The 133315-nt window shown below is 42.6% G+C and overlaps 1 protein-coding gene, 1 long non-coding RNA gene and 1 other non-coding gene across 3 annotated transcripts; 1 reads left to right on the top strand and 2 right to left on the bottom strand.

The window, feature by feature from the left end:
• The first annotated feature begins 14160 nt into the window (after positions 1-14160).
• LOC121582786 lies at positions 14161-15798 on the top strand. Its single transcript, XR_006003405.2, has 3 exons — positions 14161-15095; positions 15266-15400; positions 15538-15798. It is a non-coding gene; the product is annotated as an uncharacterized LOC121582786 (long non-coding RNA).
• An 18263-nt stretch (positions 15799-34061) lies between these two features.
• Positions 34062-132274, bottom strand: LOC121582776 (E3 ubiquitin-protein ligase TRIM21-like). The gene is made up of 8 exons (XM_041898876.2): positions 132086-132274; positions 131656-131829; positions 36245-36679; positions 35940-36038; positions 35598-35828; positions 35469-35491; positions 35258-35376; positions 34062-34949 (listed from the first exon to the last, which is right to left on the bottom strand). The coding sequence occupies exons 1-8, from the start codon at positions 132272-132274 to the stop codon at positions 34384-34386; spliced, it is 1836 nt and encodes a 611-aa protein (XP_041754810.2). The 3' UTR covers positions 34062-34383.
• LOC121585132 lies at positions 52590-52643 on the bottom strand. The gene has a single exon (XR_006003800.1). It is a non-coding gene; the product is annotated as a U7 small nuclear RNA (small nuclear RNA).
• Positions 132275-133315: the final 1041 nt, after the last annotated feature.

The following is a 133315-nucleotide window of genomic DNA, read 5'->3' as shown; positions in this document are numbered from 1 at the left end:
TCAATGTTATACTATTGTTATTCTAACGTTGTCCTCAAAGATGTAGACTTCCAGCTGGTCCACAAAGAACCTCGTTCTCTTTTTATAATTTTCTGATTTTTGGATGTTTTTGCAAATCAACAGCTTGTGCAACTGGGAATGCTTTAATGTAGGTAAATGATGTCTGTAGTTTGTCCTGTAGTTTTTTTCCTGTGGTTCTGTAGTTGTAGTGAACATGGGATTTCCTTCCCGGAATGCTCTGCTTCTGAGTGCATAGAACATGAACACACTTTTTTTTAACCCCGTACAATATCTCATGAGCTCAGCATGCGCCTCCTACAATGACAGGTGTCAATGTATAACTCATACCCTAGGACAGGGGTGTATAACTCATTCCATGGAGTGCCAAGTGCCGGCTGGTTTTTGTTTTTTCCTTTCAATTAAGACCTAGACAACCAGGTGAGGGGAGTTCCTTACGAGGAATCAGTGACCTTAATTCACTAATCAAGTACAAGGGAGGAGTGAAAACCCACACACTCTGCCCTCCGTGGAATGAGTTTGAAACATGCCGTAGGATATCTGGAGTCTCTCCAGAACGCTAAAACACCAGTTTCCAGGGGGCCATGTGGTCTTGCTAGATCTTCCCCTCCCATACTCATCCATTTTGTACATTCAGGTGTGGCTACTTTATGTATATAATGGTATGCCTGTGTGTATATAGCTGGTCTCTTCATCTTGAGATATACAGGTAACTGCCAAAATAAATGAAACACCAGCATAAAGTGTCTTAATAGGTCATTGAGCCACCACAAGCCAGAACATCTTCAATGCACCTTGGCATAGATTCTACAAGTGTCTGGAACTCTATTGGAGGGATGCGACACCATTCTTCCACGAGAATTTCCATAATTTGGTGTTTTGTTGATGATGGTGTCAGAAAATGCTGTCTCAGGCGCCGCTCCAGAATCACCCATAAATGTTCCATTGGGTTGCGATCTGGTGACTGAGACAGCCAAGGCATATGATTGACATTGCTTTCATGCTCATCAAACCATTCAGTGACCACTCGTGCACTGTGGATGGGGGCATTGTCATCCTATGGGGGGCATAGCCATGGTAGTCAAAATAATGGCCTGCCAAGCATTTTTATACGTGACCCTAAGTATGATGTTATGTTAATTGCTTAACTAACTCAGGAAACACACCTGTGTGGAAGCACCTGCTTTCAATATACTTTGTATCCCTCATTTACTCACGTGTTTCCATTATTCTGGCAGCTATCTATAGATCCACTGAACCATTGTTCAGTGCTTTCTTTCACCACTTGGAGGCACACTCCAGCTTATCCACAGGCCAGGCTTGTACATACAGTACAGTGTGAAATAATGGCTCTTTGAGTCCTCATAAACCATGGTCCCAAATGGGCTCTTCTTCCCATGGCAGGTTATTATGGTGGGACAGTGAACTGGCTTTGAGAGTGCCTCCGTCCGCAGTCTTTCTGGGGGTGTCGGTCCTCTTGTTTTTCCAGTGTATTCATGGCCACTCACCTCACCCCATATAGGCTTGGAAGTGGTCTGCCAATCGGAGTCCTACAGCAGATATGTCCTTTGAATGTTCCTCTGACGAATTGCCTTGCCATAATGTCCGCATTGAGATGGGGGTGGGGGTGAGGTGGGTTTTGCCTATGTTGGTTAAGGGGAGGGAAATATTTTTTAAGTTAGGGAGGGTTAGTAAGGTGTGTGAGATATGGACACCAGGGCATCCTATGTACTGGGCCCTGACAAGGATCTGATATTTTTGATAGGTAGAGCGGTCCGTTATGTCCATTCAACCATCCATCTTTTGAAGGGAACTTTTTCTGAACGGCTTGTACAAAATCATGTTTTCAAGTTAGATGGGCTAGTATCCAAAACACACAAAGGAAAAGGGAAGGAGAGAAGTGAGTTTAAACACAAAGCTCCTTGACTGGTCTCAAACCTCATCCCTGTGAATGTATGTGTAAGTGTCCTGGGGAGGAAGGGAGATTGGTACACAGGGAGTTGTCTCCCCAACACTCCTCTGCAAAATGGCTGGCACACCCATGCCAACCATCCTAGGGAGCATTGAGTGGGCATATATGTGTGCCCACTCTGTGATTATCATGTCTTTGGGTTGGGATGACGGTGATACTGATGATGACAACGTTGAAATGATATGATGTTGGTAAGATATGACTCTGACAAAAAAAAATAATAATTCTCTTGACAATGTTTGAGCCAATCTGTCTCTCATGCATTCCTGTCAATAGACAGAAAAATACTGAAGATTAAAAAAAAAAATGAAAATAAACATTTTAAAACAAAAAAGCTTTTGTTTGTGTATTTTCCCCCACTCAATTTCCACTGATCTGTGTTGATCTTGGTCTGAATGTTTTGTGTTATTAAAGGGGTAGCTACAGTAAATAATTCCAGTTTACTCATTTAATTGTGTCACTTGAGTCAAAACTGTTCGCTGCTCTGGCACCCCAATGGTGGAACAAGCTCCCTCACGACGCCAGGACAGCGGAGTCACTCACCACCTTCCGGAGACATTTGAAACCCCACCTCTTTAAGGAATACCTGGGATAGGATAAAGTAATCCTTCTACCCCCCCAAAAAAAAATGTGTAAAGTGGTTATCCCACTGGCTATAAGGTGAATGCACCTATTTGTAAGTCGCTCTGGATAAGAGCGTCTGCTAAATGACGTAAATGTAAACTTGTGTTTCTAGGAACAGTGAGTTATCATCTGAGTTTGACAAAGTTCAAGTTTAATCCTTCCTCAAACATCTCTCTGTTCCTGAGCCTGTTTGTCTGGTGTTCTGTATTGATCTGAACCCTATGATACCTATCCTTGTGTGTGTGTGTGTGTGTGTGTGTGTGTGTATCAGTGTGTTTGTCTATGTCTGTATAGTGAAGAGGTTATTCATCTCACTGTCTTCCCTAGTCGATTCTGGATGTATCTGTCTATAGTTTGGTCCGTACAGTGGACAGAGGTCTCTGGCCGTGGGATAGACTGTGGGTAAACAGTGGACAGAGCAGAGGTCTCTGGCTGTGGTATTCGACTGTGTGGGTAAACCAAGGACTAGTGCCATGCTGATTCAGCATGTCAGGAGGTTCTTGCTGACTGACTGCCACACAGATAAACAGACCCACAGACTGCCAGGCGCCCCACACAGAGGAGCAAAGACTTTGTGTGTGTCTACCGCAGTGAAGGGAAGGATGCCAGATTGTCCCTTTTAGCAGCTTGATTCAGAACAACACATTTGCAAGAATGATTTAGCATGACATCTCATGAATAAAGTGACTGTGCAAATTCTGCTTGAACAGTCCTGCATGCTTACATAATAAAACCCTGATGAAATTACTCCTGTCATAACAGCATTTCAGACACGAGATTAGTGGATAAAAACTGTCCTATGACTTTATTTAATGTGACTTTACATCAAATCAAAGTTGTGTATATAGCACTTTATGAATAAATCACCAAATGCTAAACAGCAGATCGGACCACAAGCCCTCAAGTTACTGTCAGCTGATATCGCAGATCCTTTCTCCATCTGTTTTGCTCTCCTTCTTCTGCCTGCCCTGGGCCGTGGAGTTATTGGCCCCTGGAGTCAGTTCTAGGCATTGCAGCGGTCCTGATAGCAACACTTCCAGCCCGGTCGAGAGCAGAACTCAAGCCTAGCACAGCCCTTCTCCCCAGAACCTGTAGAGGAGACAAAGAATATACAAATATGCAGTAGGATCATGGCCTTAAAGGCCCACTGCAGTCAAAAATGTGATTTTCCTGTGTTTTATATACTGTATATTTCCACACTGAGGTTGGAATAATACTGTGATAATGCCCTTTTAGTGTAAGAGCTGTTTGAAAAGACCGGCTGAAATTTCAGCCTGTTTTGGTCGGATGGCGTTTTGGCAGTAAATTAGTTAATAGACCAATAAGAAAGAGAGTTCCAAACCTCTCTGCCAATAACAGCTAGTTTTCAGTTGCTCCCTCCCCACTCAGACCACTCCCAGACAGTCCTAGCAAAATTATATTTTTGTTTCTTTTTGACCATTTTAATATACACTACCAGTCAAAAGTTTGGACACACCTACTCATTCAAGGGGTTTTCTTTATTTTTACTATTTTTACATTGTATAATATTAGTGAAGACATCAAAACTATGAAATGACATTTATGGAATCATGTAGTAACCAAAAAAGTGTTAAACAAATCCAAATATATTTTATATTTGAGATTCTTCAAATAGCCACCCTTTGCCTTGATGACAGCTTTGCACACTCTTGGCATTCTCTCAACCAGTTTCATAAGGTAGTTACCTGGAATGCATTTCAATTAACAGGTGTGCCTTCTTAAAAGTTAATTTGTGGAATTTATTTATTTCTTAATGCGTTTGAGCCAATTAGTTGTGTTGTGACAAGGTATGGGTGGTATACAGAAGATAGCCATATTTGGTAAAAGACCAAGTCCATATTATGGCAACAACAGCTCAAATAAGCAAAGAGAAACAACAGTCCATCATTACTTTAAGACATGAAGGTAAATCAATACGGAACATTTCAAGAACTTTGAACGTTTTTCAAGTGCAGTCGCAAAAACCATCAAGCACTATGATGAAACTGGCTCTCATGAGGACTGCCACAGCAATGGAAGACCCAGAGTTACCTCTGCTGCAGAGGATAAGTTGATTAGAGTTACCAGCCTCAGAAATTGCAGCCCAAATAAATGCTTCACGGAGTTCAAGTAACAGACACATCTCAACATCAACTGTTCAGAGGAGACTGTGTGAATCAGGCCTTCATGGTCGAATTGCTGCAAAGAAACCACTACTAAAGGACACCAATAAGAAGAAGAGACTTGCTTGGGCCAAGAAACACGAGCAATGGACATTAGACTGGTGGAAATTTGTCCTTTGCTCTGGAGTCCAAATTGGAGATTATTGGTTCCAACCGCCGTGGCTTTGTGAGACGCTGTGTGGGTGAACGGATTATCTCTGCATGTGTATTTCCCACCGTAAAGCATGGAGGAGGAGGTGTTATGGTGTGGGGGTGCTTTGCTGGTGACACTGTCTGTGATTTATTTAACCAGTATGGCTACCACAGCATTCTGCAGCGATACGCCATCCCATTTGGTTTGGGCTTAGTGGGACTATCATGTGTTTTTCAACAGGACAATGACCCAACACACCTCCAGGCTGTGTAAGGACTATTTAACCAAGAAGGAGAGTGATTGAGTGCTGTATCAGATGACCTTGCCTCCACAATCCCCTGACCTCAACCCAATTGAGATGGTTTGGGATGAGTCGGACCGCAGAGTAAAGGAAAAGGTGCCATATCTCCAATATAAAATATATTTGGATTTATTTAACACTTTTTTGGTTACTACATGATTCCATATGTGATATTTCATAGTTTTGATGTCTTCACTATTATTCTACAATGTAGAAAATAGTAAAAATAAAGAAAAACCCTTGAATGGGTAGGTGTCCAAACCTTTGACTGGTACTGTAAATCAATCAGTTAATTGTTACCCAGAAATGATTTGACATTGAGATAGAAACGGCTGCATTGGACCTTTAATCAGAAGATGTAGTAGGATCAAAATACTTATTGTAAGGTTAAAGGTGCACTATGCAGAAATCGCTACGCCATTTCCTGGTTGCTAAAACTCTAATGGTTCACCTAATTTTAGTTTATTTGACAAAACAAGCAAGTGTAGCGTAGAGAATCATTGTACCATTTAAACCGCTGTGAAATATATTTTCCATAATCAAAAATGTTATATTTTCTTTCAGCTGTTTGGACAAAATCAAAAGTATGTAAAAGACACAAAAACGAAACTTAGGAACTGGAAGCAGAGAATAAAATGTAATGTAAATGTAAAATGTAAAATGTAAAAATGCATAGAAATAGGGCACATAGAACATTTCCATGTGAATTTGGTCGCGTCGCCCAAAAAGTTACGTATTGCAGCTTTAAATATTTTATCACTCATGTTTTCGTATCCCCAATTCAATAATTAATTATTATGTCGCTGATTTTGTTTGGGTCAAAAGTCCATGTTAATTGGATGTTCCCCTTTTGAAGGTCCAAATGTTGTATTTACTCTGTTGTATTATGCAAATTATTTGCATAATTGGCATATCTAACAGTTATTGTCATCAATTGATCAATTGATCCAAAGAGCCAGCCTTGCCTCTAATAACAAGTAATATTGCTCAGTCCTGGGCTGTGTCTATAATGTCACTAGCTGTCAAATCCATGCTTCCACTGTCCTTGTTTCCTCAATTCCTTGCCTCCCCTTCAAAAACTCCAATGAGCTTATATGAGAGAGAGAGAGAGTTGAAGAATTGAGCAAACAAAGATGGAGGAGACAAGGATTTATTACAGCTAGTAACATTTTCAGACACAGCCCTGGTGTTGCAGGGCCAAATGAAGGACTACGATGGTGATACTCACTCCTGATGTAGCAGGCCTGCTGTCTTTTGCTTGAGCACTGTAGGAGCTGGTTCCTCAGCATCAGGAAGTCCTCACCGTAACACTCAATGTTGTAGTCCGCTATGGCAAGGGAATGAAGGGAGTGAGGGTCAGAGTTCTTTCTCATTAATGACTACAGTATGTTTAGGCTGGTTCAAAGATCACAAGAGACATGGTTACATCACAACATACATAAGGACTCTAATTTGATCTGAGGAAGTAATACAATCTCATGCCAGCACTGTTATGAATGATGCAGAGCAGGAATTCAGTAACGTGAGTGTGCGTACGCATGTCTGCACATGCATTTGTGTGTGTGAGCTGCTGTGTGTACATGAGTTTTTGGGTCATGTGTTTGACCTCAAAATACCCAAGAAAGGAGATCTAAGGGAGTGTAAAAATTACCTCAGGATAATGTTGGTCAACACCAGGGAAAGTGTTCAATCACATCCTCCTAAATAGGATAAGGATGGCGGTGAATGGAAAACTGAGAAAATGAGGCCAGTTTCTTTGTGGAAGATCAAATTGCCATCCTCAGGATTATCATCATACAATCCATAAATCGGAAGTTTGAGAAAGCATTTGACATAGATTGAGAGATGCCATGGAAGCCATCAAGAACACCTACCAAGCAATGCAATCCCATGCCTTCCATGAGGGAAGCCCAAATGAGAAGTTTAAGTGAGAAGTACTCACCTACAGTGCCTTCACAAAGTATTCACACCCCTTGACTTTTTCCACATTTTGTTGTGTTGGATTAAATTTAGATTTTGTGTCACTGACCTACACACAATACCCCATAATGTTAAAGTGGAAGTTTTTAGAAATATTTACAAATTAATAAAACATTTAAAGCTGAAATGTCTTGAGTCAGAAAGTATTCAACATCTTAGTTATGACAAGCCTAAATAAGTTCAGGAGTATAAATGTGCTTAACAAGTCACATAATAAGTTGCATGGACTCACTCTGTGTGCAATAATAGTGTTTAACATGATTTTTGAAAGACTACCTCCTCTCTGTATCCTACCCATGCAATTATCTGTAAGGTCCCTCAGTCGAGCAGTGAATTTGAAACACAGATTCAACCACAAAGATCAGGGAGGTTTTCCAATGCCTCGCAAAGAAGGGCACCTAAAATAAAGCAGACATTGAACATTTCTTTGAGCATGGTGAAGTTATTAATTACACTTTGGATGGTGTGTCAATACACCCAGTCACTTCAAAGATACAGGCTTCCTTCCTAACTCAGTTGCCGGAAAGGAAACCACTCAGCTTGAAAATCTATGACAAGACTTGAAAATGGCTGTCTATCAATGATCAACAACCAACTTCACCAGAGTTTGAAGAATTATTTAATGAATAATGCAAATATTGTACAATCCAGGTATACAAAGCTCTTAGAGACTTACTCAGAAAATCTCACAGCTGTAATCGCTGACAAAGGTGATTCTAACATGTATTGATTCAGGGGTGTGAAAACATATGTAAATTAGATATTTCTGTATTACATTTTCAATAAATATGCAAACATTTCTTAAAACATGTTTTCACTTTTTCAGTATGGGGTATTGCGTGTAGATGGGTGAGATGTATTAATTTTTTAAATCCATTTTGAATTCAAGCTGTAACACAACAAGATGTGAAATAAGTCAAGAGGTATAAATACTTTCTGAAGGCACTGTAGGTCCGACAGGCATGCTTACCGGATCATTCAAGAACCAACCCCCAAAAAACAACAGGCATACAGTGAACCGGAAGATCTGGACTTCGCGGATGACCTTGCTCCACTGTCTCACAAACACAAAAAAATTGAGGACAAATCTCGCCTCTTGCAAACAACATCAGCTTAGATCGGACTTCAAATCAACATCAACTGACGAAGAATGTGAAAGCAGGAATCGGTAAAGCCAGAACAGCATAAAAGCTCAACCAAAGACTGAGATTTCTAATCAAATGTGAAGGCCATCTTCTTTAACGCTTACTTGGAATTCATTGGACATATACCATCAGTAACATCTGACTGTGGGAGATCACAAAACAAGTACCTATTGAAGAGGAGGAAGTGGTGCTGGTTAGGCCACACTGGTTAGGCTACACTAAGAAGAAATGTGCATCACCAAACAGACTCTTACCTTTAGCCCACAAGTTAAACGCAAGAGAGAAAGGCCCATGACCACCTTCATCTACACCTCCACCTGCATCTTTACAGAGCAAGAAATGAAGACAGAGCGACTGACATGGCAACAATAACTTGAACAACTGGCGAAGGATAGAAGGGGTTGGAAGCAGTTCGGCAATGACCTATGTTCCGCAAGGAACTTAAAAGCACTAGCTAATTGAAGTAAGTAAGTGTGACTTACCTGTGCACAGAGGGAGCAGCAGAAGCAGGACCAGGTAGGCTCTCATTGTTGGTCTCAGTAGAGGAGTTCTCCTAGCAATAGAGAAGTCTGAGGTTGAAAGTCTATGAGAGGCTGAGAGCGCCTCTGCTTTTATACTGTGTTGTGTGCTCAAAAAGGAACACATACACAGTCACAGGCACTCAAACAGACACGGCGTACACAGTGTGCGCCAAGGGTTGGATAAGGGGGGTGGATTTCAGGATTAAAGAATGGTGTCTAAAATGTGTTCCATGTAAGGACATGGTATCTTATTTCACCACATGACTGTTGCATTATCACTTGGAGGCTTGGAGCACTATAATAAGACTTCACCGCTGATGGTTGACCTAGCTTATTGTTGACAAGCAACACTTTATTAATAACTTTAATGAATAAACATTAACTATTTATCAATCATGAATATCATTTTTTTAAATAATCTTATGAATTAAAAAGTATGCAATTATGTATTTATAAAAATCATTTAACATTTATAAGCATAATAATAATGACAATTCATAAGCATTTAGATGTTATTATAAGTTTAACAGAATGTGAAGACAAATGCTGAGAAATTAGCTGTTATATCTGTTATCATTAGACAAAGATCCAGAAAATATTACAGTATATAGGGATAAGAATTGTTCCATTCGCTTGATACAACAATTATAGAAAATGTACATCTATTGTGTTGATAATACATTGTGAGACATATGGATATTTGTAATGTATTAGCAAATATGTTTCAATAGAATTACCTGTGGTAATCTATGAAAATGCATCACCCGCAGCATGAACCAAGGGGCGGCAGATAGCCTAGCGGTTAAGAGCGTTGGGCCAGTAACTGAAAGGTCGCTGTTGGCTGGGCTCCCTGCCTGTGCCATTAAACCCCTAAAACTCATCCAGAATGCCGCAGCCCGTCTGGTGTTCAACCTTCCCAAGTTCTCTCACGTCACCCCGCTCCTCCGCACACTCCACTGGCTTCCAGTTGAAGCTCGCATCTGCTACAAGACCATGGTGCTTGCCTACGGAGCTGTGAGGGGAACGGCACCTCCGTACCTTCAGGCTCTGATCAGTCCCTACACCCAAACGAGGGCATTGCGTTCATCCACCTCTGGCCTGCTGGCTCCCTACCTCTGCGGAAGCATAGTTCCCGCTCAGCCCAGTCAAAACTGTTCGCTGCTCTGGCACCCCAATGGTGGAACAAGCTCCCCTCACGACGCCAAGACAGCGGAGTCACTCACCACCTTCCGGAGACATTTGAAACCCCACCTCTTTAAGGAATACCTGGGATAGGATAAAATAATCCTTCTACCCCCCCTTACCCCAACCCAAACCCCCCAAAAAAACATTGTAAAGTGGTGATCCCACTGGCTATAAGGTGAATGCACCTATTTGTAAGTCGCTCTGGATAAGAGTGTCTGCTAAATGTCGTAAATGTAAATGTAAATGTTGCTGGTTCGAATCCCCGAGCCAGCAAGGTGGAAAAATCTGCTGTTCTGCCCTCGAGCAAGGCTGCTAATCCCCAACAACAATTACTCCCCAGGGGTTCAGAGGGGTTGGGTTAAATGCGGAAGAGACATTACGGTTAAATGCATTGAGATGTGCAACTGACTAGATTTTCCCACACAGGGACATAAATAGGGTAACAATGGCTCTTTAAATATGTCACTGAATGTATAGATGAGTGACATGTCAGTGGGGTCGTAGAAGGTCACGTCACAGTCCAGACACACTCTGCGCTTCCTCTTCAGAGTGAGGTGGGTCCAGGGCATGGTACAGGTGCCTTACTGGCACCCATCCCTCACACTCAGGACCCCCGTCCTACACACACTCTCTCTCAGGACCCATATATCCCACCTGGTCATGCCCCCCACCTCCACCTCCCAAGAGGAGCTGAAGCGGTTGGCCCCTAGCACGCACACATACAGTGGGGGAAAAAAGTATTTAGTCAGCCACCAATTGTGCAAGTTCTCCCACTTAAAAAGATGAGAGAGGCCTGTAATTTTCATCATAGGTACACATCAACTATGACAGACAAATTGAGAAAAAAAATCCAGAAAATCACAATGTAGAATTTTTTATGAATTTATTTGCAAATTATGGTGGAAAATAAGTATTTGGTCACCTACAAACAAGCAAGATTTCAAGCAAGTAACTTCTTCTTTAAGAGGCTCCTCTGTCCTCCACTCGTTACCTGTATTAATGGCACCTGTTTGAACTTGTTATCAGTATAAAAGACACCTGTCCACAACCTCAAACAGTCACACTCCAAACTCCACTATGGCCAAGACCAAAGAGCTATCAAAGGACACCAGAAACAAAATTGTAGACCTGCACCAGGCTGGGAAGACTGAATCTGCAATAGGTAAGCAGCTTGGTTTGAAGAAATCAACTGTGGGAGCAATTATTAGGAAATGGAAGACATACAAGACCACTGATAATCTCCCTCGATCTGGCGCTCCACGCAAGATCTCACCCCGTGGGGTCAAAATGATCACAAGAACGGTGAGCAAAAATCCCAGAACCACACGGGGGGACCTAGTGAATGACCTGCAGAGAGCTGGGACCAAAGTAACAAAGCCTACCATCAGTAACACACTATGCCGCCAGGGACTCAAATCCTGCAGTGCCAGACGTGTCCCCCTGCTTAAGCCAGTACATGTCCAGGCCCGTCTGAAGTTTGCTAGAGTGCATTTGGATGATCCAGAAGAGGATTGGGAGAATGTCATATGGTCAGATGAAACCAAAATTTTTGGTAAAAACTCAACTCGTCGTGTTTGGAGGACAAAGAATGCTGAGTTGCATCCAAAGAACACCATACCTACTGTGAAGCATGGGGGTGGAAACATCATGCTTTGGGGCTGTTTTTCTGCAAAGGGACCAGGACGACTGATCCGTGTAAAGGAAAGAATGAATGGGGCCATATATCGTGAGATTTTGAGTGAAAACCTCCTTCCATCAGCAAGGGCATTCAAGATGAAACGTGGCTGGGTCTTTCAGCATGACAATGATCCCAAACACACCGCCCGGGCAACGAAGGAGTGGCTTCGTAAGAAGCATTTCAAGGTCCTGGAGTGGCCTAGCCAGTCTCCAGATCTCAACCCCATAGAAAATCTTTGGAGGGAGTTGGAAGTCCGTGTTGCCCAGCGACTGCATGGAGGAATGGGCCAAAATACCAGCAACAGTGTGTGAAAACCTTGTGAAGACTTACAGAAAACGTTTGACCTGTGTCATTGCCAACAAAGGGTATATAACAAAGTATTGAGAAACTTTTGTTATTGACCAAATACTTATTTTCCACCATAATTTGCAAATAAATTCATAAAAAATCCTACAATGTGATTTTCAGGATTTTTTTTTCTTCTCATTTTGTGTACCTATGATGAAAATTACAGGCCTCTCTCATCTTTTTAAGTGGGAGAACTTGCACAATTGGTGGCTGACTAAATACTTTTTTTCCCCACTGTACATGTCACAGCTCTCTGGGTTGTTGGGGACGTGAGGATGCACACACCGGTCAGGTTGTTTGAGAGAGAGAGCCAGGGGGATGCAGTGTTGAGGTTCAGAGTCACTGGGGCTGGGGCTGGAGGAAAACACAAACAGGTATGAAAACAATACAATTTACATCTTATAGTGTGGTACTCGAAGCCATCTATTGATCTGATAACATTACATTTGCTCTGGTCTAGTACTCACTGTATTTCCCCTTCTCCCATATCTTGAACCTCAGGTTGCCCAGGTTGTGGCCCTGAAACAATTACAACGTGGCCATTAATAACCTTTCCTTTAGCCGATACTATGCCACCTTTTATATACGCGAGGTGAGGTCCTAGGGACTAATCTAATACCCACACAGGTTCTTTAAAATCAAGGAGTGGAGCGTGAGAACAAACAGGCCGGGTATAATACAAAAATATATTTTATTCACAAGGACTAGTAGAAAGCTTAGACTCATATTTAACCCCTTATTTTTGTTGGCACAAAACTACCTCCATACTTCCATTCATTTGTATGGGTTACCTTCAGACGACTCTCCTGACACCTGTGGGGAGAACGGAGAACACCACCGTGTTTGTGAGAGTCTCATCTTTCCATAGAGTGGTCATATTAGTTTGTAGGTCAAACTGTTCGAATGCTACAGATGTTTTCGGAATGTCTCATGGTCTGACAAACACCGCTATAGCTTGGCCACCTTCCACCACAGATGCGGAAGGCCGACATAGAAAAAACAGCATCTCTAGCTTAAACGTTCTTCTTTTGCTCTATCAAGGCCAATGCAGAATTCAACTGTCTTGTCTCCGCTGACCTCCTGAAATCCTTTCTTGCCGGACTTGACCAGCATTTGCCCAGATTCCTGGAGTTGCATGGGATCCAAACATTGCCAAACCTATCTTCTACTGTCTCTTGATCAGAACGAAAGTGTTTCTCACTAACACTCAATTTGTTACCACCACCCCGCTCTGTTTCTCTCTCACTAACCATCTCTCTCTCTGTCTCTTTGTCTCTCTCTCTCTCATCATTGCAGACCTTCAACCAGAATAGAAGAGCTGCTGTTTTCCTCTGCCTTCCACACTTCCTGAGGGAGGATCCATCCAACTTCATCAAGATCTGTCAGGTGTGTGTGTAACTCCTATAAGTTATGAGTTTTCTGTTTAGGCCCACACAGCCCTGATTTTGCAATCTCATAAGTGAATAAGCTTTATCTCAACATTGGTAAGTAATTTAGATTATTCTAACAATACCATAAGTATTGGAACTAACCCACTCAGGGCTATGTGTACATTAGTAATTGGTTATTTTAGTGTTATGCTGTAGCCCACTGATCCAGGAGAGCAGAACACAAAGGGGGTGAAGATCGGTGTACTAATCAGGACTGAAGATGGTGGAGAAGATGAGCTTTTGATCAGAACGTAAGTGTTTCTCTCACTCTTTCCTCTCTCCTCACACACACGCGCTCTCTCACTCAATCACTCTCTCACACTAATACACACTATCTTTCTCACCCTCTCTCTCTCGCTCTCTCTCTCTCTCTCTCATCATTGCAGACTTCTAACCAGAATAGAAGAGCTGCTGTTTTACTCGGCCTACCACACTTCCTGGCGCAGGATCCATCCAATTTATTCATGATCTGTCAAGTGTGTGCAATCTGTATCTGTTTCTCTCTCACTCCCCATCGCTCTCCCAGTCTCTCTCTCTAACCCTAACCCTCTCTCTTTCATTCCATTTCTGTGTCTTTCTGTTATAATGTGATTATATAAATTAATTATATTTCTTTCCCTCCTTGCAGTCAATCATGTTGCTTCGAGTCAAAGTTGCGATTTATGGCATCAGGAGAGTTGCCATTTAAAGTCTGCCAGAGACTGTGGAAGAACTGCAGTCAATACTGAAGAGCAAGCTTGATTTGGAAGGTGACATCGTACTTCAATTCGAAGATCCATTATTTGAAAATGAGTTGTGCAACTTGACCAGTATCTCAGATCTACCTAAAGAAAGAGCAACCCTGAAGGTAATACTTAAGACGCCACCCGACTCTGAGCTTTCAGACAGTGACACTTTGGACACTGCCAGTATTTAGTCGTTATCAGACTCTCTCTCACCTTCCTACCATGCACAGCAGTGACCTGAGCCATTTATCATCCCTACCTTTAACTATAATGTTGAATTGAAGCTCAGACGTGGAAATGAGGATTATGGAATGGATGGTTCCCTTTTGCCAATCTCCAAGAATACGAAGACGGAAATTCTTGACAAAGTAGCAGGTGTTATGTTTGACGTCAACCCATACCCATCACAAAAACAAGTTGAAGGTGTTGCCAAAGCTCTGGTGGAGAAACACCCATGCCTGGAAAATCCAGGACCATTATGCGGATGGTCTGCCTGGAAATTCAGCCTGAACTTCAAGATAGGAACTATCGTCAGACGTTGCACATAGCAGGATGTCCTGAGCTTATGGTGAATTGTAACAAGAAGTCAAGGGTTGATGGCAAAGACAAAATCAAGTTTAAAAAACAAACAAGCGAACAGAGGTGAAATTCTTGGCAGATATTCCTCAAGCGAAAACAACCAACACTCTTGAAGAGGAGAGAAAGAGTTTGCTAGAGGAGATAAAGAAAAAGAGAATGAACTGCACACTGATGGGGAACATGTTTGCCCTACGGAGAAAGGAAATCATTCAGGATGAGCCACTTGAATCTGATGTGAAAACCAGATGGCCAGCTTTGTTTACAGAGAGACAGGTAGGCTCGTGTCCCCCTTTTCAAACTTGCTGATTACATCATAAAATCTGTCTAATCTTGGTTGAACTGTCCTGTAGTGTTACAATCCCTTCCCAACAATCTGTACAGTTGGTTGCATATACAGTATGATAACTATTTATTCTTCTTTTGCTCTATAAATGTCAATGCAGAATTCAACTGCCTTGTCTCCGCTGACCTCAATAAATCCTTCCTCGTTGGACATGCCCAGATTGCTGGAGTTGTACAGAGCATTGGTTCCAACAATGGCCGAACTTCATCGTTTTCTATGTTCTCTTGATCAGAACGTAAGTGTCTCTCTTACCCCCCACCCCTCTCTCTCTCGCTCTCTCACACTCTGTCTTTCTCTCTCACTAATACACACACACTTTCTCTCTCTCATGCTGTCTCTCTCACTAACACCCTCTCTCTCTCATCATTGCAGACCTCCAACCAGAATAGAAGAGCTGCTGTTTTCCTCAGCCTTCCACACTTCCTGAGGGAGGATCCATCCAACTTCATCAAGATCTGTCAGGTGTGTGTGTAACTTCTATAAGTCCTGAGTTTTCTGTTTGGGCCCACACAGCCCTGATTTTGCAATCTCATACTCCTTGCTTACTGTCCAATAACTAAGGTAATTCATAAGTGAATAAGCTTCATCTCCACATTGGTAAGTATTCTAACAACACGATAAGTATTGGAACTAATCCACTCAGGGCTATGTGTACATTAGTAATTGGTTATTTTGTGTTATCCTGTAGCACACTGATCCAGAAGTGCAGAGCCCAAAGGGGGTGAACATTGGAATACTAATCGTGACTGAAAATGGTGGAGAAGATGCGTTCTTCAAGAATATAATCTACGTTGTAGTGATCTTAGAAGAGCACATCGTCCTCCATGAGCTGCGGTACGTCCCCAACGCCTTCGCCAATATGATGGGTCTTCTCTATGCCCTGAACATCGACTACCCAAATGGGTTGAAGTATACCTTCGAGGTCATTCAGAAGGAACATCATGAGCCTCGGTATAGACAGCTGCTCTGCAAGGGTTCATGGCCTTTGGAACAAGTTACGCCAGCGTACTGTTTAAGGACTCCTGATTGAACAGAAAGACTATAGTTACACACACCTGACAGATATTGATGAAGTTGGATGGATCCTCAAAACTGACTAATCCTATTTGACCATCCATAGCATTATGAACATCTGCTGTTGCTATAGAGAACTTCACTACATGTTTAAACTGAACGCGTTCTTGTTTACACTCCTTATATTGAAAATTATTAGAGTTCCAAAAGTACAAACGCTATCAACAATCTTTTTACAAGCTAAGTTGAGTCAGTTTGTGCATCAACATTGGTTTGGTGTTTGTTGCTGTAACGGCCCAAGGACATTGGCATATCCAACTATCTCCCATTGAAATTGAACTTTTGTGGAAATGTATTTATATTATTCAATTTTTTGCTTTTATGCCAATTTAAAAAGATTTTAGTTAAAAACGTATACATACACTATTAAAAGTATGTGGACACCCCTTCAAATTAGTGGATTTGGCCATTTCAGACACACTCATTGCTGACAGGTGTATAAAATCGAGCACACAGCCATGCAATCTCCATAGACAAACATTGGCAGTAGAATGGCTTTACTGAAGAGCTCAGTGACTTTCAACGTGGCACCGTCATAGGATGCTACCTTTACAACAACTCAGTTCGTCAAATTTCTGCCCTGCTAGAGCATCCCCGGTCAACTGTAAGTGCTGTTATTGTGAAGTGGAAATGTATAGGTTGCAAGAACGGCTCAGCTTCGACATGGTAGGGCACACAAGCTCACAGAACGGGACCGCCGAATGCTGAAGCACGTAACGCGTAAAAATTGTCTGTCCTTGCAACACTCACTACCGAGTTCCAAACTGCCTCTGGAAGCAACATCAGCACAATAACTGTTCGTTGGGAGCTTCATGAAATGGGTTTCCATGGCCGAGCAGCCTAAGATCACCAAGTTTGGTGGAGGAGGAATAATGGTCTGGGGCTGTTTTTCATGGTTCGGGCTAGGCCCCTTAGTTCCAGTGAAGGGAAATCTTAACGCTACAGCATACAATGACATTCCAGACGATTCTGTGCTCTCAACTTTTTGGCAGCCGTTTGGGGAAGGCCCTTTCCTGTTTCAGCATGACAATGCCCCCGAGCACAAAGCGAGGTCCATACAGAAATGGTTTGTTGAGATCGGTGTGGAAGAACTTGACTGGCCTGCACAGAGCCCTGACCTCAACTCCATCAAGCACCTTTGAGATGAATTGGAACACCAACTGCAAGCCAGGGCTAATCGCCCAACATCGGTGCCCGACCTTACTAATGCTCTTGTTCCAACATTTAGTGGAAAGCCTTCCCAAAAGAGTGGAGGCTGTTTTAGCAGCAAAGGGGGGACCAACTCCATATTAATACCCATGATTTTGAAATGAGATGTTTGAAGAGCAGGTGTCCACATACCTTTGGTCATGTAGTGTAGTATCAAAAAGCTGTCTACCAGCACACTATTCCAGACCGTACTGTTTAATTAAGGATTCCTGATTGAGGTATTATCTACATTTACATTACATTTTAGTCATTTAGCAGACGCTCTTATCCAGAGCGATTTACAGGAGCAATTAGGGTTAAGTGCCTTGCTTAAGGGCACATCGACAGATTTTTCACCTAGTCGGCTCGGGGATTAGAACCAGCGACCTTTCGGTTACTGGCACAACGCTTTTACCCACTAAGCTACCTGCCGCCCTTATCTCTCAGAACGGACCGATTGTATTGGACCATCCACATTTCTGCTGTTCCAAAGAACTTCACTAACGTTTAAACTGAGATGATCGAGCCGATGTTCACCCCCTTTGTTTACACTCCTTATATTCTCTTTTGTAGCTGTGCTCTCTAGCAAGTAACAGAAGTGCATGTTGAACTGTGAATGACTGAATAAGTCATCATGCTTATAATGTTGTAAAAGTAAGATGTTTAATTTGGAGTGCCATGGTAAAGATATACTCTCAGAGGTCAGTTTACTAGGTACATCCATCTAGTACCGGGTCAGACCCTCCTTTGCCTCGAGAACATGCTTGAATTCTTCGGGGCATGGATTCTTCAAGGTGTGGCATTAAAACATTGCTCAATTGGTATCAAGAGACCTAACGTGTACCAGGAATACATTCCCCACACCATTACACCACCGACACCAGCCTTTACCGTTGACACCAGGCAGGATGGGGCCATGGACTCATGCTGCTTACGGCAAATCCTGACTCTGCCATCTGCACGAACCGGGATTCGTCAGACAAGGCAATGTTTTTCCCCTTCTCAATTGTCCAGTGTTGGTGATCGCGTGCCCACTGGAGCAGTTTCTTCTTGTTTTTAGCTGATAGAGGTGGAACCTGGTGTGGTCGTCTGCTGGATGTTTTTTGTTTGTCTTGGTAAACCCTAGACACTGTCGTGCATGAAAGGCCCAGGAGGCTGGCCATTTCTGAGACACTGGAACCGGCGCGCCTGGCACCGATGATCATACCACACTCAAAGTCACTTAGGTCACTCGTTTTGACCATTCTAACGTTCAATCGAACAGTAACTGAATACCTAGATGGTCTAAGGCACTGGCAGTGCTAGCTGTGCCACTAGATATCCTGGTTCGAATCCAGGCTCTGTCGTAGCCGGCCGCGACCGGTTGATTCTTCAAATAGCCACCCTTTGCCTTGATGACAGCTTTGCACACTCTTGGCATTCTCTCAACCAGCTTCATGAGGTAGTCACCTGGAATGCATTTCAATTAACAGGTGTGCCTTCTTAAAAGTTCATTTGTGGAATTTATTTCCTTCTTAATCAGTTGTGTTGTGACAAGGTAGGGGGGTCTACAGAAGATAGCCCTATTTGGTAAAAGTCCATATTAAGGCAAGAACAGCTCAAATAAGCAAAGAGAAATGACAGTCCACCATTACTTTAAGACATGAAGGTCAGTCAATACGGAAAATGTCAAGAACTTTGAAAGTTTCTTCAAGTGCAGTCGCAAAAACTATCAAGCGCTATGATGAAACTGGCTCTCATGAGGACTGCCACAGGAAGGGAAGACCCAGAGATACCTCTGCTGCAGAGGATAAATTCATTAGAGTTACCAGCCTCAGAAATTGCAGCCCAAATAAATGCTTCACAGAGTTAAAGTAACAGACACATCTCAACATCAACTGTTCAGAGGGGACTGTGTGAATCAGGCCTTCATGGTCGAATTACTGCAAAGAAACCAATACTAAAAGACACCAATAATAAGAAGAGGCCTGCTTGGGCCAAGAAACACGAGCAATGGACATTAGAATGTTGGAAATGTGTTCTTTGGCCTGGAGTCCAAATTTGAGATTTTTGTTTCAAACAGCCGTGTCTTTGTGAGACGCGTTGTGGGTGAACGGATGATCTCTGCATGTGTATTTCCCACCATAAAGCATGGAGGAGGAGGTGGTATGGTGTAGGGGTGCTTTGCTGGTGACACTGTCTGTGATTTATTTAGAATTCAAGGCACACTTAACCAGCATTGCTACCACAGCATTCTGCAGCGATACGCCATCCCATCTGGGTTGGGCTTAGTAGGACTATCATTTGTTTTTCAACAGGACAATGACCCAACACACCTCCAGGCTGTGTAAGGGCTATTTAACCAAGAAGGAGAGTGATGGAGTGCTGCATCAGATGACCTGGCCTCCACAATCCCCCAACCTCAACTAAATTGAGATGGTTTGGGATGAGTCGGACGGCAGAGTGAAGGAAAAGCAGCCAACACGTGCTCAGCATTTGTGGGAACTCCTTCAAGACTTTTGGAAAAGCATTCCAGGTGAAGCTGGTTGAAAGAATGCCAAGAGTGTGCAAAGCTGTCATCAAGGCAAAGGGTGGCTATATATAAAATATATTTGGATTTGTTTAACACTTTTTTGGTTACTACATGATTGTGTGTTATTTCATCGTTTTGATGTCTTCACTATTATTCAACAATGTAAAAAATAGTAAAAATTAAGAAAAACCCTTGAATGAGTTCAAACTTTTGACTGGTACTGTATGTAAATAAGGTATTTCTGTTGTCCTGTTGGAAGGTGAACCTTCGCCCCAGTCTGAGGTCCTGAGTGCTCTGGAGCAGTTTTTCATTAAGGATCGCTCTGTACTTTGTTCAGGTCATCTTTCCCTCGATTCTGACGAGTTTCCCAGTCCTTACCACTGAAAAACATCCCCAAAGCATGATGCTGCCACCACCATGCTTCACCGTAGGGATGGTGCCAGGTTTCCTCACCGGAGCTACATTTCGAGTCTCATAGCAAAGGGTCTGAATATTTATGTAAATAAGGTATTTCAGTTTTTTAAATTTGCATACATTTCTAAAAACCTATTTTTGCTTAGTCATAATGGGGTATTGTGTGTAGATTGAAGATTTTTTAAATATTTTTAATCACTTTTAGAATAAGGCTGTAACGTAACACAATGTGGAAAAAGTCAAGGGGTCTGAATACTTTCCGAATGCACTGTATCATACACTACAGTTGAGGAACAATGGGAAAGCAATTGTACTTTTAAAGTTGATTAACTTTTAACCCCACTGTTGAGAAACTGATCCTTGAATATTTTGGTACACCTACTGGAGAGCTCTCCTTTGTCTACACCCATTCAGCATCATTCACACCCTATTAAGCCTTAGCCCCACACATCTCTTTAAGGATTCACATGTAAGGCCATGTGCTAAACAGAGTGAGTTAGGTAGTGTACTAAACAATCAAAGATTTCAAGACTAGAGGCTGGTTAATATTACGTCTATCGACATGTCTGTAGACTGTTGTCGCAGTGCCATCATTAACATTCTATTGTCGTCCGACATCAAACTTGTCATTGTCGTTATGAAAAAGTATTAACACAAAAACAAAATATTATTTATTGTGTCTTTTCTGAAGGCTGAAATTGAAATTGTAACCAGCTTTGCACGGCTGGTTTGAGAAAGGGCGATACTTTGAACAAGGTTTAATTTTTAATTAACCAAAAATGAGAGGTTGTAATCTGGATGAAGGCAAACAGGCCATTTTTTAACAAAGGATGAGCCTTTCTTAATAATCTACTGGAGAACCATTTTGGGTTTAAGCAGTGGCGGCTCCTGAAAAAATTCTCAGGGGGGGCAATTTTTCTGATGATTTAGGTGACCTACACACATTTTAAAAAAGATATGTCCAGCAACAACATGAAGACAGGGGCAGCATATAAGTCAATACTGATATACACATTACTTGCTTCAAAAAGGCCTCATGGTTGAATTGGAAATATGTGCACCTGAGCATAATTCACAACAAGCAAGCAGGAGCTTTTGATAGAGGCTACTGAAAACATTGATGCAAGTTATTGGTAATAAGACATTTTTATAGACTTCCATATTCTGCCCTCTTGTATAGATTTGTGAAAATGAACAGTGATAGACATTTTGCCTGAAAACAGAATTTGAAAATAATTTCTAGAAAAGGTAAACACAGCTATCTGTATGGCTTTGTAAAATGAACAACCATATTCTGGCCAATTGTATAGATTTGTAAATATGATGATGTCTCCTTTCATGCATACATTTTCAAATAAAGCTCTGCTTTGAGAAAGATCGAATGATATTGTTTAATCTTACCTTATGGCCTGCACACTGCTTGTGAAGCTGTCGAGGCACGTTTGATGAAGACAGCATCGATGTCCTTCTTCTGTAGCTTCTGGTACAGAATGTCGACGTGGGGCATGATTTTGTGAAAAAGCCCCAGGAAAAAAATAAAATCTTCTTGCTATCTATGTACCTCAGCACAAGCACCAGCTGTGTCTGTGTAGAAACGTCCGTGGTCTCGTCAGCTTGGATAGCTACGAAGTTCGCCGACTTCACCTCCTCCACAATATGTTCCCTCATGACCGCTAGCATACACTCCAGTAGCTCGTTTTGAATGGTCTTTGATGTGCCCTTGAAAACTTTAGCATTTTTAAGATGGTCATCAAACACCTCATCTAATTGTGCCACAAAGTTGACAAGTCCAAGAAAAATACCAGGGTTGGTGGAGCCCTCAGTTTCATCTTTGCCTGCAAAGCTAACTCAAACACTCCGCAAAACTTCACACACTGGATTAGCCGGCTGAGGATGTGGCGGTTCTTGCTAACCTCATCGTTGTGGCAGTAGTACGTGAATTGATTGACGCTGCTACCCGCTCTTTTCTTAGTTACGTTCATGGTTATGTTACGTATGACGAAAGCGCGTAAGTGCAAGCCCTCCCGGAACCCATAGAGATTGTATTGAAAGCTCTGATATAAAAAAAAAAAAAGATTTTACATGAGAGGCTATTAGAGACTTCTGGGCGATTTTCAACCTGACTGAAATCGCCCCAAAACGGGCGGAGCCATTTGAAGCACGACTTTAGCCTGATTGGACATTTAGTGGCAGATCAGACGTCTAGATTAGAACACTGATAACTACTGTTGCCGTGATATAATTGATTAGAAAAAAATCCCTTCCTTTTCCCGTTTGGCAGTGCGTCGCCCATATCGCCCTAATGAACACACCGCCCCTGGGTTTAAGTATAACTTTTGTATTAGTGAAGCTTTTAGTGAGAGGTTCAATGCTTTAATATTTGATAATTTCAGCGTCCCAAACTCATATTCATTATGTCGTGACGTGACTTTCATTATTGTGATGACTATTATTTATCGAATAATTACCTACTATGTTTAACTGTTACTAGATTAAATTAATCATGTAACAATTAACTCCTTAGGAATTTGGGGCATCACGGGAAAAGTAGTTTAACGAGTTACCGTTTCCCGAATTAACTCTAAAGATATCTAGATATCTCTTATCATTAATTTATTCATCATTTACCTCATATCAGTCTCATTCTGAAAGTCGTAGGCTCTTTAAGTCTGCACGAACCCGGGTCTTACTGATCATTCCGTACCACACAAATTGATTTAATTATTTATTTACTAACTAATTAAAAATGATAACACAAGATACAAACACGTACATGGTATAGGTAGGGATTAGAAAGTTAATACCTCCCTAGTGGACTAACACAATATGACACTTGTTACAAAAGATGGCGAGTTAAAGAGAGAGAGAGAAAACACTTGGATACACATGGACCTACGCTCATAGTAATCCTAATACTTTGCCCAGAACTGCCGCTCGTTTGGTAAGAAGCAATGCATGTATTTACGTGTTTGTCTTTGTTGTCTCTGTTGGATCCAGGCCTTCGTGGGATGGGTCGTTTGGGCCTTCTCTTTTCGGATGGCCTTTTAGATGTAAGGCTCAGATGTAAGGCTCAGATTGTCGACAAGAGGTCACAATGTCCTTCTTCTTAGTCGTCTGTTTACTTTCACTCGTTCTGGAAGTGGTCTTCTGAGGACGGCTAATCAGCCGTGTCGATGATCCCCTGTGGGGTGATGAGAGCAGTGTAGTAGACGATGGTTTGAAGAGAGTAACAGGATGGTCCCATTTTAATTCACCTTCTTAGATGTAGTACTTAGAACAGCTACTCAGCTGTAACATTGATTTTTAGAGGAGGCAACTTTGTCATCTTCAGCTCGTGTTGATTGTCAGGGTCGGGACCAATATGGACAAAATCTGCAACTTGAGGTCCGTCTAGTCTGATCTGATAATTCTTATCTCAGTCTTTAATGCACTCTGGTAAAGAGGGGCGTTTCCGTCATACTGACACGCTCTCTGAGCTCCCTCGGGCGGGGCTAGATACGAGGCAAAAGTATTATTATCACTATGATTTTGTTAGAAAGCTAAAATCACATTCCTATCTTCACGAAAACATTGTCTTCCTCCTTGATATTTTCTACACAAGGTAAAGGATGTAAACCTGATATACACGGTGTAAAAGCTCTTCAAGTCACAATGTTTTCGTTATAATGCCTTTATACCATTTTTAATGACATCACAAAATATATATACATTTTCCATATTCCATTTCTCATCATTCCCAACTTTTGGATGTTGAAATATATTGTCTCAATGTTCATTGTTGGATGTTGACGTTTTTGGGCGGCAAAAGTCATACTAGAGGGCCAGAGATAGATTGTCCTATCTCTCTAATTTATGGCAGAGTGTTAAGGTGTCAAGACCGGCAAAGCCCCCCTGTGGGTAAGAGGGTCTGGTTGTTGTCGGCCATTCGCCAAGCTGATGTGAGGCCTTTGATCCTCACCCAGGGAAAGTCATGACAATTATATAAATAGGCATGTTTAATTTTGTCTGGTTTACCATTCCAAATCAATTTAAATATTTGTTGCTCATATAATTTGAAAAACTAGTCATCTGCAGTCGGCAGCGCCATAAGTAAATACGTAAACTGACATGATTAAAGAGCTAATCAGTGTGATTTTTCCATAAATAGACAAGTATTTTACTCTCTATGGTTGCAAGATCTTGTCTGTTTTGCCTAACTTTCTATTGAAATTAGTTTTGGTAAGTAATTTTTTATCTTTAGGTATATGAATACCAAATATGTCTACTTCACCATCAGCCCATTTTATTGGTAAACTACAGGGTAATGTGAAATTTGAGTGTTTAAACGATCTAATATGTAACATGGTACACTTGTCATAATTAGGTTTTAGTCCAGAGAGGCTAGAAAATAAGTTATCTAGATGCTCAATGAGACTGTGCAGTGATCCAGATTATGGATTTAAGAGAACTTGATTCATCGGCATACATTGACACTTTTGTTTTTAAGCAGTGGATTTATATATATAAACCCTATAATAATAATAATAATAATAATAATAATAATAATAATAATAATAATAATAATAACAACAATAATAATAATAATAATAATAATAATAATAAACAGATTAACCTGATATTATTGTTCGATCTGATCTTAAGAGATAGCATTTCGAATAGATATAGTGGGCATCCTTGTCACGCCCTGGCTCTAGGGACTCTTTTAAATTGAGCCAGGGTGTGTAGAGTTTATGTTTTGTGCTCGTTGTGTCTAGTCTAGTTTTTGTATATCTATGTTGGCCAGAGTGGTTCTCAATCAGAGGCAACGAGTATCAGCTGTTGCTGGTTGTCTCTGATTGGGAACCATATTTAGTCAGGTGGTTTTCCCACAGTGTTTGTGGGATCTTGTTCCTGTGTAGGTTTGTGTTTTGCACCTTTGGACGTCACGTATCGATTTTGTTCGTGTATCATTTAATAAATAAGTATGTTCACCTTCCACGCTGCGCCTTGGTCCTCTATATCCGACGATCGTGACAGAATATCCCACCAATACAGGACCAAGCAGCGTGCCCAGGCAGGAGAGGAGAAGCGGCGCCAACCGGGCAGTCGTCGGACAGGCGAGGGGCACCCCCAAGAAATTTTTAGGGGGGGGCACATGGCAGGGACGACGGGGCCACTGGAGGCAGATAAGGGGCGAGTTGGTGGACGAGGAGAGAAGGCCACCGGGTTACGGGAGCCATTGGTGTATAGAGGGAAGGAAAATGTAGAGACACGGCGAGAGGTACTGAAGTGTGTTGCCAGTCCGGTCCAGCCCGTTCCTGATCCCCGTGTAAGGCCAGTGGTGTGTGTTCCCAGTACGGTCCGGCCTGTTCCTGTCCATCGCGCCAAGCCTATGGTGCGCGTCGCCAGCCCGGCCCGGCCTGTTCCTGCCCCTCGCACCAAGCCTATGGTGCGCGTCGCCAGCCCGGCCCGGCCTGTTCCTGCTCCCCGCACCAAGCCAATGGTGCGCGTCGCCAGCCCGGCCCGGCCCGGCCCGTTCCTGCTCCCCGCACCAAACCTGTGGTGCGCATCGCCAGCCCGGTCCGGCCTGTTCCTGCTCCCCGCACCAAGCTAGTGGTGCGCGTCGCCAGCCCGGTCCCGTTTCACCGGTGCCTGGTCAGGTACCGGTCAGCTGCTCCACACCGGAGCCTGAGCAATCCGCTCCACCGAAGTCCAGTCCAGCTCCAGCCAGTGGGGCTAGACCAGACCAGGGGCACTACGGGGGGGTTAGTAGAGGGTGGTGGTCAAGCCCGGAGCCAGAACCGCCTCCGAGGAGGAATGCCCACCCAGCCCTCCCCTGTTCGGTGATGTTTAGGCGCGGTCGCAGTCCGCGCCTTTAGGGGGGGGGTACTGTCACGCCCTGGCTCTAGGGAGTCTTTTAAGTTGAGCCAGGGTGTGTAGAGTTTATGTTTTGTGCTCATTGTGTCTAGTCTAGTTTTTGTATATCTATGTTGGCCAGAGTGGTTCTCAATCAGAGGCAACGAGTATCAGCTGTTGCTGGTTGTCTCTGATTGGGAACCATATTTAGTCAGGTGGTTTTCCCACAGTGTTTGTGGGATCTTGTTCCTGTGTAGGTTTGTGTTTTGCACCTTTGGACGTCACGTATCGATGTTGTTCGTGTATCATTTAATAAATAAGTATGTTCACCTTCCACGCTGCGCCTTGGTCCTCTATATCCGACGATCGTGACAATCCTATGTTTAACTCCTCTAGACAATTCAATACTTTCTGAGAAGTAACCATTATTTATTATTTTACATTTGGGGTTGCTATACATACTGTAACAATAATCCATTGTACGAGAGATTCCCCAAAATTAAAATAGTCCAAGCATTTATACAGTTGAAGTCGGAAGTTTACATACACTTAGGTTGGAGTCATTAAAACTAGTTTTTCAACCACTCCACACATTTATTTTTAACAAACTATAGTTTTGGCAAGTCGGTTAGGACATCTACTTTGTGCATGACACAAGTAATTTTTCCAACAATTGTTTACAGACAGATTATTTCACTTATAATTCACTATTTCAAGGCCTACCTTCAAACTCTGTGCCTCCTTGCTTGACATCATGGGAAAATCAAAAGAAATCAGCCAAGACCTCAGAGAAATAATTGTAGACCTCCACAAGTCTGGTTCATCCTTGGGAGCAATTTCCAAACGCCTGAAGATACCACGTTCATCTGTACAAACAATAGTACGCAAGTATAAATACCATGGGACCACGCAGCCGTCATACTGCTCAGGAAGGAGACGCGTTCTTTCTCCTAGAAATGAACGTAATTTGGTGCGAAAAGTGCAAATCAATCCCAGAACAACAGCAAAGGACCTTGTGAAGATGCTGGAGGAAACAGGTAAAAAAGCATCTATATCCACAGTAAAACGAGTCCTATAACGACATAACCTGAAAGGCCGCTCAGCAAGGAAGAAGCCACTGCTCCAAAACCGCCATAAAAAAGCCAGACTATGGTTTGCAACTGCACATGGGGACAAATATCGTACTTTTTGGAGAAATGTCCTCTGGTCTGATTAAACAAAAATAGAACTGTTTGGCCATAATGACCATCGTTATGTTTGGAGGAAAAAGGGGGTTGCTTGCAAGCCGAAGAACACCATCCCAACCGTGAAGCACGGGGGTGGCAGCATCATGCTGTGGGGGTGCTTTGCTGCAGGAGGGACTGGTGCACTTCACAAAATAGATGGCATCATGAGGAAGGAAAATTATGTGGATATATTGAAGCAACATCTCAAGACATCAGTCAGGAAGTTAAAGTTTGGTCGCAAATGGCTCTTCCAAATGGACAATGACCCCAAGCATACTTCCAAAGTTGCGGCAAAATGGCTTAAGGACATCAAAGTCAAGGTATGGGAATGGCCATCACAAAGCCCGGACCTCAATCCTATAGAATATTTGTGGGCAGAACTGAAAAAGCGTGTGCGAGCAAGGAGGCCTACAAACCTGAGTCAGTTACACCAGCTCTGTCAGGAGGAATGGGCCAAAATTCACCCAACTTATTGTGGGAAGCTTGTGGAAGGCTACCCGAAACGTTTGACCCAATTTAAACAATTTAAAGGCAATGCTACCAAATACTAATTGAGTGTATGTAAACTTCTGACCCACTGGGAATGTGATGAAAGAAATAAAAGCTGAAATAAATCATTCTCTCTACTATTATTCTGACATTTCACATTCTTAAAATAAAGTGGTGATCCTAACTGACCTAAGACAGGGCATTTTTACTAGGATTAAATGTCAGGAATTGTGAAAAACTGAGTTTAAATGTATTTGGCTAAGGTGTATGTAAACTTCCGACTTCAACTGCATATAAATTCTAGTTGAACTTTATCAAAAGCCTTTTCGAAGTCTGCTATGAAGACCAGGCCTGGTTTCTTTGATGTTTCATAGTGTTCTACTGTTACAATGTATTGTCCATGTAAAAGCTTGTCTGATCAGGATGAATAATATCCGGTAAAACCTTTTTAATTCTTAACCGGCCTTGTAAGTGTTAACCTGTTTAAAAGTCTTACTCAATTCGAATTCGGAGAGCAAGATCACACAGTCATCCGGAACAACAGAAGCTTTCCTGAATGACTCAGTGTTGTTTTCCTCAAAGCGGGCATAAAAGGCATTTAGCTCGTTTGGGAGTTCTGAGTCAATGGGCAACTCACAGCTGGGTTTCCTTTTGTAATCCGTTATCGTCTGCAAGCCCTGTCACATCCAATGAGCGTCAGAGCCGGAGTAATAGGATTCCACTTTCCTCCTATATTGTCCTTTTTCGTGTTTGATGGCTAATCAGAGGTCGTAGCGGGATTTCTTGTATGCGTTGATGTCCGTTTCCCATTCCTTGTAAGCGGTAGCTCTAACCTTTAGCCCAGCACAGATACTGCCTATAATCCATGGTTTTTGGTTTGGATATGTTCGTATGGTCACTGTGGGGACGACATCATCTATGCACTTATTGTTGAAGCCTGTGACTAATGTGGTAAACTCCTCAATGCTATCGGATGAATTCCGGAACATATCCTAATCTATACAAGCAAAACAGTCTTGTAGCCTCGTGTCTGCTTCATCGGACCACTTCTGTACTGAACACGTCACTGGTACTTCCTGTTTAAGCTTTTGTTTCTAAACAGGATGCAGGAGGATGGAGTCGTGGTCTGATTTGCTGAAGGGAGGGCGAGGGAGGGCCTTGTATGCTTTTCTATGGGTAGAATAAAAGTCCATCGTTTTTATTGCCCCTTGTGGCATAGGAGACGTGTTGGTAGAAGTGAGGTAGAACCTTTTTTAGTCTGGCCGTGTTAAAGTCTCCACCCATAAGAAACGCCGCCTCTGGGTGTGAGGTTTCTTGTTTGTTTACAGCAAGTGATGTTGGCTTGTGGTGGGATGTAGACAGCCATGATAATTACAGATGAGAACTCTCTTGGTAGATAAAAAGCTCTGCAGCTTACCATGAGGTATTCTATGTCAGGTGAGCAAACACTCAAGATTTCCTTCACACTGGATGCAGGGAACCAGTTGTTTTTTATGAAGAAGCACACCGCTCCCCCTTTGGACTTGCCCGCGGCCGCCATCCAATCGTGACGTTGCATGGAGAAACCACTGAGTTGTATATCCATAGATTCAGTCAGCCAAGTTTCTGCAAAGCATAGAATATTGCAGCTTTTCAAGTCTCTTTGACAGGAGACTCTCAAACGAATCTCATCCATCTTATTCTCGAGTGACTGGATATTTGCACATTAAAATGCAGTAACCCATGGGGAGGGGGTCACACTCGGACAATCAGAGAGGGGGCATATTATTGTGACCCTGGTGGCACAAAATAATCAAAGGTCTGACTGCACGGAGACGCTTTGGAAAAATGGTTACAACGGGGGACCAGTGTTTGTGTCTCAGGGGAAGAGGGTGGATCTGATCTCCATCACCTAGGACTTGACATAGATTAATCAAATCTCACATTGTTGTCAATTTTTGCTCAATCTTGCATGCTTTCTCAAACAGCTGTAACTGTATATGCATTCGTAAATCAGGTCCTTTCTTGAATTGGGCTCTGGGATGTAACAACCGTTGAGCATCTGATCTTATGGTTGATTGTGGAGGAAAGGGGTTGAGTGTGTTAGAGTATGTGCGTGTGTGTGTGTTTATCCCACATCTGTTGCAAGGGGGTAAGGATGTTAGGGAGAATATAGGATGAACCACAATAATTGTTTGCTAAAATAATAATTGCTTGACAAAAATGTAATGTAATACAATGGAAATCCGGGTTATAGGTAACAATCCTACGCATGAACTGCCAACATTATAACGCATATTAATTGATAATGATGGAAATTAAGATATGCAAGATATTTGAATAGATATATATTTTTTAATAGCAAATGCAAATCAATTTATAACATTTTTAACGTGTTTTTCTGGATTTTTTTGTTGTTATTCTGTCTCTCACTGTTCAAATAAACCTACCATTAAATTTATAGACTGATCATGTCTTTGTCAGTGGGCAAACGTACAAAATCAGCAGGGGATCAAATACTTTTTTCTCTCACTGTATAATGAAACATAGATTTGAAACTTGTGTCTCATTATGGTATGTGGTGAAATAAGTATAGCCAGTTATAATTGTAATGGCTTAGCAGATAATAACAAAAGAATAACAATATTTACATGGCTCAAAGAGGAATATAATATCTATTGTTTACACGAAACTCATTCAACAATTCTAGATGAAGTTGCGTGGAAAAAGGAATGGGGGGGCGAAATATACTTCTCCCATGGGCAAAGAAACTCAAAAGGGGTGATGATATTAATTAACAGTAATTTCGATCCGAATGTACAAATTGTCCAAACAGATCCGCAAGGTAGATGGATTATTTTAAATATGTTATTGGACCATAAACAGATATGGCTCATTAACCTTTACGGACCAAATAATGATGATCCACACTTCTTTGACAATATATATAATAAATGATCAACCCTGCAAGCAATACAAGACTCTATTATTATGGTGGGAGATTATAATACCGTTTTAATTAGCTCAATGGACCGTAAAGGAAATCACACTACAAACTCTCACCCTCATGCTCTTAAGGAAATCGTGTATGTCATGGATGCATTAGAGCTAGTAGATACATGGAGGCTTAAATATCCTGATCTAGTGAGATATACATGGCGGAGACTCAATCAAGCTAGTCGTCTTGACTTCTTTCTCATGTCATTCTCGTTGGCACCAAAAGTTTAAAAAGTGTTGATAGGGGACAGAATGCAGTCGGACCATCATATAATTGGAATATACATTACTCTCACTGAATTTCCACGTGGGCGAGGATATTGGAAATGTTATCAAAGCCTATTGGATGATAACTTGTTTTTAACTAGGACAGAGGAATTTATAACTGTTTTTTTCCGACATAACATAGATTGAGCAAATCCCCTTATTGTATGGGACACTTTTAAATGTGACTTTAGAGGCCATGCAATTCAGCACTTATCTTCAAAACAAAAGCAATTTAGGTCAAAAGAGTCCATACTAACAAAGGAAATAGGTCTAACAGAACAGATAGATAGCAATAAAAACTGTAACAGAGGTTCAGAATAAATTAGAAAAAGAAATGAAGAAACTTATTCAAGAAAGATCAAGTGTAATATATTATAAAAATAAAGCAAACTGGATTGAATATGGGGAAAAATGCACCAAATCATTTTTTAATCTTCAACAAACAAATGCTACCAAAAATAATTTACTGAAACTGGTTACAAATGATGGAGTCACCCATGATTCACCAAATTATATTTTGAAGGAGGAAGCAAAGTACTTTAATCATATGTTTTCGTTTCAGTCGCCTCCATCTCCTCTAACTGAAGCTAATTGTAGAGATTTATTTTCTATTGATAATGTAAAATTAACAGCCATACAGAAAGACTCATGTGAAGGTGAAATTACAGAGGAGGAACTTCTGGATGCAATTAAAGACTTTAAGTCCGTGAAAACTCCAGGGTTGGATGGCATACCAGTTGAGGTATACCAAACCTTTTTTGATATACTCAGAGGACCGTTATTAGCATGTTTTAACCACTCCTATGTAAATGGTAGATTATCAGACACTCAAGAAGAAGGCCTGATTTCATTATTACTGAAACAGTATACAAGTGGAAAATATAAAGATCCAGTCCATAAAAAAAAATTGGAGGCCCCTTACACTTCAGTGTTGTGATGTAAAAATTATATCAAAATGTATAGCGCATAGAATTAAAAAGGTATTGTCGGACATTATTCATTCTAATCAGACAGGTTTTTTACATGGGAGATACATTGCCGATAATATAAGGCAAGTACTGGAAACAATAGAACATTATGAAAAATCTGGGAAACCACACCTGCTATTCATAGCAGACTTTGAAATTTGATAAAGTACGACTGGAGTTTATATATAAATGCCTGGAGCATTTCAATTGTAGAGAATCTCTTATAAAATGGGTTAAAATCATGTATAGTAATCCTAGGTGTAAAATAGTAACTAATGGCTATTTCTCCTAAAGTTTTAAACTGTCACGAGGAGTGAAATAAGGTTGTCCACTATCGGCATAACTATTTATTATGGCCATCGATATGTTACCTATTAAAATTATATCCAACAATAATATCAAGGGATTAGAAATCCAGGGCTTAAAAACAAAGGTGTCATTGTACGCTGATGATTCATGTTTTCTTTTAAATCCACAACTTGAATCCCTCCACAGCCTCATAGAGGATCTAGATACATTTTCTAACCTCTCTGGATTACAACCAAATTATGATAAATGTACTATATTACGTATTGGATCACTAAAAACTAAATAATTTACATTACCATGTAGTTTACCAATAAAATGGTCTGATGGTTATGTGGATATACTCGGAATACATATCCCAAATAAAATAAATGATCTCACTCCGATAAATGTTAATAGAAAGTTAGCAAAAATAGATAAGATGGAAAGGTAAATACCTGTCAATTTGTGGAAAAATCACCCTGATTAACTCTTTAGTATTATCCCAGTTTACCTATTTGCCTATGGTCTTGCCTACGCCTAGTGAACAGTTTTTTAAATTATATGAGAAAAATATATTCCATTTTATTTGGAACGGCAAGCCAGACAAAATTAAACGGGCCTATTTATATAATGATTATGAATTCGGAGGACAGAAATGATTAAATATTAAAGCATTAGACCTATCACTAAAAGCTTCAGTCATACAAAAGTTAGACTTAAATCCGAACTGCTTCTCTAGCAAATTAGTAAGATTGTCTCCCCCAATGTTCAAGAATGGCCTTTTTCCCTTTATTCAGATTACAACCTCTCACTTTCAGTTATTGAAAAGGAAATAATCTCCCAAATATCACTATTTCTAAAACAAGCCATAGAAAGTTGGTTGCAATTTCAATTTAATCCTCCAGAAACGACAGATAAAATAATCCAACAAATATTGTGGTTAAACTCAAATATACTAAATGATAAAAAAAACATTATTTTTTGAGAAAATGTTTAAAAAAGGTATAATCTTCGTAATTTATATAATAGGTAGGACTGGTGGAGTTATGTCGCACATGCAGCTAACAAAAACATTTGGAAATGTCTGCTCTACCCAAAATTACAACCAAATAATTGCAGCATTACCGCAAAAATGGAAGAGGAAAGTGGAAGGGGGAAAAAGTAAGGAACTTGTCTGTCGGCCCTGCATTAAAGAACATAATTGGTTAAAGAAAATTGTGATAAATAAAAAAGTATACCAGTTTAATTTAAGGACCAAAGGATTGACAGCCGTCCCATATAGATTGCAAAATAGTTGGGAAGAGATTTTTTACATACCGATTCCATGGCATAGTATTTATGAACTGATATGCAAAACGACGCCGGATTCAAAGCGTATAATTTTTCAATTTCAATTATTATACAAAATTCTTGCTACCAATAGAATGTTATTTATATGGGGGATACAATCTTCCTAGCTCTGCAGATTTTGCTGCGAAGAGACAGAATCATTAGATCATTTGTTTTGTCTCCTAGAGATGAACATACTTTAGGAGAACCCTTTGAAAAACCAGTTTTGGTTCCAGGTAGAACCCTTTTGGGTTTCATCTAGAACCCTTTCCACAGAGTGTTCTACATGGAACCCAAAATAGTTCTACCTGGAACCAAAAAGGGTTCTCCTATGGGGACAGCCGCAGAACCCTTTTGGAACTCTTTTTTTTCTAAGAGTGTACTTTTATTGAACATAACACCAAGAAGTAGGGAATTCATGACACTTTCACTCAATAAATGTATTAACAGGAAAGATGACATGCTCCAGACAAAGTTTCGGAATAGACATGGGTGTCACAGACATCACTGCCACCATTGGAGCTGAGAATTTCCACACCAATAGACAAAACAATAGACAGACAAAGTCAATACCCAGGAGTCACCGTGACAGACTTTACCAATGCAGACACTTCTGTATTTGATCGTAAAGTAGTATCACCAGATAATATCCTTAGTGAGCAGGTGTCACAGTCACAAACACCTTCTCAGGGCAGATACTCAGTACTCCAGGGTTAGTGCCATCAGAGTTCAGACAGGGAGAGAAGTAGGGGAACAGTCTCTCTGTGAAACTCTGTTCGAACGTATAGATGAGTGACATGTCACTGGAGTCATAGAAGGACAGCTCTCCTTTCTCATAGTCCAGCTTGACCCTGACCTTCTGGGGTTTCCTACTCAGGACCAAAGGAGTACCCAGGGGGGCGGTTCCGGCGCTATACTCCACCCCATTCCATAGCCTCATCGCCCAGATCCCACCATCTGGGCTGACCATCACATTGCCCTTCCTGGATACGCCCTCTTTGGCCACGCCCAGGGTCCAGGCCTTCTTAGGCCCCACCTCCACCTCCCAGCTGTGAATGCCTGAGTAGAAGCCTTCAGAGCCCAGCACGCTCACTGAGCTGTCAAATCGCTCAGCGTTATCAGGCACAGGCTGGGATGCCCGTCTGTCACTCACCTCCAGGAGGAACCCAGAGATCAGTAGATCAGGGTGGGCTGAATTCACATCCAGGGTCACAGGGGCTGGGACAGAGGGAGTGGACAGATTAGTTGGCCACCAGGTCAGATACATGGATGGTTAGTACACTGTATTTTGGCTGTATGAACAGAACATGTGTCAGCAGTTTGTCGTTCAAGAATCAGAACATTAATACTTTTTTTGTCAGGAATCAGACTAGCTCAGAAAGGTTCAAGGCTATGAAAGACTGACACTGGAGCATGGATATTGTACTATACTGTTTAGTAACTGATCACTGTGCTACGTCATTTAAGCAAGCCAATGATTAACCTCAAATATATGGACAGTTGCTTATAAAACTTTGTGTACTCACTGTATTGCACCATCTCCTGCATCTTCTTCCAGACCTTGAACCTCAGGTTTCCCAAGTGTTGGGCCACGTCTATCAGTGCCCCCTTTACAGGCTCTGGATCCTGCAATCTACACTTGGCCCTGAAATGACAGACAGTACAGACATTTTATGATAATAGTGTTGGCGACTGATCAGATACTTGACTAATGATGATCATTGTAATGTTGCATACCTGTCTTTCAAGTCCTTGTACATCTGAAACAAGAACACATGTGGACCTCAGTAAAGAATAATATGTTTGTTTGACAAAGCCTCAGTATATCGAACAGTTGTGACATGCAAAATAAAGTGTGAGATGGACCTGCAGAAATGAGATGTCATCTGTCTTCATCTTGGTCTGTATGTCTGCGATCCTCCCGGAGAGTGAGGCCATGTCACTGGCAAGACGGGTGATCCTCTCGGTCAGTAACCCTGTCTTCATCCCCTCCTCCTGTTTCAAAGCTGCCAGTCTGACCTCCTCTTCCACTCTCAGGAACTGGTGGAGCTTCGCAAACTCACTCTTGATCTGTCCTGCTGTGGTTTGGGCCTGGGTCTGGCAGATGGATCAGTACAGTAAGATAGACATGTACCTATGTAATATCTATGTAATATCTTTGTAGTAGGCCTACCTTTGTAATATTGTGTAATTTAGCTAGTGACATACCTTGATGTATTGTGCTGCATGCGCTCTTGAGGCTCTCGCTTGCTTTATGTCCAGTTCCAGTTTCTCAGGAAGGTTGTAGAGCAATGAAGTGAGTTCCCTCTGGGTAGTATCATGGAAGAGAGTGGGGATAGTGGTGGAGAGGTAGGGAGGGGTTGCAGTAGAACAAGGATGGATCAAAGTAAAAATAGTTTAGATTTGGTTTCTCAGCTATTCTGTATTGGTACTTTTATCTAATACCAAAGGCAACTCGGTTAGCAAGAGGAAAAGACTGCAAGTAGATCTGTATTCCAGCTATAGCACAGTACCTTACGCCACTGCGCTTCCTCCTTCACTGGCTGGTGTTTATGCTTGGCATGCCACTCGGTCTCCACACACACAGCACAAACAAGTTCCTCACATTCCTCACAAAACAACCTGAGCTTCTTATTATGCCTGGCGCACACCACAAGACCCACTGCTCTTCCCTCACTCCCCTCCTTCTCTTCTCTTTGCAGGTAGGCCTCCACTATGTTTCTCAGTTTCATATTGGACATGGCGGGCTGGATATTGTCTATGGAATGCCTTCGCCTGCAGACAGGGCACTCACGCTGCTTTTGTTGAATCCATCTTGGTGTTTCCAGGCAGCTGCGGCAGAAGCTGTGTTGACATTTCAGACTCACTGGGTCCTGGAAGAACTCAAAGCAGACGGGACAGCTGAGCTGGTCCTCCATAGCTGCTGTAGGTCCCTGCTGGGCTATCCTCTTCCTCAGATAAAGTTAGGTAAAGGCCTTTCTCTTCAGAATACAGTATGAAATAGCATTATAACCGTGTCCTTTATCCCTTTCTATCTCCTCTTCACCAACCCACTACAGGGAAGTTAGGTTTATAATGCTATCTATTAACATTTAGGCCCTACCTGTGATCAAAGTTTATCCAGCTTATCCGATTCATTCCAGGACAGAGGTCATGTAAGATAGCAATTAAGTCATTCCTTTGCCACATGTTGTTGTATCTCAAGTACTGTTAATGTCTCAGTCTTTCAACAACAAAACCCCAACAGAAACAGCCAAAATAGCTGTCATATGTAAAAGATACAAGGTACACAGCAGTTTAGATACCTGGTATCTGCAGTCTTGTAAGAATGTTTGATGAAAAAAAGGTTTTAGGACTTATTATGTTATGAGACGTATCACAATAATTACTGACTGCCATTGATTTGACATTGATGTGCTAACAGCCTCAGCCATAATTGCCAGTCTGACACATTGTCAAATCAACTTCAAAAAGCTGATACTCTAAGAGGTGATTCTGGTCTACTGTGATTGGCTATAAATCACATGGATTTTGAGAGCAGAACCAGTTAAATAATTTTGTCCACCCAGCACCATCTGAACTGCAACCAGACATAACAGGCCCCCGTCAGGCTCAAAGTAGCCTCACATGTCAGCAGACCCTCAGCTGGTGATTATTATATATTCTGCATATATTGAGCAAAAATATAAACACAACATGCAACAATTTCAAAATGTTTACTGAGTTACAGTTCACATAAGGAAATTAGTCAATTGAAATGAATTCATTACGCCCTAATCAGTCGATCCCACAGGTGAAGAAGCCGGATGTGGAGGTCCTGGGCTGGCGTGGTTACACGTGGTCTGCGCTTGTGAGGCCGGTTGGGCGTACTGCCAAATTCTCTAAAACGACGTTGAAGGCAGCTTATAGCAGAGAAATTAACATTAAATTCTCTGGCAACAGCTCTGGTGGACATTCCTGCAGTCAGCATGCCAATTGCATGCTCCCACAAAACTTGAGACATCTGTGGCATTGTGTTGTGTGACAAAATTGCACATTTTAAAGTGGCCTTTTATTGTCCCTAGCACAAGGTGCACCTGTGTAATGATCATGCTGTTTAATCAGCTTCTTGATATGCCACACCTGTCGGGTGGATGGATTATCTTGGCAAATAAGAAATGTTCACTAACAGGGATGTAAACAAATTTGTGCACAACATTTGAGAGAAATAAGCTTTTTGTGCATATGGAACATTTCTGGGATCTTTTATTTCAGCTCAAGAAACATGGGACCAACACTTTACATGTTGCCTTTATATTTTTGTTCAGTGTAATATATTGTTTGCCATTTACCAGACGCTTTATCCAAAGCAACTTCAGTCATGCGTGCATACACTTTACATATGGGTTGGCTCACAGAGATAACAACTGACACTGACATTGTCCATAGTGTATCAGCAATACCAAGGTGCCATAACATTACTTCAAAAAGTGTAATTAGATCGGAATATAACTCTTTGTATCTGACATTCAGTTGTGAAAGCTGTCAAAAGGGGGTGGTAAAGGACTGCTATATTATTGTAGTCAATCACAAGGGATGATGACTTGGGCTCATACAGGTAACTGCCAAAATAAAGGAAACACCAAAGTGTCTTAATAGGGCATTGGGCCACCACGAGCCAGAACAGCGTCAATGCACCTTGGCATAGATTCTACAAGTGTCTGGAACTCTATTGGAGGGATGCTATACCATTCTTCCATGAGAAATTCCATAATTTGGTGTTTTGTTGACAGTGGTGGAAAACGCTGTCTCAGGCCCCGCACTAGAATCTCCCATAAGTGTTCAATTGGGTTGAGATCTGGTGACTGAGACGGCCATTGTATATGGTTTACATAATTTTCATGCTCATCAAACTATTCAGTGACCACTTGTGCCCTGTGGATGGGGGCATTGTTATCATATGAGGGCATAGCCATGGTAGCCAAAATAATGACCAAAATAATGGCCTGCCCAGAATTTGTATACATGACCCTAACCATGATGGAATGATAATGTCTTAATTAACTCAGGAACCACACCTGTGTGGAAGCACCTTCTTTCAATATACTTTGTATCCCTCATTTAAGTGTTTCCATTATTTTGGCAGTTACCTGTACTTAAGAGGCTATTAAGTTAATATTGATTATTTGTCAGATGAAATCCCATGCTACTTTTTAAGGCACAGTTCTAGGCAGACGAGAGCATCTAATGAAATAATACTGTGTCTAGTCACATATTTCTTTTAAATAGGATACCTAAACGTTTCTGATTCTATCACAGGCTCTTTCTTCCTCTGTCTAACTGTCTTCCAACTACTCGTTTTCTTTATCTCTCACCCAAAATGCTTATTTTCCCTTCTCTGCCACTGATACCTAATTGTACCCAAATGTTCCATTCTACCCCTGAGTAATTTCTCTGTCCTCAAGTGCTCCAGATATAAATGCTTTTGTCAAACTTTGTGTCTGTTGATTCCACTACCACTAACACTGGAATAGTAATTTAATTTCCCTTTGGTAATATTAGGGATCTATTAGGGAGAGGTTAATAATTTATCTTTAGATCATTTGGCATTAATAGTTCAAGTGAGATCATTATAGAATCCTGTTTTGGGACACAGTAGACTCGAGTAGGCTAGAAGTCATTAAGCTGACTACCGATATCTGTGTCTGTCCCCATCCTGATACAGTGAACGATCAGACAGACACATTGATGAGTCTAGGACTGAGAGGAATCCTATTGGAGACCCATAGGGTATGTTCTGGTCTCATTTAAAGTAAAAAAAGATCACGCAACTCTCTCAACAAAATGTGAATTCTGCAATGTGGCACAGATCCCATGGGGGGCCAGTATGAAAAATGTATGCACTCACTAACTGTAAGTTGCTCTGGTTTATGAAAAGATCCAGGCCTCAATACTCACCCCTACCCGCCCTCTCTCGCCCACTCTCCCTCTCTTTCCTTTGTTCTCTCCCTCTTCTCTTTCTCTTTCCCTGCGTTCCCTATTACAGGAGTCCTATTCCCTAATACCAGCGCTCAGTAGTGAACAAGGCTGCGCTTCTGTAAGTGGACAGAATCAGTGAAGCCTGTGGTTCATCATGATTGATGGAGGTGCCTGCAATAGGACTGGGGCTTATATAAATCACACATCCTATTGAGTGAGAGACTGAGTGAGGTTATGAAGACCCGTGAAACACAACTGACTGGGTGTTGGGATTTGAGATGTAAAAAATGTCATATGAGGTGACAGTACAGAATTTCACCTTTTATTTTAGGGTATTTTCATATATATCAGATGTATCATTTAGAAATTAATGCTTTATTTACATTTACATTTTAGTCATTTAGCAGACGCTCTTATCCAGAGCGACTTACAGGAGCAATTCTAGTCCCCCCCATTTGAAAATGTAATGGGTTTTGGACAAATTTCACTTATAGTGTATTAAAGTAGTCAAAAGTGTAGTATTTGGTCCCATATTTCTTGCACACAATGACTACATCAAGCTTGTAGCTCTACAAACTTGTTGGACGCATTTACAGCTTCATTTGGTTGTGTTTCAGATTATGTTTTGTCCAATAAGAAGTGAATAATGTATTGTGTTATTTTGGAGTCAATTTTATTGTAAGTAAGAATAGAAGATGTTTGTGAACACCTCTACATGAATGTGGATGTTAATCATGAGTGAATCGTGAATGATGATGAGTGAACAAGTTACAGATGGACAAAGATCATCTCCCCCATTATTGGTCATGGTGAGAGGATAGCATGCTTTTTTTGTAGCCTCTGTAACATTCTCACTCATCCATATTCATGAGTCATTCATGATTTTTCTTAATCATTGCATTAACCAGATTTATTTCGAAATGTTCAGAAACATCTTATCTACTCACTTAGAAAGAACATTACTCCAGTCATCATTCACCATTCAGTTCCTATTGGAACCTGTGACGTCACGAGAGGCTACACAGCTTTCAGCGGGATTGCTCAAGTAGTGCAAGGAGACAAGGTTCAAACAAAACAAGGATTTTATTATAGGTCTTGGGAAATTAACGAAAATATAACAAAATTCTGTTCTCTTGTGGCTCTTTAAGGGTTAACAGTTCAGGGATGTCTCTTCCACATCCAAAATCATAATTCTCACTCGCTCAGATAACTTTTCCCCAGCCTTACTGTAGTCCACGTTGCAGCTAGTGGCCAACCCAGCAAAAAAGTCCTTCCAAATGTCTCTCACGTATTTCCACAGGTGCATATATCCAAAGGTGAGTATTTCCCAAAGGTAAGTATCTCCAAATCCTTATATTCCTCATGGAAGTGGACGTGCAGCACTCTTGTCCTCCAGAGAGCCCAGGTTGGAGACTGTGTCTCTTCACCCCCCACACACTCCCCTCAGTGTGTCTCTTCCCTTCCCAAACCTTCAGCTCATCAGCTCCTCATTTGTTTCAGCTGCGTGGGAAGATTGGCCATAGAGGGGTGGAGTTCCCGACCATACCAGCAGATGGAGCCATAGCTGTCTGGGTTTGCAGCCACCTCAGGGGGATGTAACGTCCCTCCAGGACACAGCCTCTCGTGACATCACACATCCCCCTCCTCGGGACCGATGTCCTCGTCGGGTAAAGGCAGCGAAGAAGGCATCACGCCGGGAGGGCGTCCGCATTGCCGTGGTGCTTGCCAGCCTGCTCTCTCTTCAACTCCTCCACCTCTAGGACCAGGGACTCAGCCTCCTGTTGTCTCTCCTTGAGTTTCTTACTGAACGCATCAGCCTTGGTTTTAGCAGAGTTTAGCTTCTGTTGAGCAGCTTTCAGTTCCTTCTCTCTCTCTGCCTCCGCATTCTTCATCTTGTTCTCCAACACCTTGTACTTCTCCTCTGCCTTCTTCTGGACCTCCTTACTACTGCGCAGGGTCTCCTCACACTCCTCGATGGTCCTGCGCATCCTCTCCAGCTCCTCTTGTTGCTTATGGAAGGAGCTCTGTTGGAGTTTAGCCTGGAGGATATCTAACTCTTCTGTCTTCATGTCTAACTGTTGCTTTAACAAACGATACCTCTCAGCGGTCCCCTTCAGACCAGACAGTTCTTTGTCCAGATTCTGTAGCTCCGTCTCTGTGTCGGTCTGGGCACCTGCCATCCCTATCAGAGCCCGGGCGGGAGTGAGTAACTCGGAGGATTGCACCGGAGCCTTCCCAGGATGAGTCTTGCCTCTCCGTTTCCGAGGTACTCGGGTTATCCCTCTCCCAGACTCTCTCCAGAGTGGGTAAAGGCTGGGCAGTCTCGTCCAATTAGGACAGGGACGGGAGGGAATCAACCACCCCCGCGTCGTGTGTATGGTTCCCCGTGTGCTGGTCATTGTAAGTTCAGTAATGGGGTATTCTCTGGTGTCCCCATGGACACAGGAAACTGGGAGGACTTTCCCCGGGGGTCAGACACGTTGGGCCCACCAAATCCTTACGCACCAGGGTGGCCCGGCTACCAGAATCCAGTAAGGCCTCCACATCATGGTGATTCACAGTTACCGGGCAGGTGGGGGGTCGATCTGGGCCGCCATCTACGACTCCCAAGAGCGAGGCAAAACGGTGTGTGGGTGCTGAGCTGGAGGACTCCGCAGTGGGCATAGGTTCATCGGCTGGTTTCCCACACTGCCAGGAGATATGTCCCATCTCCCCACACCGGTAACACTGTCGAGTTTCCCCCTCCTGGTGTACTCTTCTTGGACCCGCCTGGTTTCTGGCTCCCCCTGGAGCCGGGATAAGTCCTGACGTGGCTGGGTTCGAGACCTTGGGGTCCTTTGGGACGGGTTCTTCCCATTTGTGGTGGGGCCGCACTCCTGGGGTCTTTTCGGGAAGCATTCAGCATCTCCGCTGTGGCCTGGTACTTTTCCACAGCTTCCACGGTCAGATCAGCCGTGGTCAAGGCCTGTTGACTGATGACCCGTTTTGCCTCATAAGGCAGGGCGCGTGAGGTAACGATCCACCACAACGGCCTCCACCACCGCCGCTGCTGTATTCCTCTGCGGATCCAGCCATTTCCTTGCGATTCGGACAAGTTCATGCATCTGCGCCCGAGGAGGTTGGTCTGGTTGGAAGGTCCAGCTGTGAAAGCGCTGGGCCATACCAAACTTTGTGAGTCCATATCTGCTGAGGATCTCAGACTTCAGGGCATCATAGTCAGTAACCTGGTCAGGGCCCAGGTCCCGGACAGCATTCAGCGATTCCCCGGTTAGAAAGGGGGCTAACAGACCAACCCACTGTTGCTTGGGCCAGGCTTCCTTAGTGGCCGTGGCCTCAAATGCATGCAGGTATGCCTCAATGTCATCGGTAGCTCCCATCTTAGATATAAAGTCACTTGCCTTTATTGGGCGGGTATTTTGGACAACCCTCTGTCTCTGCAACTGCAATTCCTCTGCCTTCAGAAGGTTGGCTTTCTTTTGCTCCTCCAAGAGAGCCACGTTTGCTTGCATCTGGGCTTGCTGGCCAGCAACAAGGGCTTTTCAATATGTCCTCCATTTCAGTCGGGCGGGGAGCCTACGGCCAACTTGGAAAACTGGGTGATCAAACCTTCGGTATCCTCCTCTGACATGCACTATTAACAGCGAGCGTGCCCGTATTCTCCACCATCTGTGACGTCACGAGAGGCTACACAGCTTTCAGCGGGATTGCTCAAGTAGTGCAAGGAGACAAGGTTCAAACAAAACAAGGATTTTATTATAGGTCTTGGGAAATTAACGAAAATATAACAAAATTCTGTTCTCTTGTGGCTCTTTAAGGGTTAACAGTTCAGGGATGTCTCTTCCACATCCAAAATCATAATTCTCACTCGCTCAGATAACTTTTCCCCAGCCTTACTGTAGTCCACGTTGCAGCTAGTGGCCAACCCAGCAAAAAGTCCTTCCAAATGTCTCTCACGTATTTCCACAGGTGCATATATCCAAAGGTGAGTATTTCCCAAAGGTAAGTATCTCCAAATCCTTATATTCCCTCATGGAAGTGGACGTGCAGCACTCTTGTCCTCCAGAGAGCCCAAGGTTGGAGACTGTGTCTCTTCACCCCCACACACTCCCTCAGTGTGTCTCTTCCCTTCCCAAACCTTCAGCTCATCAGCTCCTCATTTGTTTCAGCTGCGTGGGAAGATTGGCCATAGAGGGGTGGAGTTCCCGACCATACCAGCAGATGGAGCCATAGCTGTCTGGGTTTGCAGCCACCTCAGGGGGATGTAACGTCCCTCCAGGACACAGCCTCTCGTGACATCACAAACCCAAAACACAATCAAAACAAACTGCAAATGCATCCAACGAGTTTGTAGAGTCACACGCTTGATGTAGTCATTGTAGGCTAGGAATATGGGACCAAATACTACACATTTCACTACTTTATTCATTGACTATAAGTGAAATTTGTCCAAATGCTTATGACATGTTCAAATGAGGGGACTAGATATATAAGGTGCTTTAATTTACAGTACATTCTGTACTGTCACCTCATATGAAAAATATACATGCATGTGTCCAAATACATACGTAGTGGTGATATCAGCAGTACTGACTGAGTAGTGATGTATGTCAACCTGGTACAGCCTAATACTTGTACTGTACTATGTGATGGCCTCCACTGCGGTAGTCCCAGCACCCTTTATCGTCACACCATAGGCTCTAACCCCTTAATCAACACCTGTCAACGTACAAACAATACATCTGAAATACACTGATAGCAGCACTGCTATAAAGTTAAGGTACAATCAGCGTGTTTGTGTGCATGCGTGTGTGTTTGTGTGTCAGTGTGTGCATGTGCGTGTGTGTCTGTCTGTGTGTGTATGCATGCAGTTGTGTGTGTGTGTGTGTGTGTGTACATGTCTGCTTGCATGTATGAGCAGGTCTTGCTTAGTTGTGTGTGTGCCTCTGTGTTTTAGCTGACGTGGGTCTGGGGGAAAATTACGAAGAATTGAGTGGAGAATGATGGAGTGGAGCCTTCTTCCGTACGGTAGACAGGAACATTGCTCATGTGAGAGAGATGGGGAACAGTGAATAGAGCTCCTGGGCACACTCAGTCTCAATACTGACTCACCAAGAGGGAGGACTATTGGAGAGTTCTAGGGGGAGAACTACTATGTAGTCTTTCTCATTTGTGCTCTGATCTCCTCTGAATCAATGAAGCATGTCTGCCCCTGACAATCCAACACATTATGTGCTTTTCCCATCATACTGAACCCATTCCAACATACACACAAGAAAAAACCCACATTCACAAAGCAATAAATAATAATATGATGATAATAATCAATCTGAATCCAATTGGATCCAGCCCCAAATCCCTGGCCCTTTGCCACTGTGCTGTGGACATGGCACAGCCAACATTTCAATAGAATATTAACCCAACCATATGTAATACTCTCAGAAGCCCAGTAATAGAACTGGCATTAAGTGAAAGGCTTGTTTTCTTTCTCAGCCTGTGAATCTGGCTGGTTTATTAACATGTTGAAATATATTGTGGCCATGGGTGAGAGGCTGGGCAGCACACTCACTAATAGATGGAGATTTCCAATGTCTGAGGGAGAGGAGAGAAAAACAAAGGAGAGAATTTCAATAGCAGCTCAAGCCGAACCGCAAACCCCCGGATCTTATGAACACAGTCCATTAATAATTCACAGTGAAATATTAGGTCATATTTTATTGAAAAGCTTTAAGTTTAGCCAAGACTGGGCTATGTATCATCCACAGTTGCCAGGGTTGAGAGCCGTGAAGTGGAGCAGAACTGGCCACTGGAAACAAAGTGTAATAAAGCATTGATGCATGGCTGTTGCTCTACCAGTTGTTGGTTTTGATACAGTCCATACAGTACAGTTCATAGAAGGATCAGTCCCACATTACACAGTTACACAGCTTCAGATAAATCATATTTGACTATAGCAGTAAGAAACAGGTGTTTGATATGATAAGAAGTACATCTCCGTGGCCTGGGGTGGTCTAGCGGTTCAGTTACGTTTAGTTGCCAAACGTTGTCGAACGTTGCCGATAGAAATGCCATGAATAGAGCCGACATGATTCCTTGTTCTACTATCTGAACGTTCCAAAACGTTGTGTCCTGCTGACTGCGCTCCTGGCGTTAGTGTAAAGAGGCATGCTTTCTACTGGCACTTTAGCGCACGTTTTAAAAAACCACTTGAATGAAAGGGCAAAATTTAGATTTCCGCCTAAATAGACATAACCAAATGTCATTATTTTTCATGAAATGGCCCTAAACAAATTCGTAATGTGGTATAGTATTCGAAAGGTCTGGAACACACCTTTCTGGTAAAAATAGCTATAAATTGCTAAGGTGTACTCACTTTTGAGGACACAAGCTCAAGTAATAATAATAATATAATATGCCATTTAGCAGACGCTTTTATCCAAACCGACTTACAGTCATGCGTGCATACATTTTTTTGTTTGTGTATGGGTGGTCCCGGGGATCGAACCCACTACCTTGGCGTTACAAGCGCCGTGCTCTACCAGCTGAGCTACAGAGGACCACAGTACATAGTACAAATATTATGAAAATATAATAAAGCAGGCAATAGATATTACAAATGATTTCTAAATATAGTAAAAATCTAATTCTAACTATGGGATTTCACCTTTCTCATGACTGTAAAATAAATATGATCATACTTAGTGACAGTACAATATTGGCACCATTTCATATAACTAACGACAGATACTTTTATCCTAAACATCCACTGAGCGGCACAGAGACACCATTCAAATGTATGCAGACTTGTTACAACTTCAGCTTTAAGCACGCAGTAATTTCATCCACCTGTGACCAAGAAAAAGTGGTCTTATTTTTTTTAAATCAGTTTTTTGGGGAGGAGGTTGCCTGTTATGCATGTTATTTTGGCATTAATACGTGTCACATAACAATTTGCAAACAATGAAAATGTTTTATAATAATTTGACTTTCTTGAGTAAGGCAGCTCGAAAATGCAGGTGTTTCAGCCTAGCTCAGCGCTTTCTGTGGTGGTGGGGCAGCCAGCGGAAAATACGGAGAGTAGGGGTTGGTAATGTTCTCTAGTTGCACTGTGATTGGCTCAGTGTTCTGTCACTCATGGGGACACTACGTCACCGCCAAATCTAAAGGTAGAGCTCGAAAATTCAAAACCTTTGGGTGTTGCTATAGAGTTACATTAAAAGTGCCCATCCAAGAAGGCTCAAGGTCATTGGCCACAGATAAAATGACGTCAAATCACGTTATATCTACAGTAGCTTTGATTGGAATGATCAAGTCAACATCATACTTTCAAAATCTTAGCTAGCAGTCATCATCATGAATCAAGTCGACATTTCTACTGGCAAATCCTTTTTAATCCTTGTCATATGAAGAGAAATAATGAAGAGAAATTATAGATAAAACATATCAGTGCTCATCGGCCATTGGACAAGTTGGAAATCGCAAATTCAACAATGAGTGGTTTGGAAGGAATCAGTTGCTAACTGCAAGCATTGCAAAGCAATCACTAGACTGCTATTCAGTGGAGTGGCTGTGTGGTCCCAAGTCTGGGTTTAAGGGTCTCTTTTCCAAGCTTCAAATTATAAACATTCAACATTGGCCATGCTGTCAATCCAGCATGATTTCTGCCGCGCTCAAAACCACTGTTAACTCGGAACTGGGAAATCTGACTTCAGTGAGTTCAAGACAACTGGGAACTTGGGAAAAAACTAGCTCCGACTGGGAAAATACATTTTGAAAGGTCATCCAACTAGGAATTGTAAGTTGGGAACTCAGGCCTCTTTCCAGAGCTACGACCTGAAGATCACTGACGTCATCATGATTCGACCTTGTTTTTTTTCAGAGTTCCCAGTTGTCTTGAAAGCACCAGAAATCCAGAAAATGCCAGACTTTGATGACAAAGTTTGATGACTAAATTTGCCCATGAAGGACCGCCGCGCCACCTTCCTGTTCAAGTGAGCACAGCACAACAAGGTGAGTCAATAAATGTATTGTATGCAGCTGCATAAATTATGTAATATGCCAGGGAGATATGTATACTGTAGCTAAGAAAGTAATACTAAGTGTATGTTGTGTAGTAAGCTGTTAGTAGCCCATGTGCCTCACCCTAATAATTTGGTCTATTTTCCCCTCTTAATTTCGCCTACTGTTCTGACTTGGTGGTGCACATGTAGCCTATAACCTGTTTTAGAGAAATGTAATCATAGAATATTGTAAGAGCTTTCATTTTCTGCTTATATGCCCCTCTTATTTATCCTACGGTTCTGACTTGGTGTTCAGGGAGAACTAATTGTAAAGTGGTTATCCCACTGGCTATAGGGTGAATGCACCAATTTGTAGTCGCTCTGGATAAGAGCGTCTGCTAAATGACGTAAATGTGCCCTTGAGCAAGGCACTTAACCCTAATTGCTCCTGTAAGTCGCTCTGGATAAGAGCGTCTGCTAAATGACTAAAATGTAAATGTAATGTAAATGTAAACACTGTAAGAACGGCCCATGTTCTGAATTCTGTCGCTGTACATGTCAAAAGTGCTGAACAAATAGTTATATTGACTACGTCTGTCCTAGCTCGCTCATTAATGTGTTAATCGAAATTACAGATTGCCTCTTATTCGCTTGTCGTCCCCTTCTGCCATAGTTTGTACATCTCAATTGTAAATAGAAACCACATTTGTTGAAGCAAGTCAGCCATATCAGCTATGGTTTTTTGAAAGGCAGTAAATGAGGCTGAATGAACTGTTTCGCTGCCAGACAAGGCTCCGCTAATAGCCAGGTGTAGCAGTGGTAAGGTGTTGGGACTCTGCTGTTGGGACAGCCCCATATACTACCCACCACCGTGACCTGTACGCTCTTGTTGGCTGGTCCTCACTACATATTCGTCGCCAAACCCACTGGCTCCAGGCCATCTATAAATCACTGCTAGGCAAATCCCCGCCTTATCTTAGCTCATTGGTCACCATAGCAACACCCACCCGTTGTATGCGATCCAGCAGGTATATCTCACTGGTCATCCCCAAAGCCAACACCTCCTTTGGCCGCCATTCCTTCCAGTTCTCTGCTGCCAGTGACTGGAACGAATTGCAAAAATCTCTGAAGCTGGAGACTCTTATCTCCCTCACTAACTTTAAGCATCAGTTGTCAGAGCACCTTACCAATCACTGCACCTGTACACAGCCCATCTGAAATTAGCCCACCCAACTACCACATCCCCATACCTCATACCTGGTTAAATAAAAATATATAAAACAAATATAGGCCGTAACAGTTTGTGGGCACCGTTTGTCACCGTTATAGTGCAATTCATGTATTGTTTAGTGTTGTGTTCTGTTGTGTAGTGGCCAACAAATGTGTTTTAGTTTGCCCCACCAAGATTTCCATGCTAAATTTGCCACTGCTGTCGCCTTTCATATGCCGTTTCCCAGGCTAGGCTCCTGCTTCATGCCAGCTGTAAAAAGAGCCCGCAGAGTAACTGTGGTAAGTGTAGCCTGGCAAAAGTAAACACAGCACAGGACTTTGGGGTTGTTTATTCTGAAAACTGTCCCTGGCAGTGGAAACAGAATCCATTGGAATGTTATTTTAATCACTTTTAAATTGACTACAATAAAAAGGAATTACTTGCTTACTGAATAAGCTTGAAGTACTAGAAACACAAGTACAATGAGTGAAATAAACTCTGGACCTACTTCTGTATCAGTGAATCCAATCACTAAACAAAGTGTATCTAGTCAAAGTGCATAAAAAATGGTAGTGGCTTTTTTCTGTAAAACAAGAAAACAAAACAAACCACAAACTAAGTTAGCCTTGCTAACAGTTCACAATAACCTTGTCAAAATTACATTCTTGCATGAAATGAAAGAATACATCTGGTCTTTAAACAAATATATAATTACAAAGCTGTCCATGTGCTACTACAGATGCACAAGTGGGACAGATCACCATCATGTTCTCCCCTCTAGCATTAGGAAAATGATAAACTATGGTGTTTGCAAAAGTATTCAGCCCCTTTGGCGTTTTTCCCATTTTGTTGCATTACAACCTGTAATTTCAATGGATTTTTATTTGGATTTCATACACAAAATAGTCCAAATTGGTGAAGTGAAATGAAAAAAATAACTTGTTTCAAAACATTCTAAAACATAAATAACGGAAAAGTGTTGCGTGCATATGTATTCACCCCCTTTGCTATGAAGCCCCTAAATAAGATCTGGTGCAACCAATTACCTTCAGAAGTCACATAATTAGTTAAATAAAGTCCACCTGTGTGCAATCTAAGTGTCACATGATCTCAGTTTATATACACCTGTTCTGAAAGGCCCCAGAGTCTGCAACACCACTAAGCAAGGGGCACCACCAAGCAAGCGGCACCATGAAGACCAAGGAGCTCTCCAAACAAGTCAGGGACAAAGTTGTGGAGAAGTACAGATCAGGGTTGGGTTATTAAAAAATATCAGAAACTTCGAACATCTCACGGAGCATCATTAAATCCATTATTAAAAAATGGAAAGAATATGGCACCACAACACCAAAACTCACGGACCAGGCAAGGAGGGCATTAATCAGAGAGGCAACAAAGAGACCAAAGATAACCCTGAAGTAGCTGCAAAGCTCCACAGCGGAGATTGGAGTATGTTCATAGGACCACTTTAAGCCGTACACTCCACAGAGCTGGGCTTTACAGAAGAGTGGCCAGAAAAAAGCGATTGCTTAAAGAAAAAAATAAGCAAACACGTTTGGTGTTCGCCAAAAGGCATGTGGGAGAGTCCCCAAACATATGGAAGAAGGTACTCTGGTCAGATGAGACTAAAATGTAGCTTTTTGTCCATCAAGGAAACCGCTATGTCTGGCGCAAACCCAACACCTCTCATCACCCCAAGAACACCATTCCCACAGTGAAGCATGGTGGTGGCAGCATCATGCTGTGGGGATGTTTTCCCTTTCTTGAGGGAAGCCTGTTTCAGTCTTCCAGAGATTTGAGACTGGGACGGAGGTTCACCTTCCAGCAGGACAATGACCCTAAGCATACTGCTAAAGCAACACTTGAGTGGTTTAAGGGGAAACATTTAAATGTCTTGGAATGGCCTAGTCAAAGCCCAGACATTTTACATTTTACATTTTAGTCATTTAGCAGACGCTCTTATCCAGAGTGAGTGAGTGCATATATTTTTTCATACTGGCCCCACGTGGGAATCGAACCCACAACCCTGGTGTTGCAAGCGCCATGCTCTGCCAATACAGGACAATCCAATTGAGAATCTGTGTTATGACTTAAAGATTGCTGTACACCAGCGGAACTCATCCAACTTGAAGGAGCTGGAGCAGTTTTGCCTTGAAGAATGGGCAAAAATCCCAGTGGCTAGATGTGCCAAGCTTATTGAGACATACCCCAAGAGACTTGCAGCTGTAATTGCTGTAAAATAGTTATGCACGCTCAAGTCTTCTGTTTTTTTGTCTTATTTCTTGTTTGTTTCACCCCCAAAAATATTTTGCATCTTCAAAGTGGTAGGCATGTTGTGTAAATCAAATGATACAAACCCCCCAAAACATCCATTTTAATTCCAGGCTGTAAGGCAACAAAAATAGTAAAAATGCCAAGGGGGGTGAATACTTCACAAGCCATTGTAATTGTCATTATCACAGCAATGATAATATTTCCCTCAAAACTGAAGTTATCTTGTAAAACTCCACAACGTGGTCCGAGTGTAACTGCAGTAGCTAGCCGCTAACACCCGATTACACATCTGCAAACATCAACAGTCTAAGTTGATCACCCTGACAAAATATTACAAAGCGAACATTGCAAAGGATGTATGTTTATATAATTGTACAAAGCTGCATTAAGAGTAATATTTACAGACACCAGCCATGATGGACCCCAAACACTCACAGGCAGCCCGGCTTCTACCAACGAGACTCTCACTGTGCATGTGCTATCCCAGAACCCCTTGCACGCATTATTTACTGATCTCTTAAAGGGATAGTGCCATCTAGTGGAAATAAACTAATACAGCTAGGTGCTTTTACCACCCTGCTACATAAGGATAGAAACTCAGAGAAAGAGAGAGAGAGAAGAGAAATAGCCCACATTAAAAAATACGACTCTTTACAATAGAATACTACAGTACTTACTATATAATTCTGTAGTATACTTTAGAATACTATACTACACACTGTAGTATCCCTCAATCATGTGTAGTACCTACTATAGAATGATGTAGTATGCTGTACAATACTATAATAAATACTTCCTGATTATCCGCAAAAAACACTATAGTAAATACTACAGTATTTAATTTGCATATACCCTGCCCATTTCCCTCCCGCATATCCCAATTTGTGCCACCCATAAGTGAGAAAGTATAGACCATATCACACTTTTTTGGGGGGGTACTTATTGAAACGCTGTATTTAACTGTTGGTAAACAGGAATACTGTAGTTGTCCATTTGGAAGATGAGGCAGAATAAAGTTCAGGGGATTTAGACTTGCTCTGGACTGCAGGAGTTGATATGCATAGTCCAGAATCCCATTCTCTCCCACATGAAAAAATACTGTAGTTAACTATGGTATAAATACTATAGTATTCACTGTGGTGTTTTGCAGACAATATTGTAGTATTTACTGTAGTATACTGTAGTTTACTGTATTATTTACAGTTAACTATAGTATAAATAAATACTGTAGTAAAATAAAACTGTTGTATATGCAATAGTAATTAATGTAGTGTATTTGTGGGTTGTAATATACAGTAGTATTTACTGTAGTGTTTTTGCAGACTATAATATACTGTAGTATTTACTGTAGTGGTTTTGTGGACATTACCATAGTATTTACTATAGTGTTTTTGTTTATATTATCTTTGACATAGAAGTGGAGACTTTCTCCTTGAGGAAACCTACTGGAGAAATACTAAAAGAGCAACTTTTCCATAGCCTGTAGGTAGGTAGGACTAGGGTCTGCCTTGGGCTTCAAGGCTTCCGTACACTCCTTTTCTAGCAACAGGTGTCATGGGATCTTTAGCAACTATTGATGTGAGGACTGCACATATACATGCACATGCATTAACGAATGTGTCTGCCTGAAAACATGAGACTATGCCATCCATTTATCAATTGGACACTTGTACAGGGACCATCATAATCTGTCAGGAGAAAAGCAAGATTGAGAAAGAGTAAGGAAGAAGAGGAGAGCGTGGATGCGAGAGAGGTAAATAGACAGAAAAATAGCGAGGGAGCGGGAGGGAATAAGTGAAGAGACAGATGTTTTAAATATCCTCTGCCTCTTAAATGCTTTTGCCACCCCTCTCTGTTAGATGTCTGAAAATCTGGGCTTCACACAGAGCAGTCTGCTTTGAGCATACAGAAATGGGTGCAGTTATCCTAGGGCCTGAAGGCAGATTGTGTGACCAGCTTCAACACACTCAATCTGATTGGCAGTGAATAAATCCTACAGCAAACCCTTTATACCGGGTATTTACTGTTTATATTCTCTCCCTACCGCCAATCAAAGATCCACCACCATATTTTACTGTAGGTATGGGGTTCTTATCTGCTTATGCATTCTCAATTCAACGCCAAACCCACCACTTGTGTGCATGGCCAAAGACCTCATTTTCATGTCATCCAACAAATGTAAACACCTGGAGTTTGTTAAACGGCACTGGCACTTGGATCGAAACCGGAGCTATGGTCCGATTACATGAAAATAGAGCTCTTTCACCTGGAATCTGGAAAGGTTATGTATGGAGGAATGGTCTAAGATCCCTCCCAATGTGTTCTCCAATCTCATAAAATATCTGAGAAAAGGGTCAGTTCCGTTATCGTCACAAGGTGAGGTATTGAATGGTATTGAAAACAAGGGTGTCATTTATTTTTTTTTGACATACAATTATTACTTGTTAAACAAAATGTATTTCTCTGAGCAAATGTATTAGTATAAAATAATGCCCTATTTTTTTTGGCATACAAAATAGCCCAGTATTTCAATTATTTATTTTAGACAGTCATTTTTGCTCATCTTTATCAAGGGTGTCAATAATTTTGGACCCCACTGTATGCCGTGTTCGTGGTGACTATCAATTTAAATAATTTGCAGACTGTCAGCCACACTTTTACCATAGCCTTACCATAAAGTCTATTTTTTTGTAGTGTTCAAGCAGAGGAGTTGTAATGCCTTCATCGACAAGGAAAACAGTGACGAACATAACACGTAGCACCCCTTCTACAGGTTCTTAAAATGTAACATCCAAACAAAATGTAGTCGCTGGAATGCAGCGGACCATTCCAGCCGTTTCGGCTAATACATAATTATCCAGACCTCCAAAGCAGGCGTGACAGCAACGTGATTTGGAGGTATGGCTAAGCGAGACTATACAGCAAGTAACTGCATGCTTTTCATGTGACGGTAACATAAATTGGTGATGTAAATTGAGGGTAGCCAAGCCTTTCCATTTAACATGTAGCTAGCTAGCTAAGCAAACAACTTGTGTCGTTTAGCTTGCTTCATCAGAGATATGGCTTTTGGAAAGAGCTTGACAAGTAGCTAGCTATATTTTCAGTCTAAGCTCGTCCTGGTAAAGTTGTCTGTCTGACTACTGTCATCACCACTATAGCTGGCAAGCAAATCAAAAATATTTAGTGGTAACTAGTTAGTTTATCCACTGACAGTTAGCTTGTTAGCTAGCCAGAAATTATGTGATCTGTCATTAGCTAGCTAACGAATTTGACGTGGTCCATCAATCAATGTCTGTCTGTAGTTGCTGATCCAGCAGCAATCGTGATTAAACTGTCTTAAAAAAGTATGTTGAAAAGGGGACCATGTTAGCTAACATAGGTATGTTGGTTAGAGAAAAAAGTGCATAACTTACAACAATGTTTAGGCAACTTTACAAAGTTTGCCAAACATCTCAGCAAACAGTGGACATCCTGAGGACATTCAGGCAACATTCCCATTAGGTCCTTTACAGGTTTTGGCGCAATGTTATCCCACTGACGTTCTGGGAACATACTAAGAACGTCACGTGATGGTCCCAAGGGAACGTTCTCTGGGGGGACCTTTGTGTAGTTCCCTGTACGTTCCCAGGACATCAGTGAGAACCTTGTCCGGACTTTTTTAGGACGTTCTCAGGAATTTCATTTTACTAGTCCTTAGGATGTTGCTTGATGGTCCCAAGGGAATGTTCTCTGAGGGACTTTTGTGTAGTTCCCTGAATTTTCCCAGGACATCACTGAGGACCATGTCAGGACCTTTTTAGGACGCTCTCAGAAATTAAATTTGACTAGTCCCTTAGATGTCACGTGAGGGTCCCAAGGGAACGTTCTCTGGGGTGACCTTTGTGTAGTTCCCTGTACGTTCCCAGGACATCACTGAGAACCTTGTCCGGACTTTTTTAGGACGTTCTCAGGAATTTCATTTTACTAGTCCTTAGGATGTTGCTTGATGGTCCCAAGGGAATGTTCTCTGGGGGACTTTGGTGTTGTTCACTGTATTTTCCCAGGACATCACTGAGGACCATGTCAGGACCTTTTTAGGACGCTCTCAGAAATTTAATTTTACTAGTCCCTTAGATGTCACGTGATGGTCCCAAGGGAACATTTTCATGGGGACCTTTGTCTAAGTTCCTAGGACGTCTCAGAGGAACATGTCAGGACCAAATTTAGGACCTTTTTAGGATGTTTAACCCTAATTTTCTCCAGGAGTGCTGTACTACAATGGCTAACCCTGTAAAACAACACATTTCACTGCACCTATCTGGTGTATGTGACAATACATATTTTTTCAATTTAATTTACTTATAATGGTTTGGGACACCTGGGACCATCACGTGACAAAAACCTCCAGGGGACCATGACACAACATCCCAAAAAAGTCCTAAAAACATCACCTGGACAAACCGGTAAGTAGACAAAACCTCCAGGGGACCATAACACAACGTCTTAAAAACGTCCTCTGGGATCTCTCCGGGAATAGGGCTGTTAAGGTGACCATATTACCGCCACACCAGCAGTCACGAGTCTTGACCACAGTCAAATTCCACGTGACCATTAGTCACGGTAACTAAGCTTCTCCAAAACTGCGCTATGATGCTGCTGATTGGTCATTAGTAGCCTACCAAACTTGCTAACGGCTAGTCGCTAATGGCTTGGTACTCAGCGCTCTATATACAGTGAGGGAAAAAAGTATTTGATCCCCTCCTGATTTTGTACGTTTGCCCACTGACAAAGACAGGATCAGTCTATAATTTTAATGGTAGGTTTATTTGAACAGTGAGAGACAGAATAACACAAAAAAAATCCAGAAAAACGCATGTCAAAAATGTTATAAATTGATTTGCATTTTAATGAGGGAAATAAGTATTTGACCCCTCTGCAAAACATGACTTAGTATTTGGTGGCAAAACCCTTGTTGGCAATCACAGAGGTCAGACGTTTCTTGTAGTTGGCCACCAGGTTTGCACACATCTCAGGAGGGATTTTTTCTTCCACTCCTCTTTGCAGATCTTCTCCAAGTCATTAAGGTTTCGAGGCTGACGTTTGGCAACTCAAACCTTCAGCTCCCTCCACAGATTTTCTATGGGATTAAGGTCTGGAGACTGGCTAGGCCACTCCAGGTCCTTAATGTGCTTCTTCTTGAGCCACTCCTTTGTTCCCTTGGCCGTGTGTTTTGGGTCATTGTCATGCTGGAATACCCATCCACGACCCATTTTCATTGCCCTGGCTGAGGGAAGGAGGTTCTCACCCAAGATTTGACGGTACATGGCCTCGTCCATCGTCCCTTTGATGCGGTGAAGTTGTCCTGTCCCCTTAGCAGAAAAACACCCCCAAAGCATAATGTTTCCACCTCCATGTTTGACGGTGGGGATGGTGTTCTTGGGGTCATAGGCAGCATTCCTCCTCCTCCAAACACGGCGAGTTGAGTTGATGCCAAAGACCTCGATTTTGGTCTCATCTGATCACAACACTTTCCCCCAGTTCTCCTCTGAATCATTCAGATGTTCATTGGCAAACTTCAGACGGGCCTGTATATGTGCTTTCTTGAGCAGGGGGACCTTGCGGGCGCTGCAGGATTGCAGTCCTTCACGGCGTAGTGTGTTACCAATTGTTTTCTTGGTGACTATGGTCCCAGCTGCCTTGAGATCATTGACAAGATCCTCCCGTGTAGTTCTGGGCTGATTCCTCACTGTTCTCATGATCATTGCAACTCCACGAGGTGAGATCTTGCATGGAGCCCCAGGCCGAGGGAGATTGACAGTTATTTTGTGTTTCTTCCATTTGCGAATAATCGCACCAACTGTTGTCACCTTCTCACCAAGCTGCTTGGCGATGGTTTTGTAGCCCATTCCAGCCTTGTGTAGGTCTACAATCTTGTCCCTGACATCCTTGGAGAGCTCTTTGGTCTTGGCCATGGTGGAGAGTTTGGAATCTGATTGATTGATTGCTTCTGTGGACTGGTGTCATTTATACAGGTAACAAACTGAGATTAGGAGCACTCCCTTTAAGAGTGTGCTCCTAATCTCAGCTCGTTACCTGTATAAAAGACACCTGGGAGCCAGAAATCTTTCTGATTGAGAGGGTGTCAAATAATTATTTCCCTCATTAAAATGCAAATCAATTTATAAAATGTTTGACATGCGTCTTTCTGGATTTTTTTGTTGTTATTCTGTCTCTCACTGTTCAAATAAACCTACCATTAACATTATAGACTGATCATTTCTTTGTCAGTGGGCAAACGTACAAAATCAGCAGGGGATCAAATACTTTTTTCCCCTCACTGTAAGTGTTCCTATAAGCCCATGTTGCACAACATTTTATAGGCTATGCTATGCAACTGTGTGAGAAAGAGTTTTGATGGCCTCCATTAAAAAGAGGAAGATCCAATCAGCCTTCTATGGCCTAGGTCTAGTATATTTATTTCAACTTTCCTAATATTAAGCACATTGCTTCGCTATAACCGGAGTAGCCTACCTGGCTGGAATGAAAATGAACCGGGAAAAGTGTTCTCCATTTGCTATTCAAGTGCACACAATGGCGTCTTCCCCCCCCCCCCTGCTCTGTTCCAACAGGTGCATGATAATGGCCCATTCTAAATCAAAACTAATTCCACACATATATTATTTAGTATATGTAAAGACAAGATTACATTGAGAATAGACTGATGGGTTAGAATAGTATCACTTGTGAATGATGCCCAGCTGTGTGTAGTCTAAGGCAAGAAGCGCATGCATTGTTTGTGTGACTTTTTAAAATCATAGTCACATGCCTCATGTAGCCCAGCCCATAGGCCTATATGTTTTGTTACGGTTTATATCACAACTAAAGTGGCCAAATAACTCTAAGAGTAGCCTATATGCCTAGGACCTCTGAAACAGGGTTGGAGAGCCCATAGCCTAAAGAGCCTAGTGAAACGTGTTCTTATAAGCCCAGTCATTCCGCAATCACGTGTGAAAAATTAGTTTTGACTGGCCACTATTTAACACCCTCTTACAGTGCCTTCAGAAAGTGTTCAGACCCCTTGACTTTTTCCACATTTTGTTACGTTACAGCATTATTCTAAAATGGATTCAATTGTTTATTTTCTAATCAATCTACACATAATACCCCATAATGACGAAGCAAAAACATTTTTTTACAAATTTTTGCTAATTTATAAAAAATAAAAAACTTAAATATCACATCTACAGAAGTATTCAGACCCTTTACTCAGTACTTTGTTGAAGCACCTTTGGCAGCGATTACAACCTCAAGTCTTCTTGGGTATGATGCTACAAGCTTGGCACACTAGTATTTGGGGAGTTTCTCCCATTCTTCTCTGCAGATCCTTTCAATCTCTGTCAGGTTGGATGGGGAGCGTCGCTGCACAGCTATTTTCAGGTCTCTCCAGAGATGTTCGATTGGGTTCAAGTCAGGTCTCTGGCTGGGCCACTCAAGGACATTCAGAGACTTGTCCCGAAGCCACTCCTGCGTTGTCTTGGCTGTGTACTTAGGGTCGTTGTCCTGTTGGAAGATGAATCTTTGCCCCAGTCTGAGGTCCTGAGCGCTCTGGAGTAGGTTTTCATCAAGGATCTCTCTGTACTTTGCTCCGTTCATCTTTCCCTCGATCCTGACTAGTCTCCCAGTCCCTGCCGCTGAAAAACATCCCCACAGTATGATGCTGCCACCACCATGCTTCACCGTAGGGATGGTGCCAGGTTTCCTCCAGATGTGACGCTTGGCATTCAGGCCAAAGACTTCAATCTTGGTTCCTTCAGACCAGAGAATCTTGTTTCTCATGGTCTGAGAGTCTTTAGGTGTCTTTTGGCAAACTCCAAGCAGGCTATCATGTGCCTTTTACTGAGGAGTGGCTTCCGTCTGGCCACTCTACCATAAAAGCCTGATTGGTGGAGTGCTGCAGGGATGGTTGTCCTTCTGGAAGGTTTTCCCATCTCCACAGAGGAACTCCGGAGCTCTGTCAGAGTAACCATTGGGTTCTTGGTCACCTCCCTGACCAAGGTCCTTCTCCCCCAATTGCTCAGTTTGGCCAGGAGGCCAGCTCTAGGAAGAGTCTTGGTGCTTCCAAACTTCTTCCATTCAAGAATGATGAATGCCACTGTGTTCTTAGGGACCTTCGATGCTGCAGAAATTTTTTGGTACCCTTCCCCAGATCTGTGCCTCGACACAATCCTGTCTCGGAGCTCTACGGACAATTCCTTCGACCTCATGGCTTGGTTTTTGCTCTGACACGCACTGTCAACTGTGGGACCTTATATAGACAGGTGTGTGCCTTTCCAAATCATGTCCCATCAATTGAATTTACCACAGGTGGACTCCAATCAAGTTGTAGAAACATCTCAAGGATGATCAATGGAAACAGGATGCACCTGAGCTCAATTTCGAGTCTTATAGCAAATGGTCTGAATACTTATGTAAATAAGTATTGTGTGTAGATTTGTTTTTTTTTATTGAATCCGTTTTAGAATAAAGCTGTAAGGTAATAAAATGTGGAAAAAGTAAAGGGGTCTGAATACTTTCCAAATACGCAGTATATATATTTTTTGTTGTGGATATTTTCCTTTATTATTTTCCTCTAACCACACCACCCTTCTCCTAATTGGAGTAAACTAATGGACAAAAACACTTACAGTGAGGGAAAAAAGTATTTGATCCCCTGCTGATTTTGTACGTTTGCCCACTGACAAAGAAATGATCAGTCTATAATTCTAATGGTAGGTTTATTTGAACAGTGAGAGACAGAATAACAACAAAAAGATCCTGAAAAACACATGTCAAAAATGTTATAAATTGATTTGCATTTTAATGAGGGAAATAAGTATTTGACCCCCTCACAATCAGAGGGATTTCTGGATCCCAGGTGTCTTTTATACAGGTAACGAGCTGAGATTAGGAGCACACTCTTAAGGGAGTGCTCCTAATCTCAGTTTGTTACCTGTATAAAAGACACCTGTCCACAGAAGCAATCAATCAATCAGATTCCAAACTCTCCACCATGGCCAAGACCAAAGAGCTCTCCAAGGATGTCAGGGACAAGATTGTAGACCTACACAAGGCTGGAATGGGCTACAAGCAGCTTGGTGAGAAGGTGACAACAGTTGGTGCGATTATTCGCAAATGGAAGTAACACAAAATAACTGTCAATCTCCCTCGGCCTGGGGCTCCATGCAAGATCTCACCTCGTGGAGTTGCAATGATCATGAGAACGGTGAGGAATCAGCCCAGAACTACACGGGAGGATCTTGTCAATGATCTCAAGGCAGCTGGGACCATAGTCACCAAGAAAAGAATTGGTAACACACTACACTGTGAAGGACTGAAATCCTGTAGCGCCCGCAAGGTCCCCCTGCTCAAGAAAGCACATATACAGGGCCGTCTGAAGTTTGCCATTGAAAATCTGAATGATTCAGAGGAGAACTGAGTTTCTACAGATTGTAAATTAAGATAAATGTTGCTAAGAGTATTATTAAATTATTGATCAATTGACTATTACTTTTCAGATCACCCAGCAGTGCTATTTGCAGAGTTAACTCCAGGTAATTGTTGCAATTCTTCAGCCATTCATGAACCTGCAACCAAAAACAAGCTACATATGGATAGTACCAAAACCAGTGATCTAATGATTCTGTCTCTTCGCAGAAAAATCTGAAGAGCTGTGATGGTGGTATCCCCATATATATAACATTCTATTGGTTGCAAGAATTTTGTATAATAAATTAAATTGAAAAACTCAAAGTTTTGAATCCGGCGTAGTTTTGTGTATCAGTTCATAAACCATGTGCCATGGAATCAGTACATCGAAAAACTATTTTGGCACAGCTGTCAATTTTTTGGTCCTTAGATGAAACTGGTATACTTTTTTATTTATCACAATTTTCTTTAACCATTGTTGGTCTTTAATGCAGGGCCAACAGGCCTTACTTTCTCCCCCTTCCATTTTTTGCGGTAATGCTGTTTGTTGTAATTTTGGATAGAGCAGACATTTCCAGTATTTTTGTTAGCTGCTTGTGTGACATAACTCCACCAGTCCTATTTATGATATAATTTACAATGATTATACCGTTTTTTTAAATGTCTTCCAAATATGTTTTTTTATCAATTAGCATATTTGAGTTTAACCATAATATTTGTTGTAATATTTGTTATGTCTTTTCTGGTGGACTAAACTGAAATTGCAACGAACTTTCTATGACTTGTTTTAAAAATAGCGTCATTTTAGTCATTTAGCAGACCCTCTTATCCAGAGTGACTTACAGTTAGTGAGTGCATACATTTTCATACTGGCCCCCCGTGGGAATCGAACCCACAACCCTGGCGTTGCAAACGTCATGCTCTACCAACTGAGCTACACAGGGCCAAATAACATTTCGATGTCTATAATAAATAGATATGCCAATAGTGGACAACCTTGTTTTACTCCTCTTGACAGTGTAGTGGACATTTTTGTGTCCTCTGTGTCTCTGCAAATGCGTTACTACATGTAGCGTGTTGAGTCCTGATTATTGTGTTAGGATGTTCTGTGACTTTGCTCTCAGGGAAGGGACTGATAGAAAGAGGACAAAAAGAAGGGAACACATTGTTACTTTGGCCCAACGCCTAGAAACTATGTGTGCAAGGTCATGATCAGCTAATTGCACCCTGAGAGCAGAGACACCTAGTTTGTGCATGAGTATAAAGAGTGCTGAAGGGGAGCACCCCTTCAGAGCTCCTGACAGACTTGTAATTTGAGTATTAAGTTTGTTTTAACCTCTCCGGCCGTGATAATAAAAATATGTTCATTTAACTTTGACTTGGAGTCCTTAGTGGTAATTTCCACGACAATTTGGCGTCACGAAACAGGATGATTGATTCTACCTGTGGAGCTCAGCATTGGGGGTCTGCGAGGGAACACCGGTGTCGCATTCCATGTGAAGGCGTGCAAGGGAAATTCCCGTCAGACCAAAGACGATGAGGACCCGCCCAGACCAGACCTCCATTGTGGGCTGCATGGGAGAAAACACAATCTACAAAACCTGGAAGGACTGACAACTGAATTTCAGCAAGTCAATTTAAATGAATTTTGAACAATAAGAATTGTTTAGAGAAGCTTAGAAAAGGATCCAGAGTCCCAAGATGGGACTAGGCGGGGGTAGAGGGACCCCGTCGGCAACGTTGTCTATAGGTATTCAGGGATACTTACGTAGTTCTGGGAACTACATGGAAGTTCTGGGAACTCCATTTTAGGATTTAGAGAATAGTAAGTGATTGAGTGGAATGATTTTTGCATGATTGACTAATTTACTGAAAAGGGGAAATTAGTTCCCAGATGATTGAGGTATGAGTGTGATAATGGTTAGAGTAAAGTAAATTGTTAAGGTATAATTCAAAGTAATAATGGGGAAAGGGAACAGTAAAAGTAGATATGAAGGCCCAGATTGGGCACCAAAGGGACCCAGTAAAGTGATGACTAAAAATGTTGTAAGTGGGCACTGTGCCAGACAGAAGATTGGACAGCATGGACTGATGGTAGTTTCCCTGAGGATGGCACCATGAGCTATGAGAGGTGCCACCCCGGTGAAAGTTGTCCCAAAGAATAATCACAGACCATATAAAGCTCAGTACAGTCTTAGCATAGAAGCAGAAAGGGGTATTACCGTATTTTCCGCACTATAAGGCGCACCGGAGTATAAGCCGCAGCAGCTAAATTGAATGATATTGAATGATGTGTACATATATAAGCCGCACTGGACTATAAGCCGCAGGTGTTTTAATGTGCAATTACCATATGTAAGGGTTCGTGCACAGAGGGGATTGTCGGGAAAGAGACAAACTGTCTCGCTCTCGTAATGTCTGTCTGTCTTGCTCTCGTTCTGTCTCTCGTTCTGTCTCTCGTACCACTCTCGGTTCCACTTTTACTTTTGCGCGCTACCTGTCTCACTCTTTTCCGGCCTCCATCTTTTCCTGCTGGAGCCTGCCGCTTAAAGGTGGGGGGCGCGGACCGGTCATAGAGCCCATAGAGTTAAAGTTGGTGGACTGTAACCTGTAAAATCCATAGATTTAGGAGGTCTTCTAGTGGCCGTTAGCTGTAAAAATCCATAGATTAGCCGCACCGTTATATAAGCCGCAGGGTCGAAAAATGGGAAAAAAGGCGCGGCTTATAGTCCGAAAATTACGGTATTCCCATCCATCAGGCCCTGGTTTAAAATGGGGCTTGTATCCCATGCCCAAATTCTCCTTGAAACACCCCTATTTTACCTGATAGGAAGCCACCTGGTGAATATTGTTTTGTGCAAGAGCTTAGAATAGTTAATGATACTGTTCACGCAAGAGCACTCCTGGTGCCGGACACAGTTACTATTCCTTCCCAAGTTCCCCCAGGGACCTGCCATTTTTGCCCAGGAAATGACGAGGAACCTGGAAGGTTTTATTCCCCCTGGGGGTAGTACTGTGGTTCAATACGTTGATGACCTGTTGGTCTGTTCCTCATCTGAGGAAATCTGTCACGACGATACTAAGGTATTGTTCATTTTCTTAGCTGAAAATGGTCATAAAGCTTCCCCCTCTAAGATGCAGTTGTGTAGAAGTTCTGTTAAATATTTGGGTCATGACATTACTTCTGAGGGTCGCGCCCTCTCTAAAGATAGGCTTGAGGCAATAAAGTCCCTGCCTAAACCTGCTACTACACAATGTCGCTGTTGAGAGTGGCTGGCTCCTGTCGCCCATGGTTGAAAGACTATGCGGAGACAGTACAGCCTCTGCAGGATTGTATTTATGGCAGAAAGATGGAAATGTCTGAAGTGGTGGAATGGACACCTGAGGCTGAATTAGCCTTGTTTAAGTTAAAGCAGGCTCTAATGTCGACCCCCTGTTTGGGTTTGCCTGACCACACCAAACCATTCCATCTCCGTCTCTGAGAATCATGGGTTTATGTCTGCTGTGCTGACACAGTACCTCAGAGTTGGCTATAGGCCTGTGGGGTACAACTCTAAGCGTTAAGACACTGTTATCCGAGGCATGGTTTCTTGCCTCCGCTCTGTTGCTGAGGCAACTGAGGCGGTTTTGGCATGTTCTGATATTGTAGCAATGACTGAGCTGACGGTGCATGTTTCCCATGCAGTTCATACCATTATTACACATGCTAAAACTGCCCATCTTACACCTGCCAGATTATCAGAACATCCTTTTGACGATGTCTCATATTACACTGAAGAGACGTACTGTACCTAACCCCTCTACTCTCCTCCCTACAGCTGATGCCGGTGAAGAACATGACTGTGAATTGACCATTGAGATTGACTGTAGCCCTAGGCTTGACTTAAAATACATTCCTCTTTTGAATTCGGACTTTGAGTTTTTTGTAGATGGCTCAGCACAGCGAAACGACATGGGTGAACCTTTACTGCCCTACCAAGCAAAAAGGCAGTAACTGCTAATTTGGTCAAAAATTAGTTAGTCATTTTTTCTACATTAAATACATGCTTAATCATGTGGACAAGTATCCTGCCTCTATTGTATTGTGTTTTGGAGAAAATGGGGGTCATATTAGCAGTAACTGCAAAAAGTTACTGTGAAACCAAGGTAAATGGCAGTAACTGAACTTACTGCCTTTTAGCTTGGTTTCAACCTGCCCTTGGCAGCAGTTACTGCCTTTGACCTTGGTATCATATTGTAATGACCCAGCTGGGTCATAAAGTAAAAGAGAGACGGGCACCAGGTGTACAGGCAGAACACAGGTTTATTCCTGAATGGGCTATTGTTCAGGCCACAGCCCACGCCGCTAAACCTCGAACATACACAAATAGAACATGTCAAATCAATGGTCCCGAACAGAAGAGAGAGAGATGAGACCGTAACCCCTATTTAATCATTCCAAAACCCCGCGGGATTACCCATCATACCCCCCCAACCTTTCCATCTGTCCTGGCATATTTAACCCCTGCTAGTACCCATGAGAACGATAACACATCCATGAACACAGAACACAATACAGGGTCGTTACATAGCCCCCCCCTTTCTAAACCCTAGCCCCTAGGGTTACAAAACAAAATCCTTAAAAGCGACCCGGAGGTCGCATCAGTCTCTTGTGCCTCCCCTTGACTCTCACTGGTGGACCCCCAGAACACTCATCTGCCCCAATGTCATTTCCAGCACCCCCGAAGAGGCAGCCCCCGTCCCAGGCTCAGCTTGCACTAGAGTCTCCTCGCTAGACTGTCCCCGTGTGCTCACATCAGAGTCCTCACTTCCATTCCCTACCGTTTTCCTCCCTCTGTAGGGCGCCAATCGGTCCCGGTGGACCACCACCCTCCTGCCCCGTGGGGAACCTCCACCCGGTACGTCACCTCCCCCACTCTCTCTATCACCAGGCACGGCCCCACCCAGGCACTGTCCAGCTTTGGGCACCGCCCCTTCTTGCGCGTGGGGTTGTGAAGCCACACGCGTTCTCCCGCTCCAAAGTGCCTCCCCTCGCGCGTGAGTCATAGTGGCGCTTTTGGCGCATTCCTGCGTTCTCGAGTTGCTCTCTTGCGAAGGTGTGAGCCGCTTCTAACCGGTTCTGCAGTCGACGAACATAGTTCGGGCCAGGCAAAACCCCGTCGTCGTTATCAGGAGGGTGGCCAAACGTCAGTTCGGCTGGGGTGCGCAACTCACGACCTAACATTAGTAGCGCTGGGGAGCACGCAGTCGATTCCTGAACAGCCGACCTACATGCCATAAGAATAAACGGTAAGTGGGTGTCCCAATCTCTCTGGTGTTTTGAGGTAACGATAGCCAGCTGTTGTGCTAATGTTCTGTTAAATCTTTCCACCAGCCCATCACTCTGGGGGTGAAGCGGAGTAGTGCGCGTCTTCTCCGCGCCTAACCGTCTACACAACTCTGAGAACACCCGTGACTCAAAGTTTCTCCCCTGGTCGCTGTGTATAGACTGTGGCACCCCGAACCGACTGATTATTCCCCCTACCAATGCATCAGCTACTGTTTCTGCCTCCTGGTCTGGGAGAGCGTAAGCCTCTGGCCACTTGGTGAAGTAGTCCATAGCAGTTAGAATCCACCTGTTACCGCTGTCTGTGGTTGGAAACGGTCCAACTATGTCTACCCCCAGTCTCTCCATGGGCTCCCCTACTGGGAATTGTTGTAGGAGGGCGTGTGACTGACCTGGAGGTCCTTTCTTAGCAGCACACTCATCGCACTGCCTGCAAAAGTCCTCCACATCCCTCCTGTGCCTGGCCCAATAGAAGCCTTTACGTACGCGCTTTAACGTTTTGGAGACCCCAAAATGCCCTGCGCCTACTCCCCGTGAAGCTGCTGTAACACGCTCCCTTGCAGCCTTTTGGGAACCACTACCTGCCACGTCATTTCTCCAGTAGCTGGCTTTTTCCACCCCCTCTGGAGCACTCCCTCAGCCACTCTAAGGACTGAGAATTTAGCCCAGAGTCCTTTGGTGACTGGTGATAGAGGGGCTACTTCCCCCCATGGCGGTCGTCTTCCCTCTTCCACCCACCCCAGCACAGGACGCAGCTCTGCGTCCTCCTCCTGGCGACGCCTCCACTCCCCCAACGTCCACAGCCTCAAGCTCCCGGCACTCTGTCACCCTCAGCTGACTCACCGTGGCGGTGACTCCCTCCTCCATGCACAGTTCCCTCTCTCGCTCCACCCGTTTGGCGCAGTACCCACAGCCGTCCTCAGCACACGGGCGACGGGACAAGGCGTCTGCATTGCTGTGGCGAAGGCCGGCCCTGTGCTCCACCTGGAAGTCGTAGGGTTGCAGCTCCTCCAACCAGCGGGCGATCTGACCCTCTGGCTCCTTGAAGGAGAGAAGCCACTGCAGGGCGGAGTGATCCGTCCGCACCACAAACGGCAGGCCCCCCAGGTAGTACTTGAAATGGCGTACTGCTGCCACGACAGCCAAAAGCTCCCTCCTTGTCACGCAGTAGCGTTTTTCAGCCTTATCAAAAGTTCTGCTGTAATAAGCTACTACGTGCTCCCCGTCAGAACCACGCTGAGCCAGCACAGCCCCCAAGCCCTCATTGCTTGCGTCGGTGTCCAGGATAAACGGACGGTTCGGGTCTGGTGAGGACAGGACAGGGGCCTCCACCAGGGCACGTTTGAGGGCCTCAAACGCCCGCTGGTGCTCTTCGGTCCACTGAAAAACAGTGTCCTTCTTGAGAAGGTGGTTCAAAGGAGCTGCTATCCCCGCAAACCCTTTCACAAACCTACGATAGTAGGATGCCAGACCCAGGAAGCTCTTAACCTCTTTTTTTCCACTTGGAATTGGCCACCCCCTCACAGCCTCCACCTTGTCTGGCATCGTGCTGATACCCTCACCACCCAGCTGATGACCCAGGAACGCCACCTCCCTTTGCATGAAATGGCACTTTTCCGGGTGTAATTTTAGCCCCGCCCCGAGATCCTCTCCAGCACTCGCCTAAGTGCCCCCCAGTGCCCCCTCAAACGATGTGCCGTGCACCAATATGTCGTCTAGGTACACGACACACTCGTCTCTCGGAACCCCCGCCAGCACTCTGTCCATGAGCCTCTCAAAGGTGGCAGGAGCATTACAAAGCCCGAAGCACAGCACCTTGAACTGCCAATGGCCCCTATCCGTGGAGAAGGCCGTTTTTCACGTGCCCCAGGCGAGAGGGGCACCTGCCAGTAGCCACTGCGCAGATCAAGGGAAGAGAACCACGAGGACCCTCTGACGTGGTCTAGCGACTCATCGATCCTCGGTATGGGGTAAGCGTCTTTAGTGGTGACAGAATTTAGACCCCTGTAGTCCGCACAAAACCTAAGTTTACCCCCTTTCTTAGGCACCATGACGACCGGCGCGGACCATGGGCTATCTGATGGCTCAATGAAATCCGCCCGCAACATGTCAGCAATAGCTGTGGCTGCTGCTTCCCTCTTGGCAAGGGGAATGCGACGGGGCCGAATTTTAATGGGTTGGTTGTCCCCAGTGTCGATGTCGTGCTGAACCAGGTGCGTTTGCCCTACCTCATCTTCCCCCAAGCAAAGCTATCTTTAAAGTCAAACAGCAGCTGCTTTAACTGTCTCTGTTGTCTCTCATCCAGACCTTGACAGTTTTTCAGCCACACAGCCTCAACGGCGTCGATAACTTCCTCCTTCCCCCCGTCGGGCTGATGGGGTGAAGGAGCCAGTGTGTTTTGGGCTACTGGGATGCCTGTGCTTGCACCATTATGGGGAGTGAAGGTCGTTGCCGCCGGAGACAGCTGCTGGGATGGCACAACGACCAAGGGAGCAGCCGGGACGACCAGTGGAGTTTCGGCAAGCTTGGAGGAAGACGGAGGGACAGCCCTGCCCCCTGCTGGACCTCCCGAAGGCGACATTCCCACTGTGGGACCCCCCGACAGCCTCAAAGTGCCCGAAGCTAAGTCCAACTGAGCCCCACAGTTTTTCAAAAAGTCCATTCCCAGTATACAGGGGTCCTGTACCGCTGCTACCCACACCGGACACCCCACAGTTCTCCCCCCCACAGTCACAGACAACCAACACTTCCCTAACATGGGGGCTAGCTCCCCCGTGACAGTCCGTAGCTGGACAAGGGTCGGCTCCACCCGCACCCCAACAGGTAGTATGTCTGGTCTCACCAGGGTTACTGTAGAGCCCGTGTCAACCAGGGCCAAACATTCCACCCCCTCTACCTTGACGATGACATTGCAGAAGTCCCCAATGGTGGTACGTCCCACCACAACTACCGGACTAGGAAACACGGTGGCAGCCACACCCTGGGGAAGCAGGTCCCCACCCTCTTGCCTGCGCTGCTGGGTACCTCTTCTGCTTACTGTGGTTTCGGGGGCGGAGGGGTGGGCCCGCGCTGCCCCCTGCGCGAGAACCCGCTGTCGTTTCCCTGTTGACTGGGGAATCTGCCACACTCCCGCTGAATGTGGCCAGGCTGGCCACAACCCCAGCAGACAATGGAAGTTGAGCTGACACTGCGATGTTGTCTGGAGCCCTTCTCAATGACAAGCGAAGCGGTCTTGACTAACCCTCCCAACTCGTCGACCCACTCTGGTTTGTTGACCCCCGGCACCCCGGCCGCCGCTGCTCTCACCTCTGGTTGACTGGCAACCTCCACTCTCACTCCCTCACCCCAGATCAGCTCCCTCTTCCTGGCTATCTCCACTGCAGCCCGCAGAGATGCTGGGTCCGACATCTGCACATGCTTACCCAGTTCGGTGGGGGAGAGCGCTCTAATAAAACTGTCCCGTGCCAGCTCGTCTTGCACCCCAATCGGCATATTTGCATAAGCCCGCCTGGTCAGGCTCAGAATATCACTTGCCAACGCCTTTAATGATTCCCCCTGAAGTCTCTTTTTGTTATTCAGTTCAATCCGCAGCAAGTTGGGCTGTGCATCGCTGCCAAACGGACCCCCAATGCCTCCACTAGCGCACCGTAGTCGCCCCTCTCGTCCGGGGCTAGCGTTAGCAGGCATTCCGACGCCTCCTCTGCCAGGCTCAGGGCAAGCTGTAACCCTTTCGTCTCGTCAGACCACCTCCCGGCTCTAGCCAACAACTCGAATTGAGTGAAAAAAACTTCCCATTTACCTTGTCCATTGAACTTTGGAAGTTTAGCCGCTACCGTGGCTAATGGCAATAGGGCGCTGCCATCTCTGTTTACATAAGGAGGTCCAGCCATTTCCGCACGCGGTGACGTCGATATCTCCGTCGCCGTGACGTCTGTTCTGGTCGAGCGGTTTGGAGGAAAACCCGCCCGTTCTGCCATCTTGCTGACTGACAATTTAACTCCCGCCATGTGGCTCTCCAGCTCTTCTACAGCCGTCATCGCCTGACCCTCCCGACCGGGTACACCCGAGCCCACAACGGACACTTTGTCCGACTCTTCCTTAACTTTCCGCCTCGCCCGATCATCCTGCCCGTAGATGCGAGTCACGCTAAAGCTAACCACGGCCTATACTGAAACAGCTAACTCGCCTAATCTCGATCTATCCCGTCGTTCGAAAGCACTTCTGACACCAATGTAATGACCCAGCTGGGTCATAAAGTAAGAGAGACGGGCACCAGGTGTACAGGCAGAACACAGGTTTATTCCTGAATGGGCTATTGTTCAGGCCACAGCCCACGCCGCTAAACCTCGAACATACACAAATAGAACATGTCAAATCAATGGTCCCGAACAGAAGAGAGAGAGATGAGACCGTAACCCCTATTTAATCATTCCAAAACCCCGCGGGATTACCCATCATACCCCCCCAACCTTTCCATCTGTCCTGGCATATTTAACCCCTGCTAGTACCCATGAGAACGATAACACATCCATGAACACAGAACACAATACAGGGTCGTTACAATATCATTTTATTCTGATAGTGATACAATCTAAACCTGTATGACACTGACACACACATACATTGCTAATCTAGGGACACAACATCATGGCACAGCATTCCCTGGGGAAAATGATGGTTGAACCTAAACCAGACACTGGTAAGAACTAGCTAGCTAAGTAGATCTGAGAACATAATTAATTAGCTAGCTAGCAAGCTAAGCTAGCTAACTAGCTAGCGAGCATAGACTAACAATGCTACCTTCTCCCATAAAAGGAGATCAGCAATTGATACTAACTTCAATCTATTAGCCCTATAATTATATATATTCTGAAAGTTCATCTGATGTTTGATTTGAATCAGTACACCACACACACAATTTCTAGCCAGTGACAGCCACCTAGCTAGAACTGATGCGCCCCTATTAAAATGTCAAAGGCTACTTAGCTAGCATTAGCATGAAGCAATAGATGTGTGCTACCTGCTCCCATAAGAGGCGATCAGCAATCTATACTAGCTTCAATCTATTATCCATATAATTAATATAATCCCTTAATTTTATTCGGACATTCCATGGGTTATTTGAATGAGTAATGTTACACCACACACACGATCTCTAGCCAGCTGACAGTCTGTTGGATGTGCACCCCATACTGAATTGTCAAAAGCCATGCACCCTCGTTTTCCGGTTAAGCACACACACAGCATTGCTACCTCATTAATAATATATCTACTCACATGTCCAGGGTTTCTGGTTTTCTTTTATATTCCAGTATTGAGTGACAGTCCCGGTCAGGAAAGTTAAAATCCCACATTTTTTCCGTCACCTTTGTTGGTGGCGTAAGTAATTAGTACAACAAGCTTTGGCATGCCAAAAGTGTGCTCAAGGTGTCTGCTTCAGTGTCATCATTGCATGAATGCGGGGAAAAAACTGTTTTGTCAAAATGACTTCCACCAAGTAGATGATTATAGTATCTGTACGGATCAAAGTTGCCATATGAGGGTGCATTAGGAATGTACAAACACGTCAATACTAGGTTTAATTCCTGTCAATGTCCATCCATGCAAAAACATTTTATTTGTAAATAAAGATGCAAATGTTAGAGCCGTTTTGGGAGCAGGTATGAAATGAATAGATGAACTGACTTATGACAGTGAATATTATCATGACAATGTTTGCACAAGATAAAATCAACATTGATTATATCCTATATTATAGAATAGAATAACTGAAAAGGATTATGATCATATGTTTGCACACCACAAAATGTCAGTATTAATTATTATCATCCATGACAGAATAGAATCATTAGGATGCATGTCCCTGATTATTTGCTCTATATATTTTAGTTGAGTGTGAGGAGTGATAGTGGAAGAGCACTGAAGAAGTTTTGCTTAAAAATTAAATAAAAACGTTACTTAAAAATTAAATGTAACTATTCAGTATTTTATCAATTGCAGGTAAATGTCATTTCTGTCCTCTTATGAATATGAAAATGTAAATATGTTTAAAGTCATTCTTAAAGCTGTTATTTATTCAAAATTGTCTATGTAAGTGTCATTTAAAAAAGATATGTACGGTATATAAAAATATAATTAGCTATCTCATGGTAATATTTTATAATTAGTATTACCCTACGTCATACTTCTATCATGTTCCAATACATCATTATATATTACAAGATGGGTAATCATTTAGTACAGCCTCAAACAATTGCAGTGCTGCTTTTCACATTTATTCTTATAACAAGACATGGGCTACTTGTAAAACACAGTATGTAATGTGACTGATGCAGCACCTACATCTCCATGTAAATGCAACTGGTATCTTAGTGGAAGACACACAAAGGATGCCGTTTCAACTCTGTTACACTGTCAGTAATTACACTGCTCTTTTATTAATAGCATAAATGAGAAGTATAGTAAACTAACAAATGAAAATGGCAATTTGTAACATATCATGCCAAGGAAAAAGGCAGTAACTGCCGTTTAAGGGTCAAAGGTGAAGTCAGGGTCAACATGAATAAAACATTTACTCATAGTAAGACAACAGATCACTACATCTCCAATGATCTCCCTAGACTTAATTTGGCTGGACAATGAAAAACTTTGAAGCCATTTTTCTCAGTTCCACACTATGAGCAGTTACTGCCTTTTTGCTTGGTAGGGCAGTTTAGTAGGCTATGCTGTTGTCACCGTTGTTCAAACTGTGGAAAGTGCTAGACTTCCCCCTCACTTGTCTGCTCACGCAGCAGAGTTATTTGGTTTAACCAGAGCATGGATTTTGGCTAAGGATTGCTCTGAATATCTACACTGATAGTAGATATGAATTCATCTACTGCAGTGGTTAAGTACCAAGCACACACTTCTGCAAAGGACAGTGTTTCTCAACGGAATGCTAAAGCTGATTGTGTGGCCAATCTGGCTGCTTCCTCTTCTGTTTCCCCCATTCTACAGATGGCAGCAGTTCCTGCTTCCACTAACTCCTTCTCTCCTAATGATGTTGTTGTTTTACAGGCAGCAGCTGAGGCGGTAGCTGAACACTGACACAAGGACACCTCGGGTGTATGGGTTGATGATTCTAATAGACCTGCCATGCCCCTTTGTACTTTCCAATACCTTGCTAAATTGTCACATGGTCTAGACCATGTGTCAAAAGGAAGGATGGTGGATCTTAAATACATATTGGAGTACTGTAGGATTTACTGTGTTTGCTGAACATTTTTGTAAGAAGTGTATGATCTGTATGACTAATAATGTTTGGCGAGGCATTTCAGTATCCCCTGCGTCCCATCCCAGGCCAGAGGGCTCCTTTGAGCACTTGATGATAGACTTCATTGAGTTGACCCCTTGTGAGGGGAACAAGTATCCCTTGGGGTGAACTTAACAATTTCACTGTCCCCAATACTGTCATTGGCTACTTCCCACCCAAGGAATCCCGACCCTATTACTTATTTTGCAATGTACAATGCTTCTGTTAGCCTTGCATATCCTAGGCCAGACAATTGCAATGTCCCACCCATCCCGTGACGCGGTTAGCTTTTATCAACTAGGACCACTATTTCTTGTCCCGCAATCCCGCTTAACAGACAAGGTTGAAGCCTGCTTGACAGAGCTGCTAAGCTGCTAGCCATCAAGCTAATGAAGTTAGTCCCAAATGAATTTTGCAATGGAGCCCTCTTTATCTGGAGAAGTAAATGAACGGTTCCAGCGCTTTAGGAGCTGTATCTACTACGCTTTGTTTCGGGACAAACTGGATCACTCAGAGTTCCAATGCGGCAATTGTTTGCTTGCTGAGGATTATAGGCTTGAGGTGGCTTCTTTGATCACGCAGGTCGCCAGCCTACATAAGAAACTGGGGAAAACACAGAGTGGAATGTTTACCTTTTCTACGCCGGTAGCTGGACGGCGTTCGCGCTTGTTGGCTGCATCTCTGCCTTGTCGTTTGTCATTATCTGACTGGCCAGTGTTGCCCGGAGTTCGTTCGCCAGGGGAGCCATCTCCTGCCTCCCCTCCCCATCTGATAGCGGAGTCGAAGGAGCACAGCAAGAGGAGCATGGCAATCAGCGATGGTCGCATTTCACTACTCCTACGATTTCAAAGTTGATGTCGGCATCCTTCTGTCCCTGCTCTGGATCGAGCAGGGCTTCTCCATCTGTCGGAGGCCTGCACCAGGTGCTGGGAGCAACGCACTCAAGTTATCCTGCCACTCGCCTGTCCATAAAGGGTTCTCCGTAGCCTGTGAAGCGTGGGAGTGGGCGGATTTCCTCTTCCTTCTCGCCAGCCGTGATTTTGGGCAGCTCCAAGGTAAGAAATGTGACAGTTCTTGCTGCAAAAAAAATTTCCTATCCCGGAGCTCGAGAAAATGACATTACTAAGCTGTTCCCGAATGTACTACGTCAGGACATTGAAATCGATTCTATCGTAGTCCATGTGGGTTTTAATGACATTTGGAAGGGCAGCTCTGAACAGTTGAAACTGGATTTTAAAGAGCTGATTGACTCTCTGCTAGACACTAATAAAATACCCATCTATATGGCTCTGTGCCCTCTCTGAATCGTGGCATTGAACGCTTTAGCAGGATTATTTCTCTAAACAACTGGCTACGTGATCATTGCAGCTCAATGGGTTGTAACTTTTGTTGACAATTTCGATACCTTTTGGAAACAAAACACGTTTTATGAGGAGGATGGGATCCACCCAAATAATTTGGGTTCCTGGGTCCTTTCACAGCATTATCTGGCTGCGTTGACACAATGACTTATCAAAGATCCAAGCCCAGCTCAGTTAATCCCTAGCATTGTGACGCTAAGTTGTCATAATGCTTCAGCAGATGTACAGTGGGGAAAAAAAGTATTTAGTCAGCCACCAATTGTGCAAGTTCTCCCACTTAAAAATATGAGAGAGGCCTGTAATTTTCATCATAGGTACACGTCAACTATGACAGACAAATTGAGAAGAAGAAAAATCCAGAAAATCACATTGTAGGATGTTTTATGAATTTATTTGCAAATTATGGTGGAAAATAAGTATTTGGTCACCTAAAAACAAGCAAGTTTTCTGGCTCTCACAGACCTGTAACTTATTCTTTAAGAGTCTCCTCTGTCCTCCACTCGTTACCTGTATTAATGGCACCTGTTTGAACTTGTTATCAGTATAAAAGACACCTGTCCACAACCTCAAACAGTCACACTCCAAACTCCACTATGGCCAAGACCAAAGAGCTGTCAAAGGACACCAGAAACAAAATTGTAGACCTGCACCAGGCTGGGAAGACTGAATCTGCAATAGGTAAGCAGCTTGGTTTGAAGAAATCAACTGTGGGAGCAATTATTAGGAAATGGAAGACATACAAGACCACTGATAATCTCCCTCGATCTGGGGCTCCACGCAAGATTTCACCCCGTGGGGTCAAAATGATCACAAGAACGGTGAGCAAAAATCCCAGAACCACACGGGGGGACCTAGTGAATGACCTGCAGAGAGCTGGGACCAAAGTAACAAAGCCTACCATCAGTAACACACTACGCCACCAGGGACTCAAATCCTGCAGTGCCAGACGTGACCCCCTGCTTAAGCCAGTACATGTCCAGGCTCGTCTGAAGTTTGTTAGAGTGCATTTGGATGATCCAGAAGAGGATTGGGAGAATGTCATATGGTCAGATGAAACCAAAATAGAACTTTTTGGTAAAAACTCAACTTGTCGTGTTTGGAGGACAAATAATGCTGAGTTGCATCCAAAGAACACCATACCTACTGTGAAGCATGGGGGTGGAAACATCATGCTTTGGGGCTGTTTTTCTGCAAAGGGACCAGGACGACTGATCCGTGTAAAGGAAAGAATGAATGGGGCCATGTATCGTGAGATTTTGAGTGAAAACCTCCTTCCATCAGCAAGGGCATTGAAGATGAAACGTGGCTGGGTCTTTCAGCATGACAATGATCCCAAACACACCGCCTGGGCAACGAAGGAGTGGCTTCGTAAGAAGCATTTCAAGGTCCTGGAGTGGCCTAGTCAGTCTCCAGATCTCAACCCCAAAGAAAATCTTTGGAGGGAGTTGAAAGTCTGTGTTGCCCAGCGACAGCCTCAAAACATCACTGCTCTAGAGGAGATCTGCATGGAGGAATGGGCCAAAATACCAGCAACAGTGTGTGAAAACCTTGTGAAGACTTACAGAAAACGTTTGACCTGTGTCATTGCCAACAAAGGGTATATAACAAACTATTGAGAAACTTTTGTTATTGACCAAATACTTATTTTCCACCGTAATTTGCAAATAAATTCATAAAAAATCCTACAATGTGATTTTCTAAAAAAAAATTGTTTTCCTCATTTTGTCTGTCATAGTTGACGTGTACCTATGATGAAAATTACAGGCCTCTCTCATCTTTTTAAGTGGGAGAACTTGCACAATTGGTGGCTGACTAAATACTTTTTTTCCCCACTGTATATTATACCAGGGGTGATGGTAGGTAGACACAATTTAAGTAACCTAATGTATGTCCCTCTAACTGCCCTGATTGCCTCTGCTGATCCTACAGCTATTGTATGCAGTAATCATGTGCCTATGAACCAGATTTATACTGTTAGCACTGAGGCGGTGTGCCCTAGTAGGAAGTCCACTGTGTGCAGCTCACATTGCACTTATATAAATAACATGAAAATATCTACCTCTGCTAAGCATCCCAGAAAAGTGCTCAAAATAGCCCACATTAACATACAGTGCATTCGGAAAGTTCACACCTGTTCTCCAGACACTGACTGTTAGTACTGACTGTTAGTATTTGGTGGTCTATAGCAGCTTCCCACAAGAATGTGTATTTAATCCATTTTAGAGTAAGGCTGTAACGTAACAAAATTTGGAAAGGTCAACGGGTCGGAATACTTTCCGAATGCACTGTATGTAGCTTAAGAAACAAGGTTCAAGAAATCAATAATTTGCTAGTAACAGATGACATTCATATTCTGACTATCTCTGAGACTCACTTAGATAATACATTTGATGATACAGTGGTAGCAATACAAGGTTATAACACTTACAGAAAATACAGAAATGCCAATGGTGGAGGTGTGCTGTTTAAATTCAGAACCACATTCCTGTAAAGCTTAGAGAGGATCTCATGTTAAATACTGTTGAAGTAATATGGCTACAGGTTCATCTGCCTCACCTAAAGCCCATTCTTGTGGGAAGCTGCTATAGACCACCAAGTGCTAACAGTCAGTATCTGGAGAACAGGTGTGAAATGCTTGGAAATGTATGTGATATCAACAGAGAGGTATATTTTCGGGGTGATTTAAATATTGACTGTCTTCCATCAAGCTGCTCACTCAAGAAAAGCTTCAAACTGTTAACCTGTGCCTTCAACCTGGTTCGGGTTATCAGTCAACCTACCAGGGTAGTTACAAACAGCACAGGAATGAAATCATCAACATGTATTGATCACATCTTTACTAACGCTGCAGAAATTTGCTTGAAAGCAGTATCTAGGTCCATTGGATGTAGTGATCACAATATAGTAGCCATATCTAGGAAAACCAAAGTTCCAAACACTGGGCCTAATATGTTGTGTAAGAGGTCATACAATAACTTTTGTAGTGATTCCTATGTTGTTGATGTAAAGAATATTTGTTGGCCGTGGGGTGTATTGAGGAGCAAACAGACGCTGCACTTGACACATTTATGACATTGTTTATTCCAGTTACTAATATGCATGCACCCATTAAGAAAATGACTGTACAAACTGTTAAATCCCAGTGGGTTGATGAGGAATTGAAAAATGGTATGGTTGAGAGGGATGAGGCAAAAGGAATGGCAAATAAGTCTGGCTGCACAACCGATTGGCAAACGTATTGCAAATTGAGAGATCATGTGACTAAACTGAATAAAAATAAGAAGAAACTACACTATGAAACAACGATAAATTACATAAAGAATGATAGTAAAAAGCTTTGGAGCACCTTAAATGACATTTTGGGAAAAAAGGCAAACTCAACTCATTTATTGAGTCAGATGCTCATTCATCTCGAAACTGACTGATATTGCCAACTACTATAATTATTTTTTCATTGGCAAGATTAGCAAACTTAGGCATGACATGCCAGCAACAAAGTCTGACACACCACATCCAAGTATATCTGACCAAATTATGAAAGACAAGCATTGTTATTTTGAATTCCGTAAAGTGAGTGTGGAAGAGGTGAAAAAGGTATTGTTGTCTATCAACAATGACAAGCCACCGGGGTCTGACAACTTGGATGGGAAATTACTGAGGATAATAGCGGACGATATTGCCACTCCTATTTGCCATATTTTCAATTTAAGCCTACTAGAAAGTGTGTGCCCCCAGGCCTGGAGAGAAGCAAAAGTCATTCCGCGACCTAAGAATAGTAAAGCCCCTTTACTGGCTCAAATAGCCGACCAATCAGCCTGTTACCAACCCTTAGTAAATTATGTTTGACCAGATACAATGCTATTTTACAGTAAACTAATTGACAACAGACTTTCAGCACGCTTATAGGGAAGGACATTCAACAAGTACAGCACTTACACAAATGACTGATGATTGGCTGAGAGAAATTGATGATGAAAAGATTGAGGCGGCTGTTTTGTGCAACTTCAGTGCAGCTTTTGACATTATCATAGTCTGCTGCTGGAAAAACTTATGTGTTATGGCTTTACATACCCTGCTATATTGTGGATAAAGAGTTACCTGTCTAATAGAACACAGAGGGTGTTCTTTAATGGAAGCATCTCCAACATAATCCAGGTAGAATCAGGAATTCCCCAGGGCAGCTCTCTAGGCCCCTTACTTTTTTCAATCTTTACTAATGCCATGCCACTGGCTTTGAGTAAAGCCAGTGTGTCTATGTATGCAGATGACTCATCACTATACACGTCAGCTACTACAGAGACTGAAATGACTGCAACACTTAACAAAGAACTGCAGTTAGTTTCAGAGTGGGTGGCAAGGAATAAGTTAGTCCTAAATATTTCTAAATCTCAAAGCATTGTATTTGGGACAAATCTTTCACTGAACCCTAAACCTCAACTAAATCTTGTAATAAATAATGTGGAAATTGAGCAAGCTGAGGTGACTAAACTGCTTGGAGTAACCCCGAATTGTAAACTGTCATGGTCAAACATATTGATACAACAGTAGCTAAGATGGGGAGAAGTCTGTCCATAATAAAGCGCTGATCTACCTTCTTAACAGCACTATCAACAAGGCTGGTCCTACAGGCCTTAGTTTTGTCGCAGCTGGACTACTGTTCAGTCATGTGGTCAGGTGCCACAAGGAAGGACTTAGGAAAATTGCAATTGGCTCAGAATAGGGCAGCACGGATGGTCCTTGGATGTACACAGATAGCTAACATTAATAATATGCATGTGAATCTCTCCTGGCTCAAAGTGGAGGAGAGATTGACTTTATCACTACTTGTATTTGTGAGAGGTATTGACATGTTGAATGCACCGAGCTGTTTGTTTGAACTATTGGCACACAGCTTGGACACCCATGCATACACCACAAGACATGCCACCAGAGGTCTCTTCACAGTCCCCAAGTCCAGAACAGATTATGGGAGGCGCACAATACTACATAGAGCCATGACTACATGGAACTCTATTCCACACCAAGTAATTGATGCAAGCAGTACATTTAAAGAAAAAATATAAAAATACACTTTATGGAACAGCGGGAACAGCAGGAACTGTGAAACACCACAAACATAGACACAGACACACGCATACACACACACGATAACATACGCACTATACACACACGTACACATGGATTTTGTATTGTAGATATGTGGTAGTGGTGGAGTAGGGGCCTGAGGGCACACAGTGTGTTGTGAAATCTCTGAATGTATTGTAATGTTTTTAGAATTGTATAACTGCCTTCATTTTGCTGGACCCCTTGGCAGCAGCTAACGGGGATCCATAATAAATACAAATACAAATAGTAGGATCCCTGGTAGCCCCCTTGTGTATTAGAGGAAATGGGAGTAGCCATTTGGGTGAAAATGTTTGTAACTGTACTATGTTGGTTAATGGTAGCAAAACTGCTCTCTTGTAGATTCTGTTACAGGAGCACGAGGAAATGTGAGTTATGCAATTTTTGTCTACAATAACTCTATCGCACTGAAAGGAGCCCCAAATGGTACCTATTGGTTGTGTGGCCGATTTGCTTATTATAGTTTACCACCTAATTGGGGTGGGACGTGTACTGTTGGGTTTGTGGTGCCGGCCATGAGAGTGCTTGGAAACACTGAAACAGAATTGAGGGTTGTGTTCAGGGACTATCATCAACCGACCCCTCGTTTTAATAAGCGATCCCTTGCAGATGTCTCTCAGGTGCTGACCTTATTCTCCCGATTCACTGGTGTTTTGCTGCCCCAATATGGAGCTGCATGTGCCTTAGATCAAATTTGACATTTGGCTATTAAAGTTGAGAAAATGGGAAATGCTACTAGAAATGCTTCGCTTGCTCTGAATGAGGAAGTGAAAGCATTCCGTAAGGTGGCCCTGCAAAACAGAGAGGCACTTGACTACTTATTGGCTGGTCAAGGGGGTACTTGTGCACTCATTGGCGATGAATGCTGCACTTTTGTCACAGATATGTCATCAAATGTGACTGATCTTGCTAACTACATTGCCACTGTTGCAAAGTCTCATTCTGGGGAATCAGTGGGTGTTTACTGGTTGGCTGAAAGGCGTCTTTGGAGGTTGGGGCTCCCAGATAGCTCAGTGGGTGATAGCCGGAATCTTTTGTTTAATGTGTTTGATCATTTTGCTTTCTTGTTGTAAGGCCATTTGTACTACCCTGTCAACTCGAGTCTCAGCAACTATCAAGTTCAATTATACTAAAGAAGGGGATACTGATAACTTGCTGTCTCTCCAGGAACTCCCCTTTCCCCCTATAATGGATGTTAATATACAAGAATTAGTTAGTATCCATGTATGATTAAGAACCTGAAGGTTTTAAGTTAGGTTGTTTAACGACAGCAACCTTATAATATAAAGGGTAATGGGAAAAGGATCAAATATGAAGATGGATTTTTGCCTATTGTTATGCCTCTTGTTAAGTCTCCCGAGTGGCGCAGTGGTCTAAGGCACTGCATCACAGTGCTAGCTGTGCCACTAGAGATCCTGGTTCGAATCTAGGCTCTGTCGTAGCCGGCCATGACCGGGAGACCCATGGGGCGGCGCACAATTGGCCCAGGGTAGGGAAGGGAATGGCCGGCAGGGATGTAGCTCAGTTGGTAGAGCATGGCGTTTGCAATGCCAGGGTTGTGGGTTTGATTCCCACGGGGGGAAAAAATTATAATGTATGCACTCACTAACTGTAAGTCGCTCTGGATAAGAGCGTCTGCTAAATGACTAAAATGTAAATGTAATAATCAGTATTTCCTAAAGGCACTCCTGTTGATAGACTGAATGTATGTAAAGAAGTACAATTGATTTTTGTTATCACATATAGTGATAAAAGGAGGGAGTGTAGTGGAAATTGTAGTGTCCTCTGAGTCTCTGCAAATGCGTTACTACATGTAGCGTGTTGAGTCCTGATTATTGTGTTAGGATGTTCTGTGACTTTGCTCTCAGGGAAGGGACTGATAGAAGAAGAACAGAAAGAAGGGAACACATTGTTACTTTGGCCCAACGCCTAGAAACTATGTGTGCAAGGTCATGATTAGCTTATTGCACCCTGAGAGCAGAGACGCCTAGTTTGTGCATGAGTATAACGAGTGCTGAAGGGGAGCACCCCTTCAGAGCTTCTGACAGACTTGTACTTTGAATATTAAGTTTGTTGTAACCTCTCTGGCCGTGATAATAAAGATCTGTTCATTTAAGTTTGACTTGGAGTCCTTGGTGGTCATTTCCACGACAACAGTTTAATACTTTCTGAGAAGTAGCCATTATTTACTATTTTACACCCAGGGTTACTATACATAACTTTAACCCATTGTATAAAAGATTCTCCAAAATTGAAATATTCTGAAGGATTTGTTTACACTGCCAAGAAAGTCAAAGCGCTAGATCTGCTTTTTGTATATTTCAAAAAGCTGGTACTATACAATGAAGATAGTGAAGAATGCCGTTTCAGAAATCTGTTTCAGCCCATTCCCAGGTACCTTTGGGGCCGTGTGTTTAGTCCGTTTGCATGATGGCTGCCCAGGTGCTTTCTCAGCAGAGTGCTGTCCCGCAGTAGGACAGGAGTGAAGATTACAACTGAAGCCCACACACCCGTGACCCTTCTCTCAGCTCGCTGACCTCTAAGGCAAATGGAGAGATTTGAAACTGCAGGCAACAGGGATTACGAAATATGTTGTAATTTTGATTACAGAGTGTGTTGCCGTCTGTTAGCTGTCAGTCAAACTGCACAAAAGTGAAACTGAAACTAACCTTGAGGGTTAAGTTTAGGCATTCATTTCAAGGGTGTTAACGTGTGGGTTAATTTTAGGCATTAATACAGAGCGGTTAATGTTAGGGCTAAGGGTTATGGTAATATACAAGATGGCGTAGTAGTGTGGTCGTGTATTGTGTTGTGTCCTCGTGTAATTAGCTAGTTTTTTTGTTGTTTTTTTGTCTTTTATTCGTATATATTTTTCTATCTCACTTTCCATCCTCTAACTAAATATACTTTCCTGCAACCCGCCTTACCCAAAGTGGAACGGATTCTATTATACCTTTTATCAAGAACCCACGGCTGAAACTAGCCAGCTAGCCAGCTAACTAGCTAATTGCTATTAGCCACCGTTAGCGGTCTTCACCATTATCCGTGGCCTGCACAACCTACCAGCCAGCTCTAGCCTGGGCAATTATCGGCCAGTCTGCACAGCGTGCTATCGACCCAGAACATATCGGATTTTCTGCCGGAATCACTGGACCTCAACACCGGACCATTGCAACTAGCTAGCTGCAACCGAATGGCTGTTGTTGGCTAATATCCACTTCCCAACGTACCAGTTATCCTTGAGCTAGCCTCGAGCCAGGCCCATCTCCCAGCTATCTACCTCTCTGTCAACCGGATGGGACCTCCTAGTGTCGACACGGAGCCCCACCGATCCATCACGTCTGGTCTGCCGACGTAATCGTCTGATGTGGTTTCAACAGGGTTCCCGTTGCGACGACCACGAAGATCCATCTGCTAACCCGGCCCGCTAGCACGCGCAATCAACAGCCGTGCCTCCTGCTCACCTGTGCTTTAGCAGCCTACGATCTGCTCCCGGACTTACTTAGTGCTGTTCACTGGACCTTATGATCACTCAGCTACACAGCTAATGCCTGCTGGACTGTTCCTTTACACGGTAGCCCATCCTGTTGATCTGTTTAGCCTCAGCCCAAACTTTCGTCGCCATTACCTGTTGTTGTCTTAGCCCTCTCGAATAACACCTGTGATTGCGTTATGCCTCTCTCCCATGTCAATATGCCTAGCCTATTGCTGTTTGGGTTAGTTCTTATTACACAATTTCACTGTAGAGCCCCAAATTCAGCTCAACCAGCCTCAGAGAGCTCCTTTGTCCCACCCCCCATACATGCGGAGACCGGCTCAATTGGTACCTCCAGTGATGCTCTCTCTTTCATAGTTACCCAATGCTTAGGTGTACCTCCACTGTACTCATATCCTTCCATATCCTTCTCTGTACATAATGGCCTGAATCTATTCTACAACGCCCGGAAATCTGCCCCCTTTCTCTGTACCCAACGCACTAGAAGACCAGTTCTGAAAGCCTTTAGCCATATCCTTATTCTATTCCTCCTCTGTTCCTCTGGTGATGTAGAGGTTAACCCAGGCCCTGTAGCCCCCAGTATCACTCCTACCCCCCAGGTGCTATCATTTGTTGACTTCTGTAACTGTAAAAGCCTTGGTTTCTTGCATATTAACATCAGAAGTCTCCTCCCCAAGTTTGAGTTATTCACTGCGTTAGCACACTCTGCCAACCCTGATGTTGTAGCAGTGTCTAAATCTTGGCTTAGGAAGGCCACCAAAAATCCAGATATTTCCATTTCGAACTACAACATTTTCCGTCAAGATAGAACTGCCAAAGGGGGCGGAGTTGCAATCTACTGTAGTGATAAACTGCAGAGCTCTGTCATACTATCCAGGTCTGTGCCCAAACAGTTTGAGCTTCTACTTAAAAAAATCCACCTTTCCAGAAATAAGTATCTCACTGTTGCCGCTTGCTACACACCCCCCTCAGACCCCAGTTGTGCCCTGGACACCATATGTGAATTGGTTGCCCCCCATCTATCCTCAGAGTTCGTACTGCTTGGTGACCTAAACTGGGATAGGCCGTCCTACAATCTAAACTAGATGCCCTCAATCTCACACAAATTCTCAAGGAACCTACCAGGTACAACCCTAAATCCGTAAACATGGGCACCCTCAAAGATATCATCCTGACTAATTTACCCTCTAAATACTCCTCCGCTGTATTCAACCAGGATCTCAGCGATCACTGCCTCATTGCCTGCGTCCGTAATTGCTCCGTGGTCAAACGTCCACCCCTCATCACTGTCAAACACTCCCTAAAACACTTCAGCGAGCAGGCCTTTCTAATTGACCTGGCCCGGGTATCCTGGATGGATATTGACCTCATTCCGTCAGTAGAGGATGCCTGGATGTTCTTCAAAAGTGCTTTCCTCTCCATCTTAAATAAGCATGCCCCATTCAAAAAATTCAGAACTAAGAACAGATATAGCCCCTGGTTCACCCCAGACTTGACTGCCCTTGACCAGCACAAAAACATCCTGTGGCATCTGCATTAGCATCGAACAGACCCCGCAATATGCAACTTTTCAGGGAAGTCTGGAACCACTATACACAATCAGTTAGGAAAGCAAAGGCTAGCTTTTTCAAACAGAAGTTTGCATCCTGTAGCACTAACTCCAAAAGGTTTTGGGACACTGTAAAGTCCATGGAGAATAAGAACACCTCCTCCCAGCTACCCACTGCACTGAGGCTAGGAAACACTGTCACCACCGATAAATCTACGATAAGCGTTTTGCTACGGCTGGCCATGCTTTCCACCTGGCTACCCCTAGCCCGGCCACCAGCTCTGCACCCTCTGCTGCAACCTGCCCATGAACCCCCGCTTCTCCTTCACCCAAATTCAGATAGCTGATGTCCATAAAAAGCTGCTAAATCTGGACCCCTACAATCAGCTGGGCTAGACAATCTGGCCCTTTCTTTCTAAAATTAGCCCATGAAATTGTCGCAACCCCTATTACTAGCCTGTTAAACCTCTCTCTCGTATCGTCTGAGATCCCCAGAAATTGGAAAGCTGCCGCGGTCATCCCCCTCTTCAAAGTGGGTGAGACTCGATCCAAACTGTTACAGACCTACAGTTGAAGTCGGAAGTTTACATAGACCTTACCAAGGACATTTAAACTCAGTTTCTCACAATTCCTGACATTTAATCCTAGTAAAAATTCCCTGTCTTAGGTCAGTTAGGATCACCACTATATTTTAAGAATGTGAAATGTCAGAATAATAGTAGAGAGAATTATTTATTAAAGCTTTTATTTCTTTCATCACGTACCCAGTGGGTCAGAAGTTTACATACACTCAATTAGTATTTGGTAGAATTGCCTTTAAATTGTTTAACTTGGGTCAAACGTTTCGGGTAGCCTTCCACAAGCTTCCCACAATAAATTGGGTGAATTTTGGCCCATTCCCCCTGACAGAGCTGGTGTAACTGAGTCAGGTTTGTAGGCCTCCTTGCTCGCACACGCTTTTTCAGTTCTGCCCACAAATTTTCTATAGGACTGAGGTCAGGGCTTTGTGATGGCCATTCCAGTACCTTGACTTTGTTGTCCTTAAGCCATTTTGCCACAACTTTGGAAAAATGCTTGGGGTCATTGTCCATTTGGAAGACCCATTTGCGACCATGCTTTAACTTCCTGACTGATGTCTTGAGATGTTGCTTCAATATATCCACATACTTTTGCTTCCTCATGATGCCATCTATTTTGTGAAGTGCACCAGTCCCTCCTGCAGCAAAGCAACCCCACAGCATGATGCTGCCACCCTCGTACTTCACGGTTGGGATGGTGTTCTTCGGCTTGCAATCCCAAACCTTTTCCTCCATACATAACGATGGTCATTATGGCCAAACAGTTCTATTTTTGTTTAATCAGACCAGAGGACATTTCTCCAAAAAGTCCCCATGTGCAGTTGCAAACCATAGTCTGGCTTTTTTATGGCGGTTTTGGAGCAGTGGCTTCTTCCTTGCTGAGCGGCCCTTCAGGTTATGTTGATATAGGACTCGTTTTACTGTGGATATAGATACTTTTGTACCTGTTTCCTCCAGCATCTTCACAAGGTCCTTTGCTGTTGTTCTGGGATTGATTTGCACTTTTCGCACCAAAGTACGTTAATCTCTAGGAGACAGAACGCGTCTCCTTCATGAGCGGTATGACAGCTGCGTGGTCCCATGGTGTTTATACTTGCGTACTATTGTTTGTACAGATGAACGTGGTACCTTCAGGCATTTGGAAATTGCTCCCAAGGATGAACCAGACTTGTGGAGGTCTACAATTTTCTTTCTGAGGTCTTGGCTGATTTCTTTTGATTTTACCATGATGTCAAGCAAAGAGGCACTGAGTTTGAAGGTAGGCCTTGAAATACATCCACAGGTAGACCTCCAATTGACTTAAATTATGTCAATTAGCCTATCAGAAGCTTCTAAAGCCATGACATCATTTTCTGGAATTTTCCAAGCTGTTTAAAGGCACAGTCAACTTAGTGTATGTAAACTTCTGACCTACTGGAATTGTGATACAGTGAATTATAAGTTAAATAATCTGTCTGTAAACAATTGTTGGAAAAATTACTTGTGTCATGCACAAAGTAGATGTCCTAACCGACTTGCCAAAACTATAGTTTGTTAACAAGAAATTTGTGGAGGGGTTGAAAAACGAGTTTGAATGACTCCAACCTAAGTGTATGTAAACTTCCGACTTCAACTGTATATCCCTCCTGCCCTAACTTTCGAAAGTATTTGAAAGCCTAGTTAACAAACAGATCACCTACCATTTCGAATCCCACCGTACCTAATCCTCTATGCAATCTGGTTTCTGAGCTGGTCATGGGTGCACCTCAGCCACGCTCAAGGTCCTAAACGATATAATAACCGCGATTGATAAAAGACAGTACTGTGCAGCCGTCTTCATCGACCTGGCCAAGGCTTTTGACTCTGTCAATCACCGCATTCTTATTGGCAGACTAAATAGCCTTGGTTTCTCAACTGACTGCCTCGCCTGGTTCACCAACTACTTTTCAGATAGAGTTCAATGTGTCAAATCGGAGGGACTGTTGTCTGGACCTCTGGCAGTCTCTATGGGGGTGCCACAGGGTTCAATTATTGGGCCGACTCTATTGTCTGTGTATATCAATGATGTTGCTCTTGCTGCTGGTGACTCTCAGATCCACCTCTACGCAGACGACACCATTTTGTATACATCTGGCCCTTCATTGGACACTGTGTTAACAAACCTCCAAACGAGCTTCAATGCCATACAACACTCCTTCTGTGGCCTCCAACTGCTCTTAAACGCTAGTAAAACTAAATGCATGCTCTTCAATCGAACGCTGCTTGCACCCGCCCGCCCGGCTAGAATCACAACTCTCGGCGGGTCTGACTTAGAATATGTGGACAACTACAAATACCTAGGTGTCTGGTTAGACTGTAAACTCTCCTTCCAGACTCACATTAAGCATCTCCAATCCAAAGTTAAATCTAGAATCAGCTTCTTATTTCGCAACAAAGCCTCCTTCACTCATGCTGCCAAACATGCCCTCGTAAAACTGACTATCCTACCGATCCTTGACTTCGGCGATGTCATTTACAAAATAGTCTCCAACACTCTACTCAGCAAATTGGATGTAGTCTATCACAGTGCCATCCGTTTTGTCACCAAAGCCCCATATACTACCCACCATTGTGACCTGTACGCTCTCGTTGGCTGGCCCTCACTACATATTTGTCGCCAATCCCACTGGCTCCAGGTCATCTATAAATCACTTCTAGGCAAATCCCGCCTTATCTTAGCTCATTGGTCACCATAGCAACACCCACCCGTAGTATGCGCTCCAGCAGGTATATCTCACTGGTCATCCCCAAAGCCAACACCTCCTTTGGCCGCCATTCCTTCCAGTTCTCTGCTGCAAATGACTAGAACAAACTACAAAAATTACAATTAAAATGGTTAGGGTTAACAAAGAACGGATATAATTTTTTTTAGCAACACTTGATATTGTTTTTTTTACATTGGATATTAGTAGAGACTCAGAGCTAGAAAATGGTAAATCGTACACTACAGTTGAGAAACAATGGGAAAGTAATTCTGATTTGAAAGTTAATAACCTTGTAACCCCACTTTTGAGAAAATGGACCTTGAATGTTTTGATACACCTACTGGAGAGCTCTTCTTTGTCCACACCCATTCAGCATCGTTCACACCCGCTTAAGCGTTAGCCCCACCCATCTCTTTAAGGATTCACATGTGAGGCCATGTGCTAAACAGAGTGAGTATGGTAGTGTACTAAACAACCAAAGATTCAAGACTAAAGGCTGGTTTATACTACATCTATCGACGTGTCTGTAGACAGTTGTCGCAGTGACATCATTAACATTCTATTGTCGTCCGACATCAAACTTGTCATTGTCGCTATGAAAAAGTACAAACACAAAAACGACAGGCTGCATGACATCAGCAGCCTGGTGGTCCAAAATAGCATAACTGGTGTATTTTACAACCAATAAATCCATCCGTTTAAAAATTAATTTAATATATGTCAATCTAGAAAACCAGGCAACTAAAAGCAACTTTCGAAACAATGTTTTGGTTTGTTTCTAGCTTGTTAGCTAGCTAGCCAGTTCAAACAATGACTATATCATAGCTGACAATGCCTTAACGTTAGCACATTTTTATTCATTATTACAGGAAAATAAACTCACAACAAGATCATTATTTACAAGTTAATGGCGAGCTAATTACAGACAATAGCTTACGGTTGTGAGTGTGATGAAATAAAAGCAGGGCATTCTACGGTAGAATTTTAGAACTTGGACACTGTATCATTGGCCTAAAAATATATCCTACTTTGACTTTGGTGCAGGTCATGTTGTTCTTCACATTACTGTCTCTGGTAAACACACACTATATCAAATAAAATCTATATTTATTTGTCACATCCACAGGATACAGAAGATGTAAATGGTACATTGAAATGGTTACTTGCATAGTGGAGTATTTTGTTGAGACATGTAGCTAGCTAGCTAGCTAGATAAACAATGAACCATAATCCCAACTCATAACATTAAAACCATTCATGAATCTGCAGGTACCTAAATCTAACCAACTAGGTTCAATGTTAGCTAGCTAGCTAACACTAGGCTATAACTAGCAATGCAAATGGTTTTCTGAGATACTAATAATATTACTAAACAGATCATACACGTAACATTAGCTAGCGAGCCAGCCAGCTAACGTTAGCTAGCTAGCTAACAGCACACTTTAACTTGCAATGAAAATGACTTTCTGACAAAATTATAAACATATAATATCTGAAGATGTAGCTAGCTTGACTCTCTTACCCATATACATGGATGAACACTTCTCCTTCTCTGTCACGGATGCCATGGTTGCCCTTAGTTTGAAGATGTAATCCAGAGACAGGCGTTTTATACAACAGCCTTCTGTGAATTCTCTTTTCGACTCCCTCCGCATATTTGCAATCAAACGCCAGAATTTTCTCCATATCATTAACTATCATACTCTGCTTCCACTGGGCATTCCACTGATTTCAAAACTCGGTCAACTTCTTCCGTGTCAACAACACTGTTGATCGCCGTTCCAGAAGACTCTACAATGTCTGCTTCAAAGATTTTTTTCTTCTCCTAAATCTGGGATTTCCTCGTCGTCTGATTCATTTTCAGAGTCAGAGAGAGTCAGCATGGCAGGATCGTCTTCCAGAAAGTGGTGATCATTAGCAACACTTTTGCAGTTCTTCGTGATGTCTTTCAAACAAAGTCGCATTAGAAAAGATTACCTACACATGCTGAGCAGCTCATGTTATAGACAGAAGCATGCTACATGGCAGACCAATCTGAACTCATCTCTCGGCATGTCCAGCCCATCCATAATCTCAGCCAATCATGCCTAGCGGGAAGGTTCCGTTTTTTCCCCGAGGCTAAACCAACTAGGCTTGTAATTTAACAATTGTATTCATTTTAACAGATTGCATACACGTTTGTTATTAAGGCACATGAAAGTTCATATGTTTCAGAAAGCATTTCTGCCAAAAAACGCATTGTGATAAAAAATGAATGTTTACATTCAAATGCCTCTCCTGTGAAGATGTGACGTGCGACATACGCCTAGTTTCCTGAAACGAGTCATACATGTGTGACTAGCACTGAGATTGAAAATGTGATGTTCGGAGCCATAGTTTACGGCTTTAGCCCATACTCACCCCAATCACCTAGCTCGTCACGAGCCTCACAGATGATAACAGGAACTCGCATTGCCCATAGTGGACAGTTCGAAATGATATTGGAAATAAAATGAGTAGCCATCACCTATCTAAGAAGCTAGCCATCTCCTATCTAAGAAGTGCCTCTAGCCCTGCATGCCCGGTCAGTAATTCGGCCATGATTACCAAATCAAATTTTATTGGTCGCATACACATATTTAGCAGATGTTATTGCGAGTGTAGCAAAATTATTGTGTTCCTAGCTCCAACAGTGTAGTAATATCTAGCAATTCACAACAATACACACACATCTAAAGGTAAAAGAATGGAATTAAGAAATATATAAATATTAGGACGAGCAATGTCAGAGTCCGGAGTATATATACTACCGTTCAAAAAAAAAAGTTTGGGGTCACTTAGAAATGTCCTTGTTTTCGAAAGAAAAGCAATTTTTTGGTCCATTAAAATAACATCAAATTTATCAGAAATACAGTGTAGACATTGTTAATGTTGTAAATGACTATTGTAGCTGGAAACGGCTGATTTTTTATGGAATATCTACATAGGCGTACAGAGGCCCATTATCAGCAACCATCAGTCCTGTGTTCCAATGGGACGTTGTGTTTGCTAATCCAAGTTTATCATTTTAAAAGGCTAATTGATCATTAGAAAACCCTTTTGCAATTATGTTATCACAGCTGAAAATTGTTGTGCTGATTAAAGAAGCAATAAAACTGGCCTTCTTGAGACTAGTTGAGTATCTGGAGCATCAGCAATTGTGGGTCGATTACAGGCTCAAAATGGACAGAAACAAATAACTTTCTTCTGGAACACGACAGTCTATTCTTTTCTGAGAAATTAAGGCTATTCCATGCGAGAAATTGCCAAGAAACTGAAGATCTCGTACAACGCTGTGTACAGTGGGGAAAAAAAGTATTTAGTCAGCCACCAATTGTGCAAGTTCTCCCACTTAAAAAGATGAGAGAGGCCTGTAATTTACATCATAGGTACACGTCAACTATGACAGACAAATTGAGGAAAAAAAATCCAGAAAATCACATTGTAGGATTTTTTATGAATTTATTTGCAAATTATGGTGGAAAATAAGTATTTGGTCACCTACAAACAAGCAAGATTTCTGGCTCTCACAGACCTGTAACTTCTTCTTTAAGAGGCTCCTCTGTCCTCCACTCGTTACCTGTATTAATGGCACCTGTTTGAACTTGTTATCAGTATAAAAGACACCTGTCCCAACCTCAAACAGTCACACTCCAAACTCCACTATGGCCAAGACCAAAGAGCTGTCAAAGGACACCAGAAACAAAATTGTAGACCTGCACCAGGCTGGGAAGACTGAATCTGCAATAGGTAAGCAGCTTGGTTTGAAGAAATCAACTGTGGGAGCAATTATTAGGCAATGGAAGACATACAAGACCACTGATAATCTCCCTCGATCTGGGGCTCCACGCAAGATCTCACCCCGTGGGGTCAAAATGATCACAAGAACGGTGAGCAAAAATCCCAGAACCACACGGGGGGACCTAGTGAATGACCTGCAGAGAGCTGGGACCAAAGTAACAAAGCCTACCATCAGTAACACACTACGCCGCCAGGGACTCAAATCCTGCAGTGCCAGACGTGTCCCCCTGCTTAAGCCAGTACATGTCCAGGCCCGTCTGAAGTTTGATAGAGTGCATTTGGATGATCCAGAAGAGGATTGGGAGAATGTCATATGGTCAGATGAAACCAAAATATAACTTTTTGGTAAAAACTCAACTCGTCGTGTTTGGAGGACAAAGAATGCTGAGTTGCATTCAAAGAACACCATACCTACTGTGAAGCGTGGGGGTGGAAACATCATGCTTTGGGGCTGTTTTTCTGCAAAGGGACCAGGACGATTGATCCGTGTAAAGGAAAGAATGAATGGGGCCATGTATCGTGAGATTTTGAGTGAAAACCTCCTTCCATCAGCGAGGGCATTGAAGATGAAACGTGGCTGGGTCTTTCAGCATGACAATGATCCCAAACACACCGCCCGGGCAACGAAGGAGTGGCTTCGTAAGAAGCATTCCAAGGTCCTGGAGTGGCCTAGCCAGTCTCCAGATCTCAACCCCATAGAAAATCTTTGGAGGGAGTTGAAAGTCTGTGTTGCCCAGCGACAGCCCCAAAACATCACTGCTCTAGAGGAGATCTGTATGGAGGAATGGGCCAAAATACCAGCAACAGTGTGTGAAAACCTTGTGAAGACTTACAGAAAACGTTTGACCTGTGTCATTGCCAACAAAGGGTATATAACAAAGTATTGAGAAACTTTTGTTATTGACCAAATACTTATTTTCCACCATAATTTGCAAATAAATTCATTAAAAATCCTACAATGTGATTTTCTGGATTTTTTTTCCTCGTTTTGTCGGTCATAGTTGACGTGTACCTATGATGAAAATTACAGGCCTCTCTCATCTTTTTAAGTGGGAGAACTTGCACAATTGGTGGCTGACTAAATACTTTTTTTCCCCACTGTATGTGTGATGGAATGTATAGACATTATGGAAAGCATGTGGATAGAATATTTAGTATATCTAGAATACGCAGGATAGAATAGTATATATACAGCAATATTTGAATAGGATGGCATTGCCTATAATACAATATATACAGTGCCTTCGGAAAGTCTTCAGACCCTTTGACTTTTTACGCATTTTGTTACGTTACAGCCTTATTCTAAAATGTATTAAATTAATAAAAATCCTCAGCAATCTACACACAAAACCCGATAATGACAAATCGAAAACAAGTTTTTATAATTTTTGCTAATTTATAAAAAATTATAAACAGAAATATCTTATTTACATAAGTATTAAGACCCTTTGCTATGAGACTCGAAATTGAGCTCAGGTGCATCCTGTTTCCATTGATCATCCTTGAGATGTTTCTACAACTTGATCTTAGTCCACCTGTGGTAAATTCAAGTGATTGGACATGATTTGGAAAGGCACACACCTGTCTATATAAGGTCCCACAGTTGACAGTGCATGTCAGAGCAAAAACCAAGCCATGAGGTCGAAGGAATTGTCCGTAGAGCTCCGAGACAGGATTGTGTCGAGGCACAGATCTGGGGAAGGGTAGAAAAAATTTCTGCAGTATTGAAGCTCCCCAAGAACACAGTGGCCGCCATCATTCTTATATACAGTGGGGGAAAAAAGTATTTAGTCAGCCACCAATTGTGCAAGTTCTCCCACTTAAAAAGATGAGAGAGGCCTGTAATTTACATCATAGGTACACGTCAACTATGACAGACAAATTGAGAATTTTTTTTTCAGAAAATCACATTGTAGGATTTTTAATGAATTTATTTGCAAATTATGGTGGAAAATAAGTATTTGGTCAATAACAAAAGTTTCTCAATACTTTGTTATATACCCTTTGTTGGCAATGACACAGGTCAAACGTTTTCTGTAAGTCTTCACAAGGTTTTTCACACACTGTTCACACACTGCCCTTTCCCACCTGGACAAGAGGAACACCTACGTGAGAATGCTATTCATTGACTACAGCTCAGCATTCAACACCATAGTGCCCTCTAAGCTCATCACTAAGCTAAGGATCCTGGGACTAAACACCTCCCTCTGTAACTGGATCCTGGACTTCCTGACGGGCCGCCCCCAGGTGGTAAGGGTAGGTAACAACACATCTGCCACACTGATCCTCAACACGGGGGCCCCTCAGGGGTGCGTGCTCAGTCCCCTCCTGTACTCCCTGTTCACCCATGACTGCATGGCCAGGCACGACTCCAACACCATCATTAAGTTTGCCGACGACACAACAGTGGTAGGCCTGATCACCGACAACGATGAGACAGCCTATAGGGAGGAGGTCAGAGATCTGGCCGTGTGGTGCCAGGACAACAACCTCTCCCTCAACGTGACCAAGACAAAGGAGATGATTGTGGACTACAGGAAAAAAAATTGGACTGAGCACGCCCCCATTCTCATCGACGGGGCTGTAGTGGAACAGGTTGAGAGCTTCAAGTTCCTTGGTGTCCACATCACCAACGAACTATCATGGTCCAAACACACCAAGACAGTCGTGAAGAGGGCACAACAAAGCCTATTCCCCCTCAGGAGACTAAAAAGATTTGGCATGGGTCCTCAGATCCTCAAAAAATTCTACAGCTGCACCATCGAGAGCATCCTGACTGGTTGCATCACCGCCTGGTATGGCAACTGCTTGGCCTCCGACCGCAAGGCACTACAGAGGGTAGTGCGTACGGCCCAGTACATCACTGGGGCAAAGCTTCCTGCCATCCAGGACCTCTATACCAGGCGGTGTCAGAGGAAGGCCCTCAATATTGTCAAAGACTCTAGCCACCCTAGTCATAGACTGTTCTCTCTGCTACCGCACGGCAAGCGGTACTGGAGTGCCAAGTCTAGGTCCAAAAGACTTCTCAACAGCTTCTACCCCGAAGCCATAAGACTCCTGAACAGCTAATCATGGCTACCCGGACTATTTGCACTGCCCCCCCACCCCATCCTTTTTACGCTGCTGCTACTCTGTTAAGTATTTATGCATAGTCACTTTAACTCTACCCACATGTACATATTACCTCAACTACCTCAACTAGCCGGTGCCCCCGCACATTGACTCTGCAACGGTACCCCCCTGTATATATAGCCTCCCTACTGTCACTTTATTTTACTTCTGCTCTTTTTTTTTATTTTTTTTATTTTTTTCAACACTTTATTTTTTGTTGTTGTTGTTTTATTCTTACTTTTTTTGTTTAAAATAAATGCACTGTTGGTTAAGGGCTGTAAGTAAGCATTTCACTGTAATGTCTGCACCTGTTGTATTCGGCGCATGTGACCAATAAAATTTGATTTGATTTGATTTGACTAAATACTTTTTTCCCCACTGTATGTAGATGAGAGGATTAACCCAGTCTACACCCTCATTAGCTTGCCCAAACCATTTATTAAGGAAAACGGCATGACTATTATCGCTGAGAGACAAGGATGGAGGAGTGTGAAGATTCTCCCTTCTAGTGTGTCTCCCTCACCTCCCAGTACCCATGGTGCCCCACGGGGGAATGGCGAGCCACCCACCATGGATACTTAATGCAGCCCACACATGTGAGTGGTTGTGGACGTAGTGGAGGGTAACACAAAGAGGATAATTAATTAACACTTGAAAATGCAACACTGGATCCACCTCATCTCTCAAACAAATGAAGGAGAGAGAAATACAGAGATGCGAAGAGAAAGAAGGAGGGAGGGAGAGGTAGAGCAGGATAGTTATCTATTGGGAGTTGCGATGCGTGACAGACAATGGACAGCGAGCACCATCAATCAATTCCCTAAGCCTCCATATGTTGCACTCACATCTACATCAACCTCACTGAATTCTTATGCTGTTTATATTTTATGCAAAAACAACTAGCAAGATAAGACTCAATTGAGAGGGTGAGGTTTTCTTCGTGTGTTTGTCCACGTCGCTATGTTATCCACTCAGTTTGAATAATGTGACTGTGAACAGGAGGGTATCGAATTGTTTTTGTGACCCATGATGTGTTTGATTAATTGCTTTGTCACAAACATCAGGTATCCTCTCAACAGCCAAGGCTTTATGTTCACCACTGATAAGCAATGAATAAATGATCTGTGTGTACATGGGAGATGGGGAGAACTGCATCATTGCTTTCTATGGTTGTCCTTGTTCAAACTCTGCTGGCTCAATGTCTGTGAAAAATGTTTTTTTTTATTTGTTTGTTTGCTTGTTCAGACCATAATTGGTAATATACAGTGCATTCGGAAAGTATTCAGACCCCTTGACTTTTTCCACATTTTGTTACACTATAGCCTTATTCTAAAATGGATTAAATAAACATTTTCCCTCGTCAATCTACACACAAAACAGGTTTTTAATATATCCCCAGTCTATGGGATATAAACTACTGTGGCTAGGTAAATAAAGAGATTTCTGGACAGCACTTTCCTTCAATAAGGTTTATTTGCCTTGCTGGCTCACCATAAAAATATAATACACTTTATTAAAGGGATGTTGCTGTCTACATAGAGCTCTTTCTTCATTTACCTAGCTAGCTACAGTAGTTTATAATCTGAGCACCCCTTCTCTAAACCTCACTGAGCATATCAACTGCTGTTTGAAATGTCAACAGCTTGTCTTTGCTGAAATTCATGGCTCATCCATTGCACATATTTACATACACATATTTGCTATCCCTCTGTGTAAACTTCACTTTTCCCATGCATAATTTATGCTTAATTGCAGGCATTCACAGCATCCAACATTAAAACAGAACCCCCTAAGGGAATATGACCTTCCTCTCATAAAAGTCTATGGGGACTGTGCCTACAGTGCATTTGGAAAGTATTCAGACCCTTGTCCCCCCCCCCCCTCATCATTATACACACAATACCCCATAATGACAAAGCAAAAACAGGTTTTTAGACATAAAAAAAAAAAAAACATGTACATAAGTATTCAGACCCTTTACCCAGTATTTGTATTTATATTTATTATGGATCCCCATTTGCTACTCTTCCTGGGGTCCAGCAAAATTAAGGCATTACAATACATTCAAAGATTTCACAACACACTGTGTGCCCTCAGGCCCCTACACCACCACTACATTTACATTTACATTTTTAGTCTTTTAGCAGACACTCTAATTCAGAGCGACTTACAGGAGCAATTAGGGTTAAGTGCCTTGCTCAAGGGCACATCGACAGATTTTTCACCTAATCGGCTCGGGGATTAGCACCAGCGACCTTTTGGTTACTGGCACAACGCTCGTAACCACTAAGCTACCTGCCGCCCACTACCACATATCTACAGTACAAAATCCATGTGTACGTGTGTGTATAGTGCGTATGTTATCGTGTGTGTGTATGCATGTGCCTGTGCCTATGTTTGTGTTGCTTCACAGTCCCCGCTGTTCCATAAGGTGTTTTTTTAATCTGTTTTTTAAATCTAATTTTACTACTTGCATCAGTTACTTGATGTGGAATAGAGTTCCATGTAGTCATGGCTGTATGTAGTATTGTGCGCCTCCCATAGTCTGTTCTGGACTTGGGGACTGTGAAGAGACCTCTGGTGGCATGTCTTGTGGGGTATGCATGGGTGTCTGAGCTGTGCGCCAGTAGTTCAAACAGACAGCTCAGTGCATTCAACATGTCAATACCTCTCATAAATACAAGTAGTGATGAGGTCAATCTCTCCTCCACTTTGAGCCAGGAGAGATTGACATATTAATATTAGCTCTCTGTGTACATCCAAGGGCCAGCCGTGCTGCCCTTTTCTGAGCCAATTGCAATTTTCCTAAGTCCTTTTTTGTGGCACCTGACCACATGACTGAACAGTAGTCCAGGTGCGACAAAACTAGGGCCTGTAGGACCTGCCTTGTTGATAGTGTTGTTAAGAAAGTAGAGCAGCGCTTTATTATGGACAGACTTCTCCCCATCTTAGCTACTGTTGTATCAATATGTTTTGACCATGACAGTTTATAATCCAGGGTTACTTCAAGCAGTTTAGTCACCTCAATTTGCTCAATTTCCACATTATTTATTACAAGATTTAGTTGAGGTTTAGGGTTTAGTGAATTATTTGTCCCAAATACAATGCTTTGAGTTTGATTGAAAAAAGTAATGGGCCTAGACAGCTGCCCTGGGGAATTCATAAGTCACACATAAGTCTTTCCAGCAGCAGACTATGATCGATAATGTCAAAAGCCGCACTGAAGTCTAACAAAACAGCCCCCACAATCGTTTATTATCAATTTCTCTAAGCCAATCATCAGTCATTTGTGTAAGTGCTGTGCTTGTTGAATGTCCTTCTCCTTTAGCATGCTGAGAGTTTGTTGTCAATTTGTTTACTCTAAAATAGCATTATATCTGGTCAAACACAATTTTTTCCAATAGTTTACTAAGGGTTGGTAACAGGCTGATTGGTCCGCTATTTGAGCCAGTAAAGGGGGCTTTACTATTCTTAGGTAGTGGAATTACTTTTGTTTCCCTCCAAGCCTGCGGGCACACAGTCTAGTGGGCTTAAATTGAAAATATGGCAAATAGGAGTGGCAATATCGTCCACTATTATCCTCAGTATTTTTACATCCAATTTGTCAAACCACGGTGGCTTGTCATTGTTGATAGACAACAATAATTTTTTCACCTCTTCCACACTCACTTTACGGAATTCAAAATTACAATGCTTGTCTTTCAGAATTTGGTCAGATATACTTGGATGTGTAGTGTCAGTAATTGTTGCTGGCATGTCATGCCTAAGTTTGCTAATCTTGCCAATGAAAAAAACATTAAAGTAGTTAGCAATATCAGTTGGTTTTGTGATGAATGAGCCATCTGATTCAATGAATGATGGAGCTGAGTTTGCCTTTTTTCCCTGTACTTTGTTTAAGCACCTTTGGCAGCAATTATAGCCTAGAGTCTTCTTCGGTATGAGGCTACAAGCTTGGCACACCAGTATTTAGGGAGTTTCTCCCATTCTTCTCTGCAGATCCTCTCAATCTCTGTCAGGTTGGATGGGGAGCGTCGCTGAACAGCTATTTTCAGGTCTCTCCAGAGATGTTCGATCAGGTTCAAATCCGGGCTCTGCCTGGGCCACACAAGGACATTCAGAGACTTGTCCCAAAGCCACTCCTGCTTTGTCTTCGCTGTGTGTTCAGGGTTGTTGTCCTGTTGGAAGGTGAACCTTCGCACCAGTCTGAGGTCCTGAGTGCTATAGAGCAGGTTTTCATCAAGGATCTCTCTGTACTTAGCTCCGTTCATCTTTCTCTCGATCCTGACTAGTCTCCCAGTCCCTGCCGCTGAAAAACATCCCCACTGCATGATGCTGCCACCACCATGGTTCACCGTAGGGATGGTGCCATGTTTCCACCAGACGTGACGCTTGGCATTCAGGCCAAATAGTTCATTCTTGGTTTCATCAGACCAGAGAATCTTGTTTCTCATGGTCTGAGAGTCTTTAGAGGCCTTTGGGCAAACTCCAAGCGGGCTGTCATGTGCCTTTTACTGAGGAGTGGTTTCGTCTGGCCAATCTACCAAAAAGGCCTGACTGGTGGAGTGCTGCAGAGATACAGTGGGGGAAAAAAGTATTTAGTCAGCCACCAATTGTGCAAGTTCTCCCACTTAAAAAGATGAGAGAGGCCTGTAATTTTCATCATAGGTACACGTCAACTATGACAGACAAAATGAGGAAAAAAAATCCTGAAAATCACATTGTAGGATTTTTAATGAATTTATTTGCAAATAATGGTGGAAAATAAGTATTTGGTCAATAACAAAAGTTTCTCAATACTTTGTTATATACCCTTTGTTGGCAATGACACAGGTCAAACGTTTTCTGTAAGTCTTCACAAGGTTTTCACACACTGTTGCTGGTATTTTGGCCCATTCCTCCATACAGATCTCCTCTAGAGCAGTGATGTTTTGGGGCTGTCGCTGGGCAACACAGACTTTCAACTCCCTCCAAAGATTTTCTATGGGGTTGAGATCTGGAGACTGGCTAGGCCACTCCAGGACCTTGGAATGCTTCTTACGAAGCCACTCCTTCGTTGCCCGGGCGGTGTGTTTGGGATCATTGTCATGCTGAAAGACCCAGCCACGTTTCATCTTCAATGCCCTCGCTGATGGAAGGAGGTTTTCACTCAAAATCTCACGATACATGGCCCCATTCATTCTTTCCTTTACACGGATCAGTCGTCCTGGTCCCTTTGCAGAAAAAACAGCCCCAAAGCATGATGTTTCCACCCCACGCTTCACAGTAGGTATGGTGTTCTTTGAATGCAACTCAGCATTCTTTGTCCTCCAAACACGACGAATTGAGTTTTTACCAAAAAGTTATATTTTGGTTTCATCTGACCATATGACATTCTCCCAATCCTCTTCTGGATCATCCAAATGCACTCTAGCAAACTTCAGACGGGCCTGGACATGTACTGGCTTAAGCAGGGGGACACGTCTGGCACTGCAGGATTTGAGTCCCTGGCGGCGTAGTGTGTTACTGATGGTAGGCTTTGTTACTTTGGTCCCAGCTCTCTGCAGGTCATTCACTAGGTTCTGGGATTTTTGCTCACTGTTCTTGTGATCATTTTGACCCCACGGGGTGAAATCTTGCGTGGAGCCCCAGATCGAGGGAGATTATCAGTGGTCTTGTTTGTCTTCCATTTCCTAATAATTGCTCCCACAGTTGATTTCTTCAAACCAAGCTGCTTACCTATTGCAGATTCAGTCTTCCCAGCCTGGTGCAGGTCTACAATTTTGTTTCTGGTGTCCTTTGACAGCTCTTTGGTCTTGGCCATAGTGGAGTTTGGAGTGTGAATGTTTGAGGTTGTGGACAGGTGTCTTTTATACTGATAACAAGTTCAAACAGGTGCCATTAATACAGGTAACGAGTGGAGGACAGAGGAGCCTCTTAAAGAAGAAGTTACAGGTCTGTGAGAGCCAGAAATCTTGCTTGTTTGTAGGTGACCAAATACTTATTTTCCACCATAATTTGCAAATAAATTCATAAAAAATACTACAGTGATTTTCAGGATTTTTTTCTCTCAATTTGTCTGTCATAGTTGACGTGTACCTATGATGAAAATTACAGGCCTCTCTCATCTTTTTAAGTGGGAGAACTTGCACAATTGGTGGCTGACTAAATACTTTTTTCCCCCACTGTAGTTGTCCTTTTGGAAGGTTTTCCCATCTCTACAGAGGATCTCTGGAGCTCTGTCAGAGTGACCATCGGGTTCTTGGTCACCTACCTGACCAAGGCACTTCTCCCCCGATTGCTCAGTTTGGCTGGGAGGCCAGCTCTAGGAAGGGTCTTGGTTGTTCCAAATTTGTTTCATTTAAGAATGATGGAGGCAACTGTGTTCTTGGGGACCTTCAATGCTCTATAAATATTTTGGTACTATTTTGGTAATATTCCGAGTTCTACGGACAATTCCTTCGACCTCATGGCTTGGTTTTTGCTCTGACATGCACTGTCAACTGTGGGACCTTATATAGACAGGTGTGTGCCTTTCCAAATCATGTCCAATCAATTGACTTTACCACAGGTGGACTCCAATCAAGTTGTAGAAACATCTCAAGGATGATCAATGGAAACCGGATGCACCTGAGCTCAATTTCGAGTCTCATAGCAAAGGGTTTGAATACTTATGTAAATAAGATATTTCTGTTTTTAATTTTTTATAAATTAGCAAACATTTCAAAAAACCTGTTTTCGTTTTGTCATTATGGGGTATTGTGTGTAGAGGGATGAGGAAACAATTTAATTCAATCAATTTTAGAATAAGGCTGTAATGTAACAGAATGTGGAAAAAGTCAAGGGGTCTGAATACTTTCCGAATGCACTGTAACTGTGGCCGCATGGTTAATTTCTACAGCGGGAATGACCTTTGATTCAACCTATTGAATAGTAATTTTTCTTATTTTCTATACCTTTCTGTATTCATCTGTCTTTTTTCACTTGATCAACATCTATTTTTTTGCAGACGGTAAGATATTTTCTACCTGTCAATGGATGTCAAATGACTCAATTGTTGACCTGTCAAAGTCACTCAAAGAAAATAAACTAACACAAAGCCACAATGGAGTTACAGTGTCATTTCCCATTCCACATTGGTTGAATGAACGTTGTTTCCACGTCATTTCAATGAAATTATGTTGAACCAATGTGGAATAGACGTTGAATTGACATCTGTTCCCAGTGGGTTTTCGCATCCTCTATCTTTTGTCGTGAAACTGCAGTATTTTGTCTGAGGCATTTACACACAGCTCTCTTCCACCTTTTCATTTCCACTCACTCCATCTGAAAGTTACTCTTGTTTGTCTGTGGAGCTTCAAGGATGACAGCCATTTAATCAGTCACAGCAGACTTGTGGGTCTCAGATCCATTTGGATGGAAGCAGGCTTTCACAGCTGATGTTGGGAGGTCAGTTTCCCTTCTCTCCTTCAGTCACACACAGGATCCCTGGGGACCGGGGCCACCGAGGGTGACGCTGAGCATGATTGGCCTTTCACCTGCCATCCAGCAGGGGCTCCATCAGCAGGACAGAAATAACCAGGCCTGTAACCTTCATTATTACATAATTCCCTCTCTAGGAGGCATCTGGCTGGTTGGAGAGAGAGAGACGGAGAGAGGTATAGAGATAGTTTGTGTGTGTTTGTACTGTATGTACTATTACATGTGGCCACATGTATTCCCCCTGTGCCCTTGTGAGGACAAAAGACACTCAGATACATTAACTCTGAGCAGTGTTACGACCCCAACAGTGGCTCATCTATCAATGTGTCTCCTTGTATTATAATTCAGCAAAAAAAAGAAACATCAATTTTTCAGGACCCTGTCTTTCAAAGATAATTTTTAAAAATCCCAATAACTTCACAGATCTTCATTGTAAAGGGTTTAAACACTGTTTCCCATGCTTGTTCAATGAACCATAAACAATTAATGAACATGCACCTGTGGAACAATCATTAATACACTAACAGCTTACAGACGGTAGGCAATTAAGGTCACAGTTATGAAAACTTAGGACACTAAAGAGGCCTTTCTACTGACTCTGAAAAACACCAAAATAAAGATGCCCAGGGTCCCTGCTCATCTGCGTGAACATGCCTTAGGCATGCTGCAAGGAGGCATGAGGACTGCAGATGTGGCCAGGGCAATAAATTGCAATGTCCGTACTGTGAGATGCCGAAGACAGCGCTACAGGGAGACAGGACGGACAGCTGATCGTCCTCGCAGTGGCAGACCACGTGTAACAACACCTGCACAGGATCGGTACATCCGAACTTCACACCTATGGGACAGGTACAGGTTGGCAACAACAACTGCCCGAGTTACACCAGGAACCCACTATCCCTCCATCAGTGCTCAGACTGTCCACAACAGGCTGAGAGAGGCTGGACTGAGGGCTTGTAGGCCTGATGTCACCAGACATCACCGGCAACAACGTTACCTATGGGCACAAACCCACCGTCGCTGGACCAGACAGGACTGGCAAAAAGTGCTCTTCACTGACAAGTCGCGGTTTTGTCTCACCAGGGGTGATGGTCGGATTCGCATTTATCGTCGAAGGAATGAGCGTTACACCGAGGCCTGTACTCTGGAGCGGGATTGATTTGGAGGTGGAGGGTCCGTCTGGGGCGGTGTGTCAAAGCATCATCGGACTGAGCTTGTTGTCATTGCAGGCAATCTCAACGCTGTGCGTTACAGGGAAGACATCCTCCTCCCTCATGTGGTACCCTTCCTGCAGGCTCATCCTGACATGACCCTCCAGCATGACAATGCCACCAGCCATACTGCTCGTTCTGTGCGTGATTTCCTGCAAGACAGTAATGTCAGTGTTCTGCCATGGCCAGCAAAGAGCCCGGATCTCAATCCCATTGAGCACGTCTGGGACCTGTTGGATCGGAGGGTGAGGGCTAGGGCCATTCCCCCCAGAAATGTCCGGGAACTTGCAGGTGCCTTGGTGGAAGAGTGGGGTAACATGTCACAGCAAGAACTGGCAAATCCGGTGCAGTCCATGAGGAGGAGATTGCAGCTGGTGGCCAAATCAGATACTGACTGTTACTTTAGATTTTGACCCCTCCTTTGTTCAGGGACACATTATTCAATTTTTGTTAGTCACATGACTGTGGAACTTGTTCAGTTTATGTCTCAGTTGTTGAATCTTGTTATGTTCATACAAATATTTACACATGTTAAGTTTGCTGAAAATATACGCAGTTGACAGTGAGAGGACGTTTCTTTTTTTGCTGAGTTTAGATCCACTCTAACACTATGTTCACCCTTAAGTGTTTTCTGTATCCCGGCCTTTAAATCTCATGTTTCCATATGCATCTGTTCCTTTTCCCAAAGTTGCTCTCCTCTCTACATTGGCCAGGGTTACTTGTTTATTTTCATACACGGAATACTGTCCACATTCACTGTCCACGATACACAGCATCACTTTGAGCTGTTTCTGTATGTATGTGCACTCTGTTGCCCAGCCACTAAGTATGTGTGTTCTACATAGTGACTACTCATAACCCATTGGGCACAAATTGGTTGAATAAACATTGTTTCAACATAATTTGTCAACGTATTGTGACGTGGAATCTATGTGGAAATACATTGGATTTGAAAAAAGTCATAGAAAATACAATGGATTTCATTGAAATTTTCATTTTGAAATTCCAACCACAGGATTATGTCATTAAAAAAAACGTCATTTAGCAGACGCTCTTATCCAGAGCGATTTACAGGACCAATTAGGGTTAAGTGCCTTGCTCAAGGGCACATCGACAGATTTTTCACCTAGTTGGCTCGGGGATTAGAACCAGCGACCTTTTGGTTACTGGCACAACGCTCTTAACCACTAAGCTACCTGCCGTCATCATGGTAACCAAATTTCAACATAGACAAACCTTGTATAAAATATGTTGAATTTGTACCTTTAAAACAACATCAGATTTTCAACATTAGTATCCACTATCAGAAAAAAATAACTATAGAATGGGCAGCACCTCCTACTGGATAATTGAACTCTCTACAGCTACCCTTTGGTCTCCCATCCAAGGTTTTAACCAAGCCCAGCCCTGCTTAGCTATTTGTCACTGACTATTACCAGCGTGCTATCGTGAGAATGATTATTGAGAGGTCTCCACTTAAAAACGACATAGATGCACTGTTGCTATCATTCCAAAGAGTAGGTTATCAGAGCAAATTAAATGTGACCATACTTTATCACTCATGTATCATCAGTTATGCTATTTCAGCCTACAGTGCCTTGCAAAAGTATTCATCCCCCTTGGCGTTTTTCATATATTGTTGCATTACAATCTGTAATTTAAATGGATTTTTATTTGAATTTCATGTAATGGACATACACATAATAGTCCAAATTGGTGAAGTGAAATGAAAAAAATAACTTGTTTCAATCAATTCAAAAAAATAAATAACGGAAAAGTGGTGCGAGCATATGTATTCACCCCCTTTGCTATGAAGCCCCTAAATAAGATCTGGTGCAACCAATTACCTTCAGAAGTCACATAATTAGTTAAATAAAGTCCACCTGTGTGCAATCTAAGTGTCACATGATCTCAGTGTATATACACCTGTTCTGAAAGGCCCCAGAGTCTGCAACACCACTAAGCTAGGGGCACCACCAAGCAAGCGGCACCATGAAGACCAAGGAGCTCTCCAAACAGGTCAGGGACAAAGTTGTGGAGAAGTACAGATCAGGGTTGGGTTATAAAAAAATATCAAAAACTTTGAACATCCCACGGAGCACTATTAAATCCATTATTAAAAAATTGAAAGAATATGGCACCACAACAAACCTGCCAAGAGAGGGCCGCCCACCAAAACTCACAGACCAGGCAAGGAGGGCATTAACCAGAGAGGCAACAAAGAGACCAAAGATAACCCTGAAGGAGCTGCAAAGCTCTACAGCAGAGATTGGAGTATCTGTCCATAGGACCACTTTAAGCCGTACACTCCACAGAGCTGGGCTTTACGGAAGAGTGGCCTGAAAAAAGCCATTGCTTAAAGAAAACAATAAGCAAACACGTTTGGTGTTCACCAAAAGCCATGTGGGAGACTCCCCAAACATATGGAAGAAGGTGCACTGGTCAGATGAGACTAAAATTGTTTATTTATTTTTTATTTCACCTTTATTTAACCAGGTAAGCCAGTTGAGAACAAGTTCGCATTTACAACTGCGACCTGGCCAGGACAAAGCAAAGCAGTGCAATAAAAAACAACAACACAGAGTTACATATGGTGTAAAACAAAACATAAAGTCAAAAATACAACAGAAAATATATATACACTGTGTGCAAATGTTGCATGTTATGGAGGTAAGGCAATAAATAGGCCATAGTGCAAAATAGTTACAATTAGTATTAACACTGGAATGATAGATGTGCAAGAGATGATGTGCAACTAGAGATACTGGGGTGCGAATTAGCAAAATAAATAACAATATGGGGATGAGGTGGGCTAATTTCAGATGGGCTGTGTACAGGTGCAGTGATCGGTAAGGTGCTCTGACAATTGATGCTTAAAGTTAGTGAGGGAGATTTTTGCAATTCGTTCCAGTCATTGGCAGCAGAGAACTGGAAGGAATGGCGGCCAAAGGAGGTATTGGCTTTGGGGATGACCAGTGAGATATACCTTCTGGAGCGCATACTACGGATGGGTGTTGCTATGGTGACCAATGAGCTAAGATAAGGCAGGGATTTGCCTAGCAGTGATTTATAGATGGCCTGGAGCCAGTGGGTTTGGCGACGAATATGTAGTGAGGACCAGCCAACAAGGGCGTACAGGTCACAGTGATGGGTAGTATATGGGGCTTTGGTGACAAAACAGATGGCACTGTGATAGACTACATCCAATTTGCTGAGTAGAGTGTTGGAGGCTATTTTGTAAATGACATCGCCGAAGTCAAGGATCGGTTGCATAGTCAGTTTTACGAGGGCATGTTTGGCAGCATGAGTGAAGGAGGCTTTGTTGCGAAATAGGAAGCCGATTCTAGATTTAACTTTGGATTGGAGATGCTTAATGTGAGGCTGGAAGGAGAGTTTACAGTCTAACCAGACACCTAGGTATTTGTAGTTGTCCACATACTCTAGGTCAGACCCGTCGAGAGTAGTGATTCTAGTCGGGTGGGCGGGTGCCAGCAGCGTTCGATTGAAGAGCATGCATTTAGTTTTACTAGTGTTTAAGAGCAGTTGGAGGCTACTGAAGGATTGTTGTATGGCATTGAAGCTCGTTTGGAGGTTTGTTAACACAGTGTCCAATGAAGGGCCAGATGTATACAACGTCTTGGAAAGGCCTAGTCAAAGCCCAGACCTCAATCCAATTGAGAATCTGTGGTATGATTTAAAGATTGCTGTACACCAGCGTAACCCATCCAACTTGAAGGAGGTGGAGCAGTTTTGCCTTGAAGAATGGGCAAAAATCCCAGTGGCTAGATGTGCCAAGCTTATAGAGACATACCCCAAGAGACTTGCAGCTGTAATTGCTGGGGGGGGAGATAGATATGCATGCTCAAGTTTTCTGTTTTCTTGTCGTATTTCTTGTTTGTTTCACACGAAAAAATATTTTGCATCTTCAAAGTGGTAGGCATGTTGTGTAAATCAAATGATACAAACCCCCAAAAAATCAATTTTAATTCCAAGTTGTAAGGCAACAAAATAGGAAACATGCCAAAGGGGGGTGAATACTTTCACAAGCCACTGTATAGCATTTGCAAAGTCATCAACAGCTATTGTTTCAATTCATCTCAGGGTTCAAGAAAAAATTGACAATACATGTAGGCCTAGTGTTTCAAGCTTTGGTTGATTTAAAATGTAATCTTCAAATGAATAATTAATATTTTGGATTCACGTCTCCATCTCAACCAAAAATCAATGCTAAAGAATAGGACAATCAAATCAAACTTTATTTAAAAGTGCATTTGATTTGATTTAGTCCTATTCTTTAACTTAGATTTTTGGTTGAGATGAAAACTAGGCTTTGGCGTTATGCCCTGTATACCGGGGTATTTGGAAATAGCCATGGCATGGTCTTTCAATACCGTTGAAACAATTTTTTATGCATTTGAATATTTGCAGCTACTTTTTAAGTAAATACCTGCAGTCAACTTATGCAATACGTTAGGAGATGAATCAAATTGCGTTCTTCATTTCACCTGTCACATTATTTTTCATTGTAAAGCTTACCGGTAGTCCCCAGTAGCATGTTCTTTTGTTTACAAGCACACAACGATGAGAGACCGGAGCCTGGTGAGTCACTCACTCACTGTTTTGCAGAATGTGCCAGGTGATCTAGTTACAGTATGGATTTCAAAACTAAATGTTTGCCAATCCATACTGTAACTAAAATGTGCTAAATGCTATGTAGCTGTGCATTTGGATTGCTAACTTAGTAACTAGCTAGCTAAGTGGTTAGCTTCTTGCAAAATCAAGCTTCTCTCGAGAACAGCAGAGAATCCCCTCCTGGATCAAGAGCCTTGCTGATTAATATTGGTTTTGTGCTTGCAGCAAACTGTGAGTAGCATTTTATCTTTACTTTTATAACTTTATGAGCTGGGCTGTCTGTCCTGCAAATCATTTACGTCAGAGATTGTATTAAATGCTTGCATGCGCTCATTACCATTTAGCTAGAATTCACCTTGGAATTGTACATGTTGTTGTTAGCATTGCTAATTTTGGGATTCCAGAGGCTCAGTGGGGTTTGAAAATAGCGCGCCTTGTGTTCAGTGCTGGTATTACCAGATATTCCGTGATGGCACAAAGTCGGTATGAAGGTATGACAATCTGGATACCGCCCAAGCTTAATGGAGACATGAATCCAATTATTAATTTGTAGACAAACTGGATATTGAATTGTGTTTGGTCAATACAACCAAATAAGGAGATGTATCTTCTGCTTGGATAGTTCCATCTCTGCCACTGACTTAATCTGGCTTTAATTCCAATTAGTCTACAAATTAATAATTGATATGTTGGATTCACATCTCCATCTCAACAAAAAATCTAAATTAAAGAATAGGATTAAGCCAGTCGCTCAGATGAAACTATCCAAACATTAGATACATCTCCTTCAAATGTTGATATTTGGTTGCGTTGACAACCAAACACAATTCAATATTCAGATTACAAATTAATAATTCAATCAAGTTTGATTTGATTTAGCCCTATTCTTTAACTTAGATTTTTGATACCTGTATATCTCCTTTAAATATAGATATTTGGTTGCGTTGTCAACCAAACACAATTCAATATTACTTTTGTAATACAGTAAATATCTTACAAACGAATGTAACAGTATTTATTCAACCTTTAAATGATTAACACATCCATGGCCACATTTTGAGATTACCATTACTAAATGTCTTCTTATTTAATCATAGAAAGCGTGCATTTTAAAGACAGCATGCAAAGGTTGCAGGTCTGTGGAGATCGTTACAATTACTATAATATTCTGCGCAGAATCTCAAACAGCATTGATTTACTTTTAATGTAATCTCAACTGCAATCCAGGTCATTTGGTTCTGCTATTAGATGAAGCACAGTGATAACAATTAAGTTGTTGTATAAATACAGTGAGGGAAAAAAGTATTTGATCCCCTGCTGATTTTGTACGTTTGCCCACTGACAAAGACATGATCAGTCTATAATTTTAATGGTAGGTTTATTTGAACAGTGAGAGACAGAATAACAACAACAAAATCCAGAAAAGCGCATGTCAAAAATGTTATAAATTGATTTGCATTTTAATGAGGGAAATAAGTATTTGACCCCTCTGCAAAACATGATTTAGTACTTGGTGGCAAAACCCTTGTTGGCAATCACAGAGGTCAGACGTTTCTTGTAGTTGGCCACCAGGTTTGCACACATCTCAGGAGGGATTCTGTCCCACTCCTCTTTGCAGATCTTCTCCAAGTCATTAAGGTTTCAAGCCTGACGTTTGGCAACTCGAACCTTCAGCTCCCTCCACAGATTTTCTATGGGATTAAGGTCTGGAGACTGGCTAGGCCACCCCAGGACCTTAATGTGCTTCTTCTTGAGCCACTCCTTTTTTTGCCTTGGCCATGTGTTTTGGGTCATTGTCATGCTGGAATACCCATCCACGACCCATTTTCAATGCCCTGGCTGAGGGAAGGAGGTTCTCACCCGAGATTTGACGGTACATGGCCCCGTCCATCGTCCCTTTGATGCTGTGAAGTTGTCCTGTCCCTTTAGCAGAAAAACACCCCCAAAGCATAATGTTTCCACCTCCATGTTTGACGGTAGGGATGGTGTTCTTGGGGTCTCCTCCTCCAAACACGGCAAGTTGAGTTGATGCCAAAGAGCTTGATTTTGGTCTCATCTGACCACATCACTTTCACCCCGTTCTCCTCTGACTCATTCAGATGTTCATTGGCAAACTTCAGACGGGCCTGTATATGTGCTTTATTGAGCAGGGGGACCTTGCGGGCGCTGCAGGATTTCAGTCCTTCACAGCGTAGTGTGTTACAAATTGTTTTCTTGGTGACTATGGTCCCAGCTGCCTTGAGATCATTGACAAGATCCTCCCGTGTAGTTCTGGGCTGATTCCTCACCGTTCTCATGATCATTGCAACTCCACGAGGTGAGATCTTGCATGGAGCCCCAGGCCGAGGGAGATTGACAGTTCTTTTGTGTTTCTTCCATTTGCTAATAATCACACCAACTGTTGTCACCTTCTCACCAAGCTGCTTGGCGATGGTCTTGTAGCCCAATCCAGCCTTGTGTAGGTCTACAATCTTGTCCCTGACATCCTTGGAGAGTTCTTTGGTCTTGGCCATGGTGGAGAGTTTGGAATCTGATTGATTGATTGCTTCTGTGGACAGGTGTCTTTTATACAGGTAACAAGCTGAGATTAGGAGCACTCCCTTTAAGAGTGTCCTCCTAATCTCAGCTCGTTACCTGTATAAAAGACACCGGGGAGCCAGAAATCTTTCTGATTGAGAGGGGGTCAAATACTTATTTCCCTCATTAAAATGCAAATCAATTTATAACATTTTTGACATGCGTTTTCTGGATTTTTTTGTTGTTATTCTGTCTCTCACTGTTCAAATAAACCTACCATTAAAATTATAGACTGATCATGTCTTTGTCAGTGGGCAAACGTACAAAATCATGAGGGGATCAAATACTTTTTTCCCTCACTGTACAAAATATCTGACATTGTATTCCCCTTTAATCTTTGCTGGGCTTTTAAATGGTTGAAAGTGCAGTGATAACACATTTAGATGACAACTAAACCAAACATCAAACATTGTTTTTCCACTGAAATGTGGTTGTGCTTTTAGATGGTTGAAATTCAACAAACTTCTGTCTATCTTTTTGAGTGGGTGAATAAAGGTTGAAATATCATTAATCAACGTCTGAACCAGATATTACCCTGGGTGCCCAGTGGGATGCCTAGTTAATGTATTTGAGCTTATCCTATTTCAACCCATTGCAAATGCTCTTTCTTTCTTTCTTTCTTTCTTTCTTTCTTTCTTTCTTTCTTTCTTTCTTTCTTTCTTTCTTTCTTTCTTTCTTTCTTTCTTTCTTTCTTTCTTTCTTTCTTTCTTTCTTTCTTTCTTTCTTTCTTTCTTTCTTTCTTTCTTTCTTTCTTTCTTTCTTTCTTTCTTTCTTTCTTTCTTTCTTTCTTTCTTTCTTTCTTTCTTTCTTTCTCTCTCACCCTCCCTCTGTCTTTATCCACCTCTTTTAATCCCAGTCTCCTTCTCTTTCACTCTTTCTCTATCTGTCATCCCAGGCTCCCAGCTGTGTATCTGATCATTTATGGATGAGTGTGTGGGTGTTGGGCAGAGGAGTTTCCCCCTCCGTGATTTGTGCAGGAGAGTGTGGATTATCGAGTGGAGTGTGGAGAGCGAGCGGTAGAGGAGTCCCCCCTCTGCTGTACACGTGCTGGGATTCTCCACCACGTGCTAGGAAACCCACCAGACAGACACTCCCCTCACACCCTTCTCTAACCATATGCATCAACAACAAACACAACCTGTCTGAAATCACACATGCAACGTGTGTGTGTGTGCATGCGTGCGAGGGCAGATGCTCCTGTCCGACAACGCCCAAAAGGAGGAAATGGTGAGGCAGAGGTATATGGATGTACTTACAGTATATGAGGCAGAGGCGGTGGCACATACTGTCCAGAGTCCACTACTGATATACTGTTGATTAGAGCAGGTGTTCTGACACACATAGAAGCAGCCCTGGACAGCATGACTCCTGCTCTTTCAAAGGACCTTTGTGCTTCCCTCCTCTCTCTCTCTCTCTCTCTCGCTCTATTGTTCCCCCTCTTCCTCTCTTCCTCTTTCTCGGGCTCTCTTTCTCTGACCGTTCTACTCCCTAGAACTCTCTCTTTCTCTCTCTCCATATAAAAGCTGAGGGAGAAAGAAAGAGAATAAAGAAGTGAAACAATATGTCTATACAGAAGGATGATGAAACCGTCCATTTCCCTCTCCAGACAGACTCCATCATTATTCCCCTCTTTACAGTCCAGAGAGCTCTCTTCTTTCTACCTCCTTTTTTCTTTCTCTCATTGTGTCCCAACCGTAATGATGCCGAGGCGCAGCCGGGCTTTCATCTATAATCCTCATTCTGGAGGCCAAATAAGGTAGCTATTTTCTATCATCATCGCCATGGGTCACATATGCTCCTAGATATTTTGCACCAGTGCAACCCCCCCAAAAAAGAAGAAATAAAGATAATACTTGTTGTAATGATAGGCTTCACTGCGCAGTTGTTTCCGAGTGCCATAGAGAAAAAAGTGTGCGTAGATTTGTTCAATCCAAAGCCTACATGTAAAGAACATTAAAGAATGCATCTGCAACTTTCTGAAGACATAACCGCATGCCTGTGTCTACCACTTTGTGTAGCCAGCTATCTTTCCCATAAAATGTTGAAAATTAAATGTTAACTGCAAAGTAAGCTTACCTCGCAGAATGATAACATATCATGATGATTTGTATCAATCCGGTGGTCTTTTGTTTTGCAAACTCTGCTATTGAGCAGTCTCTTGAGGTGCGCAATTGAAATTAAAGGGCAACTATACCCTCCAAAATATTGTTTTCCTTTTCTTCCCCAGACCTCAAAAGTGGTCTACTGATGTTAAGCATTGTTGTGGACTTAGAACATCCACATTTTGTAATTTTTTATTTGTAAAAAGTGTGATTTTGAGAGTGAAAATCCTGGAATAAAAACTGTGGGAAATCCGAAACCAGGGAAAACTAAACCGATCATTTTTGTGTGTGTTTTTTTGTGTTATTATGGTGAATAAATATATTGGCTGGTAAGAATTTTGAGTGGCTGGTAGAATTTTTAATCTACCTGCCACAGTGGATGGTGCACCCAAAATGTTGTTTTAAGTTCCAAAACCACTCATGGGCATTTGTTTATGCCTTGTTCAGTCACGTTACCTCATTAGCTAGCTAGCTAGCTAACAACCTGCTTACTTGACCAGTACATCTAAACATTTGAGGCCACAGAAAGAAAGGAAAAGGGATATTTTCTTTAGAAGATCAACAATCATAGCAATGAATGAATGACTGATCACTTACATGTCATCACTCACAAACTTGACTCTCTTAAAGAGAATGTCGAATTTTCTTTGTAATGCATCTCAATAGGTAGTGTTTTTACACAATGTAGAAACCTAATGTTCCACAAATTACTTTGTAATTTCAATGACAGGTTTTTGTATCAACATTTTAGCTTTTTATAATAAACAAATGTATTTACAGTGTTAAATATTAGTTTCCAAAGCAAAACATGAACTTCAAAAGTAGCTAGAATTCACATAGGCTCAATAATGCTTTTAACTTTTAAAATAAATAAATAAAAACTGTACATTTAGAGCCCTGATTATCACCGTCGTAGATTTCATTATTTATTTATATCCCATCACTCCCTGCATCTGTTGGTCACATATACAGTGGGGAGAACAAGTATTTGATACACTGCCGATTTTGCAGGTTTTCCTACTTACAAAGCATGTAGAGGTCTGTAATGTTTATCATAGGTACACTTCAACTGTGAGGGACGGAATCTAAAACAAAAATCCAGAAAATCACATTGTATGATTTTTAAGTAATTAATTTGCATTTTATTGCATGACATAAGTATTTGATACATCAGAAAAGCAGAACTTAATATTTGGTACAGAAACCTTTGTTTGCAATTACAGAGATCATACGTTTCCTGTAGGTCTTGACCAGGTTTGCACACACTGCAGCAGGGATTTTGGCCCACTCCTCCATACAGACCTTCTCCAGATCCTTCAGGTTTTGGGGCTGTCGCTGGGCAATACGGACTTTCAGCTCCCTCCAAAGATTTTCTATTGGGTTCAGGTCTGGAGACTGGCTAGGCCACTCCAGGACCTTGAGATGCTTCTTACGGAGCCACTCCTTAGTTGCCCTGGCTGTGTGTTTCGGGTCATTGTCATGCTGGAAGACCCAGCCACGACCCATCTACAATGCTCTTACTGAGGGAAGGAGGTTGTTGGCCAAGATCTCGCGATACATGGCCCTATCCATCCTCCCCTCAATACGGTGCAGTCGTCCTGTCCCCTTTGCAGAAAAGCATCCCCAATGAATTATGTTTTCACCTCCATGCTTCACGGTTGGGATGGTGTTTTTGGGGTTGTACTCATCCTTCTTCTTCCTCCAAACACGGCGAGTGGAGTTTAGACCAAAAAGCTCTATTTTTTGTCTCATCAGACCACATGACCTTCTCCCATTCCTCCTCTGAATCATCCAGATGGTCATTGGCAAACTTCAGACGGGCCTGGACATGCGCTGGCTTGAGCAGGGGGACCTTGCGTGCGCTGCAGGATTTTAATCCATGACGGCGTAGTGTGTTACTAATGGTTTTCTTTGAGACTGTGGTCCCAGCTCTCTTCAGGTCATTGACCAGGTCCTGCCGTGTAGTTCTGGGCTGATCCCTCACCTTCCTCATGATCATTGATGCCCCACGAGGTGAGATCTTGCATGGAGCCCCAGACCGAGGGTGATTGACCGTCATCTTGAACTTCTTCCATTTTCTAATAATTGCGCTAAACAGTTGTTGCCTTCTTACCAAGCTGCTTGCCTATTGTCCTGTTGCCCATCCCAGCCTTGTGCAGGTCTACAATTTTATCCCTGATGTCCTTACACAGCTCTCTGGTCTTGGCCATTGTGGAGAGATTGGAGTCTGTTTGATTGAATGTGTGGACAGGTGTCTTTTATACAGGTAACGAGTTCAAACAGGTGCAGTTAATACAGGTAATGAGTGGAGAACAGGAGGGCTTCTTAAAGAAAAACTAACAGGTCTGTGAGAGCCGGAATTCTTACTGGTTGGTAGGTGATCAAATACTTATGTCATGCAATAAAATACAAATTAATTACTTAAATATCATACATTGTGATTTTTGTTTTAGATTCCATTTCTCATAGTTGAAGTGTACCTATGATAAAAATTACAGACCTCTACATGCTTTGTAAGTAGGACAACCTGCAAAATCGGCAGTGTATCAAATACTTCCCACTGTATTTACTCATCATGTTGCAGCACTTACAGACAATGACATACATTGCCTTCAGAAAGTATTCACACTCCTTGACTTTTTCCGCATTTTTTTGTGTTAAAGCCTGAATTTAAAATGGATTACATTTCGATTTTGTGTCACTGATCTACACACACTACCCCATAATGTCAAAGTGGAATTATGTATTTTGAAATATTTACAAATTAATAAAAAATGAAAAGCTGAAATGTCTTCAGTCAATAAGTATTCAACCCCTTTGTAATGGCAAGTGTAAGTAACTTCAGGAATACAAATTTGATAAACAAGTTAGATAATAAGTTGCATGGACTAACTCTGGGTGCAATAATGGTGTTTAACATTAACCCATCTCTTTACCCTACACAAACAATTATCTGTAAGGTCCCTCAGTCAAGCAGTGAATTTCAAGCACAGATTAAACTCCAAAGACCAGGAAGGTTTTCCAGTGCCTCACAAAGAAGGGCACCTGTTGGTAGAAAAAAAGGTGTGAGGTGTGACCCAGGTGCGGTGCAGGATAGACAGTAGGCAGTAGGCAGCGATGACCGTATCATATTAGTCTGCAGCTAGCATGTAAAGTAGTCTAGAACTTTCACTAAAGAGTTGGGAAGGACAATCCCATCTCAGACAACCGTTGGTACATATGAAGTATCTATTCTAATGAACACTCCATTCGAAGACAAGCCGAGTCTCACCAAAGTGGGATAGGACACTCAAAACCTTTTTGGGAAAGTGGTTCAACAGAGATATGACGATGAAGGACAACTACTCATAAATATGCATTGCATTTCTTATCCGAATGAGCGGTGGTTTCCAAATGTAACAACGATAAGTTGAATCTCTGTCTCTCCCTTTCACTCTCTTTCTATTGACCCCTCCTTCCCCTAACCAAGCAGTCATGCTATTGTTAGTCCAGTCCACTAGGGACCTGTTTTCATTGTATTACGTTAGTAATCAATAACCTATACCGTGTGTGTGTTTATGTATTCTGTGTTATTATTTAGTTAGTAAATAAATAATTAAGCCAATTAGTGTATAGCTGATTCATCCATAAGGTTAGGGTTCTTGCAGGTTCAAGGATTATGCGACGTTCAGAATGAGACTGATGAGGTAATGATTTTGCAGGTTTTCCTACTTACAAAGCATGTAGAGGTCTGTAATTTTTATCCTAGGTACACTTCAACTGTGAGAGACGGAATCTAAAACAAAAATCCAGAAAATCACATTGTATGATTTTTAAGTAATTAATTTGCATTTTATTGCATGACATAAGTATTTGATCACCTACCAACCAGTAAGAATTCCGGCTCTCACAGACCTGTTAGTTTTTCTTTAAGAAGCCCTCCTGTTCTCCACTCATTACCTGTATTAACTGCACCTGTTTGAACATGTTACCTGTATAAAAGACACCTGTCCACACACTCAATCAAACAGACTCCAACCTCTCCACAATGGCCAAGACCAGAGAGCTGTGTAAGGACATCAGGGATAACATTGTAGACCAGCACAAGGCTGGGATGGGCTACAGGACAATAGGCAAGCAGCTTGGTGAGAAGGCAACAACTGTTGGCGCAATTATTAGAAAATGGAAGAAGTTCAAGATGACGGTCAATCACCCTCGGTCTGGGGCTCCATGCAAGATCTCACCTCGTGGGGCATCAATGATCATGAGGAAAGTGAGGGATCAGCCCAGAACTACACGGCAGGACCTGGTCAATGACCTGAAGAGAGCTGGGACCACAGTCTCAAAGAAAACCATTAGTAACACACTACGCCGTCATGGATTAAAATCCTGTAGCGCATGCAAGGTTCCCCTGCTCAAGCCAGCGCATGTCCAGGCCCGTCTGAAGTTTGCCAATGACCATCTGGATGATCCAGAGGAGGAATGGGAGAAGGTCATGTGGTCTGATGAGACAAAAATAGAGCTTTTTGGTCTAAACTCCACTCGCCGTGTTTGGAGGAAGAAGAAGGATGAGTACAACCCCAAGAACACCATCCCAACCGTGAAGCATGGAGGTGGAAACATCATTCTTTGGGGATGATTTTCTGCAAAGGGGACAGGACGACTGCACCGAATTGAGGGGAGGATGGATGGGGCCATGTATCGCGAGATCTTGGCCAACAACATCCTTCCCTCAGTAAGAGCATTGAAGATGGGTCGTGGCTGGGTCTTCCAGCATGACAACGACCCAAAACACACAGCCAGGGCAACTAAGGAGTGGCTCCATAAGAAGCATCTCAAGGTCCTGGAGTGGCCTAGCCAGTCTCCAGACCTGAACCCAATAGAACATCTTTGGAGGGAGCTGAAAGTCCGTATTGCCCAGCGACAGCCCCGAAACCTGAAGGATCTGGAGAAGGTCTGTATGGAGGAGTGGGCCCTGCTGCAGTGTGTGCAAACCTGGTCAAGACCTACAGGAAACGTATGATCTCTGTAATTGCAAAAAAAGGTTTCTGTTCCAAATATTAAGTTCTGCTTTTCTGATGTATCAAATACTTATGTCATGCAATAAAATGCAAATTAATTACTTAAAAATCATACAATGTGATTTTCTGGATTTTTGTTTTAGATTCTGTCTCTCACAGTTGAAGTGTACCTATGATAAAAATTACAGACCTCTACATGTTTTGTAAGTAGGAAAACCTGCAAAATCGGCAGTGTATCAAATACTTGTTCTCCCCACTGTGTGTATATATATATATATATATATATATATATATATATATATATATGTTATATATCAATATCTTCTAAGAGTTTAATTCGGGAGATGGTAACTCGTTAAACAACATATTCAACAATTTGGTGCCCCAAATTCCTAATGAGGTAATTGTTACATTATTAATTTAATCGAGTAACAATTAAACATAGTTAATTGATTTGATAAATAACAGTCATCACATTAATGTCACGACAATGAAGTCACATCACGACACAGTTTTGACTTAAATCAACTTGAAAATCTATGGCAAGACTTGAAAATGGTTGAAGAATCAAAAAAAAATAATGCAAATATTGTAGAATCCAGGTTTGCAAAACACTTAGAGACTTACCCAAAAAGCCTCAAAGCTGTAATCGCTGCCTCCGGTGATTCTAACATGTATTGACTCAGGGGGTTGAATACTTATCCAATCAAAACATAGTGTTTTCCATTAATAATAAAAAAGTATAGAATATTTCTTCCACTTTGACATTAGAGTATTTTGTGTAGATTGTTGACAAAAATTACAATTAAATCCATTTTAATCCCACTTTGTAACACAACAAAATGTGGAAAAAGTCAAGGGGTGTGAATATTTTCTGAAGGCACTGTACATGGTGTGTATTTCTATACCTTACAACAGCCTCATGCATTAGCCTTTCTTCTGCTCTTTGATGAATCCATGGCTGTTGACCGTGTGTATTCAGTGATGGGTCGTACCATTGTCAGTCTCTTCCTGTCCCTCAATGGATTCATGAGACACAGATACAGGTCCTATATATGCAGTAATGACAGAGGGCTCTGTCTACACATACGCAGTTTTGGGGGTAACGTATTTAAAAAGTGACGCGTTAAGCAAAAATATTACTTTTATGAGTAAGCTTGTGACTGCAAATTGGTTGGCTGCATTTGCGGTTTGTTTTGGTTATGTTTCAGATTATGTTGTGCCCAATAGAAATGAATGGTAAATAATGCATTGTGTCATGTTGGAGACACTTTTATTGTAAATAAGAATAGAGTATGTGTTGTGGCAGCCCAGGGGAGACAGAGGTGAAACTCACAATAAAATAAGACAGCAGGAGACCGTTTTGCAGAGCTCAAACCAAAGTTGTTCTTTAATAATTAAATTAATTGAGGGGAGAAATACAACTGAAAGGCCTCAGATAATGGGTGGGTCACTGTGTCCGGCGTGGCAGCTCCTTGGACCGCCTGTGTTAATGAACAAAAAAGAGAGAGTGATGAGTCCGGGGTTTTAATCCTTGCTCTCAACTTGAGCCGGGTGGCATGCACCCGGGAATGGGTCCTCTTCCTTTGTGGGCAAAGAACAGGAAGAGAGAGAGACAGGTGAGTCAAACATTGCCTAGTATCTTCTTTGTAGTCTGATCGAGTTGCTCATCATATTCACTCTGGTTCTTCTGAGGTCTAGGCATACCCTCTGCCTGTCTGCCCAAGCGTCCGAGTGACTGCACCTCTCCTTATCCCATTTGGGGTACGAGGGACAGGTGGGACCAATTCCAGGTGCCAATTGGTTGCAGCACCTGGACTGGGTAGTATTGGTGTTGAATCACCAGCCCCAGTTGGTGCCTGTAGAGCTGTCCATGGTGCTGACTCACCTTGGCCTCTCTAGCCCTCTGGAGCTGACCAAGGTCCTGCTCCTTCCTTTGTAGCTCCCTGCTGCCCCCCGGGTTGCCACAGTGTCTAAACACTTCTACATTAATGTGAATGATACCATCATTACGGATAATCATGGGGTGGGGGGGAGATGATATTTGTGCGTCTAACTTTCTCTCTCATCATTATTCATGATTCATTCAGGATTATCTGTAATTAATGTAGAAGTGTTTAGAAACATATTCTATTCTTATTTACAATAAAAGTGACTCCAAAATGACACAATACATTATTTACCACTAATTTCTATTGGGCACAACATAATCTGAAACACAATCAAAACAAACAGCAAATGCATCCAATCAACTTGTAGAGTCACACACATGATGTAGTCATTGTGTGCTATGAATATGGGACAAAATACGTAACTTTTTACTACTTTAATACACATAAGTGAATTTGTCCCAATACTTTTGGTTCCCTAAAATGAGGGGGACTATGTACTAATATGGATGAAAATACCCTCAAATTAAAGCTGACAGTCTGCATTTAACCTCATAGCCATTGTATAATTTAAAATCCAAAGTGCTGGAGTACAGAGCCAAAACAATAAAAAATGTGTCACTGTCCCAAAACATTCAGAGCTCACTGCAGTTCTCGAGTGAGCGGAGAAAGGCTGTTTGGAGAAATGTCATGACAACTGCTGTCCATAGACATGTACAGTGAGGGAAAAAAGTATTTGATCCCCTGCTTTTGTACGTTTGCCCACTGACAAAGAAATGACCAGTCTGGGGCTCCATGCAAGATCTCACCTTGTGGAGTTGCAATGATCATGAGAATGGTGAGGAAAGCCCAGAACTACACGGGAGGATCTTGTCAATGATCTCAAGGCAGCTGGGACCATAGTCACCAAGAAAACAATTGGTAACACACTACGCCGTGAAGGACTGAAATCCTGCAGCGCCCGCAAGGTCCCCCTGCTCAATAAAGCACATATACAGGCCCGTCTGAAGTTTGCCAATGAACATCTGAATGATTCAGAGGAGAACTGGATGAAAGTGTTGTGGTCAGATGAGACCAAAATCAAGCTCTTTGGCATTTTACATTTTAGTCATTTAGCAGACGCTCTTATCCAGAGCAACTTACATTATCTTTTTTTTTTTTTTCATACTGGCCCCCCGTGGGAATTGAACCCACAACCTTGGCGTTGCAAACGCCATGCTCTACATCCCTGACAGAGCCTGGATTCGAACCAGGATCTCTAGTGGCACAGCTAGCACTGCGATGCAGTGCCTTAGACCACTGCGCCACTCGGCATCAACTCAACTCGCCGTGTTTGGAGGAGGAGGAATGCTGCCTATGACCCCAAGAACACCATCCCCACCGTCAAACATGGAGGTGGAAACATTATGCTTTGGGGGTGTTTTTCTGCTAAGGGGACAACTTCACTACATCAAAGGGACGATGGGCGGGACCATGTACTGTCAAATCTTGGGTGAGAACCTCCTTCCCTCAGCCAGGGCATTGAAAATGGGTCGTGGATGGGCATTCCAGCATGACAATGACCCAAAACACACGGCCAAGGCAACAAAGGAGTGGCTCAAGAAGAAGCACATTAAGGTCCTGGAGTGGCCTAGCCGAGTTGCCAAACGTCAGCCTCGAAACCTTAATGACTTGGAGAAGATCTGCAAAGAGGAGTGGGACAAAATCGCTCCTGAGATGTGTGCAAACCTGGTGGCCAACTACAAGAAACGTCTGACCTCTGTGATTGCCAACAAGGGTTTTGCCACCAAGTACTAAGTCATGTTTTGCAGAGGGGTCAATTACTTATTTCCCTCATTAAAATGCAAATCAATTTATAACCTTTTTGACATGGGTTTTTCTGGATTTTTTTGTTGTTATTCTGTCTCTCACTGTTCAAATAAACCTACCATTAAAATTATAGACTGATCATGTCTTTGTCAGTGGGCAAACGTACGAAATCAGCAGGGGATCAAATACTTTTTTCCCTCACTGTATAGAGGGAACACATCTGATCTTTGCCATTGATCGCTTCTGTGATAGTAAAGCCCATAGAGGGCTTTCCCGTCTAGGGGCAAGTGTGCCCTCTATACATCTCTATGGGTCAGTGTAAGTACATTGTACTTTCACCAAATAGGGCTATCTTCTGTATACCACCCCTACTTTGTCACAACAAAACTGATTGGCTCAAACGCATTAAGAAGGAAAGAAAATCCACAAATTAACTTTTAACAAGGCACACCTGTTAATTGAAATGCATTCCAGGTGACTACCTCATGAAGCTGGTTGAGAGAATGCCAAAAGTGTGCAAAGATGTCATCAAGGCAAAGGGTGGCTACTTTGAAGAATCTAAAATCTAAAATATATTTTGATTTGTTTAACACTTTTTTGGTTACTACATAATTCCATATGTGTTATTTCATAGTTTTGATGTCTTCACTATTATTCTACAATGTAGAAAATAGTAAAAATATAGAAAAACCCTGGAATTAGTAGGTGTCCAAACTTTTGACTGGTTCTGTATTTGCGGTCTATTACCAAAACTGGTGCCTTGAGAGAAAGATTTTTAATGAAAAGTTAGGAAATCTGCACAAATGTTTGGCTTACAGCATATATGGCTAATCAAGCGGCACATATACATTGGGGAAAAAAAGTATTTAGTCAGCCACCAATTGTGCAAGTTCTCCCACTTAAAAAGATGAGAGAGGTCTGTAATTTTCATCATAGGTACACGTCAACTATGACAGACAAATTGAGGAGAAAAAATCCAGAAAATCACATTGTAGGATTTTTAATGAATTTATTTGCAAATTATGGAGGAAAATAAGTATTTGGTCACCTACAAACAAGCAAGATTTCTGGCTCTCACAGACCTGTAACTTCTTCTTTAAGAGGCTCCTCTGTCCTCCACTCGTTACCTGTATTAATGGTACTTGTTTGAACTTGTTATCAGTATAAAAGACACCTGTCCACAACCTCAAACAGTCACACTCCAAACTCCACTATGGCCAAGACCAAAGAGCTGTCAAAGGATACCAGAAACAAAATTGTAGACCTGCACCAGGCTGGGAAGACTGAATCTGCAATAGGTAAGCAGGTTGGTTTGAAGAAATCAACTGTGGGAGCAATTATTAGGAAATGGAAGACATACAAGACCACTGATAATCTACCTCGATCTGGGGCTACACGCAATATCTCACCCCGTGGGGTCAAAATGATCACAAGAACGGTGAGCAAAAATCCCAGAACCACACGGGGGGACCTAGTAAATGACCTGCAGAGAGCTGGGACCAAAGTAACAAAGCCTACCATCAGTAACACACTACGCCGCCAGGGACTCAAATCCTGCAGTGCCAGACGTGTCCCCCTGCTTAAGCCAGTACATGTCCAGGCCCGTCTGAAGTTTGCTAGAGTGCATTTGGATGATCCAGAAGAGGATTGGGAGAATGTCATATGGTCAGATGAAACCAAAATATAACTTTTTGGTAAAAACTCAACTCGTTGTGTTTGGAGGACAAAGAATGCTGAGTTGCATCCAAAGAACACCATACCTACTGTGAAGCATGGGGGTGGAACCATCATGCTTTGGGGCTGTTTTTCTGCAAAGGGACCAGGACGACTGATCCGTGTAAAGGAAAGAATGAATGGGGCCATGTATCGTGAGATTTTGAGTGAAAACCTCCTTCCATCAGCAAGGGCATTGAAGATGAAACGTGGCTGGGTCTTTCAGCATGACAATGATCCCAAACACACCGCCCGGGCAACGAAGGAGTGGCTTCGTAAGAAGCATATCAAGGTCCTGGAGTGGCCTAGCCAGTCTCCAGATCTCAACCCCATAGAAAATCTTTGGAGGGAGTTGAAAGTCCGTGTTGCCCAGCGACAGCCCCAAAACATCACTGCTCTAGAGGAGATCTGCATGGAGGAATGGGCCAAAATACCAGCAACAGTGTGTGAAAACCTTGTGAAGACTTACAGAAAACGTTTGACCTGTGTCATTGCCAATAAAGGGTATTTAACAAAGTATTGAGAAACTTTTGTTATTGACCAAATACTTATTTTCCACCATAATTTGCAAATAAAATCATTCAAAATCCTACAATGTGATTTTCTGGATTTTTTTTTCTCATTTTGTCTGTCATAGTTGACGTGTACCTATGATGAAAATTACAGGCCTCTCTCATCTTTTTAAGTGGGAGAACTTGCACAATATGTGGCTGACTAAATACTTTTCCCCCCACTGTATAATGTAGCACTTGTAGACTAGCACAGGAAAGCAGCGCAACAGATGAAAGGAGAAACTAGTGATCAAACCTGAGTTAGTAAGCTATCATTGGTAGAGTGCGTGCAGCTCGCCTTGCTCCCTCCAACAGTTAAACAAATGGTGAGATTTTGAGATTTCTTTCATGAAAGTAACGCAAAGTAATATAACTAGTAATATATCGCGTTACTTTCCACACAGTAATATTGTAAAGTAATGCATTACTTGTGTTAAATGTAACGCGTAATATGGAATGTATTACTTTTTCAAGTAACTAATCCAAACACTGCACATACTTGACACATCAGAAGCATAGAGGGGCCGTCTCCACCTTAACAGCTGCCATTTTCTGAATCAAATCACAAAATCCTTGTTAAAAGGACATGAGGCAGGGATACACAGCTCTCAGTGTCTCTCTCTTTATCTCCTGGATTCAAGTTATATTTCATTTTGTTGGGGTGGCTAGAGAATTGTGAATTGTTTTCAACTTCCATGCACTTGTTTTGGGGTTAAAGAAGGTGATATGAATATGATTCATCACTTAATCATGATTAAAATTAGGAAACAATATTTTTGCATAGTTCTAGCCTTTCATTTCATGAGCATGTCTGGCCTCATGAAGTCACTTCTCCCCTGGTGTAGTACTGCCTTTGAAGATAAAAAGCAATACATCAAAAACACAATACAATAAAGCTGTTTTCATTGCAATAAGCTCAATTTACAGTCAGAACATATCTCATTTGTACTATCTGTTGTATTTCCCTCTGGTAACATGATTCAATCAACCACACTTTAAGTGGGATTAAAACACAAACTGTGAATGTTGTGATAGTGTGTAAGTGGATTTGAGAGCTCTGTAAAAAGGGGTGCAGGGGGTGGGAGGGAGGTTAGAGTATTCAATCACAATCGATAAAAGAAACATGAGCTTTGCACTCAAGTCCAATTCCAGAGAGAGAAAGCATGGAGTATTGAGAAAATTAGGATGGCAGAGGAGATTACTTTGGGGACTGCTGTGTGAGGAATGGCTTGACGTTGCCCTTAGGCACTGATCTAGGATCAACTCACCTTCCCCAAATCTTCTGCTTAACCATTAGTGGGGAAAACACAAAACTGAGAGACCCTAGAGTCTGAGGGCAACTTCCACTCAGTGTGAATGCTATGAAGGTGTGAACTCACTTCCCAGGTGGTCTGAACTATGGAGGGATTGTGGAGCAATCACATGTTTCCTGGAACCCAGCAGCCATGGTCGTCATGGTTTCACCTTACATCTGAGAGCTGCGTTCAGGGTTGTCTCGGTCAGCCCCAACTGATGTGCCTGCCTCTCATTGGACCTTGGGTTTTCTTTCTCTCCATGGCTTGTCCAATCTACGATCCTCATTTGATATAGCCATGAATACAAAGTCACTTGATACTTTGGCTTTTGTTGAGCTAATGGTAGCTTATGGTATCCAAAGCAGCATATTATGCATTTGAATATTGCATCTTTTGCAGACCTTTTCAGTCTGTCACTCCCTGCTTTACAACCTCTTCAGAGCCAGTTCAACCCACCACAGTGCATCTGAGACCATTCTAGTGTACCTTCTTATGAATAATCCAAGACATGCAGCCCACCACAAGACGTCAACATGGACCACTTCTGATGAAGGTGACCTGAACTCCCAAGGAGGGTATTTATCATCGTTACTCTGAAGACTCCATTCCTCTCCTACCAGTATAAAGTGAGACACTTTATATCCTGCTACTGAGGAACAGGGTAGAGGGAGTGAGCAATGTTTCAGAACTTTATAGCCTCACAGTGGGGTGCTCTGCTTATTTGACTACTACCTACTGTATATTGGCTTGTGCTTTTTATGTGTCTTTGAAGTTATACTCTGCTTTTCAACATTGTTCGTAGAGGAATATTGGTGGGAGACACACACGCCTACTGTACACACACGCTCTCTCTCTCTCTCTCTCTCTCTCTCTCTCTCTCTCTCTCTCTCTCTCTCTCTCTCTCTCTCTCTCTCTCTCTCTCTCTCTCTTTCACACACATTTTGAGTACACTTCATCTTGTGAAAATGAAATCAGGCCTTTTTTGCTTAACTGTGTCTGATCCATTGATCTGGCTGTCTGAGGAGATGTACTGGGACTGGCAGGAAACCCCTGAATAAACAGGAAACAAACAGAATAATGCAAAAATAGTTTCCTAATTTTAATCATGAATCATATTCATATCACCTTCTTTAACCCCAAAACAAGTGCATGGAAGTTGAACACAATTCACAATTCTGAATAGACAGGACATTCCTGGATAACCTCCTACTGTGAGTGACTTTTATGTAATGTAACAGAGGGGAAAAAGGGCAACCACAGTGTATGCTCTGAAATGGCAATGATTGGCTCTTGTGAAATAGAGCAGAATACTCTATGAAAGTCCAGCCTACTTCCTGGTTCAAGTCCAGTATTGTTTTTGAATAGGCTTGTAGCTACTATCATTAAATTCGTTAAATTGGGGTCATTTAAAGGATAGGTAGCATAAACGTAACCACATGTAACATATTTTTTGCATTAGTATACACATCAATAGTCCTAATGCAATTACACCTCACATTTCTATTTTTCGAGTTAATAAATAAAATCAATCAGAATTCAAAAGAATGCCGAAGTCATGCCGGAATTTTTTTTGGTGGGGTGTGACGTTACATGGAGGACCCGGAAAGCCAGCCTATACCCTATAATGTAAACTCCAACAGCAATAACTTCAAATGTATAACTTGAAATTAAACAAAATCGTTTAACACTCATGACTACTGGTTTCAATTACATTTTCAGCCAACTTCGAAGCAAATGCTTTATGAATTTCTTGTTACAAATCAGCTTGCAAGGTTGCTAGCCAACTATCCTGCTAATGTTAGCCCTACTAGCCCGCTAATGTTAGCCCTACCAGCCTGCTAACATTACATTAGCACTGCTTGAGTCAGCCAGTTGCTATAAACACCTAGTTTACAGCTACATTAAAGTAAACCAAAGTTTTGGAAATACATAATGCCATCTACCCAGTTATCAAATAATGTTACCAGTATATGCAGTTATCTTAGCCAGCAAGCCAGCCAGCTAAAGTTGGTTATTTTAGCCTGCTAACTAGCCTAGCTAGTTAACCACCACAGTTGACATAGCTAAGTAGTAGGCCAGAGAACAACACCAACTAGTCTAGCACAGGCAGGAACCCACAGAACCCAACAAAAAAAGCCAGCAGATGTAAAGTAGAGAGTGGAGATTTACCGATTGACGGCTGAATTAGCTACCAAAGAAGAACCAAGGACAGAGGCGCTTCAGAGTGAGAGGCCGTTTCACCGGCTGAGGAGAGTCAGCTAATCCAATAGTGATATAGTGAGGTAAATCCAAATAAGATAGATTCCAGAGGCAATAATCCAGAGGCGGCATTGGGCACAGGAGACGAGGGGAAGAGTCAACAATAAGACGGCGATCAGAGGAAGGCTCCAGGCAGATGGAAATGATCACAACAGCACAGTCAGTCAGCTACCGTAGTGCGCTAATACCAAGCCAATGTTGAAAAAGTCTGGTAGCCTACTTCACAGAGATCATGTGGCCCCCACTTGTGGGGAATCTGATTGGTTGTTTACACCAAAACTCCTCATGATTGATGGATTTAGCTCACCACTGCCAACAATCGGTCTGCATGGTTAGTGGCTAATGTTAGGCAGCTCGAGCTAGCTAACAAAGTGTAGATTCTCCATATGAAAATAGTGCATTGTGGATAGTTTAGAAGATATCAGAAAATAAGTTAATAAATATGTAAAAACTCAAAAACAAAGCTGTGTTTGTAGTTATAGGTAACCAGATCGTGACTTCAACTAAGTTAAGTCTTTGACCACGTTGTGTTGTTACTTTGGTGAGTAAAAACTCATGCTTCCTACCATTTAAGATATATGTGAAATTATATTCGCATTCATGGTTTAATTTACCTTTACCCAATGCCTTTTATGAAGGTTTTTGATTTTTTTTTTTACAGAATCTAAAACCTTCATGAAAGGCATCAGGTAGAAGTAAATTAATCCATGAATACTAATATAGTTTTACATATATCTTAAATAACCACGTTTTCATGAATTTGATTATATAAGCTTGATGCCCATTCAAAAACAGTACGGGACTTGAACCAGGAAATAGACGGGACATATCAGGTGGTCTGAACTGAGCTGGCTGTCAGGCCCACTCTACAGAGACTTGGCCTTAAAACAGCAATTGTGAGAGATTGTGGAGAAATTACATGTTTCCTGGAACCGAGCAGCCATGGTCGTCATGGTTTCACCTCATATCTGAGAGCCTTCTTCTGCCTGCCTCTCATTGGACCTTGGGTTTTCTTTCTCTCCATGGCTTGTCCAATATACGATCCTCATTCGATATAGCCATGGATACAAAGTCACTTGATACTTTGGCTTTTGTTGAGCTAATGGTAGCTTATGGTATCCAAAGCAGTATGTTTTGCATTTGAATATTGCATATTTTCCTCTGAGCCAACAAGCACCTGTCCAACCCACCACAGTGCATCTGGGACAATTCAAGTGTACCTTCTTATGAATAATCCAAGACATGCAGCCGGCAACAGGAAGTCAACATGGACCACTTCTGATGAAGGTGACCTGAACTCCCAAGGAGGGCATTAATTAATTGTTACTCTGAAGACTCCATACCTCTCCTACCAGTATAAAGTGAGACACTTTACATCCTGCTACTAAGGGACAGGGCAGACAGAGGGAGCAAGTTTTCAGAACTTTATAGCCTCACAGTGGGGTGCTCTGCTCATTTGACTACTACCTACTATATATTGGCTTGTGCTTTTTATGTGTCTTTGAAGTTATACTCTGCTTTTCTAAGTTGTCCGTAGAGGAATATTGGTGGGAGACACACATACAGTGGGGAAAAAATGTATTTAGTCAGCCACCAATTGTGCAAGTTCTCCCACTTAAAAAGATGAGAGAGGCCTGTAATTTTCATCATAGGTACACGTCAACTATGACAGACAAAATGAGAAAAGAAATTCCAGAAAATCACATTGTAGGATTTTTAATGAATTTATTTGCAAATTATGGTGGAAAATAAGTATTTGGTCAATAACAAAAGTTTCTCAATACTTTGTTATATACCCTTTGTTGGCAATGACACAGGTCAAACGTTTTCTGTAAGTCTTCACAAGGTTTTCACACACTGTTGCTGGTATTTTGGCCCATTCCTCCATGCAGATCTCCTCTAGAGCAGTGATGTTTTGGGGGCTGTCGCTGGGCAACACGGACTTTCAACTCCCCCTCCAAAGATTTTCTATGGGGTTGAGATCTGGAGACTGGCTAGGCCACTCCAGGACCTTGAAATGCTTCTTACGAAGCCACTCCTTCGTTGCCCGGCGGTGTGTTTGGGATCATTGTCATGCTGAAAGACCCAGCCACGTTTCATCTTCAATGCCCTTGCTGATGGAAGGAGGTTTTCAATCAAAATCTCACGATACATGGCCCCATTCATTCTTTCCTTTACACGGATCAGTCGTCCTGGTCCCTTTGCAGAAAAACAGCCCCAAAGCATGAAGTTTCCACCCCCATGCTTCACAGTAGGTATGGTGTTCTTTTGATGCAACTCAGCATTCTTTGTCCTCCAAACACGACGAGTTGAGTTTTTACCAAAAAGTAATATTTTGGTTTCATCTGACCATATAACATTCTCCCAATCCTCTTCTGGATCATCCAAACGCACTCTAGCAAACTTCAGACGGGCCTGGACATGTACTGGCTTAAGCAGGGGGACACGTCTGGCACTGCAGGATTTGAGTTCCTGGCGGCGTAGTGTGTTACTGATGGTAGGCTTTGTTACTTTGGTCCCAGCTCTCTGCAGGTCATTCACTAGGTCCCCCCGTGTGGTTCTGGGATTTTTGCTCACCGTTCTTGTGATCATTTTGACCCCACGGGGTGAGATCTTGCGTGCAGCCCCAGATCGAGGGAGATTATCAGTGGTCTTGTATGTCTTCCATTTCCTAATAATTGCTCCCACAGTTGATTTCTTCAAACCAAGCTGCTTACCTATTGCAGATTCAGTCTTCCCAGCCTGGTGCAGGTCTACAATTTTGTTTCTGGTGTCCTTTGACAGCTCATTGGTCTTGGCCATAGCGGAGTTTGTAGTGTGACTGTTTGAGGTTGTGGACAGGTGTCTTTTATACTGATAACAAGTTCAAACAGGTGCCATTAATACAGGTAACGAGTGGAGGACAGAGGAGCCTCTTAAAGAAGAAGTTACAGGTCTGTGAGAGCCAGAAATCTTGCTTGTTTGTAGGTGACCAAATACTTATTTTCCACCATAATTTGCAAATAAATTCATTAAAAATCCTACAATGTGATTTTCAGATTTTTTTTTTCTCAATTTGTCTGACATAGTTGACGTGTACCTATGATGAAAATTACAGGCCTCTCTCATCTTTTTAAGTGGGAGAACTTGTGTCACGATCGTTATTAGAGGCAGACCAAGGCGCAGCGTGATAGGCGTACATCTTTTAATGAGTACTTTACACCAACAACAAAACAACAAAACGATACGTGAAGTCTAAAGGTTCACCAACACAAACCTATACAGAACAAGATCCCACAATACTAAAGTGCCAAAAGGCTGCCTAAGTATGGTCCCCAATCAGAGACAACGAGCTACAGCTGTCTCTGATTGGGAACCACCCTGGCTAACATAGATATGAACGATCTAGAACAGACCCAATGAAAACTAAACATAACAAGTCCACACCCTGGCTCAACATTTAAGAGTCCCCAGAGCCAGGGCGTGACACTTGCACAATTGGTGGCTGACTAAATACTTTTTTTCCCCACTGTAGAACACCAGAAAACTGACAAATGTTTTGAAACAATGAGAAAAAAAGATTAAGTATTAAATGTAATTAAATTGCAGAGTACTAACAGCATCTATCTGCATCTATCTGCTTCCCGCCCCACATATGTGGCAGACAGCAGCATCTTCTCCTCAAATACCATCACTCCCATAGTCTTAGGTGACACTTTAGTGATGTATTCAGCTTTGACGAAGCAAGACAGAAAACACTGGAAAGTTTCAAGCTGCTTGGCGTGGAGCTGATGTACCAACGTCTGGCTACCCTGCGAATGTAAAACAAACTGTTGTGAAATACAACATTGTATATACAAGTGTAGCCAACAGTCGCAGATAGAAAATACCCACCTGGAAAACCATTATGTATTCCTTCAGGATAGCTAGTACACCCACGTAAACACTGAGTGTAGGTCAGTTGTAGTGCCCTCATGCCACACCTTCCTGGTCACTCTTTTCTTTCTTTCTTTTCCTTGTTGTGTAATGCCTGTTAAAACAGAATCAGTAAGTTAAGTGTCAATAAGGTACATTTTGCTCATCACTGGTAACCATGATGTACACAAACTCAATACTAAGCTTAACATAGAACTAGTGATGACCTTCAACTTTTCTGTTGAGGTCCTTGTGCAAAGACTTGATCCGCACTTGTGCCTTCTCGCTCACGTGGTGTTCTTTATAAATGTGTTCCAGTGGGTCCTTGTACAGCTCCTGGTTTCCGTTGCTCAGGAACCCGTAGTACAGGACCTTGTAAGCCGGCAGCATTCTGTGTGTCGAAATGCTGACATCATATGCGGACAGCCAGCGATGGGGCACAAACCTCTGAGGATTGGAGGCAGGGATGTTCAGGTACCGGCAAATCTGCTTGAGGTACATCACCTGACAAAAAGTTATTTATTTCCATACACTGCCCCTTTATTGTTCTTTATCATTTAAGGTAGGATTGCACAGAAACAAGATGGATTTGGAATAAATTCAGTATTCAGATGAATTAATTAATCAAATGAATAAAGATTTCATTCATTTCATACACTGAGTGAGAAGTAAATACCAAACGTTCAAATATACTTGTTTTTACTTGATCTGGAGACCACTGATGATCAGTTTGCAGATCATTGAAGAGCTGCTCAAGGTGGTGGTCGAAGGGCTCTGCAAACTTCTTTGCTGCATTGTGGATGTGATGACAGGAGTATCCATCAATGTCGAGCAGGGTTGGACAGTGCATCTGACTGATCCTTGTCTCGAGGCCGGTCTTGCTACCTCTCATGATGCTACAAGAATCCATCATCATGCTCACCAGATTTTTCCATTGAATGTTGTTATGGTCAAAGAAGTCACAGAGCACCCTCTCCAAGCTGACGGCATTCACCTTGATGACCTCCAGGGAACCCAAGTGCTCCACCACCACCTTCCTCATGTCATCATGGTAGTAGCTTACCAGCATGGAGAGGACCTTCAAACCAAATAAAATCAGGGTTTATTTCTCAAATACACAGTAAACAGATGTTGACTAGACAATGAAATGCTTGCTCCTTGAGCTCACTCTTCAACAATGCAAGATAAGATTAAAACAAGATAAAAGTTGTGCAAATAGAGTAGAGATAATAGAATGGCAATTGGATATAAGATAACAATAATTAAATATGAGAACAACCTTCTTGTTGCTGTTAGATGTGCTCTCATCCAAGTTCAAAGAAAAAGGAAACATCCTCAGGTTTGGAAGGTCCTTTCGGAGAAGGTCTGCCCTAGGCCATGGACCATCTTGTAGGATGTTGCTGTTCTCGAGCGCTTCATCCTCTCCAAAGCCACCTTGTCAATGCTAGCTCAACAATTACTGGAGAAATAGCGAAGGGGAGGGAATGCTCTGCTAGGACACTAAGGACCATAGCCTAGAAGACACAAATGAGGAAATTAACTAAAAGCAGGCACAATACATATCTTGTGTAAATTGCTCAACAGTGTTTATTTCACCTACACTAAGTTTGCCTAACATGTGCTATGCTAACTTCTCAAATAGTGATGCTGCTGACCTAACACACCTATCTCTGCAATTGCTATGTGGTCTATAGTGCGCACGGGAAGCTTAGCCTGTTGTTCCCTAATCTTCTCTGGTCCCTGGTGGTGCTGGTGGTGTGTCCCTGAGCAGTATCTGGGCTACACTGCGCGTTGTTATTACATTGTACACTTTCTGCCTGTGTACATCTGTTCTACAATGTGCCAGCAGAGCATGAGACCCTTTGTTGGCATAATTGATCTCTTTCAGGCAGAGAGTACACCTGGCATACCCCTTTTCATCCACCTTATTGAA

This window comes from Coregonus clupeaformis, unplaced genomic scaffold (assembly GCF_020615455.1).
Source record: "Coregonus clupeaformis isolate EN_2021a unplaced genomic scaffold, ASM2061545v1 scaf0220, whole genome shotgun sequence".
Lineage (NCBI taxonomy): Eukaryota > Metazoa > Chordata > Actinopteri > Salmoniformes > Salmonidae > Coregonus > Coregonus clupeaformis.
Note: the sequence above shows the minus strand (reverse complement) of the source record. Positions and strands in the feature narration are given on the sequence as shown.

What these genes read in the sequence shown, in the direction of transcription:
- LOC121582776 (XM_041898876.2), bottom strand. Translation starts at nt 132,274, where the DNA reads ATGAGAGGTAGCAAGACCGGCCTCGAGACAAGGATCAGTCAGATGCAC. An exon ending in ACGTGAGCGAGAAGGCACAA is followed by an intron (nt 36,680 to 131,655) that starts GTGCGGATCAAG and finishes TATCTGAGGAAG; the next exon opens with AGGATAGCCCAGCAGGGACC. An exon ending in TACAAGGACTTGAAAGACAG is followed by an intron (nt 35,377 to 35,468) that starts GTATGCAACATT and finishes CTGTCATTTCAG; the next exon opens with GGCCAAGTGTAGATTGCAGG.